The following is a 144,179-nucleotide window of genomic DNA, read 5'->3' as shown; positions in this document are numbered from 1 at the left end:
GGAAGACAAGCGGGAAGACAAGCGGGAAGACAAGCGGGAAGACAAGCGGGAAGACAAGTGGGAAGACAAGCGGGAAGACAAGCGGGAAGACAAGCGGAAAGACAAGCGGAAAGACAAGCCGGAAGACAAGCGGGAAGACAAGTGGGAAGACAAGCGGGAAGACAAGCGGGAAGACAAGCGGAAGACAAGCGGAAGACAAGCGGGAAGACAAGCGGGAAGACAAGCGGAAGACAAAGCGGGAAGACAAAGCGGGAAGACAAGCGGAAGACAAGCGGGAAGACAAGCGGGAAGACAAGCGGGAAGACAAGCGGGAAGACAAGCGGAAGACAAGCGGGAAGACAAGCGGAAGACAAGCGGAAGACAAGCGGGAAGACAAGCGGGAAGACAAGCGGGAAGACAAGCGGGAAGACAAGCGGGAAGACAAGCGGGAAGACAAGCGGGAAGACAAGCGGAAGACAAGCGGGAAGACAAGCGGGAAGACAAGCGGAAAGACAAGCGGGAAGACAAGCGGGAAGACTAGCGGGAAGACAAGCGGGACGACAAGCGGGAAGACAAGCGGGAAGACACGCGGGACGACAAGCGGCAAGACAAGCGGAAGACAAGCGGGAAGCCAAGCGGGAAGACAAGCGTGAAGGCAAGCGGGAAGACACGCGGGAGGACAAGCGGGAAGACAAGAGGGAAGGCAAGCAGGGAGACAAGCGGGAAGACAAGCGGAAGACAAGCGGGAAGACAAGCGGGAAGACAAGGAAGACAAGCGGGGAAGACAAGCGGGAAGACAAGCGGGAAGACAAGCGGGAAGACAAGCGGGAAGACAAGCGGGAAGACAAGCGGGAAGACAAGCGGAAGACAAGCGGAAGACAAGCGGGAAGACAAGCGGGAAGACAAGCGGGAAGACAAGCGGAAGACAAGCGGGAAGACAAGCGGGAAGACAAGCGGGAAGACAAAGGGAAGACACAAGGGAAGACAAGCGGGAAGACACGCGGGACGACAAGCGGACGACAAGCGGGAAGACAAGCGGGAAGACACGCGGGACGACAAGCGGGAAGACAAGCGGGAAGACAAGCGGGAAGACAAGCGGGAAGACAAGCGGGAAGACAAGCGGGAAGACAAGCGGGAAGACAAGCGGGAAGACAAGCGGGAAGACAAGCGGGAAGACAAGCGGGAAGACAAGCGGGAATACAAGCGGGAAGACAAGCGGGAAGACAAGCGGGAAGACAAGCAGGAACACAATTGGGAAGACAAGCGGGAAGACAAGCGGGAAGACAAGCGGGAAGACAAGCGGGAAGACAAGCGGAAAGACAAGCGGGAAGACAAGCGGGAAGACAAGCGGGAAGACAAGCGGGAAGACAAGCGGGAAGACAAGCGGGAAGACAAGCGGGAAGACAAGCGGGAAGACAAGCGGAAGACAAGCGGAAGACAAGCGGAAGACAAGGGAAGACAAGCGGGAAGACAAGCGGAAGACAAGCGGGAAGACAAGCGGGAAGACAAGCGGAAGACAAGCGGGAAGACAAGCGGGAAGACAAGCGGGAAGACAAGCGGGAAGACAAGCGGGAAGACAAGCGGGAAGACAAAGCGGGACGACAAGCGGGAAGACAAGCGGGAAGACTAGCGGGAAGACAAGCGGGAAGACAATTGGGAAGACAAGCGGGAAGACAAGCGGGAAGACAAGCGGGAAGACAAGCGGGAAGACAAGCGGGAAGACAAGCGGGAAGACAAGCGGGAAGACAAGCGGGAAGACAAGCGGGAAGACAAGCGGGAAGACAAGCGGGAAGACAAGCGGGAAGACAAAGCGGGACGACAAGCGGGAAGACAAGTGGGAAGACAAGCGGGAAGACAAGCTGGAAGACAAGCATGAACACAATTGGGAAGACAAGCGGGAAGACAAGTGGGAAGACAAGCGGGAAGACAAGCGGGAAGACAAGCGGGAAGACAAGCGGGAAGACAAGCGGGAAGACAAGCGGGAAGACAAGCGGGAAGACAAGCGGGAAGACAAGCGGGAAGACAAGCGGGAAGACAAGCGGGAAGACAAGCGGGAAGACAAGTGGGAAGACAAGCGGGAAGACAAGCGGGAAGACAAGCGGAAAGACAAGCGGGAAGACAAGCGGGAAGACTAGCGGGAAGACAAGCGGGAAGACAAGCGGGAAGACAAGCGGGAAGACAAGCGGGAAGACAAGCGGAAGACAAGCGGAAGACAAGCGGGAAGACAAGCGGGAAGACAAGCGGGAAGACAAGCGGAAGACAAGCGGGAAGACAAGCGGAAGACAAGCGGGAAGACAAGCGGGAAGACAAGCGGGAAGACAAGCGGAAGACAAGCGGAAGACAAGCGGAAGACAAGCGGGAAGACAAGCGGGAAGACAAGCGGGAAGACAAGCGGGAAGACAAGCGGAAGACAAGGGACGACAAGCGGGAAGACAAGCGGGAAGACAAGCGGGAAGACAAGCGGGAAGACAAGCGGGAAGACAAGCGGGAAGACAAGCGGGAAGACAAGTGGGAAGACAAGCGGGAAGACAAGCGGGAAGACAAGCGGGAAGACAAGCGGGAAGACAAGCGGAAGACAAGCGGGAAGACAAGCGGAAGACAAGCGGGAAGACAAGCGGAAGACAAGCGGGAAGACGAGCGGAAAGACAAGCGGGAAGACAAGCGGGAAGACAAGCGGGAAGACAAGCGGGAAGACAAGCGGAAAGACAAGCGGGAAGACAAGCGGGAAGACAAGTGGGAAGACAAGCGGGAAGACAAGCGGGAAGACTAGTGGGAAGACAAGCGGGAAGACAAGCGGAAAGACAAGCGGGAAGACAAGCGGGAAGACAAGCGGAAAGACAAGCGGGAAGACAAGCGGGAAGACAAGCGGGAAGACAAGCGGGAAGACAAGCGGGAAGACAAGCGGGAAGACAAGTGGGAAGACAAGCGGGAAGACAAGCGGGAAGACAAGTGGGAAGACAAGCGGGAAGACAAGCGGGAAGACAAGCGGGAAGACAAGCGGGAAGACACGCGGGACGACAAGCGGAACACAATTGGGAAGACAAGCGGGAAGACAAGCGGGAAGACAAGTGGGAAGACAAGCGGGAAGACAAGCGGGAAGACAAGCGGAAAGACAAGCGGAAAGACAAGCCGGAAGACAAGCGGGAAGACAAGTGGGAAGACAAGCGGGAAGACAAGCGGGAAGACTAGTGGGAAGACAAGCGGGAAGACAAGCGGGAAGACAAGCGGGAAGACAAGCGGGAAGACAAGCGGAAAGACAAGCGGGAAGACAAGCGGGAAGACAAGCGGGAAGACAAGCGGGAAGACAAGCGGGAAGACAAGTGGGAAGACTAGCGGGAAGACAAGCGGGAAGACAAGCGGGAAGACAAAGACGGGAAGACAAGCGGAAGACAAGCGGAAGACAAGTGGGAAGACAAGCGGGAAGACAAGCGGGAAGACAAGCGGAAGACAAGCGGGAAGACAAGCGGGAAGACAAGCGGGAAGACAAGCGGGAAGACAAGCGGGAAGACAAGCGGGAAGACAAGCGGGAAGACAAGCGGGAAGACAAGTGGGAAGACAAGCGGGAAGACAAGCGGGAAGACAAGTGGGAAGACAAGCGGGAAGACAAGCGGGAAGACAAGCGGGAAGACAAGCGGAAAGACAAGCGGGAAGACAAGCAGAAAGACAAGCAGGAAGACAATTGGGAAGACTAGCGGGAAGACAAGCGGGAAGACAAGCGGGAAGACAAGTGGGAAGACAAGCGGGAAGACAAGCGGGAAGACAAGCGGGAAGACAAGCGGGAAGACAAGCGGGAAGACAAGCGGGAAGACAAGCGGGAAGACAAGCGGGAAGACAAGCGGGAAGACAAGCGGGAAGACAAGCGGGAAGACAAGCGGGAAGACAAGTGGGAAGACTAGCGGGAAGACAAGTGGGAAGACACGCGGGATGACAAGCGGGAAGACAAGCGGGAAGACAAGCGGGAAGACAAGCGGAAGCGTGGGAAGACACACGGGAAGATAAGCGTTGGAAGACAAGCGGGAAGACAAGCGGAAGACTTATTCGGAAGACACGCGGGATGACAAGCGGGAAGACAAGCGGGAAGACAAGTGGGAGAGACGGCGGGAATGAAGGGCGACGCGGAGCGAATGAAAAGGAGGCTAAACAGGGTGATTAGGCCCACGGGTAAAAGGTGGCCGCGGGGATGATGGACGGACTGAGTAGAAGAGAGGTGTGTGTGTGTGTGTGCGTGTGTGTGTGTGTGTGCGTGTGTGTGTGCATGTGTGTGTGTGTGTGTGTGTGTGTGATGGGGGGTGGGGGCCTTGCTAGTAAAGCAATATGCATTCAAGGATCCAGTGAATGCGCTCCCAACTGCACACAGCCACACGCTAATGACGGCCACCATTTAATGTGTCAAATTCACAATCCCCCCCCCCCTCCCCCCCCTTCGTTCTTCCCACTTTCTTTCTCTCTCCTCCGCGGGGCTAATTGCTCGGTCCCCTCCTATTTGACTCAGAGGCTGCTGGTCTTGAATTAAAGGCCATATTGTGGCGTCCGTGCCCAACCTGCAACTCCCACGGCACACTGCGGGAACAACGGCCGCCCGCCGCGTCTTCGGGCGCATTAGTCGACGTGAACTCGAAAAGCGCCGAAATTCATGATAGTTTACAGACATTCTGGAGCTCCGGCGTTGAGACGTTGTTTTAGTCAATCTCCAAACCGCAGGAACGAAACGTAGCGAGACGCGTGAACAGAGTCACGGGGTCGGGGTTTGACCTTTGACCTCTTTCTGTTCGTTGTGTTTTCAGGTCAACATTCAGTTCGCAATTCGGTTGCTTTTAAATGTCAGCGTTCGGTTGTAGGCCCACTTGGCTCCGCCCTCTTTCGGCAGTTTTGCTTCCGAAAAGCTGAGATGGCGACGGTGATATATACCAAGATGGCGACGGTGAAATACCAAGATGGCGGCGGTGAAATATACCAAGATGGCGGCGGTGAAATACCAAGATGGCGGCGGTGAAATATACCAAGATGGCGACGGTGAAATATACCAAGATGGCGGCGGTGAAATACCAAGATGGCGGCGGTGAAATACCAAGATGGCGACGGTGAAATATACCAAGATGGCGGCGGTGAAATACCAAGATGGCGACGGTGAAATATACCAAGATGGCGGCGGTGAAATACCAAGATGGCAACGGTGAAATATACCAAGATGGCGACGGTGAAATATACCAAGATGGCGACGGTGAAATACCAAGATGGCGACGGTGAAATATACCAAGATGGCGGCGGTGAAATACCAAGATGGCGACGGTGAAATATACCAAGATGGCAGCGGTGAAATACCAAGATGGCGACGGTGAAATATACCAAGATGGCGGCGGTGAAATACCAAGATGGCAACGGTGAAATATACCAAGATGGCGACGGTGAAATATCAAGATGGATAAATATGACCCAGTTGGTCCTCCTGCCACCTTGGAAACGCTATAAACTACAACGTTCCGGTTGTGGAAAGCCCCAAACAGAATGTTATTAAGTTTTTGGCAAACAGCATTGTCCTCATCAGTCATATCTGAGCAATCACAGAAGAGGTCAAAGGTCACACTGCGTTGGCCTTTGGAAAGGCCGGTTTAATGTATCAGGAACAACCGAAATGAAGAATAAAAAGGGAGATTTTAAGACGTGTGTGGATTCATATCAACAGCTCAGACTCGGTTTCACGTCTTATTGTCCAACTTCTTCTCTTTTTAACTCACACAGAAGCTCCACGGTGACCAGCAGCTGAGTTCAACAAGGTTTCCAGTGTGTGTGTGTGTGTGTGTGTGTGTGGCCACACTTCCTGGGCTTCACGTGAAGGAAGAAACAGTCTGAGCCGCGCTGACCACCTGCCTTCTGATGGCCGGGCAGGACCAGAGACACAAGAGGCCTGAATGGGCTGCTGGATGTGGGCGGGGGCATCTCTAATGACCCTCTTACAGGAATTGAGGACATTTTGGAAAGGGAGGACAAATTCTGAAAAGCAAGATTTTTTTCCCTGTCTAATTTATTTATTTATTTTCTTTTTTTACGATTTATTTATTTATTAACACACACAAAAATTTACAGGATATTTGTAGTGAAATAGCATTTACAGTTTGTTATGCTGAAAATATTATTTTACAAAAAGAAAATATACAAATGTATAACCTTGTAGAAATCACCACGCAAGGATGATGTTTTTTTTTTTTTTAACATAAGATGAAAAAAAGGAGAACAAAAGACAAAAAAAGACAAAACAAAAACATCCCCTTGTATGGCTCTCAGTTTCCTTTCATTTATACATCTACACAGTCTCTACACAGTTTACCTACACCCATCCGTACACATTTATATCTACACAAACCAAAACAGCACTCACAACAAAATAAAACCAAAATAAAAAATAAATAACCTGCAGCGGGCTCCATTTGACGCCGGTCTCACACCACCACGATCAACCAAGTCCAGAGAGGTTTCATTTGAAAATCTCAGAACCGTTCTAGCAGGTGAGGACATCGCGAAGAAAAAGTCAATAAAGTTTCAGAAAGTAATGATATGCATGTGCTCTTGTGCTCATTTAAATTGGAGCCCGATGAACACATTCTTTAGAAAATGAAGACGTGTTTGGAAAGTGACTGGACATTTTATGATTGTGAAGACATTTTGAGGAGGTGAGGACACTTTTAGGAAGTCCTGACTTTTTTTTTGGGAAAGGATAGTGAGGATGTGTGGAGTTCGACTGTGTTTCTACCACTCGGCGAAGGAGCGTTAACGTCATAATGAGACTTCATTCTACTGCGTGGAACATGATTTGGAATCCAGCCACATGGCCAAAGCGCCACCGGCGTTGATCGGGGGACAACACATTGTAGTTCTGTGAGTGCAGGCTAAAAAAAAACGGTCACCGCTTTTCTGAAAAGAGTGAAAGGAACCATGGCAACCGAGTAGTATTGTTTCTAAATCAGTATATTTACTTGTATTTCACTCTAATCAAAATGAAAAAGATAAAAGAAAGAAAAATGTTACTGTTTACCTTTTATATACTCCTTCCACATTTCATTTGCTTGTACTGGTCTACAGATTCACCAAAACACCAAAAGTATGCACATGATCATAAATGATTCCCCCAAATTGCCTCAGTGATCTTTTTATGTATGGGTGACTTTTGAAATTTGAGCCTGAGGCAATTTGGGGGAATAATTTATGATCATGTGCATACTTTTGGTGTTTTGGTGAATCTGATTCGGTAGACCAGTACAAGCAAATGAAATGTGGAAAGAGCATATAAAAGGTAAACAGTTACATGTTTCTTTCTTTTATCTTTTTCATTATGATTAGAGTGAAATACAAGTAACTAGAACGGGCACTCGGTAGAGCGCATACCTTCGCATATCACAAGATTGGGCATTGAATTATGAACATTTTGGCATTAGTTGCATGCCAATTGGATACAAATTGACCATGCTATGGTAAAAAGAAGATGTTGACCTTTTCATGACCTTGACATTGACCTTTGACCCGATTGATCCCAAAATGTAATCAAATGGTCCCCGGATAATAACCAATCATCCCACCAAATTTCATGCGATTCGGGTTAATACTTTTTGAGTTATGCGAGTAACACGCATACAAATAAATAAATAAATACACGGCGATCAAAACATAACCTTTCGCATTTTCAATGCGAAGGTAAATATACTGATTTAGAAACAATACTACTCGGTTCTATGTCAGCTGACCAATGAAACAGCGTTAGCCGAGTCAGTGATGGTGTTAAGATGCCCCAAATATGAGGAAGTATTACTCCGCCATTGCAGCGCCGCAGCATGAAAGAAGGACAAAGAGTTTGACTTGAAGTTCGATCCCAGAAAACAAAAGCTGACGCGAAGCGTCCCGTGAAGGAGATTCAAAGGAATGTGACGGTCACAGAGATGGATGACAATAAAATACACAATGTTCCACTGTGGTGCGATGAAGGAAGTCCTTGTGGGATACAAAGTCCCATGATTACAAAGCCACATGGTGTCAGATGCTGGTGCTGTAGTGTCTGATTATTTACCTAATTACAGTATACTTGATCATTTCTGTTTCTGAGGTTTCCCTTGAAGGAGTAACGAAATGAGAAGAGATAAAACAGTTTACATCTTTTTTTTTTTTCCTCACATGAATGAAAAGACAATTGTAATAATGATTCAAAAAAATAATTCTCTCTTTTTGATTTTTCCTCCCGTGCAATGGTGGGAGTGGCGGCACTGCGGTACCCTCTGCTGACAGATTGGGGGGGGGGGGGGGGGGGGGCACCTCATCTTCCCCGCATGCCTTTCCCCCTTTCGGCGGCGTGCTCTCGACTCCACGCCGTCTCCGGGGGCCTAATCCTCTGATCAGCATGCCGAGGGGTGCCGCACCGAGGGGCCCGGTGGAGCCGACGGTGGGCGAGGGCCCGCGGGGGTGACGCCTGGCTCCAGCCACTTTCTCAGATTGTCTCAGCCACATGCACCTCAGCTTATTGTTGACCAGGTGGGGGGGGCATGAGAGGACCACATCCACCCACCCATCTGCTCTCCGCTCAGGACGGAAACCACGACTGAGGGTGACACAAGTGTACATTGAGAGAGAAGAGAGAAAAACAATCACGTTATTGCATTGTGTGCCTGGACAATGGGGGGGGGGGGGGCTGAATTCCACTTTCCCTGGTCCGATGTGTCAGGTTCAAGTTAGTCCCGGACAAAGGCCCGGGGTGAATGGAGTGACTCGAGAGACCAGGGGATTGAGGGGAGTTGCTCGGCACACAAACAATTAGCACTCGTCCCCGCGAGGCTCGGCCGTGGCCCCAAATCCCCACATTTGTCCAGACAAATCGACTGGACCCCGGGTCGTGTTTGTCTAGCTCTGCCGGCCTGCTGGAGGGGGCTGGAGGGCAGCGGGGGGGCAGCGGCTCCAAGGAGCACGACTCCTGGGAACAGAGCAAACAATGTGCTCAGAAGACGACTCTGGTCACGGCTCCTGTGGGATTCTACGCTTTCACCGTCTGCACTTCAGACACACTGGAGATACTTTGCATTATTTTTTCATTTTCTTTATAATTTAATTTTCTTAAATTGAATATATCCCGCTCTGCTATTTTATTGTATTTTATATATATGCTTGTTTGCTGCTGCTATATACCTACCTATCTACCTATCTATCTATTTATATATCTATCTACCTACCTACCTATCTATTTATATATCTACCTATATCTGTATATTTATATATCTATCTATTAATATATGTATATATATATTTATACATCTATCTACCTACCTATCATTTTATATATATATATATATATATATATATATTGATCTATCTACCTATCTATCTATTAATATATATATATATATATATTCATCTATCTATCTATTTATATATATATATATATATCTATATTGATCTATCTACCTATCTATCTATTAATATATATATATTGATCTATCTATTTATATATATATATCTATATATATATTGATCTATCTACCTATCTATTAATATATATATATATATATTGACCTATCTATCTATCAATTTATATATATATATCTATATATATATTGATCGATCTACCTATCTATTTATTTATATATATATATATCTGTCAATCCATCTATCTACCTACCTATACTGTATATATATATATATATATATATATATACAGGACTGTCTCAGAAAATTAGAATATTGTGATGAAGTTCTTTATTTTCTGTAATGCAATTAAAAAAACAAAAATGTCATGCATTCTGGATTCATTACAAATCAACTGAAATATTGCAAGCCTTTTATTCTGATTTATTGCTGATTATGGCTTACAGCTTAAGAAAACTCAAATATCCTATCTCTAAATATTAGAATATCATGAAAAAGTATACTAGTAGGGTATTAAACAAATCACTTGAATTGTCTAATTAACTCGAAACACCTGCAAGGGTTTCCTGAGCCTTGACAAACACTCAGCTGTTATAAATCTTTTTTTTTACTTGGTCTGAGGAAATATTAAAATTTTATGAGATAGGATTTTAGAGTTTTCTTAAGCTGTAAGCCATAATCAGCAATATTAAAAGAATAAAAGGCTTGCAATATTTCAGTTGATTTGTAATGAATCCAGAATGCATGACATTTTTGTTTTTTTAATTGCATTACAGAAAATAAAGAACTTTATCACAATATTCTAATTTTCTGAGACAGTCCTGTATATATATATATATACGTACATATGAAACCAGGTTGGGATGTGGTCATTTGATTGAATGCAAATCAATTTTAGTTGAACATGTTTCTGTTTCCCATTCATCTTTCATTACATGAAACTCTTAAAGTGTCTCATTTTAACGGGTCATGTGACCTGCTCACGGCTGATGTTGGGCTGGGTGGTCCGCAGAGTTCGGCCCCTCTTAGTTAAATGGAGTCCAACTCTCTAAATCACTATCAAGTGTGTATTCTAGTTTGAGCACTGGTGTATTTTTGGCGGTGGTTTTCTGAATCACTAAAAAAGAGTGCATTCTCTCTCTCTCTCTCTCTCTCTCTCTCTCTCTCTCTCTCTCTCTCTCTCTCTCTCTCTCTCTCTCTCTCTCTCTCTCTCTCTCTCTCTCTCTCACTCCATGGGCTGCACTATACGTGTACATTTTGCCGTTATGGTCAGGCAGGCAGACAAAATAGACGATGCTCAATGGCTGCTTAAGGGTAAGGATGTACATACATATAAAAACATATTATCAAATTAACTTGTAAGTGAAATATGAGTCTATTGTCTTATGTTCTCATGACTGAGAAACAGAAACATTGTCGCTGGACTCAACCTTCTGTGGAGTTAATGTGACCCTGCTCAAGACTAAATAGCTCCTTCATGTAGTCAAATCACTGTTTTATTAACACATTGATTGAGAAAATACCAATTTGTTAGCTTTTACATTTAAAGGTTGTGAATCACAATTAAAAGCCTTTTTAAATGTAATAAAATAAGTTCTCCCACTTTCCATAGTAAGGGTCCTATCATAAACTCATATCTTCTTCTTCTGCCGTGGCACCTGCTTATTAAAATATCTATACACAGTCGAGGAGACGGCTGAGACAGATCTCAAGAGGATTAACGTGATGCTGATGAAGTGGAGCTTGGAGACTTCGCCGTAAGAAAAGGTGCAGGACTTGACACATTAGACTCTGTGACAAGAGGGTGCAGATGTAATGAGTTTGGGATTACTACTTGTTGATAGCGTGCACTTTTTCGGCACCTCGCCGATGCAAAACACGGGTGTTGTTCGATTACATTCCTCACAATTATTTTGCCTTCATTATTGTTGCTTTTTAAAGTTTCCCCGTTTCTTTATATCAGCAAGTGGCAACACAAAATAAAAAATTGCAATACCATTACATTTCATTTCTTAAATATTAGAAATCGGGCAAATACAGATAACAGATAACGTTAAATCAGTTTGAATGAAGGTTAAGATTCATAACTTGATATTTTAATTAAACTTTAACGTTGAACTAAAGTGGTATCTTTTTTACTTTTGACCGAATTGTTTGCAATTACATGTGCAATATAACTATATATATACACTACCGTTCAAAAGTTTGGGGTCACTTAGAAATGTCTTTATTTTTCAAAGAAAAGCACTGTTTTTTCAATAAAGATAACATTAATCAAAAATACACTCTATACATTGTTAATGTGGTAAATGACTATTCTAGGTGGGAGTGTCTGGTTTCTAATGACATATCTCCATAGGTGTATAGAGGCCCATTTCCATCAACGATCACTCCAGTGTTCTAATGGTACATTGTGTTTGCTAATCGCCTTAGAAGACTAATGTCTGATTAGAAAACCCTTGTGCAATTATGTTAGCACAGCTGAAAACAGTTATGCTGGTGATATAAGCTATACAACTGGCCTTCCTTTGAGCTTGAAGTTTGAAGAACAAGATTAATACTTCAAATAGTCATCATTATTTCTCACCTTGTCAATGTCTTGACTATATTTTCTATTCAATTTTCAATTCATTTGATAAATAAAAGTGAGTTTTCATGGAAGACACAACATTTTCTGGATGACCCCAAACTTTTGAACGGTAGTGTACATACAAATATATACACAAATATAAATATATGTATATATATCGATGTATCTAATATATATACATGTATATATATATATATATATATTTATCCGTTTCTGTCTGAAACCAAAAACGACAGAACAGAAGTGCTTAAAAGGAAAGTCAAAATAAAAGCCAGTGATATATATTCGTATTTAGAGCGTTTTATAATGCAAACACATAATAATAATAATAATAATAATAATAATAATAATAATAATAATAATAATAATAATAAGAATAAGAATAATAATAATCATATATTTTATATAGCGCTTCTCAAGACACCCGAAGTCGCTTTACAGAGTCCAGTAGCAGGGTAATGTTAGAATAACATTAATTAATCAATGTAAATAATAAATAAATTAACCTGGATATGTTAGCGACAGTATAGTGACTACAGGAAGTTTAATATTCATGTATATATGTACACAGCAAGAATCAACTTGTCACTTAATCGTTGCATTGTTTAATGCAACACGGTTAATAATATAGATTAATCAAAGTAATGTATCTGTGCAGAGTTGTTGCTGTTATCATATTTATATTTCCATCTCATTCTGCTGTTTCACCTTTCTACCGCTAGATGGCAGTATAACATACCTCAGTGATTGATTTGTCACACTTACAAATCCAAGAGCACAGACCAGATGGATTGGTTCTATTTACATATTTTCTACCATGTTACCCATCTCGTGACCCCTCAGCGTGACCTCTGGACTTCGGTTGGGAACCAATGCAACAGATTAGCAGCTTTAGCATGTTGGACAAACCAGCAGGGCACTGTCTCATAAACATGAAGTTGCCATCCAATAACACTGGTATATGAAGAAGCCTGCTTTTGGTATACATTTGATTCATTTGACCTGACATCACAAAAGGTCAAAGGTTACATTTAGCCTGAGTACACTATGTTGGCCTTCATAGGGCTTTAAATGATCAGATCTCTTCCAGGTAGCATGTGTTTGTGATTCTATACAGGCAGCAGGACACGCCTCCTTTGATTAAAGTTAACAAAGTCAAATGGACTTCTGGTGGGGCGTTATGAGTCTTTATACGCCGAAGATAGGAACACTACTAACAAATACTTGGAGAGCACTATTGGGGTCTCCAAACATGTGTTGTGTGAACATGTTTTGAACATGCATGGTTTTAACAAGTAAATGACACTTCTGTTCAAGTAAACATTACTGATATATTTTAAGTTGCAGAACATGTAACATTAGTTAGCCCAACATAAATAATTTAGTTGTTTGAAATAGTAATTTTAAGTAGGCGATACTAGTCAAAAGTACAGCTTGAGTAAAGTTTTAAGTACTCCTTACTCATTTGGTTTATTGACTGAAACTCAAGTGTAAGTATACTACACTTAATAAGCATGAGTTATTACAACTTACAATACACGTTCAACTTTACTTGCTTGTAACGAGATTACTTTACTTGATTTTTTTAAGGCAATCGGTTTGCATGCTTTTTTTAAGGAAGGTTAACTTATCGGATTTTACAGTGCAGAGCTGAATCCTTCTGGAGGCCAGAGGACTACATGATGATGATGAAGATGTGATGTAGTCAGAGGGCACTGACAGCAGAGTCACAACAGAACAGGTCACATGTTGATGATGATGATGATGATGTATGAAAGTTACAGGTGAAGCACAGGTGGTGTTGTGACTGGGTGCTAACTGAACGCTGCTTCATAAGAATAAATCAGCTTTCTCTTTATTTTTAATTGTCAATATGTATTGCCTCGTGGTCATCATATCCTCACTCTTCCTTGAAGGAATGTTTAGTTCCAAAATTACACAAATAAAACAAGTAAATACATGATTTATCAAACTATGCTGGAAATTAACCATGAACATTAAATATCAGAGGAAATAAACGGCATTAAATGCATATGTATCAATAACCTAGTTAACCTAGTTAATTAACTAAATGTATGGTGGACATACAGTTATACTGCCATCTAGTGGTAGAAAGGTGAACTCTGTACTATTCGCCCAAGAAACTGCAGAATGAGATGGAAATATAAATATGATAACAGAGCAACAACTCTACACAGATACATTACTTTTATTAATCTATATTATTAACCGTGTTGCATTAAACAATGCAACGATTAAGTACCAAGTTGATTCTTGCTGTGTACATATATACATGAATATTAAACTTCCTGTAGTACTATACTGTCGCTAACATATCCAGGTTAATTTATTTCTCATTTATATTGATTAATTAATGTTATTCTAACGTTACCCTGCTATGTGTTTGCATCATAGAATACTGAAAATACGAATATGTATCACTGGCTTTTATTTTGACTTTTATTTTAAGCACTTCCGTTATTTCCGTATTCCGTATTTTGAATGAAACGAAAAAACAAACAACCTGTAAAAAACGAAACAAGTTCAGATATTTTGCACAAAATATCTTTTCAAAACAATAACGTGCCACCGGTGCTGATCTGTGTGAGTCATCAAGTTGTATCAGAATTAGTTAAAAAATGTGACTCCAAAAATTATATTAAAGATACAATAAATGATAAACTGAGTCCGCCTCCTCTTTGCAGAATAATATGTGTACAGTTTAAATTGTACTGTCCGGTCCTGTGTGACACGTCATCGTATGACGGGTGTGCAATGTCTCTGAGGTCGGACGTCGCGAGCGCGCATGCGCAAGTGTAACCTGTTAACGCCCGAACCGTAACGTAAATATGTACACGTACTTTTGTAAAATGTGAAGTTCTCCACGCTTGTGACTTGTTTTGGCAAAACTAGAAGATCATGAGTCAAACAATCTGAATTACGAGATTTATTTTCTTAAACATTCTTTTTTTAATTTAATTTAATTATCTTTAATTATTGACTTGTTTGGGACCAAAACAATTTTTCAACAATATTAATTAAACTTTCAAACTCTTCATTAAAATTAAGAGAGAAAAAAAAGTCTGTCATTACCATACATGTCCAGTAGAGGGCTCTCTTGTAAATAGAGTCGGAGGCTGACTAACCTCTCCACATTGGAGAAATATCCTCAAAAAGAAAATCATAAAACAAATGTGCTGTTTATTTTAGAGACATCACAGCCGTTTTTAAACAAAACAGCAGCGTACGGGAGTGAGACGAGATATTAAGAAGATCTGGAGGAGAGACGAGCGCCATGACGACGCAGCGTCTGAAACACACGAGGTCAGAGGGCAAAACTGACCCTAAGGAATATAATGTTGCCCCTGATATCACAAGAGGTGCAAAACATGCGCCATTATTTAGATAAATTAATAGCGTTTTGTTTTTGTTCTTTGCTGTGTGTGTGTCTGTACTGCCAGGTACACACAAATAATCAATAAATATAATTTTTAATTATAAAAAAACGAAGAAATAAGGCATAATTGTTAATAGTTGTTTAACAAAATTTACAAATAAATAACCACAAAGAAATAAGAATACAATTAAATATAATAGTCTGATTTCAGTTTGTTTGTTTTTTGTAAAAACAATCTAAGAAATCACTAAATCCAAAGATTAAGAAAACACTAAATCCATAGACTACTGCCTCATAGTCTTATTATTGCCATTTTTATGACAATTGCCTCTCTACTGTAAACCTAAATAAGTATATTCATTATTTTTGAACATTGGTTAAATGTTATTTCACACAAGTTTAAAAAAGTAGCCCCATTTCTTTTTAAATGCCCCTGTACTTCAGTCAGTGGGGCCAAAACCGCCCCTAAAAAACATTTCCTACCCTGTCCCGACGTCATCGTGTAAATTGCACGTTGTTGACAAAAGTCATTATTTTTAGAGAGTAGATTGTCGTGTTGTTTATAGGAGCGTGTCAGAATGTGGGGGCTGGCTCACGGGGTGAAGAGGTCATTTCTCGTCTCACTGTGAGCTCAGTGGTGACCGTGGGACCGTTGAAAGGCCCAACACACGGCACAGAGGTTCAGATCACAACATTATTATTATTTATTAAAAACATTATGGGCTGTGGATTCTGATATTGGAAGAATACCTTAGGAAGAGCTCCGGGCGCCTGGTACTGGGACAACTCGGGAAAGACCAGAGGAATACTTCCAGAAAGTGGAGAGCCCACTGGCCCCTCCCACAGCTCACATCCAGCGTTCACACGTTCTGCTGTTAATGAGTGGAGACGGATCTATGGAGACCACGTAGAGATGGATCTATGGAGACCACGTGGAGATGGATCTATAGAGACCACGTGGAGCTGGATCTATAGAGACCACGTGGAGATGGATCTATGGAGACCACGTGGAGATGGATCTATAGAGACCATGTGGAGATGGATCTATAGAGACAACGTGGAGATGGATCTATAGAGACAACGTGGAGATGGATCTATAGAGACCATGTGGAGATGGATCTATGGAGACCACGTGGAGATGGATCTATGGAGACCACGTGGAGATGGATCTATAGAGACCATGTGGAGATGGATCTATGGAGACCACGTGGAGATGGATCAATGGAGACCACGTGGAGATGGATCAATAGAGACCACGTGGAGATGGATCTATAGAGACCACGTGGAGATGGATCAATAGAGACCACGTGGAGATGGATCAATAGAGACCATGTGGAGATGGATCAATAGAGACCACGTGGAGATGGATCTATAGAGACCACGTGGAGATGGATCAATAGAGACCATGTGGAGATGGATCTATAGAGACCATGTGGAGATGGATCTATAGAGACCACGTGGAGATGGATCTCTAGAGACCATGTGGAGATGGATCTATAGAGACCATGTGGAGATGGATCTATGGAGACCACGTGGAGATGGATTTATAGAGACCACGTGGAGATGGATCTCTAGAGACCATGTGGAGATGGATCTATAGAGACCACGTGGAGATGGATCTATGGAGACCACGTGGAGATGGATCTATGGAGACCATGTGGAGATGGATCTATGGAGACCACGTGGAGATGGATCTATAGAGACCATGTGGAGATGGATCTATAGAGACCACGTGGAGATGGATCAATAGAGACCATGTGGAGATGGATCTATAGAGACCATGTGGAGATGGATCTATAGAGACCACGTGGAGATGGATCTCTAGAGACCATGTGGAGATGGATCTATAGAGACCATGTGGAGATGGATCTATGGAGACCACGTGGAGATGGATTTATAGAGACCACGTGGAGATGGATCTCTAGAGACCATGTGGAGATGGATCTATAGAGACCACGTGGAGATGGATCAATAGAGACCACGTGGAGATGGATCTATGGAGACCACGTGGAGATGGATCTATAGAGACCACGTGGAGATGGATCTATAGAGACCACGTGGAGATGGATCTATGGAGACCACGTGGAGATGGATCTATAGAGACCACGTGGAGATGGATCTATGAAGACCACGTGGAGACGGATCTATGGAGACCACGTGGAGATGGATCTATAGAGACCACGTGGAGATGGATCTATAGAGACCACATGGAGATGGATCTATGAAGACCACGTGGAGATGGATCTATGGAGACCACGTGGAGATGGATCTATAGAGACCATGTGGAGATGGATCAATGGAGACCACGTGGAGATGGATCTATAGAGACCACATGGAGATGGATCTATAGAGACCACGTGGAGATGGATCTATGGAGACCACGTGGAGATGGATCTATAGAGACCATGTGGAGATGGATCTATGGAGACCACGTGGAGATGGATCTATGAGACCACGTGGAGATGGATCTATAGAGACCATGTGGAGATGGATCTATACAGACCACGTGGAGATGGATCTATAGAGACCACGTGGAGATGGATCTATAGAGACCATGTGGAGATGGATCTATGGAGACCACGTGGAGATGAGACCACGTGGAGATGGATCTATAGAGACCACGTGGAGATGGATCTATAGAGACCATGTGGAGATGGATCTATGGAGACCATGTGGAGATGGATCTATAGAGACCATGTGGAGATGGATCTATAGAGACCATGTGGAGATGGATCTATGGAGACCACGTGGAGATGGATCTATAGAGACCACATGGAGATGGATCTATAGAGACCATGTGGAGATGGATCTATGGAGACCACGTGGAGATGGATCTATAGAGACCACGTGGAGATGGATCTATAGAGACCATGTGGAGATGGATCTATGGAGACCACGTGGAGATGGATCTATAGAGACCACATGGAGATGGATCTATAGAGACCATGTGGAGATGGATCTATGGAGACCACGTGGAGATGAGACCACGTGGAGATGGGATGGCGGCGGCCTTTAGGGTCAGACGGGCCTTTTATTGCACAACTAAAAAGAATGAAAACCACTGTGATAGATTATGTATATGTATAAATTAATCAAACTTGAGAGGTTATACATCAATATGTTTAAATTACTCTCTGATCAGGTTGATTTAAAGTAAGAATGTTGCGGTACAATTTCATTATCTCTGATTTCTGATAATGTTTCTGACTAAGTGATGAGATACGAAATCAGATTAGATGATAGCCGCAAGGTAAAACAAAATAGTAAGTAAAATATTAAGATGATATATCAGAGAGATACGTCAGGATTATACCAAATTAGGAGATTTATGAGATATTCTTAATTTGTAGTTTTTACTTTGTCTTATTTTTACTTTAAAACGTCCTGATTGATTCGTCCACCTCTTGTTATATCATCCAACCTATTGACTGTCTCCACAGACACGGGAAGCAGAGAGAGAGAGAGAGAGAGAGAGAGAGAGAGAGAGAGAGAGAGAGAGAGAGAGAGAGAGAGAGAGAGAGAGAGACACACACACTCGGACGATATGATCCTCGGCTCCTTCTCTCCCGCTTCACCTTTAACTTGATGGCGTGAAGGATTGTGGGAGTTGACCCACGTGACTTCACTCCGGAGAGGCGCTGGTGTTACCGTCGGTGCGGCGGTGCAGACCGGGATGGGGCGCGTGCCTGAACGGTAAGAAGCAGCAGCAGCCGAACCGCGCGTCCACGCGAGCAGACAAAAGTGGACTGTGTGTGTGCGCGCGCGCGCGTGTGTATAGTTTGTGTTTACAATGGCGTCGACCTCCTGCTTGTGATGACCGGGGGGTGGGGGGGTCAGGTGAAGACACGCGTACCTGTGGGGAACCGGACACCGGACACTTGTGGAGCAGCGCGGCAGCTGATTGGCTGTCACGGTTCACGACGGGCGGCACATCCGGGACATCTGACATCCTCAACGTATAAACTCAGAATGCACGCTGGAAACCGGCAGGCAGTGGTTGATTAAAAAAAGGTGAGTCAGGAAAATAAAAACAGTTACCTTTTGTTGTTGTTGACGAATTCATTCTTTAGGAGAGTGATTTAAAAACCCTGTAAATAAAAAATCAATAACTTATTATATGACGGCAACAGTGTCGGACGGATCTACTGGCAGACATGGACTATGTAAATATTAAATATGTTATTATATATAAATATATATATAAATATCAAATATTTAGTGTATAATCTTCTGAAAATTTGAACTATGTTATCCAATGAGCCGTTTATTTCTATTATAAACCATTTAATTACATCTTCAGAGGCTTTTCCCAGAGAATGAGTCCTGAAAGTTGTAAAAATGTGAGTTATTTTTCCTTGCGCCGTTCATGTGAATGAGCTGCCATGGTCTGTTCAAGGAAACGCTAAAGTGAGCCAAGATATGTGGAAGATCTGGCATATTGTACCTGAACTTCTCTCTCTTCTTAGCCCCGCCTCCAACGCTAACCGGGCATCTATTCCACATCCATGGCGGGTTCTCTTCGGAGTCCGTCGCCATAGTTTCTACAGTCGGACCATTGTAGTTGAGCTACAATGGTCTTCCAGTCGCAATCACTAACTGGTCATTTAAAGGCGCAGTGACATTTGTTAACACGCCCTCCCATGATGTGGTTTCTGTGCTGTAACTCTTTGTTGTTACATTTGTTTGCGGTTCCTTTCTTTTTAAATATAACGCCGGCGCCTCGATAGCATTCAGACTGCAGGAATGCTAAGCTAAGCTAACCAGCTCCAGGCTCCCGCTTCGTATTTACTGCACAGACGTGAGAGCGGTATCAATCTTCTCGTCGGACAACCGGCGGAACAATTTCTTAAAGCCGGACTCGAATGCATTCAAAGTTTTTCGAGGTGGTTTGGGGGCGTCGCCCATTTCTCGATTTTGAAAACCGTTTTCCCATCCTCCCCGGTTCTTCTTGCACAGGGTCTTGACCGGTTGCATAGCAACTTCCTTTCGGTGCCTTCAAGTAACCTGGTTACAGTCTGCTCTCTTTAGCGAGCCGTTCTCATAAATGTCATGTGAACAAGAAGCCCGGCTTTCCGTAAACGGGGCGGAGGCGGAGAGGAACCCTCTGCTTCTCCATCGGGGGTCCTGGAGGAAGTCTGTTTTCACGGCCGTGCGATGCGAGGCTTCTCATTGGCCGTTAAATGCGTGCATCTGGGTCGGAGAATGAAAGTAAAGATGATTACAGGATCATAAGGACTACCTCCTCTTCTTCCTCCTTCCTCTCTCCTCCTTCTTCCCCCTCCTTCCTCTTCCTTCTCCTCCTTCTTCTTCTTCCTACTCCTCCTCCCTCCTCCTTCTTCTTCCCTCCTGGAGGCCTCCTCCACACACATGTCACTTTAACATGCACTTTTAACTTAAACACACGTCACATGTAACATACACTTTAACTTAAACACACATGTCTCTTGAAACACACACCTAAACACTTTAACGTTATTTGTTTATCTTTGTTTATCTTTATCTTATTTGTTTATCTTTATCTTATCTTATACTTAAGTTAATACACACTTTGCACTGTTGCTGTCGCGTTGATTGTTGTGTGTCATGTCAAATGTTGCACCTTTCGCCCCGCTAAAACAACACGTCTTCATTTCGCCGCTCCGTCGTCGGCGCATGGGCCAACACATTACCTATAAATGGGCATTTACAAGCAGCTGCAAAGTGCTCACATCTGATTGCAAAGTGGTGAAAGCGTGAAAAACCAGAGGTACTTTTTGTATATTTTTTTGTATAATGGGTTTATATATAGGGGTTTGATTTTGGCAGGAACTTTTCCAAAGAGATTTTGATTGACGTCAGTTGCCTTGCATAATTCTTCTTTTAATATAAGATGGTTCGGTCGTATTAATGTGGCTCAAACTTCTCATCGGTTTGAGAAAAACATATTTTCTGAGACGGTGGAAGTGACGGCACTTTCTAGTGGTAATGTGAATGTTTTAGCTTATTTCTTTTTTTATGGCCAAAAACAAGGATTCCATGTAATTTAAATGGATATATATAATTTAATTTAATCATTTAAATACAAATCAAATTTATGGGGCATGAAAAAATATCACTAGTTTGGGCAAAAATACAATAATAAACCCCATAATTGACTTGACTCAACTAGGGCGGCAGTAAACTATATATAACATTATTTGTTTCCTGTTTTGTACGGTTTGGTTAATTAAATGTTGGAAAACTTTGAAAAAACTCCGTGAATTTTTACGTTTGAGAAGCTGGAACCACAATCTTTAAAACAAATATTTCCTCTGCTTGATAAATTATGAACCGATCTTCCAAAGTCCGTCTGTGTTGAATCATCAATTGTTTCAGCTTTAGACGTCACATGATTTAATCATGTAAAAGTAAATCATACAGCACCCCAAAAGAAAAAAAAATGGGTTTTCATGAAACAAAACTTCAATGTTGCTTGACATCGTGGTTTATGTGAAAGTCTAGAACTCGTGAAATGCTCAACGCTCGCGGCGAGCGCCCTGAGGCTTCCCTTAAAGCGGTCACGCCCTCAATTATGCTTTAACTTTTAACCTTCATTGACTACAGAGACCACCTGTTTAATTCTGCTGTAAAGTTGGCCATTGTAATATGAGGGAGGGAGGGGGGAGGGGGGGTCACCGTGCTTTTGGAGCCAGCCTCAAATGGCCATTTGTGGAACAGACGTTTTTTTGGGCACTTCCGCATCGGCTTCATTTTTCCAGAGCCACGTGGTGTAGTGTTGCCATGTGACTGAACCTTGACCCCAGGTAACCCCTCCCACCTGTCAACTGTTGAATCCTCACAGCCACATGAGTCCTCCCTCCCTCCCTCTCTCTCTCTCTCTCTCTCTCTCTCTCGCTCTGCTCTCCTGTGCTTGCCCCGACATGCACAGAAACATCGGGGGAGGGAGGAGACAAGTAAACCCCAAACAGGAAAAACCGGAGAGCACGAGAGAGAGAGAGGGACGGAGAGATGGAGAGAGGGAGGTGTGCGGGTTGTAGAAAGAGCTGAGGGCATGAGAACAGGAAGGATCATTTTCAAGTCTGCAGTTTTGGATCGATGCTTGTGTGCTCGGGAGCGGCGGATTCAGACCCAGGCTGTATCTGCCGCCGGCCCCCGTCACCGGGGGGGATTGGTGAGAGACGGTGTCATTATCCACGTGAGAGACACGCTGTCACTTCCCCTCTTGACTCATTCCTTCTGTGATTTCCGACAGCTCCGACGACGGCAGGAGGAGCACGGCGACCGCCGGCGACCGGGGATCCTCCTCTTCGCCTCGGCGCTTCGAAAAAGATCCCGACGAATCCGAATCGAGACGGCGAGAACGGGCGACCCATTAGCGGACTCCGCGACTCCACCTGACTCCACCTGACTCGGCTCCCTGTCAGAACCATGCCTCGAGGCCCGCAGGGGGAAGGACGGCCGCCGATAACGATCGCCTGACGCAACACCTTCGGGAGCCGTCGGTGTGAGGAAACACCGCCGCGGAAACCAGCGGCGAGGTCGCCGGCTCGACCGGAAAAAGTTGGGGGGCGTGCGACTGCCGGAGGAGCATGGGAGGCGGAGCGACGAGCGACGAGTTCTCCCCCGGGATCCAGACGCCCGGGAGCAAATGAGTAGCGGCGGATTTCCCAGCTTGCTCCAGGGCCGGCGTTTCTTCTGCCGGGAATGGGCCCTGGAGAAGCTGCGGCGCTGCCTGGACACCCGGTCCATACCGGGGCAGCCGCCGGGGCTGCTGGTGACGGGGGGCCCCGGCGCCGGGAAGACGGCCCTGTGCACCGAGGTGGTGCGGCCCACCTCCGAGGCGGGGCTGGCGGCCGGGCTGGCGCCGCGATGCCTGGCCTCCCACTTCTGCCAGCGGGAGGACCAGAGGAGCACGTCCCGCTGGAGGTTCGTCCTGGGCCTGGTGGAGCAGCTCCGGGCCTCGGCGCTCCTCTCTCCTGGGTACCAGGAGATCCTCGACAGCCCGTCGGTGTCCTCTTGCCTGGAGCCCGTCGCCTGTCAAAGAGACCCCGACAACACCTTCAAGAGGTTTGGATCTCTTTTCATTCTGTCGTTTTTTTTGTTCTCGGGAATGTAAAAAGGTTTTTAATCGGGGTTCGTACGGTCATGGAAAACCTGGAAAAGTCATGGAATTTTAAAATGGTCATTTCCAGGCCTGGAAAAGTCATGGGAAAAACTTAAATCATAAAAGTTTTGGAAAAGTCATGGAGATTTGTTAAAATCACATGTTCATTCACGCTGAGTTTGAAATAATTAATATATTTTTTAAAGAAAGACGCTCAAAATATAAGCCGGCGATAGCTCTCAATACGCAAAATGTTCTACAGTTTTCATGTTTATACCGAGATTTCAGTTTGGTCATGGGAATTTGGTCTAAAGTCCTGGAAAAGTCCTGGAAATCCACTGGTCAAATGTGTAAGAACCCTGTTTAATGTGCCGGTCGCACGTTGGTCTGAAGAGGGTTTATCTCGAGTTACCGAATGAGAAGGAGAGGAACGTTTGAGGCGAGCCTGAAAGAGCCGTCCGGGCGCCGCTGCGTGTGTGTGCTTGTTCCGCGGCGAGGCTCAGCGGCCGGTTTGAAAGCAGGAGCGGCGGAACGAGCTCCCGTCCGACTCGAGTCAGCCGGCCGATCGGAGTGTTTCTGTTGCCGTAAACAACCGAGCTGGAGAACCTGCGCCGCAAGTTTTCCTTTTTGTTTGCGTTGGGTAAATTGACCGTTTCAACTTTGTGGCGACACCGAAACGTCATTTCAGACGCCAGAGCCGTCGCCCTGAGAGTGAATCTGAGGATGAGCTGAGATTTGAGATCAGTGGGATCTCAACGCTACACGACACGGTGTCGTTTGACTGCAGAGGGCTGGATGGTCAACTCAGTAGAGCATATGTACCGACACAAGTGTTGTTGTTGTTATGGAATGTGGACAACAACCACTTCATGTAACACAAGATCAATTTAGTAGAACGATCAAATGTGATTGCAAAGAAGCGTCACGTAGATCTAACGAGTATCACCGTTCACAACGTTACATCACCACTAGCCCGCAAAATCAGCCTAGAAATTAGGAAAATGACGATCGGAGTCTTCAGAGGGGTTGGCCGGACGCCTCGCTGTGATTGGCCGGTGACAAATTGCGGGACTCAGCAAAGGGTTAATTCTGATACGGCACAAGTCGGCTAACGAGGATTTGGACTGATCACACACTCGTTGAAATATTAGAAACATGCATTATACAAAAAGCTCACTCCAAAAAAAGAGTCATTCAGAGGGAAAAAAGATCCATATATATACAATTCTTTAAAATTTGTTTTGTTTGGTTAATAAAATGTTGGAAAACGGTGAAAAAGCGACGTGAATGTTTACGTTTGAGAAGACACGATCTTTTTTAAATATATTGTCTACGCTTGATAACTTCTGAATCGATCTTCCAAAGAGTCTCAAGTCGGTCTCTGTTGAATAATCAATTGTTTCAGCTTTGGACTTCATCGCCACCACTCAGCAAAGGGTCAATTCTGAGTTGACCCTCGAGGATTTTGATCGATCAAGCACTCGTTGCATTAGAAACAGGCATTTACTCAAAAGGCTCACTCCAAAAAAGAAAACGAGTAATTCAGGCTCAAACACAGTGGCAGCTCAGGATGTGGGGAGAAAAAAAAGGATCCATGAAAGCGTCCCGGCTGCGTCCAGAGAGAGCGAGAGAGGGAGAGAGAGAGAGAGAGAGAGAGAGGTGTTTTCCGCAGGCGTTTAGACAGTCGACGGACAAAAAGAGTTTGAAGCCTGTAAATGTAAAACCCATTTGGCCATCACAAGAGAGGCCATGGCAGGCTCGGGGAAATTGATGGCAGCAGCTATTCTTCCTGGTCTTGTGTTTATTTCTCCTCCTCATAATGTGGCCCATTCACAGCGCGCACAATGGCCTCAACTCTGAATGAACGCTCCGATGTTATTTACGACACCACTTCCCTCTCAGCCGGGAGGGGGGGGGGGAGAAGAAGAAGAAGAAAGAACAAAGAGGTGAAAAATGCCTCCAGTACCCCGGTGACCGTTTCGGTGGCAGTCGGCGAGGTCGCCCTCCTCTCCGGGACCTTTTTCCTTCTTCTTCTTCTTCTTTTTCCCCTCCACTCTCTCCCAGCGTGTTTACTCTGCGATGAGTCTGAGCCTCTCGACGCTCCTCCCGTGTTTGCGTACCTCTGGTGTGAAGTACCGAGCCGGATTCCTCACTCCCCTCAGACTGGCTCGCAGCCAGACGCCGGTTTGGGTTTGGAGCGCGAGAAAGTGGCCGCGGGAGAAACCTCGCCGCGCGAGGGGCCGCCGCTGACACGCCGCCGGTGGAACATGGGCTGGAATTGGCGGTGGGGGGGGGGACGCACATGGGGCGCACACGGGACCCACACGGGACGCACACGGGACCCACACGGGACGCACACGGGACGCACACGGGCCCCACACGGGACCCACACGGACGCACCAGGATGCACACGGGACCCACAGGACGACATGGGACCCACACAGGACACAGAGACAAACAGGACCCATACGGGACGCACATGGGACGCACACGGGACCCACACGGGACGCACATGGGACCCACACAGGACGCACACGAGACATACACGGGACCCACACGGGACGCACACGGGACGCACACGGGACCCACACGGGACCCACACGGGACGCACACGAGACATACACGGGACCCACACGGGACGCACATGGGACGCACACGGGACCCACACGGGACGCACATGGGACCCACACAGGACGCACACGAGACCCACACGGGACGCACACGGGACGCACATGGGACGCACACGGGACCCACACGGACGACATACAGGACGACACGGACGCACACGGACAGGACCCACAGGACTACAGGACCCACACGGGACTCACACGGGACGCACACGGGACCCACACGGGACGCACCGTAAACCCGAGCAGGCCGGGTGGCAAGTCCCCAGCCACGTAAAAGTAGAACAAATACTAGAGAAGTAAAGCCCTGAATGACAGTCAAGCCCTTTGCGTTCGTCCGTAAGTGTTCATCAGCTAAAGGTACTTAAAGGGTACCTGTAGTGCAAAACAACAACGTGCTACATCCATTCGGCGCATCAAATAAATCATATTTACCCCGCCGCTATTGTCAACAAGTCACGCATAGCCCGAGGATTTACATTTCTTTGTCAAAATTCCGAATCCGTGGGCGCAGCCATTTTGCTAGTTATTTACTCCAGCTCAAAGCTAACTATGACGTAGAGTCGTTGAAAGGAATTCAGCCAATCCGGAGCCACTTCTACACGCGTTGCTTCTTGGGATAGATCGGTGGCCTCAAGAATTACACAATCTGTATCAGGGGTGCTCAATATGTCGATCGCGGCGACCTGCCAGTCGATCGCGGCGTAGTATTGGTAGATCGCATGACATAAAAAAAAATTGGCCCGCCCCCCTGTCACTTTCTCTATAGCGCCACATTACAGCAGCAGCACGTCATTTCTGTCTCTACGTGTTGCGCTGACAGTCCTCTGCCCGCCGTCTCGTGCGCATGGAGCTCCGACACCGGTTTGCGCGCATCGGGACGGACGGAGCAAAGAAAAAGTCACTAGCACCCCCGAACATGTCGGCCGAACATTGCATCAATGAAAGACATCTCCAGCGCTGGCTTATGCGCGATGTAGCTCTCAAGCTCACGCTTTTGTGTGAAGCAGATGAGGTCTAATGTCACTATATCATCGGACATAAGTTCGTGCTCTTTACAACAAATGCACTCTATGTCTGTTTTTTGTGGCACACATTTCTCACAACTGCACCAAACGTCCGCCGACTTGCGTGCACGGTCCGCACAGTGAAGCATCTGGACCGGCGGTCCTTCGGCATCAACTTCATCAGAATCATCGCTATCATCGCTGTCACAATTCACTAAATGGGGATAGTCTGCTTTTAAAGGTTCAAACAAGTATCCAGTTGCTGAATCAGACAATCTTTCATCGTCCATATTCTCAATCTCTCAGCATTTGTTTGCGAGCGCTCGACGTTTACATTGGTATCTGAACACATCCGCTGTGGTTGGCTGTCGATCTCTCAACGATGTGACGTCACACCACCCGCGACATATTCAAGCTCCAGTGCAATGTCGCATGTCGGATTTGAGGACTTTGAACAGCCTAAACTACGTATTGTTATTGAATACTGGACCGTCAGAGCATGAATACACTTTAGAAACACATTATCTTTTGATCTGGCTACATATTGTTTTGCACTACAGGTACCCTTTAAGGCATTAAAAGCCACATTGCAGAATTTGCTCATCTTGCAGTTTTATTATAGGATATGATGATGTTATCACTTGTGACTACACAAGAGCGAGCTAATGTTTGTATGACATCCTTGTGGAGCCTTTGGGTTTTTTCCGATACCGGTGCTAAACCGGTAGGCTACTTTTAAAACGATACCGGTGCCTACACGGCGCAAGTACCAATACTTAAAATAAAGAAAAAACACAAAACAACGACAATAAAAACCTCTTCGGCCAAATTCCCTGTGAAAGCCGTTCTCATGGCCGCACTTACAAAAAAGTTTTATGGACTGCCGCGCCCGGAGCTAGTTCGTAGCTTGCGCTAGCTACGAACTAGCTCCGAGCTAGCTACGAGCTAGCGTGAGCTACGAGCTAGTGAGAGCTACGAGCTAGTTTAAACATGGTTAGAACAGGGCTCTCAAGTGTCACGCATTGAGCGTGAGACTCACGTATTTCGGTCTTAAGTCCCGCACTCCCGCCACACATCGTATTTCTCACGCTGAAAAAAACTCTTTGCTATTTCATGTTTTAATGTGCCGCAGCGTGCAAACATGAGCTGGCCGCGCTGCCCTCACCGTGGGGGAATCAAGCGCTCCCCTGGAGTTCTGCTGTGAGGAGCCACTTATCAGCCAATCAAAAAAAAGAAATGGGCTACACAATAGCCAATCAGAAAAAAACCTGTATCTTTTGTATCTGGGTAAGATTTAATCCAGCAACCAATGAAAATAAAGCATCCTGGAATTGCGTGCGACTGACTGATATCCGAAAATTTAGTTGTCCGGGGGGGGGGGGCGTGCTGACGGAAATGTCACTCTTGCCTGTCTTCAAAACTTGAGAGCCCTGTTAGAATGGCTAATTTATTATTTGTTGTCCGACTTTTATGAATACAAGACTTGCAATCCACGTTACGGTACTACTCTGAGTTCAGGCTGCTCGTCATCATCGGTCTCGTCATCATCAGTCAAACACGCCTCCGCTCTAAGTTAAATGATCGGCTATCGTAACCTGCTGACAGGGCGGATTCACCGGAGAAGTTCAAAAGAATAGTTATATTGGCACCGGTTGTTGGTACCCAACCCTACTTGCAGTACAAACACATGTCGTGTTTTCTGATGTGAAACTAGTGCGGTAAAGTGTAATGAAGTCAAATGTACACGTCCCTCTAGCAGAAGTATACCGTTGCATAGAATGGACATATTTAAAACCAGGGTGAGACACACTGCAGGAAACAGGAAGAGTTCACTCCAAAAGTCGAGATAATCTAACGAGGAAGTCGGCCCCGCCCTTCACGCCTCCCTCCAGAGCCACGCCCCCAAAGTCATCATCGGGATCGTGAACGACCGCGGTCGGCTATTGTTCGTGCTGCAGCTTGAGGAAGCGCTTCAATGAGGTCACATGTGGACGGCACACAGGTAGACGGGTCACGTGGGGTCACTTGGGGTCACATGTGGTCACATGGGGTCACATGTGGTCACTTGGGGTCACGTGTGGTCACGTGGAGTCACATGTGGTCACTTGGGGTCACTTGGGGTCACGTGGAGTCACATGTGGTCACATGGGGTTACTTGGGGTCACATGGGGTCACGTGTGGTCACGTGGAGTCACATGTGGTCACTTGGGGTCACGTGGAGTCACATGTGGTCACTTGGGGTCACTTGGGGTCGCTTGTGGTCGCGTGGGGTCACGTGGGGTCGCTTGTGGTCACGTGGGGTCACTTGGGGTCACATGTGGTCATGTGGGGTCACTTGGGGTCGCGTGGGGTCACATGTGGTCACGTGGGGTCACTTGGGGTCACATGGGGTCACTTGGGGTCACATGTGGTCGCGTGGGGTCACGTGTGGTCACGTGGGGTCACATGTGGTCGCTTGGGGTCACATGTGGTCGCGTGGGGTCACTTGGGGTCACATGTGGTCGTGTGGGGTTACTTGGGGTCACATGTGGTCGTGTGGGGTCACTTGGGGTCACGTGGGGTCACGTGACGCGCTCATTAGATGTGTTCCTCTGCTCTGGCCGGCCTCGCCGTCTCCTGATTGCGAGCGCTATCCGTGGAGACTGCTACAGGTGATGAAAAGGTCTCTTCTTGTGTTGGGATGTTATTCAGGTTTTTATATATATTTAATAACTTTCAAATTTTCGCTAACTTTTTCATGAGGCGCTGCAAAGGAACGTAAAGTAGGACACGGGCTTTAAGCTTTCCAGACGGCTGACGAGTCGGGGACACATCCTCACGCTCGCATGGCGATGCGCCTACATCCACTGTAACCACGGTAACTAAATGCTCGCGGACACATTTGACTGTCGTATTTCTTAAGTATGGTTTGTGGGACTGTTGACTGCAACTTTTCATATCCCGTTAGCCCGCGGTTGCTTCGTTTTTTTAAAACCACAAACTATTGATTTTCATACTGACCATCTAAATGACCGCTGCTCCTGAACTCAACACAACGCTCTGAGTAACCATTGCTCCTGAACTCAACACAACAGTTTTCACGTGTCGCATCACACCGTGCATTTCACTACAAGTAAACTCGGCATGTTTCATAATTGAAATGCATGCAGCGACAGGTTGCATGCAGAGGAAAGAGGCAACGATAACAAGAACGCGTACGAGGAGCGACCGAATTACCGAAAAAACCCACAAACATAAACTACAAAATAAACAAAGTGAAATAACAAATCATTAAAGCCTGAGGAGAATAACATTCATCCTGCAGTTTCTTCCAGAGACCAGGGCGCCCTCCCGATCTGAAGCTTGCTCGGTTCGAACAAAACCCGGCTTGTTTGTGACACGCCAACCTTCGTAAATTGAATTGAAGCTCCGGGGTCAAAGGTCACCCGCCGTCCGGTTACCAGGACCGTGTGGGCAGAACGGAGCGGAAAAGCCTCCAATAGAAGATCATTAACGCGTCCTCCTGCGCAGACCTGAGCGCGTGCCCGGTTTAGGGAGTGCCGCCACAATCCGATGACTAAAGCAAACAGAGGTGCGATAAGCGCGGCGTAACCCAGATGTGGCCGTCACCCGAGGGCAGGGCCCAAATCTGCTTTCACATGTGCTCCACGATAAAGGTCAAGGCTACCGTTGAAGGCGACGCGGAGCAGGACACCGACGATGAGGGGGGGGGGGGTATGTCAACAAAGACTTGTGGTCAGCTCTTGTGCACAACCATTTGCATATCTGGAGCGCCTTCCAACCCACACACTGGGAAATAGGACAACAGTCTGTTTCTCATTGTTTATCGTTGTGGGCTGCATGGATCGGAAAACGTGATTCAACACGCCAATCAGATTCGACTCCCCTTCACATATGAAGGCCCATTAGGATATATATATATATACATATACATATATATGTATATATATATATATATATATATATACGTATATATATGTATATATATACGGAGTAGTTCCACCCACGTAGAAAGCTGTGGGTGGAACTAATTTAGCAAAGTTGCGCAAGATTATAATTCATCATATGAAGCCAAATCAAGCAAAAAAGTTGATTCTTCAAGCTTCTCAAATTTGCAGATGTGTCGTAATATTATTGTCAATTATCAAAATAAGACTGTCGGTGCCACACAATATGCATGTTGATGTCACCATGGAAACTGGGACCTTGTGATTTCTTCACAGTTTTTTAGCTTTATTTGTTTATTCATGATGAAAGATGACCTTTAGATACTTGCATTCTCTGGGGAGTTTTTAAAATACATTATTGGTCGCGTAGCCTCGCATGTTTATGCAACTTTGACTGAAACACCTCTCAACTAACATCTCAATATTTTAATGTATTTATTTAAATATATATATATATATATGTGTGTATGTATATATATGTGTACGTATATATATATATATATATATATGACATTATCCCCCAGGGGAAAATTCGACACGCTACTCCACAAAGCAAATGCCATTTATAAAATGAGTCTCGTTACTGTTGAGGCTGCTTTCTTCATTTCTTATTTATTTATAATGCAGATGTGTCAGGAAGTGGGCGCCTTAGCACATCTGCTGAATAATACCCCAAAAACCCTGAATGGATGTACCCGCTGCCACCAATAGGCCGGTCCGGTCCGTAGAGAAGGTCATAGTTGCGTCTCGTGCTTCAGAATCAGAGCACGCTGCTTGTTGTAACACACAACTTCCCGGCTGAAGCTCGAGCTGGTTGCCAAAGTCTCATCGATGACTCAGTTCTGCGATGTTGAAATGTCACACCCTGCTCCCTCATGTTGACGGATCCTTTGATGTTGACCTCAGTGAGTTCCCAGGCTGCTTTCTGCTCGACTCTGTCGGCGAGCTTCTGGATTTAGTCCACCGAAGCGTCCGTTTTACGGGTCGGATGACCTTTTACAAGATACAAAAAGATAAGAAAAACGCCGCTTGATTTTCTTTTCGGCGGCACCAGAAAAAAAACACATTGCCAGAGACTAAAATACAACCTATTTTCTTTAGGTTTTTGCTTAAATTCTGGGTTTAAAGACTAAAGGTGACTGGAATTTCCGGTCATTCCTAAACTATAGAGTGTAACAGTAATGACGGCACACACACACACACACTTACATACACACACACACATGATTGTGTGACCCGTTCGTACCTGCAGTCACAGGTTAACCTCTGTGTGCGACCCCTTGCAGTAGATGCCTGTCTGACGGCCACAGAAAACAAACTGGTTTAAAAATGTTTAATGTGCTCTCTGACTTTCTTTTTTTTTTACAATGGAGATTCAGTATTTTGCTGCAGGTAAAGCGCTATGCATGCGTCTTTTATTACATTTTTAAAAATTATTATAAAGTAATAAAAGACACCACCAGCATATCGGAATAAATCACAAGCAGCGGCTTAAAATGAAAAGTTTTTATGGGCAATGACTCTAAAAGTAGTCTGTATCGGAGCGTCAAGCCTCTTTTTGTTTTTGTGCACATTTTAATGTTTTCTTTGCCACAAACATTTTTGCTTTTTTCAACCACATTTGCCATTTTTTTCCTTTATCGACCACATACACGAAAACATCATAAACTTTGGATTTCCAAACATTTTTGGGCGGCGGCAGAGAGAGATAAATCGAGCGATCGAAACATCGGTGGACCCGGGCAAACAGGAGAAGTCAAGCCCAGTGGTCCGAGGGCTTCGACAGCATCCTTCTTGGAAACGAGAGAGAGCTGAAAAGGAACTTGACTGAGAGATGGCAGACCGTCCAGTCTCTGGAAAATAATGGATGCCCTGTTAGAGATCTGAGGATCCTCCTCACATGGAGGACTGTAATATTAAGTTAAAGTACAGACATGGCTGAACCGGATCTGACTTTCGAGGTGCTATGCAACAGAACGGATCTGTAACCAAATCTGCCCTCGGAAAGTTGTCGGAAGATTCTGTAAGTCGTGCTGGTTCGCTTGGAACAATCTGTTACAACCAAGACTAAAGGACCTTCAACATAGTACTGCTCGGGAGACCTTTCTACCTTCCCGATCATTGACGAACATCCATCACATTCCACCCATCCATTCCTTCAGACAGCCAAATCTACCTTACCATCACACCCCCGTCTACATAATGGCTGGGGACCTACGTAGTGTGTTCTATCGGTTGTGATGTGTAAGTAATCCATCAGCAAGTGTGGTGCAAGCTGGGAGCTGTGGTCAGGGCTAGAACGTGCTACCAGAGGGGAAAAAACGCTGACCACTGCTATACGCCACATCAGAGTGCTACCAGAGGAACAAACGTGCGCGCCATTCAGATCGCCACAAAAGAGCTCTGCTTTCTCGCTCCGTCTACTGAGAAAGATTTCTGGGCCCTTTAGGACGCTTTGCGTGACCCGACGCCATGAGATGCAGAGTGGAGGGTGGGACGCCAGCGAGTGAGTGTGGTCTGACCATGAGACTGAGCACAGGGGCAGGCTGCATTATCAGTTCCAGTGGCGTCAGCAATCAGTTCCAGTGCAATGAGCCGAGTTCCAGTGAGTACGGGAGAGCCTTAGCAACCAAACAAGTTGTGTCCCATCGCTGATAGCCGTGTCCTCGGGGTTCCTGAATCCCTGCATGTGAGCGTATCTGAAGCTGTGGCCTCGCAAACTCGTACTGTGGCTCCCAGGGGACTAGATGAACGCACAGCAGGCGGCAAGGCGAGGGTGGAAGCTGTGAAGGAGGCAGCTATAGAGTGGGGAATGAACAGATCAGGAGACAGCATCGCGACTCCGACGGGCTACATCTAGGGCTCCCTCACCAGAGCAGACCCACTTACCCGGGCAGACCCTAACAGCGGCGCATCCCTGTGAGACGATGCGGCCTCTATCAGCGCGCGGCCTGACAACAGCTAGCAACAACCGGGCTAGCAACCCGGGCTTTCACAAGCCGGTGAAACGACAGGCACGTTAAGACACCCAGTGGACGAACACTCTGGGAGGCTGACACACTCTGTGAGACAGGGAACCTCACAGAGGGACCTGTGAAGAGGCAGCATCTGGGCGTGCCCAGTGGCTGGTGCATGACAGCTGCTGAGACTTCACCCAACCAGTGCTTCCCAGCTGGTCCCAACCTGGCTTCTCCTTCCATCACTGTCCCTTCTCTATGCCTCAAAGAGATCCACTATTGTCCCTGTGATGACCAATGCTTCCCTATGAATGGAAATCGACCGAAATGCTGAGCCTCTCTGGAGTGGTCATCTGGACCTTGGCCTTCCCCCATGGACCCTGGACCCTGCTTGCTCCTCCTTCCTCCCCACGTTGGCCACACTGGTACTGCACCCACAGCACCACAGACAGTGTGAGATGCTGCAGGAGACAGCCACTCTCATCTGGACAGCCAGGGCTATGAGATAGTGGGCAGTTCTGGCCTTCAGCTTCCCTGAGCAACACCCCCTTCCCCACACTGAAGTGGATCCTGCTGGACCTGGCTGCCAGGCCACAGTGGGCTGTGGTTGGCTGGAAGACCCATTCCAAATCCCACACCTGAACACAGGATCAGCTCAGGGTCTCCCCCTCCCTCACCTGGTTGCTGGAATACCCCCCAGTTGCGTCCTGTACCCTAGCTCAACACCATCATCACATTGCGGATGACACAGTGGTGGTGGGCGATCTTCCAGACTGCGTGACAGGACCTTTTCCTGGGGGGAGTGTGATCTGTCGAACTGGTCTGTCAACAGACTGCCATGAATGTCCACAAAACCAAAGGAGGCTGATTGTGGACTTTGGAGGGTATAACAGAGGGACGTACTGGAGACTCACACTGCGGGGACAGGAGGACTACTGTGAGGGGGGACTATGTGAATACCTGGGATTCTCGAGACATCGACATGGATCTGACATGATCTGGCAACTGGAGAAAGGCAGAAAGGGCTGGTCTCTACCACAGGCACAGGCAAGCAGGAAGCTAAGATTTCCTAGGATCCAGAGTTTTCCTTCTCTTCTCTGAGAGGCTGCCTTCCTGGAAGCATCGGGAAGCAGCCTGGCCTGGTTTCCGCACAGCCTGGGGAAAGAACTTCAGAGAGTGAGAGAAGCGTTCAGCTGCACTGGAAGATTGTTCCCACCCCCACAGACTTGACTTGTACAGACAGGAGGTGCAGCAGCAGGCAGAACAGAAGGATCCTCACCACCCCAACAACAGAACGTTTCAGCTGCGCTGCGCCCGGCAGGCCAGGGTCAGGCAGGCGCCAGAAGAGAGAACAGAGAAGAACAGAGAGTTTCTTTTCTCAGGATTGTGAACAGGCCATCAGGATCCCCCCCCAGGACCATAGACCCACCCCTCCTCTGAACACACCACACACACACACACCACACACACACACACACTGTAAATATATTGTTGTGTTTTTTTTTATTGTGTATAGTGTGTGCCTGCTCTTTGCATTCCTGCTGCATTGCACACTTCCATTTTTGCACACCCTGTGTGTGTATGTGACAAATAAAACATCTTGAATCTTGAATCTTGAATCTTAATCCAGTAAATACTGCTTTCCAACCCCCCCCCCCCCCCCCCCTGGCGCTGCTTGGTTGTGTGTGGACGCGGTAAACATGTTTTCCTATAATAACTAGTATTACCATACACTTCTCAAAAGCATCGTCACAGGTGTGACAGCACAGTAGTGTGTGTGTGTGTGTGTGTGTGTCTTCGGCTCAGGCATGTCTTTCCTGCAGCCACAGTAATCACCTCGTTCTCAAGGGTCCCCTCTCCCCTCGTAAAACTCACACTTTCATCACGCAGCTCTGTGCGGTAATCTTGGCGACTGGGATTTGATTTCTCGCATAAATCCATCGTTAGTTTGAGACGGCTCTGGGTCCAAAGGGTTTCTACTCGAGTAGGTGAATTAAATCAAAGCTCAGGCGTGTTACACCGAGGGTGTTTTAAGTGTCTGGAAATTATAGTTGGTTAGCGTACTTCAAAAGGTGTGCGTGTGTGTGTGCGTGTGTGTGTGTGCGTGTGTCATAAACCCAAGTCGCCATCCGATCACAGCAAGGTGCTAATTGTGCTCTTCAAAGGGATTTATGTTTTTAGTTTTTTTTGCCACGTCTGGAATTCAGTCTAAATATTCCAATATTCATTCACAGTAGGAGGTCATATATCAACATTATAACGCAGCGTGATCAACCTGCTGTGTTTGTTACCGTGATGACACGAGCAGACATTTGATCTCTGTCCTCTCTCGTGTCCTCAGAGCAGTGTTGGGTCCCCTGTTGGACCTCCCCCCGCCTCCCCGGACTCTGATGGTGTTGGTGGACTCCCTGGACATCGGGGAAGGGGCGGACGATGGCGGCGGGAGGGCCGGCTCCATCGCGCAGCTCCTGGCCGCCAATCAGCAGCTTCTGCCCGGCTGGCTGCTGCTGGTCTGCTCCGTCCGCCGCCACAACAAGGCCGTGTGCAAGATGTTCTCAGGTGGGAAGAGGAACTCGTCCTGCTTGGGATGTTGCACTTATACACTGATTGAGTCTTTTTTATGATGATCGATTACATGCAGCGAACAGACAATTATTCTCAAATTATTTTACTCATATTCAATGCAATCGTCGGATGAAGCGGCTTTTCTTTTCTTTTCCCCTCCGCTCCATTAATCACACTTTATTCGTCACTGGATTTAAATACGCAGCACTCTTTTATCCTGCTTTGACATTCCCTCGTTTTTATTCCATCAGGGGATCAACCAGCTTGTATTTGCCATTCGTTTTATCCACTTTAACAAATATTAGCATTCAATTCAATTCAGTTTATTCGTATAGCCCATTTTCACAAATTAGAAATTTGCCTCTGAGTGCTTTACAATCTGTACACATAGACATCCCTGACCTTTGACCTCACATCGGATCAGGAGAAACTCCCAAACAACCCTTCAGGGGGAGAACAGAGGAGGATCCCTCTCCAGGATGGACAGAACAACAGATGTCATGTGACCAGAAGGAATCATTACACACTAATTAAAACACAGTAACAACACAATGAATACGACAGAGTGGATGAAGAGTTGGTAGTCGGCATATTCCACCATCCAGACCTCCACGATCATATCTTCTGTTAATTTTAACATCTCCATTTACCACGAGTTGAATAAAGAAAAACAAAGTTGTCCAGCATTGGCCTTTTGTGTAGATACAGCTAAAGGGAATAACTCTGGTTAAAAGCTGGCGCTAGGTTGAGTGCTGTGGTTCTACGCTCCAGCTTTATTTTACTAACATATCATAACTGAAGGGAGTTGTTGTTTTGTCGCGGAACAGAACCGTAAACACAAATCTCCTCTCCTCTGGTCAAAGTGTTATTTAACTACGATGTTCGAAAGCAAAGAAAGAAAATACCACTTAGTGGTTGTTAATGTGTGCCAGAGGAGTACCAAAATACACCGGTAAAGTGTGGATATTGTTAAAGTTCATACGAACCTCGAGCTGCCTGGTGCTTGGAAGAAGAAGTCCCGAAGCCAGAGATATAGAATAAACCGTATTTATTTTAACAAAGAGGAATCATCAGCACATACTAGCATTGGTCCGGGCGGACGCGATCACGTGATCACGTTCCCACAGCCCATTCGCTGAGACCAGCCCACAGTTTCTGTCTGACCAATATCTATACAAGACCAAATATCTATATAAGACCAAATATCTATACAAGACCAAATGTCTATATAACACCAAATATCTATATAAGACCAATATCTATACAAGACCAAATATCTATAAAAGACCAAATATCTATATAACACCAATATCTATACGAGACCAATATCTATACAAGACCAAATATCTATATAAGACCAAATATCAAAATAAGACCCAATATCTATATAAGACCAATATCTATACAAGACCAATATCTATACAAGACCAAATATCTATATAAGACCAATATCTATATAAGACCAAATATCTATATAAGACCAATATCTATACAAGACCAATATCTATACAAGACCAATATCTATACAAGACCAAATATCTATATAAGACCAATATCTTTACAAGACCAATATCTATACAAGACCAAATATCTACATAAGACCAATATCTACACAAGACCAATATCTATACAAGACCAAATATCTATATAAGACCAATATCTATACAAGACCAAATATCTATACAAGACCAATATCTATACAAGACCAAATATCTATATAAGACCTATATCTATACAAGACCAATATCTATACAAGACCAAATATCTATGACAAGACCAATATCTATACAAGACCAATATCTATATAAGACCAAATATCTATACAAGACCAAATATCTATATAAGACCAATATCTATACAAGACCAATATCTATATAAGACCAATATCTATACAAGACCAATATCTATACAAGACCAATATCTATACAAGACCAATATCTATGACAAGACCAATATCTATACAAGACCAATATCTATATAAGACCAAATATCTATACAAGACCAAATATCTATATAAGACCAATATCTATACAAAACCAATATCTATACAAAACCAATATCTATACAAGACCAATATCTATACAAGACCAATATCTATACAAGACCAATATCTATACAAGACCAATATCTATACAAGACCAATATCTATGACAAGACCAATATCTATACAAGACCAAATATCTATACAAGACCAATATCTATACAAGACCAATATCTATATATGACCAATATGGCATCTCACAAAGAGTTTTTTTCCGGAATCATTCGTCGAGCTCAACTCCCATTGGATAGTGAAGGTCATCATGCAGACATCTTTCAATGACACAGCATGCTATACGCTAACCGCTAAAAAGATGCCTTCAAAATAAAAGCTTCTTCCGCCTGGAAACAAACTCTAAAGGGAAACCTCCTTCACCACAGACAGAATCAATACATTTCATTCATACCTGAGTCATACTATATTTAGGATAACCATAAAACATATCACAACGTTACAGTTACAATAATAACACAGTGGTCATACTTTCTCCTGTGTTTTCCTCAATACATTCCTCATAATATCTCTTCTAATTATCATATCTCTCTTATGTATTGATTTAATACACTGACTCTCATTTACATTTATATTAAACTCTACAATCTACCTCTCTCTGTGTTTTAGGTTTTCGTCGGATCTCTCTGGACGATCTGCGCAAACCCCCGCCGGTCCGCGACGTGCAGCAGTACATCCTCTGTCGGCTGGATGAAGACACCGCCCTTCGCCGCCAGCTCACCCCCGACACGGCCGACATGCTGAATCTGCTGCACATCAAGAGCGGCGGCTGCTTCCTCTTCCTGGAGCGCGTGCTGGATGGCGTGGCGGGTGCACTGGTGGGTCTCCGAGAGATCCGTGACATCCCCGGGACTCTGAACGGTCTCTACCTGTGGTTGTGCCAGAGGCTGTTCCCCCGGGGCCTCTTTGTCCTCGTCAGGCCGCTCCTCGACGCCCTCTTGGCCGCCGCGAGGCCCCTCACGCCTCGGCAGCTCTTCGCGGCGACGTGGACACGCGACACCTCGCTCGACCCCCGGGACTTCCAGAACACGCTCCGAACCCTCTCGCCTCTCCTGATCGACGGCCCCGGGGGAACCAAACTCCTTTTTCACGCCAGTTTTGCCGAATGGCTGACGGACGTTAAATATTGCACACAGAAGTACCTGTGTAGCAGAAAAGAGGGTCACAGCATGCTTGCCATGGCTCTGACTTTGCAGGGACCCCACCTGGACATTGAGGACACTTGCCAGCTCGCCACATATTTAGTTTTATCAGGTCACCATGAAGCGAACCCATCCTTATTGGCACTGTGGATGCTGTGGGCAGGCGTGCCTCCTCTTCCGCCTGGTGGCAGTAATGTCCTCAACCCATCCATAACCCAGCCTCCTGTTCTCGTCAGTCAGGAAGTCCTTCAGCTGTTGATGAGTAGTGGGCTCATCTCTGCAGCCTGTCTTTCAGATGCAGACCCAAGTGTTGGGGTGCATTGTGCCGGTGAAGCGGGAAGTAGTTTGAGACGGGCCTTTGAACGGGACGCGTGCGTAAAGAAGCGTCTCAGCTGTGGGGCGAACCAGACGACGGACGGACAGACTTTGCTCGCCGCCGCGGCCCACGAGGGTTCGGCAAATGTCGTCAAACTCCTCCTGGCGCGCGGCGCCGACCCACTGGTCAGCGATCCACAGGGTCAAACGCCCCTCACGCTGGCGTCCAGGCAGGCGCACGTCAAAGTGTTGTCCGCGCTCCTGGATTGGACCGAGAGCCGGGGGCCCGAAGCCGCCGCGCGGATGACGGAGCACGTCGACGGCGAAGGCTGGACGGCGCTGCGCTCCGCGGCCTGGGGAGGACACGGCGAGGCCGTCCGCCTCCTGCTGGACGCCGGAGCCAACGTGGACGGATGCGACGCGGAGGGCCGCACCGCTCTCAGGGCCGCCGCGTGGGGCGGCCACGAGGAAATCGTCCTGACCCTGCTGGACTACGGGGCGCAGGTGGACAAGGCCGACAGCATGGGCCGCACGCCCATCATCGCCGCTGCGTATATGGGACACCGTGAAGCCGTGGAGATATTGCTGGACCGCAGGGCAGAGGTTAACTTAGCGGACGGAGACGGGCGCACCGCCCTGTCGGTCGCCGCCCTCTGCGTTCCGACGGCGGCCGGGGTCAAAGGTTACGGCGAGGTGGCGGCTCTGTTACTGGAGCGCGGAGCAGATCCGGGACACCGAGACCACGACGGAATGACGCCGTTGCTTCTCGCGGCCTACGAGGGCCACGACGACATCGCGGAGCTTCTGCTGGAAGCCGGCGCCGACGTGGAGGAGACGGTCGGCCCCGGCGGTCACGTCCCGGCGGCGGCGGCGGCGGTCACCCCCCTGCTGGCGGCCGCGGCAATGGGCCACATGAAGACCGTGTCGCGGCTGCTTTTCTGGGGAGCGGCCGTGGACGCCATCGACTGCGAGGGCAGAACGGCGCTCTGCCTGGCGGCGGCGAGAGGCGGCGTCCAGGTGGTCCGCTCCCTGCTGGAGCGAGGCCTGGACGAGAACCACAAGGACGACCTCGGCTGGACGCCGCTCCACGCCGCGGCCTGCGAAGGCCACCGGGCCGCGTGCGCCGCTTTGACGGAGCAAGGCAGCATGGCGCGTGTCGGAGAGATGGACATCGAAGGACGCACCCCTCTCATCCTGGCCGCCCAGGAAGGTCACTGGAGCACCGTCAAGCAGTTGTTGGACAGACGCTCTCCCATTGACCACAGGGCGTACGATGGACACTCTGCCTTGAGCGGCGCCCTTCTGGAGGGCCACGCCGATGTCGCCGAGCTGCTCATGAGGCGAGGGGCCGACACTGACGTCCGGGACGCAGAGGGGAGGCCTCTGCTCTACCTCCTGGTGTTGGAGGATCGCCTCGATAAGGCTACTCTGCTCATCGGAAAAGGAGGGGTGCCCCTGGAGTCCCGGGACTCCGAGGGCCGCACGGCACTTCACGTGGCTTCCTGGCAGGGATGCGTTGAGATGGTCGACCTGTTGCTGAAGCATGGGGCAAACCCCAACGCGCAGGACACAGAGGGTAGACCACCAATCCATTCGGTGGCTTGGACCGGACATGCTGAAGTCGGACACCGCCTCCTTAAGAACAGGGCTGTCGTCATTGACCTTCCTTGTCACCAGCGGGCGACTGCTCTCAGCATCGCCGCCCAGGAGGGACACGCAAATGTGGTTGCAATGCTTCTGGAAAGAGGTGCGAATCCCAACCACGTGGATAAATATGGCCGGAGTCCGGTCAAAGTGGCTGGCAAACACAGGCACTTTGACATCGTCCGACTCTTGGAGCGCTACGGAGCCACGCCATACGTCGGCCCTACCTCTAGTACCGTCTCCCCTTCGAAACCCAACAAGATCCTCTCCTCGGGCATCTTCGAGAGCAATGGCGGCGAAGCGACAGCCGCGTCCTCTTCCTTCTCTTCTCCCGGCTCCACCGCCGGTCGGTTCCACTCCGCGCAGAGCTCCCAAACCTCGTCCACCTGCCACTCGCTGGCTACGGTGCAGACGGTGCCGGCCGACACCCTCAGCTTCATTCAGCAAATCCAGCAGCACTCCCTGCCCCGCAGTCGTCACTCCACCCTCCTCCCGCCGGGGAGCCTCCACGGAAGCAGCCAGAGGCGTCACAAAGGCAGCCCTCCTTCCACCGCGTGCACCGCCGGCGCCAAGGCGCAGAAAGGCTCGCCGTCGGGACTTAAATACCACGACAAAATGAGCAGGCAAAACTCGAACTTAATTCAAGCCGACAGGACTACTTGCGCTGGGGGCAAATGGAACTCGGTCATGGCTTCCCTTGGGATAATGCCGGGGCAAGACGGCCCTGCAGCAGGGGCTAAGAACAGAGAGAGTCCTCCTCTGGGCTACCCATACAGACTACAGAGCCCACTTCAAGGGGACGCTTGGGATTACGTCCCCCAGAAGAACATGTTGTCACCTGCATGCTACGGTTTTAGCCCAGTCCCACCTTGCAGTGCCTTGCCGGAGGATGGTGTAATCGGTATGACGTCCACAGACCCGCAACTGAATCTGAAACAGGCCATCAAACTGCAATTTGAAGGGCCCACCAGCGCAGCCTTGTACAAGAGAGAGACGCCCCTGTAACTGGTGTCCCAAGTATGTGAAGTTAGCGCTTGTTCAGTTGGAGTATGTGGGTTAGCGCTGAAACAAATAGTTGATCCTCAGTAAATTAAGTAATTTAAATTATCGAGCACACTGCCAAATATTCTGTGGTTGCAGCATTTCAAACGTGAGGATTTTACAGCTTTTCTTTGTTTAAAAAAAATGTTATTCTACATCCACGTCAATTGGGGTTTAGTCATAGTTCTTTTTAAAAAGATGTATATACAGAATGCCGAGCGATGTGGGTGTTTTCAGGTCATGTTGTGGTACCAAAACAAAAATAGACTGGTTGTGCAGAAATGTTTAATTGTAATGACAACATCGTTTGTTTTGGGTGGAGTTTCAAAGACGATAACTGTCTGGGTTCAGAGGAGAGAGGAAGTGCTCGCTCGCTCTCTCTCTCTCTCTCTCTCTCTCTCTCTCTCTCTCTACCCCCTTCAGATAATCAGAGGAACAACAAACTGAATGATACTCACATTCCGGCCTTTCCGTTCCCGGTCTGTGTGTCGAGGAGGCCTCTCAGACAAGATCTTACTTATTCATTTAAAGTGTAAAGCACAACGTTGTTCGTTTTATAATAGAAGTTATTTAGCAGTTTGGGTTTTTCGTCTTTAATTTAATTTTTTCAGATTTTTAAAGATCTCCTTTTTGTTTTTAAGCAGTTAACAACTCAGCGTGAGAGCTTTCGGCCCGCGCCTTGATCTTTACAGAAGCCTTTGATATTGACTATAAACTGGCCGACACCTCCCATCGGCCCGCTGATGACGACCAGAAACAGTTTGCAGCACCGCCAACCCACCGAAGCCCGACCCAGTGTGGGGCTCATGATACAAACCAGAAAAGACAGCCAAGTGTACGCAACCAACTTGTGTGTGTGTGTGTGTGTGTGGGGGCAGGAAGGAGAGTGAAAATTGGACCGTAGAACCTGGGGGTGGTTTGTGAGGTTTGTTAATTTCAACCTTGAACGTTACTCACGGAACAATTTCTAGTTCTGTATCATTTTTGCATTGGATTGATATTTAATTCATTCATTAAAGTGGCAAACAGTGCCATTAAAAACCTCCCGCTCCCCTGACTGCATATTTGTGAATATTTCTTCTACCAAATGTCACAGGAAGAACAACAAGCGTTTATTTCATCTCCCTTCAGTGAATTAGAATATCTCATCATCTCAGTACCTCCAACATGTCATTAATGTCATTTTCTGACCAGGACTTGACGTTGTTGTATACCCAGAGCTGCCATTTAGTCCAGAATATGGACTGAAATGCCACAGAAACATGAATTGTTTCAGGGAGACTGAGGAAAGCTCCGCGTAATGTAACAAAAGCGACCCCCAGGTGTGTGGTGGGGCTTTGCGCCTCTATGCCGAAGCAAGCGGTCACGTGTCGAGGAGGTATAATGTTTTCCTCTTAAGTCCCACTTCACCATGTCTGTGAAGACGTTTACCCTTTTCTTGCTTTTTTTTTTTTAAAAGCTTAGTTTTCTGCAGTAGAAAATGTCAGCTCTGATTTAAAATCACAGGAATCAGTGAAGACAACCGGGCGGCCTGCATCCGGCAGAGCGTACTGCACTTAATTTAAATTCCCTCGTCACCAAGGTGACGGAGAAGGAGAGACGGCTGGGTGCAGGCCGCAGCCACAGGTTGAGCTGACAGCTGTGCGCTAATGAGGCCCAGCTGCACGGGAGCTTTCCACCTCTAACAGAAACATCACACGGATCAAAAGCCCCTTTTAACACTTCTACATCAACCACTGGGGAATACGGTGACATTAGTATTTGCTTGAGACTTATTAGCATCGGAAACTTCCAGACTCTTCTGTCACAAAAATTCACTTTTACTTGATTTCTTTTTTTTTGCATCGGTGTCTGGCGCGTAGGAGTCCAGTCATTTCCATAATTCCTCCTCCGCAGCTCAAGTGTTAAGTCAACCTCGATGCATTGAGCTCAAATGACGACTTCTTATATAAATGTGTGCGTCTGTAGTTGAAAAAACGTTTGATCCCGACAGACAGAGTTTTATTCGTGGTATTTACTCTGGTTTCTTCAGCCCATCAACTGGCAACATCTGTTTTTAACCCTCCTGTTACCTTTGGGGTCAATTTGACCCTTCAATGTCTAACAGGTCTCAAATATACACGACCGTTCAAAAGTTTGGGGTCATCCAGACAATTTCGTGTCTTCCATGAAAACTCACTTTTATTTATCAAATGAATTGAAAATTGAATAGAAAATATAGTCAAGACATTGACAAGGTTAGAAATAATGATTAATATTTGAAGTATTAATTTTGTTCTTCAAACTTCAAGCTCAAAGGAAGGCCAGTTGTATAGCTTATATCACCAGCATAACTGTTTTCAGCTGTGCTAACATAATTGCACAAGGGTTTTCTAATCAGATATTAGTCTTCTAAGGCGATTAGCAAACACAATGTACCATTAGAACACTGGAGTGATAGTTGATGGAAATGGGCCTCTATACACCTCTGGAGATATTTCATTAGAAACCAGACGTTTCCACCTAGAATAGTCATTTACCACATTAACAATGTATAGTGTGTATTTTTGATGTTATCTTTATTGAAAAAACAGTGCTTTTCTTTGAAAAATAAAGACATTTCTAAGTGACCCCAAACTTTTGAACGGTAGTGTATATATATATATATATTTTTTTAATTTATTGTTTTGCTTCATATTTTATGACTTTTTCGAATTCACACAAAGTTGTTTGGGATGATATTGAGGTCACTATAACATGCACTTTCATAATCTTCAAAAAACTTCAGGGCCCAAACATAACCATAGCTGTAGTAGTGCGAAAACCACGGATAGTTCACACATGATGTGGGGGAGGGGAAATATGGATAGTTCACACAACATGGGCAACATGTGCAAACATGTACTTTTGTATTTAAAGGACTATTTAGTTAGTCAACAAACACACATAAAGTAGCCTACCTGCCACCTAAACTTGGGAAATTATTTGAATTATAATTATTTTCTGGAGTCAAATTGACCTTGAGGATAAAGGATGTTCGTACATTTGAAGGTAACGGGAGGGTTAAAGCAGCTCATGAGATGAAACGATCGTGATAAGTGAGCGTCCACGCGGTCGACTGTACACATATGAGCCGTGTGTGCAACTGGGCGAGTCTAAGGGGGTAATGGAGGCTTTTCGTAGTGAACTGGGAGCGGACCGACGGAGGAACAGGAAAGCTGGATGACGACGGAGACGACCAGCTGGATGGAGAACAATGGAGGAACCGGATAGTTCACCAGCCAGGAAGCAGCTGATGGGGAAGCAGGGGAACCTGATGACCCAAAGAACTCTGTCCCGCTCTTCAGTAGCACCTGGTGGCGGTGGCAGGGCAGTACATGTGCACCACCCAACAGGCTCCACCCCTTTACTGTTGTGTTCACGAAGGATGCTTTAGAGATTGCGTTCTTCAGATTACACTTTAACATTTAGGTCGAAACCATATTAGGGAGGACTTTATTCTCCTGCTTTGTGTTGCCTGTCCTCCAAATGCATTGTTCTTTTGACTGAGCGTGGAGCGAACTGAGCACTGGAGGGACATGAGATGGAGTCAGAAAATAAACAGAGGCCTGTTTGAGGGAGGCAGAAAATACCAGACCAGAGGATAGGGTCACTAAGAATACATATATATATATACACACATATATATATACACATATATATATACATATATACACATATATACATATATATAAAGAGTCTCGTGATGCTCGGTAACGTGTGATTGTTTTATTCAGTCAAACTTTGGAGGTTTTCACTTAGTGAATGTTGAAAGCGTTAAACACTATTTTCAGAAACAGTGACTGAAAATATTAAACCACGTTTATGCCAAAAAAGTAGCCGGACACTGCAGGGAATCGAACCCCATCCCAGTAACCCAGGAGTACCATTACCAGTGCCTTTGTTCTTTTGGAGGTTTGTGGGTTATTTTAATTTCTAGTTAACTCGGATAAAATTAAAATAAATAAGTAAAATGAATGTAATAAATGAAATGAATAAATACAATAATTAAAAAAAAGTAAAGTAAATAAATGAATATAATAAATGAAATAAATTCATTAAATAAGTATAATAAATTAAATAAATGAATTAAATTAAATAAATAGGCGAAAGCCCGGCCACCAGATGCTCGCCGACGAGCTCCCCTCCTGGGTCTGGCTCCGGGAGGGTGCCCCGGTTTCCCTTGTCCGGGCGAGGTAGCTGAAGCTCGTGTGCTGCTCTTCATCAGGGTTTTTGAACCGCTCTTAGTCTGGACTCTCACCCGAGACCTGTTTGCCTTGGGAGACCCCCGGACAACATAGCTCCCGGGATCACTGAGCCTCTCAAACTCCTCCACCACGTTAAGGTGGCGATTCACGGAGGAGATATAAATATAATAAATAAAATAAGTTAAATGAATTAATTAAATAAATAGATCTTCTCGGTTTTCTGTTGATAAAAGTTGAGAGTCTCCTGGTCGTTGGTGTTCTTCAAGGCAGATCTCAGTTTCTCATTCTCAACAGTGAGCCGATTACCGACACTTCAGGGTATCGAACCCCATCCCAGTAAACCAGGAGTACCATTACCAGTGCCATTTTTCTTTTGGAGGGCCCCCCCTCCCCCCTTCCTAATTTTGTATTTGTATTTTTCCAAACGACTGAATGTAAAGTTCTGTATACCCCAACTTCTTGGAAGTGGTATTATTATTTATTCCTGTGCTTGCAAAATCAATACAAAATCATAAAAGAACAATTTAAAAAACAAAGACAGTCACAGACGATTATTTTGCAACCGGTCGAGATTCAAAGTGTTCTCAAACTTGATCTTGTTGTTAGCCACCATCTCGGTCGTAGCTCTGACCGAGACCTTTAGCCCCGCAAAGGGCTTTCTCCAGTGGCTCAGTTCTCCGTGCGTGGGTCTTCTGAGCGTCTTCACTGGTTGTAACGTTCCTATGATGGATGATGCAGGGTTTCTACGCGAAAAGCTGCATATCTCAGATTAAATGATTTTCTTGATCAACGGAATCCTCCGTATTTATAAAACGAATCTTGGTGTTTTCCACCTTTTCCTGCGGATCGATCTTCAGGGTTTCATCAAACTTGATCTTGGTGTTATCCATAATCTCGGTCAGATCCCTGACCGAGCCTGTTGCCCCGCAAAGGGCTTGTTGAGTGGCTGAGTTGTCCACGTCCACGCATGGATCAATTCAGCCCACTTTGATGGTAACAACCTTCTGGTTGATTATGCAGGGGTTCTGCTCAAATGTTTTGGGCAGCTGCATACCTCCAGTATTTCTTTTCTTGATCAACGGAAGCCTCCGTATTTATCAATTCGATCTTGACGTTTCTCCCTCGATCTTCAGGGTTTTATAAAACTTGATCTTATCCATCGTCTCGGTCGTAGCTCTGACCGAGACCTTTAGCCCCGCAAAGGGCTTTCTCCAGTGGCTCAGTTCTCCACGCATGGGTCTTCTGAGCGTCGTCACTGGTGGTAACGTTCTCTTGATGGATGATGCAGGGTTTCTACGCGAAAGGCTGCATTTCTCCAATGACTGTTGTTTGTTGATACATGTCTTCTGGAGCTAACAAGTTGATCTTGTCTGAGTGCACTTTGTTTCTCTGTGCGCTTTGGTTCTCTGCGCTTTGGTTCTCTATGTGTGTTGTGCCGAAATACTCAATAATGCTCTAAGAAACTGAAATAGTTGTCTCCTATATATTGGCATCCGTGACAACACTGATTAAAGCCCCCCATCCCTCCTTCATGACTTTGTATCTGTATTTTTCCAAACGCCTGAATGTTCTGTATACACCGTTCTGTATACCCCAACTTCTTGGAAGTGGTATTCTTCATTCCTGTGTTTGCAAAAATCAATACAAAATCATAAAGTAAATAAAATAATAAAATAAAATAAAAAAAATAAAAAAAGTTTGAATCCTCTCAGCGCCTTAAGCTGCGTTTACTCCTGAGTTTTAGCGGCTCTGTAGCTGCTGGAGGATCTCTGTGGCCTGAAGGAGGAGGTGTCCTCCTCCAACTGGAGCTTGTTGTTGTCCTCAGCCTTTGAGTCGAGCGGCCTTGAGGTCGAGCGGCCTTTGTTTCACCGTCTCGTTCAGAGCTGTTATGTCTCCAGCTGGTCTTTGTTGTTGACCTGTCCGTGTGGAGCTCCGTTTGGAGGGAAGTCTTTTCTTTAGTCACAGACGATTATTTTCCAATCGCTCGAGATTCAAAGTGTTCTCAAACTTGATCTTGTTGTTAGCCACCATCTCGGTCGTAGCTCTGACCGAGACCTTTAGCCCCGCAAAGGGCTTTCTCCAGTGGCTCAGTTCTCCGTGCGTGGGTCTTCTGAGCGTCTTCACTGGTTGTAACGTTCTCTTGATGGATGATGCAGGGTTTCTACGCGAAAAGCTGCATTTCTCGGATTAAATTATTTTCTTGATCAACGGAATCCTCCGTATTTATAAAACGAATCTTGGTGTTTTCCACCTTTTCCTGCGGATCGATCTTCAGGGTTTCATCAAACTTGATCTTGTTGTTATCCATAATCTCGGTCTATTCCCTGACCGAGCCTGTTGCCCCGCAAAGGGCTTGTTGAGTGGCTGAGTTGTCCACGTCCACGCATGGATCAATTCAGCCCACTCTTTGATGGTAACAACCTTCTGGTTGATTATGCAGGGGTTCTGCGCAAATGTTTTGGGCAGCTGCATACCTCCAGTATGACTTTTCTTGATCAACGGAAGCCTCCGTATTTATCAATTCGATCTTGATGTTTCTCCCTCGATCTTCAGGGTTTTATAAATCTTGATCTCATCCATCATCTCGGTCGTAGCTCTGACCGAGACCTTTAGCCCCAGGGCTTTCTCCAGTGGCTCAGTTCTCCGTGCGTGGGTCTTCTGAGCGTCGTCACTGGTGGTAACGTTCTCTTGATGGATGATGCAGGGTTTCTACGCGAAAGGCTGCATTTCTCCAATGACTGTTGTTTGTTGATACATGTCTTCTGTAGCTAACAAGTTGATCTTGTCTGACTGCACTTTGTTTCTCTGTGCGCTTTGGTTCTCTGTGCGTCTGTGTGTTGTGCCGAAATACTCAATAATGGTCTAAGAAACTGAAATAGTTGTCTCCTATATATTGGCATCCGTGACAACACTGATTAAAGCCCCCCATCCCTCCTTCATGACTTTGTATCTGTATTTTTCCAAACACCTGAATGTTCTGTATACACCGTTCTGTATACCCCAACTTCTTGGAAGTGGTATTATTCTTCATTCCTGTGTTTGCAAAAATCAATACGAAATCATAAAGTAAATTTAAAAAATGTGAAAAAAATTTAAAAAAAGAAGTAAAAGTTTGAATCCTCTCAGCGCCTTAAGCTGCGTTTACTCCTGAGAGTTTTAGCGGCTTATCTCCATGGCTTTACCCGCGTATGACTTTAAACACCGTAAAGTCTGTTCTTTGACATCGGTACTAAATTCTCAACGATCCCATCTCACATTAACTCTGAATCCTCTCAGCGCCTTATGCTGCGTTTACTTGCCTGAGTTTACCCGCTTGAGCTTTTATGGCTTTTCGCGGTTTCACTTGACTCGCTTACACACCCACACAACCTGCCATCGGCAGGGCGACGCCTCCTGGCCTTCACGACACCGTTAGCTAGACACCTCGTACTTTTGAAGTGGAAACACGTTCTCCCGCCGACACATAACAGTTGGTTTAAAGAGATCCTAAATCATATAAAACTTTTAAAGATCCGATTTGGACCACCGTTTCCAGCGCCACTTTTTCATAACGCTGATCGGCTTTCCCAACTCTGCTTCTTCATCTGCAGCTGATTCTCCATCGTCTCTGCCGCTGTCTTCCTCGTTACCGCCGAGAGAGACACCTCGCGAGCGTCGAAAAGGAAATGTAACCATGCACACGACCTGCTAGCCGATCGATCTCTTCTCTCCTTCTTCGCTGCCTCTATCTCTGACGCCAAAAGATCATTCTACAAAAAACTAAATTCAATCTTCTTTCTCTAACCCATTAAACTCCTCTCTATCTTTTCCAACCTCCTTGACCTCCCCTGTCCCCCTCCTTCCACATTCTAGCGAGCCACTTTGTCGTCTCCTTTACAAACTAGATGGACGACATACGCTCCTCCTTCACTAATCCATCTTCTCTCACTACACTTCCATCAACTTCTTCTTCATCTCCCTCTCTTTCCTCTTTCAGCTCCCGGTCTCCTGATCAGGTTCTTACCTGAGTAACCTACGGCGCCCCGACCACCTGACCTCTTGACCCCATCCCATCTCACATTCTCCAGGCTGTTGCTTCTGACCTTCTAACCGTTCTCACCCATCTTATCAACAGCTCCTTCTCAACCGGCCATTTTCCTAACCCTCTGAAGGAGGCGAGAGTAAACCGTCTCCTGAAGGGAACCACCCTTAACCCGTCTGAAGTCAACGACTACAGACCTTTCTCTCTTCTTCCCTTTCTCTCCAGAACTCTAGAGTGATCCATCTTCAACAAAGTGTCCTCCTCTCTCCACAGAGACTCCAGCAGAATCTGCAGGACCAGTAAAGGAGCGGCAGACCAGAGAGAGGTTCTTCAGTCCCAGCTTGAAGAAGCTCCAGAGCCAGATCTCCAACAGGCCTCCGAGGAGCAAGTGGTACCAACACTTGATCCCATGATGCAGAGGTAACACGAACCTAAAGAGACTTCCTAGAAAGAAAGAAAAGGAACCCTAACCCCTAAACCCTAACCCCTAACCCTAACCCTAACCTAACCCCTAAACCCTAACCTAACCCCTAAACCCTAACCCCCTAACCTAACCCCTAAACCCTAACCCCCTAACATAACCCTAACCCCCTAACCCTTCCTGCCTTTTCTTTCTTTCTAATAAGTGTCTTTAGGTTCGTGTTACCTTTGCATCATGGGATCAAGTGTTGGTACCACTTGCTCCTCGGAGGCCTGTTGAAGATCTGGCTCTGGAGCTTCTTCAAGCTGGGACTGAAGAAGCTCTCGCTGGTCTGCCGCTCCTTTCCTGGTCCTGCAGATTCTGCTGGAGTCTCTCTGTGGAGAGAGGAGGACACTTGGTTGAAGATAGCTCGCTCTAGAGTTCTGGAGAGAAAGGGAAGAAGAGAGAAAGGTCTGTAGTCGTTGACTTCAGACGGGTTAAGGGTGGTTCCCTTCAGGAGACGGTTCACTCTCGCCTCCTTCAGAGGGTTAGGGAAAAGGACGGTTGAGAAGCAGCTTTTGATAAGATGGGTGAGAAAGGTTAGAAGGTCAGAACAACAGCCTGGAGAATGTGAGATGGGATGGGGTCAAGAGGTCAGGTGGTCGAGGTGCCGTAGGTTACTAAGGTAAGAACCTGATCAGGAGACCGGGAGCTGAAAGAGGAAAGAGGGGGACGAAGAAGAAGTTAATGGAAGTGTAGTGAGAGAAGATGGATTAGTGAAGGAGGAGCGTATGTCGTCCATCTTGTTTGTAAAGGAGACGACAAAGTGGCTCGGTAGAAGTGTGGAAGGAGATCCCTTGAAGGAGGACATCTCCTCCTTCCCCACCCTGCAGTGGTGGTCTAGGAGGCTGGAAATGATAAAGAGTTGTTTGTGGTGAGAAAGATTGAATTTTGGTTCTGTTAAATGATCTTCTGGCTGCAGAGATAGAGCCAGAGAAGGAGAGAAGACGTTGACAGGCCAGCATTCGTCTGCATGATTCGATTTTCGCCATTTCCGTTTTGACGCTGGCGCAGTGTCTCTCTGAGCACCGAGTCAGACGACCACGGCAGCCGGAGACGCCTTCAGACACCTTATTAACCAGGTGAGCCCCTTTGTTTTTAAGGGCAACCTAGCCAAGACATGCAGCAACATAGTTCTATTGTCGCTTGTGTCTTGTCTCTTTTGTCCATTATTGTGGCCTGTGTCTCTTATTGTCTTTTACTGTCTCTTGTTGTCTCTTGTTGTCTCTTGTGTCTCTTGTGGCTCCTGTTGTCTCTAGCCTTTTGTCTTTCTTTGATGTTTGTGGAATGGGTTCATCTTTTGGTACCATTTTTTCCCCCGCGGGCGGTTGGAGATCTCGGGCTGCTGGAGGATCTCTGTGGCCTGAAGGAGGGAGGTATCCTCCTGCTCCAACGGGAGCTTGTTGTTTTCCTCAGCCTCCTTCTCTCGTCTGATATCTTCAAACATGATGTTCTGTTCCTCGATGGTAGCGGTCTTCTGGTCCAGGTCCAGGCGTGCTCCCTCTAGCTCCAGCAGCTTCTGATTCACCATCTCACTCAGAGCTGCTATGGTCTCCAGCAGCTCTTTGTTGTTGACCTGGGCCCCGTGGAGATCTTGGCGGAGGTTGTTCCTCTCCTTCTCCAGGTCCTGGGCCGCAGCCTGTACCTCACGGAGCTGAACAGAAGAATCCTCGGTCATATATGCGATGGTCCTTGCATATTTGACCTTGGCTTCTTTCAGCTCTGTTTTGAGGGCGATGTTCTCCTGCTCCAACACCAGCTGGGTGTTGTCCGGTGCCTTTTGATCGAGAGGCACTCGGTTCACTGCCACATTGAGAGAAGCGTTGGTCTCCATCAGGTCTTTGGTGGTAACCTGGGCAGTGTGGAGCTCACCTTGAAGGGAAGCAACTCTCTGCTTCCACTTCCACAGGTCTTTTTTCAGCTTATCCGTTTTCTGCTGGTAGATTTTGAGAGTCTCCTGGTCCTTGGCTGCCTCTTGATTGAGCGGATGTTGTTTTACCTTCTCATTCAGAGCAGCTATGGACTCCAGCTGCTCTTTGATCTTGAGCTGGGCCGTGTGGAGCTCACTTTGGAGGGAAGTGTTCTGCTCCTCCAACGCCAGCTGGGCTTTGATCTGGTGTTGGGCTGTGTGGAGCTCTCTTTCCAGGGAAGTCCTTTCTTGAGTCACAGCAGTAACTCTCTGCTTCCACCTGCAAAGGGATTCAGCCAGTGCGTTGGCTTCATCCTGCTGCTCTTTGATCTTGAGCTGGGCCGTGTGGAGCTCACTTTGGAGGTAAGTGTTCTGATCCTCCAACGCCAGCTGGGTGTTGTCCGGTGCCTTTTGATCGAGAAGCACCCGGTTAATTGCCACATCGAGAGAAGCGTTGGTCGCCAGCAGGTCTTTGATGTTAACCTGGGCTGTGTGGAGATCTCTTCGGAGGGTGATCCTCTCATTCTCCAGGTCCTTGGTCGCATCCTGTACCTCCAGGATCCAATCAGTAGACTGCTGAGTCATATCAGCGATGATCTTGGCATATCTTCTGTGCTGGAGCTTGGCTTCTTTCAACTCAGTTTTGAGGAAGGTGTTCTCCTCCTCCAACACCACCTGGGTGTTGGCCGGTGCCTTTCGACCGAGAGGCACCCGGGTCAAAGCCAAATTGAAAGAAGCAATGGTCTCCAGCTGATCTTGGATGTTAACCTTGGCTGTGTGGAGCTCAGTTTTGAGGAAGGTGTTCTTCTCCTCCAACACCACCTGGGTGTTGTCCGTTGCCTTTAGACCGAGAGGCATCCGGTTCACTGTCTCCTTGAGAGAAGCAATAGTCTCCAGGTGTTCTTTGATGTTAACCTGGGCCGCGTGGAGATCTTGGCGGAGGTTGTTCCTCTCCTTCTCCAGGTCCTGGGCCGCAGCCTGTACCTCTGGAGCTGAACAGAAGAATCCTCGGTCATATATCGATGGTCCTTGCATATTTACGGTGTTTGACCTTGGCTTCTTTCAGCTGTGTTTTGAGGGCGGTGTTCTCCTCCTCCAACACCACCTGGGTGTTGTCCGGTGCCTTTAGATCGAGAGGCATCCGGTTCACTGTCTCCTTGAGAGAAGCGTTGGTCTCCAGCAGGTCTTTGATGTTAACCTGGGCTGTGTGGAGCTCACTTTGAAGGGAAGTCTTTTCATCATTCACAGCCGTAACTCTCTGCTTCCACTTCCAAAGGTCTTTCTTCAGCTTTTCTGTTTTCTGATGATAAATGTTGAGAGTCTCCTGGTCGCTGGTGTTCTTCAGGGCTGGTGTTCTTCTCAATTTATCATTTTCAACAGTAAGCCATTTTATTTCTAACCGCTCGAGGTTCAGAATTTTATCAAACTTGATCTTGTTGTTCTCCATCAACTCGGTCAGAACGGTGACCGAGGCCTTTGCCCCGCAAAGGTCTTTCTCGAGTGTCTCAGATCTCCAGGCCTGGATCTTCTGAGCGTCCTCGCTGATGTTAACTTTCTGATCATGGATTATGCAGTTCTGCGCGAAGCCCTCCGGCAGCTGCATTTCTCCAATCAGGTGGTCTTCTTGATAAACCGAACCTGCCGTATTTATCAAGTTGATCCTGATGTTTTCAAACTTTTCCTTTTCCTCGATATTCAGGGTGTTATCCATCTTGATCCCGTTGTTATCCATCTCGGTCAGAGCCCTGACCGAGGCCTTTGCCCTGCAAAGGTCTTTCCTGAGTGGCTTTGTTCTCCAGGCCTGGATCACCTCAGCCAACTCTTCTTTGGTAACAACCGTCCCGATGTTTCCAACCTTTTCCTCCTGCTCGATCTTCAGGGTTTGATCCAACGTGGTCTTGTTCTTATCCATCAACTCGGTCAGAGCCCTGACCGAGGCCTTTGCCCCAAAGGTCTTTCTCGAGTGGCTCAGATCTCCAGGCCTGGATCTTCTGAGCGTCCTCGCTGATGTTAACCTTATCATCACGGATTATGCAGTTCTGCGCGAAGGCCTCCGGCAGCTGCATTTCTCCGGTGATCGTTGTTTGTTGATGCATGTCCTCCATAGCTATCAATCTGATCGTATTGTGTGCGGTTTGCTTCTCTCTTTGTGATTTGCTTCTCTCTGTGTGCGGCTTACTTCTCTCTGGGTGCGCTGTGCTTCTCCTCTAACTCTCAAAGAAACTGAAACGGTTCTCTCCTACTTATACACTTCAGTGATGTCACAGATCAAAGCCACAAAGGCATCACAGGCAGAATGATGTCATCATCATGATGATGTCACTATATTATGTTGAGCATGAAAGGCAATGCTGATGGGTTCTATCTCCATGACAACAGATTCTATGTACATTTTTTTTCCTTCCTCTTTAATGGCGGTTGGCAAACAACTGTTTGGTGCTTTAGCGCCACCAACTGGTATGTAATTGCATTTTTTTTTTTTTTTTATAAAATAAAAAAAAATTAAATTTTTTCTTAAGTTTGACCAAATATGGCGAAACCACATAAATGAAAGTGAAAGTTTCAAAGGAGTGAAGAGGAAGTTTGTCCGTTTGACTTGCAATGAAACTGTTGCCGTGGCGCCGATCCATATCAGCCGATATTCCCCTTATCGGTTTCGATCGGCGTTCTCAAAACGGCCGATAAAACTTGGCCGATCAGATGACGTAGAATCTGCGAGAACTATCAGAGACGTTTCAATGGTGGCGCATAGCAACGGAGAAAATGCGCCCGGCGAGGGCCGGCAGAGAGCAGAGGGGATCCTCACTTACCGAGCGGCGTCCGTGTCCCGCCGAAATGCGGTCAGCTCAGCCGACACTCGGATCTCCGTGGTCAACTCAGCCGACAAATAATTCCTGTGCCCCTATAGACTGATGTTCACGGTACATGCATTTGATCGGGAGCGCGCGAGAGTTTTAATAAAGTTAACGGAAGGATTCACGTGACACAACATCCGGTTTTTCAAAGTTAGCGGAAAGAACCACGTGAAAAAACATCCGTTTTTCAAAAGAAGATGTCGACAAATCATACACTAAGAAATAAATGTAAACAATGAACTGATTTGGTATCTTTATAGATCGTTTCTGAGATTTAAATTATGCTAAAATTACATTTTTACTGTACCAAGGAAGAGTTTATAAAAATAAAGGTCAGACTTTTGTATGTTAAAAAAGCACATTTCTGATTATTTGAAGTCCTGTATATAGATTTCCACAAGAGTTCCAGGAAATGACTGATGCAGATGTGTTCCATACATATCTGAAATCCCCTACACTGGCAATCAAACAATTTTAATTTACTAAATTAAAATGTAGTGTATTTAATGTATTTTAATTTTAAATACTTAAAATACATAACCATTGTTGTTAAGAATAATTAATTTCATAAATAATGCTACACATAAATAGAATGCTTCAATCGACACTGTCGATTCGACAGTGATCGGATCGGCAGATACTGATTTCAGTGATCGGCACCAAAAAACCTGATCGGAGCATCTCTATTTTTAATGCTTTGTCATGCCGTATGATTCTTCGTGGGGAATCTGTTTTATAAATCCGTATAAACTTACCTATTAGTCAATAAAAATGTAAATATATCTCAAATGTGATGCCACTGGAGGTCTCAATCCAGCATTCCTTGATATATTTGAGTGAAAACAAGTAAAATCACACATACACGCGTTGAGTTACCGTCCAATTGTATTTATTCCACAGAACAGACAATGGGAGGGAGGGAAGGGCGGGCGGAGGTCAGAGGTCGGCCCGAACACATACAGAACCTACTGTCTGAAACATGGCGTTGTTATTACACACAAGGTGCTTTTCATGCCACCAATGAAAGGAAAACATCCGACCAATTTAAAAAATAAAAAAAAAAAGCAGCCAGCCATCTGTATTCTGGTGCTAACAAATTAATAACAGTTCAGCATTTAGGAGTTTATTGTAACTTACTTTATGGTTTAATAACACTTCATGTTTTGGAAGTTGTAAACAGTTACACATATATGACTATCGCCCATCCTATGAAACATGTAGAAATGCTTAAAAACAAAAAACATAAAAGTTGTAATCATATGTGAATAAATCATGACCGTTATAAAGCATTTAATAACTGTTTATGTACATTTACAGGCAGGTTTAATATGGTTTATAAATGTATTTCGAAGGCATATATGATAACTATGTATTGATTATTATCCAATTATGGATGCTTTATACTGCAGGGAATTTAAGTTGTATTAAATAAACAGTTTACTTATAATTGGTTACAATTACATTATAAATAATGTGTTTAATAAACAGTTATTAAGTGTTTATGATATAAATGCTAAGTAACAGGGTTCAAATTGAAATACATTAAGATTTGAGAACGTCAAATCTAAAACCGTATATATCTAAAATATATCTGAATTATTGCCACCATATATTTTTATACTTTATTATACTGTATGTATGTCACAGACCTAAAGTTATATAATGTTTGTCTTATTTCAGCTGTGCTGGAAAATATGACGTGTGGATTTATAAATAGATATACATCTTTGTACAACTTATTAATAAGGCACGCATTATACATTAATTACAGTCATGGCTTTATTAATGGTTGGTAAATACCTTTTTGTTGGGGTTCATCCTCATCTTCCAATATTGATGTCACGTCTGCATATTAATGTTTAATATGTAATCAATAAAGCATTTAAAATCAAGTCTACAGCAGTAAGTGATGGAAATATATAGATTTATCAGGTTTTAAACCATTTATTATCGTCTCTTACCGGAACTATGAAACATATTAAGTAATTCATTAAAGGAAAATTAAACAATGTAGCTCAGCTTAAAGCATGGACACGGGGAGCCTCTAAAGTTTATTAACCCTTGCGTTGCCTTCGGGTCAATTTGACCCGATTCAATGTTTCACCCTCCTGTCGCCTTCGGGTCAATATGACCCGATTCAATGTTTAACCCTCCTGTTACCTTTATATTTACTAACATATTTTACCCTCGAGGTCAATATGACCCCAGCTATTAAAATCTCCAGAAAATTATTAGAATTAATATTGTTTTCCAAGTTTAAGTGTGAGGTACTTTATGTTTGTTTGTTGACTCCCGAAAGAACACCGACATTAAACATTGAATCGGGTCAAATTGACCCGAAGGCGACAGGAGGGTTAAATATTGAATCGGGTCAAAATGACCCGAAGGCAACACAAGGGTTAAGGAACATATCTAATGCATTTAATAAGATAAGAGGTTCATGATCTTCTCATCTTAGATTACATTTCCCAAAAAGTCAAATTATAGAAGAAGCAGTTAAAACGACCCGATGTGACCTCATGTGACCCCACAGGTCAGGAGCTGTAGAGCATGAGGCCTTTGACGAACTAGAAACACATCTTTTCTGACTATATCTGGATTAAAACACAGATTAGCACTTCAGTGGCACTTAAATAGCTCTTATTATGGTACTTTTGTAGTTTGACTATGTTGAGGAAATGTTACTTTCTGTATTCTTGTTGTTCTGAGTTTGTACACTTGGTTGATTCACTTATTGTAAGTCGCTTTGGATAAAAGCGTCTGCTAGATGACACAGAGAGGGACGAGCAGTGACCCGGTCTTGTGAGGTCGTCACGACAACACTGCACATTTTCATTTTTCGTCCTCTTAAAAAAAAAAAAGCGGACGGATCTACCGCAGCCGTTTTATTTATAAGAGGACAAAACGTGTTGCCATAGAATTTCTCGCCGTTTCTTACGAGTGAAACAGTTTGCTCTGTGGAGCGACGGGTGTGAATTCCTCAAGAGATGCAGAAATGTGCAGGAATGCATTAAAAGTGTATTTTAAAAAAAAGCCTGGCAACCGAGTAAGTGGTTGCAAGACCCAAGAGATTCCTCCTCATCGGCACACAGATTATAATTGTGGTTGGTGATGATAAATTTAACTTATTATTCACATTGTGTGCAAGATATGTCTCACATTTGTTCAAATGAGGGACACATGGTTGTCACATGCTGATAAAATGGCTGATTTATTGAAAAATAATCATTTTTTCCACTCTGTAAATTAATTTAGGAGCAGTATTCATATTGCAATACACAAATGCACCAGATGTCACCAAGGTGTTACCTTGATGTGGCTCAGCGGTCGTGTTTCTGAAACGGCTGATAATATTACTGACTTACTACTAGGTTATTACTAGGTTATTTTATTATAAGGAAAGAAACCACCCACAAAAAGGAAAAGATCACAATAAAAAGAGAACATCTCAACAATCTTTTGAATTTTTTTTATTGTTAACATCCGAATTTGGTGGATACGTTCCAGGGAGCTGGAGGACTGGGAGAAGCCAGCGATCAGTGGCGGTGTGAAGAATTGTCGAATTGGCTGAAATTACCGACGCAAATCGTGACACGAGTCCATCGAAACGTTAAAATAATGATTTCATGAACACGTCGAGATATAAACGCCACACTGGGGAGGAAAATACTGTTTTTATAGATGCGTCTTGGATTTTGTTGAATGTATTGAATCCACACACTTGTGTTGATTTATCAGCACTGGGCCTAATCTCAGGTTAGCAGAATAATAAAAAAAGACAGCACACAGAGACATTATACATGATCAATCTCTAATCAATAAACCGATTTCTGAAATACATTTGTTAATCTCTTGGACCCAGAACAGTCGAGGAGGAGAACAACTAAACCAAACTACTAGTCTTTATCTTGTTTATCGACATCTTTTGAACGGATAGTCTTCTGCTTACAGACTTCTACCACACAAATAATAAAATTATATTGTAACGCTCTTCATCTGCACACATGAGAGAGGGGTCCTCCTCTGTTGCTCTCCTGAAGGTTTTTTCCCTTTCCCCCCCGTTTGTTTTTTAGTTTCTCCTGATCCGATGTGAGGTCAAAGGTCAGGGATGTCGTATGTGTACAGATAGTAAAGCCCTTTTTTTTATTATTCTGGGCTACACAAAATAAACTGAATCAAATTGTAAGTCCAAACGCAGAAGTTTACTTTATCTGATTGTAGTTAAGCAGGTAAGTAAGGTAAGTAAAATTACCCAAACTATTAGGAACTAGAATGGGCACTCGGTAGAGCGCATACCTTCGCATATCACAAGATTGGGCATTGAATTATGAACATGTTGGCATTAGTTGCATGCCAATTGGATAGAAATTGACCGTGCTATGGTAAAAAGAAGATTTTGACCTTTTCATGACCTTGACCTTGACCTTTGACCCGATCGATCCCAAAGTCTAATCAAATGGTCCCCGGATAATAACCAATCATCCCACCGAATTTCATGCGATTCAAGATGTTTACCTTTTTCATGACCTTGACCTTGACCTTTGACCCAATCAATCCCAAAATCTAATCAAATGGTCCCCGGATAATAACCAATTATCCCACGAAATTTCATGCGATTCGGTTTACAACTTTTTTTGTTACGCGAATAACACACATACAAATAAATAAATAAATGGCGATCAAAACATAACCGTACGCATTTTCAATGCCAAGGTAATAAAAACAGACATCTCAGGTTGGATTGGCTACCTCACCAAAGTTGTGCGTTGCTAGTTTCAAGCATCGACTCGTGCTCTCTAGCCGCGGGTCACTTTGTACGAATAGATCTTGATGCAATGGTGCATGCTGTCGGACACGGCGAGTTGGCCCTCGGGTAGAAGGGCCAGTCCGCGTGGACTACTCAAGCCCTGGGTCACTATGGGCCGCCCCACTCCCTGTGCCGGGTACAACAGGACTCTGTGCTGCTCGGCCCAGTCCGCTACCAGCACGTTACCATCTGTGTCGATACAGATGCCCCAAGGGCAGGAGAGGACGGGTCCCATACCGGCACATATACCGAGAACCCTCACCGTGTTCCAGCCCGGCTCCAGCACTTTGATGCAAGGCACGCGGCCCGTCTCGTTGCCCCTCTCGGACACGGCCACCATGCCCGAGCTCGAGCAAGCCGCCACCAAGTAAGGCCGGTGGAATCCGGTCACCACTGTGCGCTCGAGACGGGAGCCCGTTTTAGGGTCTAGCTTCAGGGCGATGAGGATACCTTTCCGGATATCGGCGACCAGGAACTCATCCAGTCTGGTTGCGGTCACGCCCCTGGGAGCCTCGAGCTCCTCTTTGGCAGAGCCCGACCCCGAACCGCCAAAGGTCTGGAGCAGGCGGCCGTGCCGGCTGAAGATGAGCAGGGCCCGCTCCGCTGCGCAGCTCATGGCAATCAAACCTTTCGCGTTGACCGCAATGTCAAAGTAGTTGCGACATCTCCTCGCAGAGCCGTCAGAAGTCGGGGAGGTCACTTGCTGGAGGACGTTGCCCCGAAGGTCAGTCACCTGTTTCAAAGTAACTCAGTTTGAATATAGACAATGTAGTAGTACGCACGCTGCATTTGTGTACGTGTCTGAAGGACGATTGACGCGACACATACCTGAACGCGTGCGTTTCCACAGTCCACGATGTAGAGCAGGCCCTGCGGCGTGGCGTGGATACCACTCGGCAGCGTGAGGTCGGCTCGACCCGAACCCTGCTTCCCGAACTGCCGGATCAGACGGACTCCTCTGGGGTTGAATACCGTCAGGGACGAGTCTCCCTCTTCCTCCAGCTCCACCAGGGCCGGCTCGCCTCTCCTTTCTCTGCCTCTCGTCGGCTCGATCCGTCAATGACGGACATGGATAAACACCTGGCCACCGGGGGTTGTTTCGAGCCGGCCACTGTCCTGTTTGCGTGTGGCCGGTGCATCGTGTTGTGACTTCGATGCGTAGGGTACGTTGGCGCCTGCCAGATGTCGGAGAGCCTTGGCCTTCGACTGAGGGTCGGGGACATCGAGCTCGACGTGGAGTCGAAGTCGTCGCCCGTCGCGGTCCACTCCCCGAGGGGCTCGTTCGCCCCTCCGCCGATCATCGGGCGAGTCTTGTGCGTCAAGTCCACCGCGGACTTCGATAAATGGCAGTTGAGGTTCAAAGAGGCTCTGTTCACGCTGTAGTCGTGAGGCGGGCCGACGATGAAAGTATAGCTGGAGTCGAGGCTGTCCGTCGGGGACGGCGCTCGCCCGTTGTCCCCGTGGGGGGTGTGTTCGTCGGACGACTGGCTGAGTCGAGAGTGAGGTCGGCCCCTGGAAGTGAGGTCCAGGCAGCTTTGACTGGTCAGGGGCTCTCTGGAGGTCATCTTGGGAGATGTTCGGGCCCCGTTGCCGTGCTTCAGAGGTCTGTCGGACTCGTGACTCACTTTTCCTCTCCGTCCCGCGTGGCCGTCTAAACTCAAGTCGTGTCTTAGCTTCGCATGCTCCGTCCTCCGTTTGGGCGAGCGGGACAGCTTCCAATCGGAGACCGCCGTTACATTTTTCCTCGGATTCCTGGGAGAGTAGTGTTTACCGTTAGCCTTCATCTTGTACGCCTGCTGCTTGTCTGCAGTGGCCATGCTGTGGAGTACCGTAGGGACGGACACAAATATGTCCTCGCCTCGCGGTTGAAGAGACGCCGACTCCAGCTCGTCGTCCTGGGACGACTCCCAGTCAGACTGCTCGCTCTTGGAGACCCAGGGAGACGTCTTTGTCGGGGAGAGGTTCGGATCCTCCTCCGATTCCAAATCACTCCGAGTAGAAAGACTAATTTTCCTGATAACCCTGCCCGTCGGCGAGGTCCACCCTTCTCCTCGGGGGCTTTTCTCCCCTGCGTGGTGGTGCGTGTCTTCACGCTGCATCTCCTGCGAGTGGAGAGCACACGGCTGGCCGTGTGGCCCGCAACCTCCGACATTCAGGCTCAGGCTTTGCTCTTCCACGCGAATGTCTCCGAAGTTGACCGCGTTAGGTTGGGAGCTGGGTTTGAAATTCACTTTCTTGAGGGAAACCGAGACTTCCCAGGGTTGCAGAAAGTCTGCGACGTCCTTCAGCAGCTGGTGTGGCGGCCCGCCGTCCTCCGGACACGACGGTTGGCCGACCTGAATCCGCTGCTGAAGTTGAGCGAGGCTCCGGAGCCTCTGGTCCAACAGGGACTGGCTGACCCGGGCTGCCGCCATGTTCTCCCTCTGGACCTGCCCCAGATGCTGCTGGGTATCCCGGTGGTCTTGCTCCACCCTTTCCAGCAGGCGGCGCTCTTCTCTGCGAGCCCCCGAGACGGCCCGCTCCACACTCCGCTTCACGGCGTCCGTCTCGGTCGCGTGGCGCTCTCGCATGCGGCGAAGCTCCGCCTCCACCTGAGCGAGATCCGACCGGGCCCGCGTGGCCCAGCATGGAGGCGACTCGGGCAGGGGAGGCTGGGCGGGGCGATCAGGACTGGGGCTGTGGGCGGGGCTGTGGGAGGAGGAGCCGCTACCCAAAGGAGTTCCCGCAAACATCACGAAGGATTAATGGATGGAGCTTAACTTATTTTCCAGGGTTCAGTTTGAATTCCTACATTAAAGACAAAATAAAAAAAGGGAAGATTAATTCAAGAACATAAACCGTAAATCTGCAATACTCGATGACGTACGCTCGCAGAATCCATTTAGTCTAAAATGTAATTCCCTTCATGTCTATAGATTTTCTAAGTGATTTTACCCTCCTGTTATGTTCGTTTCTTACATACAGCCGGGATGTTCCCGGGTCAATTTGACCCGGTTAATGTTGAATCACCCAAAAGTGGTCAGCACCAACACCATTACTAACAATTCAATCAGTTTTTTGTGGAATTGAGTTATTCAGCCCTCCATAGAGTAGAGTTCAATCAGGAGAACTCACTCGTTTTAATGAAAAATACATGTTCAAACATTTTTTTATGTACATTGAAAAAGTCTAAATCTAAAATGCATTAGTCTACCATAACATGTATTTTTTCCTAAATTTTATTTGCATTTTGTAAGTTTTTTTTCTTCGTGGGGTGATGCAGATAAATAGAGATGAGACACCTGTGCTGTTCAGGGTCATAATGACCCGCTCACTCAAAATCAAGCCAAATGAGTCATGAGGATTTGTATGTCAAGTAAACTTGTTATGTTTATTTATAGTGTTAAGATGCATACATTATATTATAAGATACCAAAGGCCAGCACAGTCATCCTCTGGGTGCAGTCGTATGTATCTGCAGAGTGTAATGTTGAAGGACTTCTAAGCAACCGTTTTGTATGTTTGGCCCCTCCCCTGATACGTGTGGGTGGAGTTTTCCCGCAGGAAAAAATAAAGGTTCCCGTCAAAATAGTATCTGTGTGTCTCAAAGAGGTGAGGTCGTTCGAAAGAGAGTGTGTGTGCGCCTAATTTGCGCTTTTAAAAGTGCCATCGTCACCGGGAACAAATGAGGAAGTTTATGGAAGTTTAAGGCCCAGAGGCATTTTTTTTATTCATGTAGAAAATGGGAATGGTGAAGATGGTCAGTCCTGCACAGGAATGCCATATCATGCTTTCGTTGCCACATTATAAAGTCTTTCGGAAAGGAAACGCAAATAATTCACTTTAACAAACTGTACGACTGACTTTGCTGACTCAACTTAAAAATAATTGTTTTAAGTCCAGTTGGATAAGAATGTGTTAATTGGGAACGTCACAATTTGAATTACTTTATAGTTTGGGCGCAAGTATTAAAACATTATCTCAGAGCCATTCTTATCGTTATGGTTAATGATGTGTTTTATTTGGTTTTATGCAGCTCAGTAAGTATCCGGTGAGTGTTTTGAGAGAGAGAAGTAGACGCTCTCTTGTTGGAGAGGAGGAGCTTCGGCGTGCCACGCCGCTCAGATTTGCAATTCAGATTCTGCCGAGATTAGAACAAATGTAACCTTGGGTTAAAATGAAGTTAGAGCGGTGGGTGGAAATAGATCATTTCAAATCACACACACCATCAAATATTTCAGTGAAAACCTGTTTCATGATTCGTTTTGGCCACTTCCACTTCCCGAATATAAAACTTATATAGATATATATGTAGAACCTTTTATATAGTGTCAACTAGTGCCTTAGTTTGGGGACCACTGCTCATGTGGGCTGGAGGGATGAGCGACAGGTGGACCTGAGGATCTGTGCCGGTCCCAGTTCTTCGTGTTACCGCTCGCATTACCGACTGCATTATAGATGAGGCGGGTCCAGTTGCTCACCTTGCGATAACCACTTTAACCCTCCTGTTACCTTCACATTTATAACATCTTTTACCCTCGGGGTCAATTTGACCCCAGCAATTAAAACCTACAGAAAATTATTTGAATTAGGCTAATATTGTTTCCCAAGTTTAAGTGTGAGGTCCTTTATGTTTGTTTGTTGACTACCTAAATAGCCCTTTAAATATATAAAAAAGTTGATATTTCTTATATGTTTGACAGTGAAAAACAGCCTGGGGTCAAATTGAACCCAAAGAACACCGATGCGTACAAGTTGTGTTCAGGACAGTGAAAACATATCATCATGTGAATGTTATGTTTTCACAGTCCAATAAATTAGGACAAGTCATGAAATATGAAGCAAAAAAAAATGATGTCAATCATTTTTTTAGAGACGTTAAATGGGGTAAATTTTACCTCAAAGGTAACAGGAGGGTTACGATGTTAAGTTGATGAGCAAACTACAGTTACTGGTGACTTGCGTCTTTATAAAAAAATAAGAAGAAGGCTCCGTGTGAAGATCTCAAAAGATTCAGCAAAATTGTAGTAAAGACATTTTTGTTTTAAATCACACAAATAGTCATGAAACTCAATCAAGTCAAACTTTATAACAAAACCATTGAATTCTGATTATGATGTAGAAAAAGAAAGAATTAGACTCCATGTCCGTGTCTTACCTGCGTCGGCCTCGCGCTCCGCTCTTCCTCGCCGCCTCTCCGCTCCCGTCGACCTCTGGCCCTCCTCCCTCTCCGGTTGGCTGTTGCTAGGAGACCGCCAAGCCGTCTCCAGTTCCCTCCGTATGCAAACTCTCCGTGTGCATCCCCCGGTTGACGTTCCTCCTGCTCTTCAAGTTGTCGCACTCTAAAAGGTTTCCCTTGAAATCCTGCCGCTGCGTCGAGGAAGACGAGGAGTCGGAGCGAGGAGATTTATTGAGGGGCCCAAAACGCTCCGACGAGCCGCCGTTTGTGCGACTGAAAAGAACAATAATTCTCCGAAGCAGTTAATCTAGATTATTTTAGTGATCGCTTCATCCACAGAAAGTCAGCAGAGAGGAAATAAAAGGCCAGCGGTGGTTTCCAGACTTCATGAAGTCTCCAAGTGTGTCAAAAATCAGACAATTTGGTTTTGCATATTCATGTATATTCAATTCAATTCAGTTTATTTGTTTAGCCCATTTTCACAAATTATAAATGTGTCTGAGTGCTTTACAATCTGTCCACATAGACATCCCTGACCTTTGACCTCACATCGGATCAGGAACAACTCCCAAACAACCCTTCAGGGGGAAAAAGGTAAGAACCCTTGAGGAGAGAACAGAGGAGGATCCCTCTCCAGGATGGACAGAACAATAGATGTCATGTGACCAGAAGGAACCATGACACACAAATTAAAACACAGTAACAACACAATGAATACGACAGAGTGGATGAATAGTTGGTAGTAGGCATATTCCACGATCCAGACCTCCACGATCCATCAGGCAGATGGAGGTAGAGAGGAGGAGTGGGCGGAGTCTCAACAGGGCCATGGCGTAGTTGGTAGTAGACATATTCCACAATCCAGACCTCCACGATCCAAATATTCAATTTGTCAATGTACTGTTTTATAATATCTCTGCTTTGTCTATGGATCGGACTATAATAATATAAGATGTGTCTTGATGCGCTCGGAGGATGTGATCGTGTCCTTTCTGTTTGGAGTCAAAGATCCCCTCGTGGATCAGAGGTCTTTGCTTTACTAAAAACAGGTTTCTGAATCCAGGATGTGGAAAGCCTTCATTTGAGCTCCAGCACCCAAATGAATAAAGAATAAATCAACCCCGCTTCGTGGTTGTGCAGCGAGCGCGTCAACATGCTTACTTGTGTTATTATATTAGTATTAGTATTTAGTTTTGTGTTTTATATTTATTTTCATTGATGCTCTGATGTGCACCGCTGCTGTGATTTTTTTAATTAGACAAATAAAGGAAGATCATATCTCATAAAACAGAGATGACACACAATGTGTCTTTCTACTTATTAATATCTATACTGGATAGTTTTAATCCCGAAAATACAACGTTGGCTGCACGGCAGTGTATGTGATGCATGAGGAGAGGTCAAAGGTCACAAGGAGACCACACCGGAGCACGGACTAAAGCCACGAGACGACAAAGAAAGGACACCGGCACACACTGTTGCTAGGCAAAGAATTTATAAATTAATAAAAACATTCCCTTTGTAGTGTTCAGACAGCTTTTTTTCCAACTTTTCTCTCCTCCCCACTTTGTATTTTTGTCCTACGTTTTTTCTAATGATTTCAAAATATAGAAAAATATTTCTGACAACATTCATCGTTACATTATCCGTAGCGCGGGTTCCACTCCGTCCCGTTGGCTCCTCCCACAATGCCGCATTCAATTTGCTTTTTTCTTCTTCTTCTTCCCTTTGCTTTTTGTCCTTTATACAGTATTTACACATTAAATGAGTCCGCGTCGTCTTTCAGCCTCGAGCGCGGGGGGGGGGGGGGGGAGCACGTTTTGCATAGATCACGTCAGGTTCGTGGGGGGGAGGGTTTTTTTTTTTAAAGAAAAAGAAGTGAGAAGATAAGTTACATCCCGTGGTCAAGCATAACAATGGCGGAACATGAGAAACCATTTTCTGAACGTGTAGTGTAGAACATATCGCGGTGACGGTCCCTCCACATGAACCGCCCCTGAAGCTAAGTGGACCCCCCCCCGTTGGCGTGATGGAACAATCCCAACGGTCTGTGGGAACTAACGGGCGTGCGGGAATTAGATAAGCGAGTGCAAGTCGGCGACGTTTGGACACTTTGGCTCGCGGTCGACTTCAAAAATAAAAATACAAAACAATAAAAACATGCACCCGTCAAACGACTGGATTCTAGGAGTGAACTCACCGGAGGGAACTGTAGTGTTCAAGTGTATCCGTCAGAAGAAAACTAAAGAAAAGTCGACATCTCGTCTGAAGCTTTGGGTTTACCGGCTTTCTCTGTTCACGCAACGATCGAGAAAATACATGTCGGGGCCTGGAGGTGGCGCCGAGCGAGACAAAGAAACAGCCGCCGCCTCGGAGAAAGACGTGGAAAAGACATTCATACATTTAACTGTCTTCTTTTTTTATATTAAAAAAAAAAAAAAAAAAGTGCAGGGTGGAGGATTTGGCGCCATTGGACTCCTGCAGCGATCTACTAAATGCTACACTGTCCCTTTAAGAGAGTTTATTACTTGGTTTTTCAAGATGCTCCTGGTGGTGAAAGATGGTACTGTACTTAACTCAACTGTTCAAACTGGCATAGTCTTTATAAGTGGACCCTGAGCACGTCACATGTTGATGTTCTGTTTTAATGTTGTTTTTTATCTTTCATGCTTTTATATTTTATCCTGTATTATTTTATTGTACGGTGATTTGAAAGGCGCCTCCAAATAAAATATATTATTATGACTGGCCAGAGACGTTTCTGTGTGGGCGCTTTATTTACCGCATATTTAAAATATATATATTTAAAAAGTGTGAAAGCAGAGGACGCTCTGGTGAGGGGCGGGGCTTTGGGAGTGAGGTTTGCTTTGCAGAGAGACGCCATTTTAAGAATAGATTTTTTTTTTACGTCACATCTAAATACTAAGATGATTTAACACGGCGTGCTCCCTCATTACCAAACAGAACAATTTAAAAACAAAATAAAAGTCCTCGTGTCCCTTTGGTGCTCGGCACCGTCACACAAAACAAAGAAAACTTACTCTAGACTAACCACACCTGGCCGAGATTCACATGCAGACTCTGGACTAACGGGGGGGGGGGGGGGGGCGGAGAAAAGAGGAACGCGGCGAAGCAATGGCGTGGCGTTCAATTTTAAAGATGGAGACCGTACGGGATGGCAGGCATTTGAGAGAGAGAGAGAGAGAGAGAGAGAGAGAGAGAGAGAGAGAGACATTTATACTTGGTACCTATATAAAAAAAATGGAAAATACACCGAGAACCAAAAACAAATTAGTGTTAAAAGAACCAGAATAGCAGCTCGTTGAGTTCCCGGATGGAACGGTTCTCGTGTTCGGTTTGGCTCGTCCCAAAAATTGTAAAAAAGAGACAATATTTTGAAGCACACAAAAAAAAAAAAAAAAAAAAAGCCTCTTCCAGGCGTGACTTTGAGCTCACAGCTCAGATCGGCCTTAAAGATCAGTCGGCTGACGCCGCGTGACTTTCTCTTCTTTATAAAGTCAATGGAAAATCACGCCAGACGCTCCCTTGAAAGAAAAAATAAACCGTTCTCTTCTCGCTCGCCCTTTTGTTTCTGGCGGACTCTCGGGGTCCTTAAATACAAAATGAAATGTAAGAAAGACTAAACGACACGGTGAAGGTCTGACGTGCAAAGCCGCGCTGCCTTCTTCTAAAAAACCCACGGCCTCCTTTATGGCGAACGGCTCACCGCCGATGGCGTCGACCTCTGTTCTTCTCTACAGAGTGAAAATAAAATCACACACACAATAGTCTTCGATGTTCTTCCCGTTGGCCGTGCCGACTCACCGGCTGGAAAGCGGCGCCCTCCCTCCCGTCTTCCAGTTTTCGTCGCGTTCAGAGCAAAAAAAAGTGCCGCGACGCTCCGAGCGACACACTAGAAACGCGGCGCCCCGAAGCCGACGCGGTTGTACGCACTCCTATGAACCTCACGCGCTTACCGGACTCTTCCGCGTATAGAATGTAAATATAATACATGATATGCCCAATATGGTCGAAGTTTACAGATGAAGGGAATTCTTCCAGTCCGATAGGTTTCCTTTAACGATACAAAAAACAAAATAATAATCTTGCCTTTTCGCTCCGGTGGCGTTGAAGTCCCAGAGCTCCAGTTCGCCCGGTGTCGGCGGGCAAATCAAGAAAGAAAGAACAGAAGTGTCCGGCGAGGAGCCGGATGGGAGGAGCCTACTCCTCGGCCTCGTGTCCGTGGGGGAAGGGCAGCGTGACGGCGTGCTCCTGGGCCAGGGAGGCCAGCTCCTTGAGGAACTCGCAGAAGACGACGGCGCAGTAGACGGCGTTCTTCACCCGCAGCGCCTCCGCCTGCTTCTCGATGAAGGAGGCGCCGCCGGCGCCCTTGAACAGGGCGCTGTGCAGCGACTGGCCGCCGTCGCGCACGTGCGCCAGGGCCAGCTGGGCGGCGTGCCGCGCCCGGGTCGGGCTGTTGGTGTGCCGGAGGATCAGCTCCCCGAGGGACGGCTTACGGCTCTTCACTGGAGGGGAGAGAGCGGGAGGTGGAGAGAGGCGGCGAGGAGGGGGGGGGGAGGAGCCTCTAGAGGCGCCTGCGGCTACGGCGTCCAGACGGCTCTGAGTAACTCCTCTTTGTATTCACATTCATTACTACGCTGCTAAACTCTTCCCAGGTTTTACTCGCTTCAGGAATTCTTTTAGCGGGAACTTCTTGAAAACGGAACAGAACCCAGTGGCGTCTCGATGACTTTGCTTATTTATCTTATTCCATTATTAAACATTTTAAAATCAGTTTAAAAAAAACGATTTTCTTTCAAAGTCATTTTCTCAAGGCTCTTTAGTCATCGCTCTTTCATCATTTCCGCCGTCTTTAATTCTCGAGGCGGACTCACCTAAGGAATCGGAGCGCCTCAGGGTCGGCACCGCCCCGGGCGAGTCGGCCCAGTCCACCTTGCCCCGGGCCACCAGGTACTGCTGCGCTTTCTTCAGCATGGCGGGGAAGTCGTCGTGAGAGGCCGCGAACGCCTCGATGCGGTTCTTCACAGAACCGAGAACCTGAGGGGAAACGACGTCGTGTCGATTACTCGGAAACTTTCACTTCCTGAACTTGTTTGTGTATTTTATTCAGTCAATCAAATACAATACAATACAATATTATTCTATATAATATACAAAAGAGAAAGACTGAAAGGGTATAGGTAGAAGCAAAAAATGCTTATAAAATAAAGAAGAAAATAAAACAAAAAAACAACAATAAATAAAATAAAAAACAAAATATATTTATATATACTACCACATACATCTTCCATATTAATACGTTTTTAATTACATTTATAACTCTCAAGAATTGTTTTATAAATAATTCCCTTGAAAACCAAAAAGTTTTAGATTCTTACTTAAACCTGAATAAATAGGACGGGAAGCGGACGACCGCGCCCACAAACGGGGCGCTGAAAGCCGGCGCCGGTCCCGGGTCGGCGTGGGTTCTGTACCTGGATCAGGGACTTGACGCTGGGCTGGAAGACCATGTTGGTGTTGAGCAGGAAGGAGCGGAGGAGGGGCTGCGGGTAGCAGGCCAGCTGGGCCACGATGCCCGTGAGCAGGATGTTGACGTACAGAGAGTTCTGGAGCATGTTCTCCAGCTTGGCGAACAGAACCACCATGAACGGACCTGCGCGGGAACACATATGAAAATCTAAAGCAGGGTTCTGACACATTTTGACCAGTGGATTTCCAGGACTTTAAACCACATGTCCATGACCAAACGGAAATCTCGGTATAAACATGAAACATTTCGAACATGTTGCGTATTGAGGGCGTACGCCGGCTTATATTTTGAGCGTCTTTCTTTCTAAAACATATTAATTATTTCAAACTCGGCGTAAATGATGTGATTATAACACATTTCCAGGACTTTTCCAAAACTTTTAGGATTTAAGTTTTTTCCAGGACTTTTCCAGGCCTGGAAATGACCATTTAAAAATTCATTCCATGACTTTTCCAGGTTTTCCAAATATTACAATGGAGAAAATTTTTTTATTTTAAGTGCCGCGTTGGTGCAGGAAGCGTACGCCGAGTCACGCTAGCGTCAGCAGCTAACTCGTTAACGGCTAACGGGACTTAGGAACTGGCCCCCAAACGTTTTACCGTGAGGGACTCGCTCCCGTACGCCGTTACTGAGAACACCAAAGTAAGGAGTCTGGGTAATTTCCACAACAACAAAAAATAGCTCCATAGAATTTAGGATTCTGTATTTTAAATTACAACGGAGGAAATAATCCGTTGAATTTATTATCGAATTATGTAAAAGTTAGAGACTAAAAACACACACAAAAAATACAAAAAACATTATTACGCATATTTAAAATGAATAAATAAAATATACATGTGTACACACACACACACTATATTGCCAGTGGCCCTCCGTAACAGTCCGGTTGACCACACCCCTCACCTGTGTACGGCTTGTTTAGCGGTCGGGCCGGGCTGCCGAGGCCCAGCGCCGGCCCGTCTGCCTTCGGGTCGCCCGTGGGCGGCGGCTTCGGCTCCGAGGGCGGCTGCTGCTCCTCCTCCTGCGGCGGCGGCCGGCGCTCGGAGGACAGGTCGTCTCCGGCGCTCTCCTCCTGCCGGCCGGCCGCTCGGCCGCGCTCCCTCGCCCGCTCCTCCAGCTCCCTCAGCTCCTGAGTGAAGGCCTCGATGCTGATGCCCTGGCCGCCGCCGCCGCCGCCGGCGTCTCCGGGGAGCGGCGGCTCCCCCGGCGCCTGCTCCAGCAGCTCCCTGATGAGGCTCTCCACGGACTGCGGCGCCCGGTCGGCTTCCGGCGGATCGGAAGACGCGCGGCGCGGCTTGGAGGCGTCGCCGTCGGACGCCGGCGCGCCGACCGCGCCCCGACAGGGAATCCCATTCGGCCGCGGCGACTCCGCGTCGCTCATTCCGCCGTCGTGGAAAACGGACGGCGGCGGAGCGGCGCGGCCGTGCGAGGAGCACGTGGCGAGGGATCCGTTCCGATTGGCGTTTTCGTCCGGATACCGGCGCTCCCCCAAGTCCCTCTTCACTTTCTTCACCTCCAGCCCTCTGTCCCGACTGTCGGAGCAGCCGTCCTCCTGCGCCGCCGTGCCGTTGCACGTGGCCTGGTAGCCGACGGAGGCGGGGTCGTGAGGCGCTGGGGACGAGGCGGCGTGGGACGATGACGAATGGGTGGCCGAGGACGACGAGGAGGAGGAGGAGGAGGAAGAAGAAGTAGAAGAGGAGGAAGAGGGGACGAGACGCGGGACCTCCTCCCTCTGCAAGCTGCGCTTCTTGGAGCGCGGCGTGAGGCTGATGGAGTTGTTTTTGCCGATCGTGACGTCCCACTCGCCGCTGTCGCGCTCCGAGCCGCTCCACTCGGAGCGCGCGGCGGCCACGACGGCGGCCATCCGCTGGCCCGGCGGGGGGGTGCCGCCGCCGCCCTGCTGCAGGGAGAAGTGCTCGGGGAACATGGCCATGGCGGGGTTGGAGGCGGGGTTGGAGGCGGGGTTGGAGGCGGGCGGAGGCGGAGCGGCCGCGCTCGGCGAGGGGTTCTCCCCGTCGTAGGGCGCCGACCAGTCGCGGCACGCCCAGGAGCAAACCTCGATGCCCCGCCGGGAGTCCTTGAGGTAGTCCAGGTAGCCCGAGTCCCAGTCCAGGCCGTCCGCGTTGGCCGGCTGCTGGTGCATCGGGCTGTCGGGGCACGGCGGGTGGGAGGCGCCCGACTGCGGCGGCTCCGAGCCGGCGGGGGTGGAGGGAGCCCCGCCCCCTGGCCCGCCGCCGCCGCTCTGCTGGCGGATGAAGAAGGCCAGGCGGGACGGGGTGCTGGGTCGGGGCGGCGCCGGGGACTCGACGCCGGGACCGCTCGCTGCTGTCGGAGGGAACGACGGCGCGTTAGGCGAGAATGAAATCTCGTTCGTCTCGAGTCGATATCGCAAATATGCGTCGACAATAGGGCTGCAACAACGAATCGATAAAATCGATAAAAATCGATTATTAAAATAGTTGGCAACGAATTTCATTATCGATTCGTTTGAATAAAACAAATTTTCATTCCTTTTCCAAATATTTTGGGATTTTATTTTTTTCAATTACTTTTATAGGCCTGCGAATAGCCATTTAAAAATTCCATGACTTTTCCAGGTTTTCCATGACCGTACGGACCCTGTTTTGAATAAAGGGTTGAAAATTAATGTTTTTTTGTTTTTTATCCGATTAATCGATAAAATAATCAACCGATTAATCGATTATCAAAATAATCGTTAGTTGCAGCCCTAGTCGACAACAAATAAATAATGTGTGTGATGTGCTTTCGAATGACTTCGTGCATTTCACCCAATTGATGAAAAACAAACAAAGCGTTTCTCGTCGCCCACCTTTAGCCCAGAAGGCGCCGTCCTCGTCGCGCTCGGCGGAGGACGCCGCGTTCAGCCGGCAGCACTCCGGGATCAGCGACAGGAACTTGTCCGCCGACTTGCCGTACAGGTCCGTCTCTCTGATGGCTCGACGCTGACTCAGCATCACGTGGGTACAGGGCAGGAGATACCTGGGGGGAGCGAGAGGAAGCACGGATACATATTTATTTATTTCTCCATCCTCCCGGTGAGAAGTAGCGCTACGTCACAGGCAGCCGGAGACAAACGAGTTGCTTTGACCTGTAAAAGTTTCATGAAATTAGGGCTGCAACTAACGATTATTTTGATCATCGATTAATCTGTTTTTTATTTTTTCGTTTAATCGATTAATCGGATTAAAAAAACAACTAAAAACTGTAATTTTCAACCCTTTATTCAAAACAGGGTTCGTACAATCATGGAAAACCTGGAAAAGTCATGGAATTTTTAAATGGCTATTTCCAGGCCTGGAAAAGTAATTGAAAAAAATAAAATCCTAAACATTTTTTAAAAGTAATGCAAATTTGTTATATTCAAATGTTAATTTACACTGTATATATACCAGGGTTCTTACACATTTTGACCAATGGATTTCCATGACTTTTCCATCAACACAACGAATCGATAATGAAATTCGTTGCCAACTATTTTAATAATCGAATTTTATCGATTCGTTGTTGCAGCCCTAAATAAAATAATATGAAATTGCTCTTAGGAGGGACGATAGGAGGGACAGAAGTCCTGCCGTAGGCTTCGTGCCACAGGTGTTAAACCGTCAGTTGATCCCAGGGATCCACGTTTTTGCGTATTGTGAGCGTCCGTACCTGAGAACGAGCTGCAGCATCACGTCCTCACAGTTCAGGGACAGAAGGGTCCGGAAGAGGCTCAGCGACACCATGCACAGCTGCAACGCGGACAGAGAGACAAGTGCTGGTCGTTTGTTTGGCGCTCAACAAGTTTCCCGGACATGTGGGAATCCTGTGTTTAGCAACAACGCAACGGAATAGTCTCAAGGTGACAGGGAATGTAAGATTGTTTAACTAAAAATATCCCCGTGTATCGTTTTCTGGCAGACTCCATTTGCCCTTCGCCATTTTTCTGCAAAGCCAGATCCTTCTGCCAGAGACGCTTTCAATCAATGGTTGCTCTCAGCCCACGCACCGCCCGCACAACCGAGTTAGAGGCTCCAACACACATACACATACAGAGAGAGAGACACACACAGAGCCACACACACACACACACACAGAGAGAGCCACACACACACAGAGAGAGAGACACACACAGAGAGCCACACACACACACACACACAGAGAGACACACACACACACACACAGAGAGCCACACACACACACACAGAGAGAGAGACACACACACACACAGAGAGAGAGACACACACAGAGAGAGCCACACACACACACACACACACACACACACACACACAGAGAGCCACCCACACACACACACACACACACACAGAGAGACACACACACACAGAGAGACACACACACACACACACACACACACACACACAGAGAGAGACACACACACACACACAGAGAGAGACACACACAGAGAGCCACACACACACACACACACACACACACACACACACACAGAGAGCCACACACACACACACACACACACACAGAGAGACACACACACAGAGAGAGACACACACACACACACACACACACACACACAGAGAGAGAGCCACACACACACACAGAGAGAGACACACACACACACACAGAGAGCCACACACACACACACACACACAGAGAGCCACACACACACACACACAGAGAGACACACACACACACACACACACACACACACACACACACAGAGAGAGACACACACACAGAGAGCCACACACACACACAGAGAGAGACACACACACACACACAGAGAGACACACACACACACACAGAGAGACACACACACACACACAGAGACACACACACACAGAGAGAGAGAGACACACACACACAGAGAGAGAGAGACACACACACAGAGAGAGCCACACACACACACACACAGAGAGACACACACACACATATCTATATATAGACATGAATAGATGTATTTATACCCGTGAGTTGCTGCTGATGCGCGTGAGCAGCGTGTCCAGGATGGTGTCGTTGTCGTGGCGATGCAGCAGGATGAAGCGCAGGAAGGTTTTGAGGAGGGACGTCTCCGACACGCTGCGCAGGAACAGGTCCAGGTAGGCGGTGCTGGCGATCATCTCGTCCACCGACGACTGCAAAACAGTCAGAGTCAGTGTGACTATGAATAAGAATAATTAAAAAAAAAAAGGCATTTAGACCATTTTTCTCAAAGATCTTTTATAGACTTACATGGTCAGTTTGACTATATCCACCTAGTCTTATACACACATTCCCCCACATATCCTGAATGGTATCTGGCCACACAGACCTGTTCTTTCTGCCCCCCCCCCCTCACCTTATGCAGCGCGGGGCCCATGACTGGTACGAGGAAGCCGTTGTGGAGGTAGTCCAGCAGCTGGGAGCGGACCAGCGGGTGAGCGACCTGCACCACGGCGTTGCAGAACTCCAGCGAGTTCATGAACAGCACGAGCGACGACACGCTCATCCAGTCCTCGCGCCGCAGGGCGTGCCAGTCGTCACCGCGGACCTCGATCTTCCTGGGCAGCGAGGAGTAGAGAGCGCTGAGGCCCGTCGCCAACACCTGAGGGGAGGCAGGAGACACGCGGCGTCAGAGAGGGGGGGGCGGCGGCGGCCGGGTCGACCGCTACGAGGCGAACGAATGAAAGCTAACCGCTGAGCTGTTACGCTAAATATTTTGAAACGTTTTGGAACTTTTTGTATTGCTGCTCGAGAAAGACGGTCAGTTTACATATGTCAATAAACTGATGTGGATTGTTTTCTTAATTATGATTTTTTTTGTCCCTAATAATAAAATAAAAACCGATAGGAGCTAATAAACCGAATCGATAACCTGCATCAATAAAAGTACAAGTATTGATAAAAACCCTTTTGATAGCTGTACCTCACTCAAGTGAGGCCTCCGGCTCTACGTCTAAGTTTAATAAATAACTCCAGTGTTCTAATGGTACATTGTGTTTGCTAATCGCCTTAGAAGACTAATATCTGATTAGAAAACCCTTGTGCAATTATGCAAGCACAGCTGAAAACAGTTATGCTGGTGATATAAGCTATACAACTGGCCTTCCTTTGAGCTTGAAGTACAAAATTAATACTTCAAATATGAATCATTATCTCTAACCTTGTCAATGTCTTGACTATATTTTCTATTCAATTTTCAATTCATTTGATAAATAAAAGTGAGTTTTCATGGAAGACGCGAAATTGTCTGGATGACCCCAAACTTTTGAACGGTAGTGTATATATAAATATATATTTATATAAATATATATATATATAGCAAGCTGAAACGCCCCGTTGATTAATTGCTTATGGAATTTGTCGAGCAAAGTATTCTGGGTTTTGGTCTCAAGCCGTCACATTGGGTTAAATTAATGTAAAGTAATCACGACTAAATCTGCCATTTCCTCAACTAAATGATTCATCAATTGACCAAGAAAATAAATCAGCAGAAAAAGGTTTTTAAATGTAATAGATCCCCGTTTTAGTCCCAGAGATGGCATGTTTATGTTTTGGTAGGATACATAACACCTGGCAGTGTGTCAGAAGCAGTGCGTTTGCACGACACCGCTAACGACCCGACGGATACGGACGACGGCCCGCTGAGCTGCGCTTGATGGCGTGCCCCCAGCACATGATGGACAAATTCCCATTTCAAAGCCCTCGTGTCCCTCTGTTTTGACAACAGCTGATGACATTCGTGGAGCCGTGTCCTCGCTCGCCGCACCGGTAAAAAACGCACGATGTGGTAAATATGGGCCTCGTTAGATTCAGAGGGGAGCAGTTGGTCCTCGATGCCACCTCCGCCGGTCCTCGCAGCTCGTAAGTAGGTCAGACCGAAGCTGCTGGAAGGAGCGCGATGCAGAAAATAGCCGAGGCGGCTTTTTAACACCAGAACGAAAGAGCAGCGGCAAAGATAACGGCTCCGTCTGCAGCTCCGTCTGCAGAGATGTTGCTCAGTCGCTGTGATTTGTGAACAGAAACTTGGTCTGTTGACTTCTTAAGAAGGATTGGGTCCGATGTTCTCGTGTATGCACATGAGTCACTATCAAAGGTCAGCAGGTTCACACAGCTGTATTTAGCAGAAATCCATTTTTAAAGCGCAATAAGATAAAATGTGGCTCTTTACTAACACCTAGTGGTGGCTTGTGGAAACTACAACAACAAAAGGTTGACAGCACCAATATTATTGTTTTTTGATCATTTACAGACTGAAAAATATGTCAAAACTGACACTGAATGTTTTGTTTTGATTAAATGTGATCTAAAAGAAAAAGGGAATTCATCATGGACCATATTTTGTTTTCATCTGCATAATTTCTTTCGAAGTTAAGCCTTCATGACCCGTTTAACACGGTTACGTCTCCAATAAATTCTCTGATGAACTTTCCGGTGGTTTAGACAAAGCAGCAGCATCAAGGAGTCGGTGAGGTAACTTTCAGTAGGAAGTCTTCTGAGTTCAGGCTGAGCTGATAAGATGAAGATAAGGATTAACGACCTGTCAGAGTGCAAAGTCACGTCCTTCCCCTTCTATTATCACACACCATCACTGATGCAACACACACACAATAAGCTGTCCTCAACATTCACATCATTGAAGAGCAGGTCACACTCGTGTGTGTGTATAATACGGGTGGGCTCTTTTCTGTAAATAACGGCGCCGAGTTGGATGTCATGCATAGGAGCGTGGATCACTGCTCAGTCAGCTAAGGAATCAAACATTCTTTTGGGATCGTAGAACATTAAAAGATAAAAGACAAGTTGTATATTTTCTGGGAAGTAAAAAACTTTATATCAGAATATCGAGAACGATAAGCCGTGAAACCCAAAAGGCACTGAAGGTGAGGTCATATTACCAACTACTACCAACTACTAACAACTATGCCATGGCCCTGCTGAGACTCCGCCCACTGCTGAGACTCCTCCTCTCTACCTCCATCTGCCTGATGGATCGTGGAGGTCTGGATGGTGGAATATGCCGACTACCAACTATTCATCCACTCTGTGGTATTCATTGTGTTGTTACTGTGTTTTAATTTGTGTGTAATGATTCCTTCTGGTCACATGACATCTATTACACCTGTCCATCCTGGAGAGGGATCCTCCTCTGTTCTCTCCTCAAGGGTTCTTCCCCCTTTATTCCCCTGAAGGGTTGTTTGGGAGTTGTTCCTGATCCGATGTGAGGTCAAAGGTCAGGGATGTCTATGTGTACAGATTGTAAAGCACTCTGAGACAAATCTGTAATTTGTGAAAATGGGCTGTACAAATAAAATGAATTGAATATTTAAAATTATAATACTTTAAAATAATCCTTTCAAAATAGTTATTTAATAAATGTTCAATAAAATATAAAAAGTTATTTAATAAATGTTCAATAAAATATAAAAATAGTTATTTAATAAATGTTCAATATAAAAAGTTATTGAATAAATGTTCAATAAAATATAAAAATAGTTATTTAATAAATGTTCAATAAAATATAAAAATAGTTATTTAATAAATGTTCAATAAAATATAAAAATAGTTATTTAATAAATGTCCAATAAAATATAAAAATAGTTATTTAATAGATGTTCAATAAAATATAAAAATAGTTATTTAATAAATGTTCAATAAAATATAAGCGTATGTTCATAAATGTAAAAAAAGAAAAACCTTAATTCCACACAAAATGGGCTGTACAAATAAAATGAATTGAATATTTAAAATTATAATACTTTAAAATAATCCTTTCAAAATAGTTATTTAATAAATGTTCAATAAAATATAAAAAGTTATTTAATAAATGTTCAATAAAATATAAAAATAGTTATTTAATAAATGTTCAATATAAAAAGTTATTGAATAAATGTTCAATAAAATATAAAAATAGTTATTTAATAAATGTTCAATAAAATATAAAAATAGTTATTTAATAAATGTTCAATAAAATATAAAAATAGTTATTTAATAAATGTCCAATAAAATATAAAAATAGTTATTTAATAGATGTTCAATAAAATATAAAAATAGTTATTTAATAAATGTTCAATAAAATATAAGCGTATGTTCATAAATGTAAAAAAAGAAAAACCTTAATTCCACACGTTTCCTCTTCACGTGCACCGGGACGCTCACCGGGCAGAAGTAGGAGTTCTCAGCGATGTACCGCGCCACGGCCTCGTTGCTGGCCGAGGTCGCCATGACCAGCAGCAGCGCGTCGCGGGCCTGCTGTCCGATGGCGCCGTCCCGGTGGATGAACGGCACGAGGAGGGAGAAGATGAGCAGATTGGTGGAGCCCTGCTGGGCCGGCGCCGCCCGGAACAGCATCTCCAGGACCACGGGCTGCCGGGCCATGGACACGCAGATCTGATGGGGATTTTACACAATGCTGCGTGTTACAGGTCCAAAACACACGGCAGGGGAATCTGGACACGGTCGCCGGATTTGATTCTTCTGGCGGAGAGGCGTGCTCATGAGAATTATTCTCCAGCTTGTGAGGTTTCAGTGCGGAGCAAACCAATCCGCCGTTTCATCCACATTTAACGTTCTTTCCTTTTGCCTGCATATTGTAGCAGAATTAGGAGGTAAAGTGCAAACTTTAGCGGTCGGTTTCCTGGAGTTGCCTAGCAACAAGACGAGTCGACTTGTGCTCCTTTCCGACCGTCCGTTTGTTCTGACTGAGCAACAAACAACTCCCGAAGTTGTGCGTGAGCCCAGGTGGGCGTACCTGGTTGAGCAGCAGCACCAGGCTGTTTTCCAGGGCCAGAGGACACCCGAGATCCGGGTCGGCGCACGCTCCCAGCAGCCTCAGCAGCGGGTGGAGGACGGCCGTGTGCTGCAGCAGCGGCTGCTGCGATTGGCCGATGAGCATCTCGAACAGCTTGAGCAGCGCCCCCTGGCTGTCGGGGTCCAGGCCGCGGCGGAGGTGCCACTGGACCAGGCGCTCCAGGATGTTCTCCGTGACCACCAGCTCCAGGATGGGGCCCATGGGCGCCCCGGCGGCGGGGCCGCCCTCCGCGCTCTCGGCGGGCCGCTCCTCCGCCAGCAGACACAGCATCTGGTCGGTGTGATTCCTCACCGCCGCCAGGTCGTCGCTGGAGGACGAGGGCTCCTGCTGCTCCAGCACCCACGAGAGCTGAGCCAGAAAGGAGCAGCGTTTCAGTAAAACGTTCAACTCTCGACATAGTCCTCGTAGGAGGAGCTCAAAATAAAAAAAATTACATTTAAACTGACATTTTATCCCATTTCAAATCAGTTCTGAACAAGTTTGGGAATCCAGAATAAGAAAATAAAAAGACGGGGGAGGTGGCTGGACTGGTTGTATTCATCGAGCTGGATATTTTTGGACGTGTCAAAACAGGAAAAGCACAGGTGTAAATAATGAGATGGAGTGAGATCGAGTTTCTCTGCATCGTCTCATTGACACGGCGGCTGTGTCCCAAACCGGCCATCGTTCTCAAGTGTCTCTCCATCCTATCGGCAGGGTTCTTACACATTCTGACCAGTGGATTTCCAGGACTTTAAACCAAATTTCCATGACCAAACTGAAATCTCGGTATAAACGTGACATATTTTTAACATGTTGCGTATTGAGAGCGTACGCCGTCTTATATTTTGAGCGTCTTTCTTTAAAAAACATATTAATTATTTCAAACTCGGTGTAAATGAACATGCGATTATAACAAATTTCCAGGACTTTTCCAAAACTTTTATGATTTAAGTTTTTTCCATGACTTTTCCAGGCCTGGAAATGACCATTTAAAAATTCCATGACTTTTCCAGGTTTTCCATGACCGTACGAACCCTGTAGTGGAGAGGGAGGGGGGGAAATATATATATATATGGGTATACAGAGTAGTGCAACAATTACAGCCGTTAGTGGTAGCAAGTGTTGATCGTGAGCAGTCGACTTCAGAGTTAACTATTCAGTAAAGTTTTTTTAGGAGTCAAAGACTTCAAAAAGGTCCATAAAAGGCAATGAAACATAATTTAATAGAATGAAACAACAAACCATAAGCAGTCGGAATAGATCGGAAGCAGATTCAAAACCAGAAGCTATATTCAAAAATAGGGATTACATTCATGCAAAATAATTCTATTTACATTCCACTTAAACGTTATAACATTCATCGCTTCACATAGATGCATGAAATTACGCCGCTGGATTGAAACCGTAGCTTTTTAAGAGCAGTGGGCTGCTGAGAGGCGCCGGGGAGCAACTAGGGGTTCAGTGCCTTGCTCAAGGGCAATTAGAATGCAAACAGCAGGGAGGCCAGGGATGGAACCGGCTACCTTGCGGTTTCAGGACGACCGCTCGAACACGCGACAGAATATATTAAAATATACAAACGGGTTGACGGATATTATAAACAGTGGTGTTAAAAAGAAGAAGAAAAAAAACTTGTGCCAGCAGGTCGAGCTGCGGCAACGATGACGTTGCAGATCTCGGAGCCGCTCGTGAAGACAGGAGACGAGCTCCTCCGGGTCGAAGCCGCTCGACGTTTGCGGCGGGGAAAACGTACGAGAACCGCCGTGTGAACGTTGCGCAAGATGTGTAAAAAACAAAACAAACAAAAACACTCGTCGTTTTAGTTTTTGTACATCTCACATCCGCTTTTCATCGACCGGCAGATACCGACAGATCGTGAAAACGTGGGAGGATTGATATTTCGATAAAATGACAGGGCGCGCCGGTTTGTCGAGGTCGTGCGGAGACATGTGGCGTCGCTTCAACGTCTCGGGGACATGTGGCAATGCAGCTGCCATTCGCTGTCGGGGCGGATTAGCGCTCACTGGAACGAAGAGAGGACATTTACTTTTTATTAGGGCTGTGAAACGATTAAAATTTTGAATCGGGTTAATCACAGGTTTTTGTGGATTAATCATGATTAATCACATATTACCGATATTCTCGGTATATTTTGTGAGAACATAGAGATTTATGACAAAAGACGGATATATACATTTATACATTCTTCTATACAATGGTGCTGCAACTCAGCAGTTATTTAGCAGTTTTCTTCCATATGGAACATTAATACATCTTCATCCTAAACAGAATGTTTAACCCTCCTGTTACCTTTCGGGTCCATTTGACCCCATTCAATGTTTAATGTCGGTGTTCTTTGGGGTCAATTTGACCCCAGGCTGTTTTTCACTGTGTCAAACATATCAGAAATATCAACTTTTTTATTTATTTAAAGGGCTATTTAGGTAGTCAACAAACAAACATAAAGTACCTCACACTTAAACTTGGGAAACAATATTAATTCTAATAATTTTCTGGAGGTTTTAATTGCTGGGGTCAAATTGACCCGAGGGTAAAATATGTTCGTAAATGTAAAGGTAACAGGAGGGTTAAACAGAACATTTTTCTCTTGTTTGTCAACCATTAACTCCACCATGATACAATCTAAAGGTGGACAGATTGACAAGTGACTTTTTTTTGCTCGGTCCCGATGCGCGCGCACGGAGCTCTGTGGCGCGCCAGACGGAGATCGATAAGTGTTAACGCAACGCGAAGAGACAGAGATGACATGCTGCTGTGGAGATACGATCAACAACAGACGTTTAGTTTAATAAAAGAACAAAGGCGTGCTATAGAGAACATGTCAGGGGGCGGGCCAATCTCTTTAATGTCATGCGATCTACCGACACTACGCCGCGATCGACTGGCAGGTCGCGATCGACGTGTTGAGACCCTGATCTACAGGAAGTAAAAGTCGTAACAAGGTTTCCGGAGGTGAACCTGCGGAAGGATCATTACCGATGAACAGACCGTCTGCATGAGAGCGGACAGAGTTCAGATTGAAGTGGTGTATTGGAAGCTCATTTTGCTAGTGACTTTTTTTTCATCCCAACGACCAACAACAGACGGATTGGAAGCTCATTCTGCGCATGCGTTAAATGCGTAAAAAAAAAAAAAAACTAGTTAAACCTGTAATTGGATTAACTGAGTTAACGCGTTATTTTTCACAGCACTACTTTTTATCTGTTAAAATTTTTTTCTTTTATAAAAAAGCAGTAATTCTCAACCGCTGTGAATGAGTAATGGATGTGCGAGGGTGTGACGCATTTCGTGCTGAAATGAGTAACACTGGTTCGTCGGGTTGGGCACCGGGACAGAAACGCAACGCACATGTCGGTGCCTGCGCCGATTGAAATGGAAAAAAACTTTTCTTTTGCACTTCTCTGGTGACTCCGCCCTGTGAGCAGGTTACGAGCCGATCATTTAACTTTGAGAGGGAGGTGTGTTTCACTTTCAGCGTGAGGCTGGGCGCGATGGGGAGACGGTCCCCCTGAACACGTGGAGACCGATGATGACGAGCAGCCTGAACTCAGAGTAGTACCGGAACGTGGATTGCAAGTCTTGCATTCATAAAAGTAGGTCAACAAATAATAAATTAGCCATTATAAACATGTTTAAGATAGCTCGAGCTACGAGCGTGACAGTCTGACATCCGTTTTTTTGTCAGTGCTCCATGAGAACGGCTTTTACAGGGAATACGGTCGAAAAGGTTTTTAATGTCGTCATTGTCAATTGTCGTTTTGCGCTTCTTTTTTTTTTTTTTTAAGTATCGGCTCAGACACCGGTATCGTTTTAAAAGTACCGGTTTAGCACGGATATCGAAAAAAACCAAAAAAACGATACCCAAAATGCATTCTCAAATTTAAGGAAATAATACTGGAAAAAAAAACTACGTTTAAGGCAACTCGAGTTTTTTCGGGGATTTCAAAGTGGATTCGTGGACATTTCTTTGCCATAACTTCAGATATGATGATGTCCTCCCAAAGCGCAAGTCATGCTCAAGCTAAAGTGTGTGAGTGTGTGTGTGTGTGTGGGTGTCTACAGATGTGACTCAGAAGAGGAGGAGTGAGAAACACCCCCAGGGGCGGTACGCCTCAAAGTTTGAGGATCTCTGGAAGCGATGGTCACTCTGCTTTATTTTACCGCACGGCTAGATTTTGTCCGTTTCGTCATTATTTCTGACAAGAAACACACGCTGTGGACGCCGTGCGTCTCACCTGTCTCCAGTGGTTCTCAAACACCATGAGGCAGGTCTCGGGGTCGGCGGTGCAGGGGCCGGAGGGGGCGGCGCTCCGGCCGGGCCGACTCCCGGGACCCCGCGGGTTCAGCCTGCTCAGCCAGCTCATCGCTGGTCCCCGGCGAGAGGTGGGTCGGACGTCACGAGCGACAGAGAGAAGCCGAGAGGGCGAAGAGAGGGGAAAAGAGGGAGGGAGGTGGGAAAGAATATCCAGGAGGAGGGGGCAAAACGCGCCGTCACTGCCAGTCAGTGTACATCTAGGAAGAGGCCGCCGCCGCCGCCGCCGCTTTAGAGTCCGTGTGACCCCGTCCGCCCTGTCATCCGGTCTGGAGCCAGCACCACTCCATCGCCGGTGAGGAACGTCAGGAACGTCACTCGCTGCGTGAAACAATCACAAAACACATCGGAGGGTTCACAACCTTTCAAACCTTCGAAAGGTCCCAAATTATAGAGATGGTTTAGTTCCACTCTCCAAGTTTATATTACTTCAATATCTCTTTGTTTGTCCATTAGTTTGGCTCTCGAGATGTGACGTCATGTTATAGAGCCTTCATACATGTGTGATATACATATACACAGTAGATATAAATGTATGACAAACTAAAATGGAAAATATATCGTGGGGATTGTATATATTTTCCGTTTTAGTTTGTCATACATTTATATCAACTGAAGTATCAGAAATGTAACTTGTAAACAACCAGACGGGCATGAGGCCGGTCAGTCCTGTGCTCCGCTTCATGCACGCTTTTATCTTCGCATCAAGGTTAACGAAATCTTATTGTGAAAATACCAAAACGCTTGCCTCCAATTTAATTTTTCACCCCAACAAGCGACGTGAATTTGGTATTTGACTCAAAAGTCTTGGCGGGTTGTAGCTGACAAAATGTTGATGTCAAGTACAAAGATAAAAACAGGAGGCCTGGATGTCCTGACCGCAGCTTTTATGTCAGGGTTCTGACACATGTTGACCGGTGGATTTCCAGGACTTTAAACCAAATGTCCATGACCAAACTGAAATCTCAGAATAAACATGAAAAATGTACAACATTTTGTGTATTGAGGGCGTACGCCGGCTCATATTTTGAGCGTCTTTCTTTAATAAACACATTAATTATTTCAAACTCGGCGTAAATGATGTGATTATAACACATTTCCAGGACTTTTCCAAAACTTTTATGATTTGTTTTTTCCATGACTTTTCCAGGCCTGGAAGTGACCATTAAAAAAATTTCATGACTTTTCCAGGTTTTCCACGACCGTAGGAGCCCTGTATCCGAGTCGTATGCAAAGAACGCCCTCTGTCCATAAAACACCTGGTTGCGTGATTTGCATGATATCGAAAGATAAGAGGAGCAGTGAACCGACAGACGGGTCAAACACTGAAAGGACAGAAACTGAAAACTCCAGCGAGGGTTTCTTTCTGAGGCGAGGGATGACAGGCAGGGCTCGGACACATGTTGACCAGTGGATTTCCAGGACTTTTCCAAGATTTTAAACCAAAATGTCCATGACCGAACTGAAATCTCGGTATAAACGTGAACAATTTAGAACATGTTGTGTATTGAGAGCGTACGCCGGCTTATATTTTGAGCGTCTTTCTTTAAAAAACACATTAAATATTTCAAACTCGGCGTAAATGATGTGATTATAACACATTTCCATGACTTTTCCAAAACTTTTATGATTTAAGTTTTTTCCATGACTTTTCCAGGCCTGGGAATGACTATTTTAAAATTCCATGACTTTTCCAGGTGTTCCACGACCGTAGGATCCCTGTACAGGAGTCGTCCAGGAATCTCTTTGGAGCGTCGACTCCTCTCCGTCTGGTTGAACCACACTTTTCCATAATGCTGCTGAAAACACTGCTTCCACCGTCACTTTCTAAAAGCTCCAAGTAAAAATGATCTCCTGGGAATATCCAGTGGTTTATTGTGAGGATTATTTGGACAGATAGGTCGACGGAGAAGACGTGGATTATGCTGCGGGAGTGGCTGTGACGTCTTTTTTTTGCTTATTTGATTAAAACAAATTTTAAAAAATAGATAAATAGATATATGGAGTTTGTTATGGAATAAACATCAAGATAAACTTAAGAGAAGTCAAATAAATGTTGCTGGAGAAACCAGATCTCCCCTGTAATACGTTTAAAGTTGATGTCATAAGCCGGGGGGTCAAACTCTTAAAGGGCCGGCGTAACGAAAACACTGTATAAACTACTGCCCAACATATTGTTAAATAACTCTCTTTGCATTTGATTATTGTTTATTTGAGTGTACAAATATTGTACATAAGAACATTTATCTAATATTACAACACAAATCCATTGAATTTGAAACCTTCAAAATAAAAGCACAGAATATTTTTCATAAATTTCTTGAAGAAAAGGGGATCGCGTGTCTTTCAAGCCGTCGGGGGCCGCATAAAACGGCGTGGTGGGCCGGATGCTGCATGATGGTCACATGACGTGGACTAAAGTCACATGACCTGGACTTAGCTCAGACACAGGCACCAGGTCTCATGGATCAATAAAAGGGCCCGTGCTTTTCTTTATGGGATTCACGATACGGCAGATGTGCGAGTGAACAGGACCGGCCCTGAAATGAGGGCAGGAAAACTGCAACGTCGACATTTCTAATGATTCACCCGCCCTCGGCCGAGTTAGTTATAGCCCATGTTGCTCAGAGAAAATACTATGCAATTTGTTTTAAATCTACCAAATTATTTCAGACACAGATACGATAGAGGAAAAAAGTTTCTGCAGCAATTTGACAGACATTCAGACAAAACTTTGTGGTCCACACGTGGACATTTTACATATGCGTTTTATCTTCAGGACTCGCACAAAGCAGCATAAAACGAGTCCAAAGTCCGGCTCCAGAACGCACCAACGGGAGGCCGCAATCATCAAGACAAGGTTTGCCAAAGGTGAGCCGTACCGCGGTCGGGCCAGTGGACACGCCTTCTTTCTGCAGGAACTGTCCAGGTGAGCGCACCAGTAAAAAAACAAAAAACAAGTCCATGGAAGAGACTTTGGACTCCAAGGTCTCTGATTATTCTGCCCTTCACATTCCTCACATTTTCTAAACTTTTCACTGTGTTTTCACGGATCGCTTTTGAGTTTGCGGCTTTAAAAAAAGGCAGCGAGCGTTCCGTGACGGGCATGAACAGAGTCTCCCTTCACCTGATGCTCAGATTACTTTAAGGTGATCCAAAACACAACACCTTGCTGCCCGTGTGCTACCTGAAATGCAGTCATTTGTTTCCCGGAGCCCGTTTACTGATCTCTTGTGCCAACAAACATGTCCCCTCTGGTAACAGCCCTCACGGCGACGCCGCTTCCCCAACGCGCCTTCAAAAAGACGACTCCATGGAAAACTAGAATGGGCACTCGGTAGAGCGCATACCTTCGCATATAACAAGATTGGGCATTGAATTATGAACATGTTGGCATTAGTTGCATGCCAATTGGATAAAAAAGAAGATGTTGACCTTTTCATGACCTTGACCTTGACCCTGGACCCAATCGATCCCAAGATCTAATAAAATGGTCCCCGGATAATAACCAATCATCCCACCAAATTTCATGCGAATCGGTTTAATACTTTTTGAGTTATGCGAGTAACACGCATACAAATAAATAAATAAATACACGGCGATCAAAATATAACCTTCCACATTTTTAATGCGGAGGTACAAATCCAGCAAATATTCCAGTGGTGAAGATGAGATCAAGTTGTCATTGTTCCTTATATTGTCCAATTTGTTGCGTATTAAAATGTCTGTCGACAGATTTATCGTTTCAGCTCTAAAGCGGTCTGTTATCAGCTAAATTACTCATGAACAATGTGATGAGCATTTTGAAGATCTGAAAAGAAAAGAAAGTCAGTGAGAGGACCTCGAGTTCAGGAATCTGATCCAGCAGGTGTTGCTTTCTAGATAAATGATTGGTACCAACAACAAAAATAACTAATATTGAGCAAATGCATAGCTTAATGTAATCTGTTAAAAGTACAGTGTGACTTCAGCTATTCGCTTACGATCTAGGTGAATTAAGATGAGCAATAACTGAAGGGTTGAGTGTTTATGTCTCAGCTGACAAGGTGTAAAGATCACACCCCTTGACGACATTCCAGAACCACACCCCCATAAACCAGGACACACACACAAACACACACACAGAGAGAGACACACACACATACAGAGACACACACACATACAGAGACACACACACACACAGAGAGACACACACACACACACACATATACAGAGACACACACACACACAGAGACAGACACACATACATACACACAGACACGACCACACACACATATACAGAGAGACACACACACACAGAGACAGACACACATACATACACACAGACACGACCACACACACATATACAGAGAGACACACACACATACACACAGACACGACCACACACACATATACAGAGAGACACACAGACACGACCACACACACACACACACAGAGACAGACACACATACATACACACAGACACGACCACACACACACACACACAGAGACACACATACACACACACACACACACACACACACACACACACACACACACACACACACACACACACACACACACACACACACACACACACACACACACACACACACACACACACACACACACACACACACACACACTTTTTGGTGTGCCCCCTTCTCAGTCTTGACAGGCTTCGGACGTTTGGCGCACCTCGGCACTGAAACCAAATAAAACCGAGCTCGCCTTCAACTAATGGCTTAACTAACGTCCCCATAGGAGCACTTGATCTCCAAGTCATCATCCTGCGCCAAACGTCAGCCGAACCCGAGCGACTCGCGGTGGAAAACAGCCGTCAAAGCCTCAAGTGATGCGAGCAGCGAGTCCGTAAAGCGTCCACCGCACCAGATAACGGTGCTTTGGCACAGACGTGTCAGCCGCGTACGAGCTCGACTCGTTCAGTTGAAATGTCGGCCCGGTTTCCAACGGGCGTAATTAAACGGTTTACTCACCTTCGGGCTTTTCGCGGGGAAACCTCAACGGTCGTCGCGAGCGCCTGTTTTTTTTCTTTTTTTCTTCCTCCTGGATACCCGCTAACGTAGCCGGTGAGCTAGCGGGTTGCTAGCGACTAGCTGCTAACGAATTCCACAATGTCAGAGCCGTGAACGGGCGACCGGCGCGCAAGAAACCGGGAGACAACTGGCGAGCTAGACCATATTGAGCCGGGCGAGCTAACACGTTGACCACTCCTTCGCTCGGGCTGCCGGGCATCCTGTTAGAGACAGATAAACATCCCATCGGATGGTTCCTCAGACGCTCTCCCCTTTCCCGCAGCCATCTTACTTTGACTCCTCCCACTCGACTTCTGACTCACGCCCACGGCGACGCGGCCCCTCTGTGTGTGTGCGTGTGTGTGTGTGCGTGTGTTTGTGTGTGTGCGTGCGCGTGTGAAGGGTGTCTTGTGGCACAATTAAGGAGGAATCTGTGACCCAGTTCCACGCGAGTACTTGACAACATGTGCTTTTTTTGTACTGACAGTTCTGTTGTGGACTACCTCCCGACAACACGGTGATGAAATATGAGGAAATCACACCGGAAAACAGTGACAAAATAATTAATCATAAATACACTCTATATACATTATTAATGTGGTAAATGACTATTCTCTGAATGAAGTCTCTCCATAAGTGCATAAAGGTCCATCTCCAGTGTTCTAATGGCACATTGTGTTATCGCCTTAGAAGACTAACGGAGGGGTACAAAACCCTTGAAAACCGTTTTTATGTGAGCGCAGCTGAAAACAGTTATGCTGGTGAGAGAAGCTATAAAACTGGCCTTCCTTTGAGCCAAAAGTTTGAAGAACAACATTAATTTTTAGAATAAAAATCATTATTTATAACCATGTCAATGTATTGACTATATTTTCTATTCATTTTGCCATTTATTTGATGAATAAAAGTGTGGAAAACACGAAACTGTCTGGGTGACCCCAAACTTTGAACGGAAGTCTATATATATATATATATATATATATAATAAACACGTAAAAAAATATTGCTGAGAAGTCCTAAAACATTACACTCTGCAGATACATTGAACTGCACCAACAGAATGACTGTGTGCTGGCCTTTGGTCATCTTCTATAATATAAGTTATGCATCTTAACACTATAAATAAACATAACTAAAGTTTACTTTCAATACAAATCCTGTATGACTCATTTGGCTTGATTTTAAATGAGCAGGTCAATATGACCCTGAACAGCACAGGTGTCTCATCTCTATGTATGTATCGCCCCATGAAGAAGGGGAAAAAAGTTACAAAATGCAAATGAAATTTTGGAGAAAAGACATGTTATGGTGGACGAATGCAATTTATTTCTAGATTTTTCCAATGTACCAAAAAAATAGTTTGAAAATGTATTTTTCATTAAAACGACTGAGTGAGTTTTCCTGATTGAACTCTGATCTATGGAGGGGTAAATAACTCAATTCCCCTAAAAACTGATTGAATTGTTAGAAATGACATAAGTGATGAGGTACAAACAAATATTTCTTAGGACTTTTTGGTTTCTGACAACTTTTGGATGATTCAACATTCACCAGGTCACATTGACCCAGGAACACCATGCAGCTGTCCCTGAGAAACAAACGTAGGAGGATTCAAATGCATTCTTTCATTTTAAAATTATACTTTGAGCTATCAAGTGGACTTGGGATGTTTGTTGTTGATGTTTTCTTGATGCTGTATCAGTCCGTCTTTCTTTTGACTCATCCAAATACAACATTTCAATTAGTTCTGCATTCACAACTAAAAAGCATTATCATTAAAACAGAAGTTTAAGGTTATCAAGCAACAGCAAATTGAAACTACTTAATTTAGCATTACTGAGTTGAGTGAACAATTAGTAATCACGAACCATCAACCATGCAAAAGAGAAAAATGCAAAAGAGAAAAATGCTAAATGAAAGGCAGAAAATGGAATAAAAGATGCAAAACAAGTCTCACATGTAGCCTTCATTTCAATTTTTATGATTTAAATGTTGTTGTTGTTGTATTTTTTAAGTGTTTCTTTTCATTTTAAATCCCCTCTGCTAATGTGGCATACGCTCGTATCTGTAGTGTGTTTATTGACAGCGACACCTCCCCTGCAGTGTGTTGGGCTGTGTGCGCTCCCGTTATTGTGTGTTGCCTCCGGCATGTGCAAAGGAAGACCTCGCTGGTTATAGGGAAAGAAAGAATTCCCGGAGGACTCTTGACATCTGTTGTGGTTTTCTTCCATGGCGACCCGGCATCACCTGGTTTGTCGCACCGCCCCGACGCAGATCGACGAGGTCGTTCGACGTATTGTCCGAGAATACCTGCTGGTGCAGGACACGAGAGCAAAGGTCACGCTCCCTGGATGAAATGCGTTAGTCTCGGGCTGCTCTTTGGAGGATGGATGAAACAGGTGACGTTAGCATCGGCGGTAACCAATGGCAGAGACTGCTCAGGTGGCAACGGGGGAAGAAAGTGTCGAAGGAAGGAGAAGATGGAGTCAAGGATGAAGAGAAGGGAAACGCCAATCTGAAGCTGTGGAAGTGGAACATTAAGTAAGTAATTCATTCATCATAATCATTGGTAATTATGATCATTAGTGAAGAACTAACACGCCTCTTGATGAGAGAATAAATGCTCTAAAAGCCAGTTGACGTCTCTGATAATATTAATAAAAGCATTTTTCCCAGTTGTATATAGATTTTTTTTTAAAGCATCTACTTATTTATGTTTAATAGCTTACCAACATGTCGGGTGAGACAAAATCAAATTAAGTCCACAGAATCCTAAAGATGTGTTATTATTCAGAAACACTTCATAAAAACGTACAATTATACTCATCCCATTAGATGATCAACACATTCTTTTCTTTTTAAAATAATATCTTGTGTATCTGTTTAATTATTTAAGGGAGGACCCTCCAGGTGAATAGTGAAACCCAAAAATATACATTCAACGATTATCAGTTTTCTGAAATCTTATGTTTAATTATGCAAATGTATCATTCTCTTAATAAATAAACTATTTTGCTTTGCATTTTTAGAACAGAAATCTGAATGTTGGATACAGCAAAGTTTAAGAAATCCTCCATAAATAATCAAAGATTAATCAAACAGCCATAAAAATACAAACATATTCTTTTTCAGTATAAAAGGTTCTATAAATCCAGCTATGTATGAAATTTGAACAAACGACTATATAAAAACCTCAACATTATAGATATTAATGAGACTGAGCTACTGAAGTGCTCATTTTAAGATAACAGGCTTTTATCATATGGATTTTAACATTTTATATTTTGAAGAATATACATAGGAACGGGTAAATAATTTTTAAGACTATATTTTTGTCTTACAAGATTTCTAAAATGAACCTTAAGGTGAATTTTGGAGAAATCTACAGACGCAAAGAGAAAAAAAAATACCTAAATATCTATTTTGGATATTTTCTTTCCACTAGTCGGTTATAGAAGGAAAAACGCCCCAATCTCCAAATTCTGTTTGTGGCCATAGCGCCTCACTTCAAATAGAAATATTAAGCTTATTGGAGAAGAACAGAAAACAAACTCTATGTCTCAATTCTCCTCGTATCACAGCGACATCATCGTGACTGATCGTCCTCGTTTGCCTTTTCTCTTCCTCTTCATGTCCCCATCAGCTGGAATGAGTGGGCTATTGATCCGGCAGAACAGTTTTATTACGTCTGGCTCCAGGTCATGATCTTTCCCGTCATCTACAACTCAGTGATCATCATTTTGAGGTACAAACATGGAACATGGAAAATATCAGGTATTAATCCCACATCTGTAACCTCCACGTCTCATTGGTTATGTTTTCTCAGGACGTGCTTCACTATGATTGCAATAAGCTACCTGCCTGTGTGGCTCACACTGGACTATCTGGCAGACCTCATGTATCTGGCAGACATGCTCATCACTGTGCACACAGGTAAATGTGTTGCTTTTGACTCGGACTTTAAAATAGAATATAACTCTTCAAATTCAGCTTTTATTGCTCACGTAAAGAGATATGAAAAGAAGTTTTGGCCTCGTTGTGATAAACTGAATTATTGTTACCTTCGCATTGAAAATGCGGAAGGTAATGTTTTGATCGCCGTGTATTTATTTGTATGTGTGTTATTCGCATAAGTCCAAAAGTATTAAACCGAATCGCATGATATTTGGTGGGATGATTGGTTATTATCCGGGGACCATTTGATTAGATTTTGGGATCGATCGGGTCAAAGGTCATGGTCAAGAAAAGGTCAACATCTTCTTTTTACCATAGCGCGGTCAATGTATATCCAATTGGCATGCAACTAATGCCAAAATGTTCATAATTCAATGCCCAATCTTGTGATATGCGAAGGTATGTGCTCTACCGAGTGCCCATTCTAGTTTTTTATGTTTCAATCATCAGTCATTGTGTTAAATGGGAGTTACATCTGAGACTGTGAAATTCAGATTTTCCTAGAGCCTTCAATGTATAAGGATAGGTTATATAACATAAATAAAACTCAAGTATGGGAAAAAAAACCCGGCATGGCTGCCTCACATCAGCCGTCCTCCATTGTTGAGTGTGATTTCAAGTATACCCCAAGGAACCTTTAACTATGAAACCGTGTCAATTTAATACTGATGACTCGATATGACCTTCACACATAAACGGGAGTCAGCGAGAAGAATAGATATATCTCTACAGTTATTCTTCATGCATGTCATCAGTGCACCGTGGAACTATTCACATTTGGAGGGCCGCTCCACCTCTGCCAGGAGCAGAGCTTCGCCTCCCCGCTCCACCGGCACCACGCTGCTGGAGGCTCTCCGACGATCCAAACACTACCGCCTTCGTCCACAAGAACTTCCAAAACCCTCAGAGAGTTTACGTTACTCATAGTAACTTTGGCCATCGTGTTATATTGACCATGCACAGTAGTCCATTAAATATGCTTTAATGGAAACAATGTAGTAAGGACAATATTTCCAAAGTTTTAGTATCGCATATGAGCAATTCTACAGCCGGTCAATCGTCTTGAGAGGTCAGATGCTGAGAAAGCTTGAAAGTTATAAATATGGGTAATCTTTCCTATCCCTCCCTCCGATGGATTTAACCCTCCTGTTACCTTTGGGGTCAATTTGACCCCATTCAATGTTTGACGTCTCTAAAAAAATGATTGACATCATTTTTTTTGCTTCATATTTCACGACTTTTCCTAATTTATTGGGGACAACTGTGAAAACATAACATTCACATGATATGTTTTCACTGTCCTGAACACAACTTATACGCATCTGTGTTCTTTGGGGTCAATTTGACTCCAGGCTGTTTTTCACCATGTAAAACATATAAGAACTAGAACGGGCACTCGGTAGAGCGCATACCTTCGCATATCACAAGATTGGGCATTGAATTATGAACATTTTGGCATTAGTTGCATGCCAATTGGATACAAATTGACCGCGCTATGGTAAAAAGAAGATTTTGACCTTTTCATGACCTTGACCTTTGACCCGATTGATCCCAAAATCTAATCAAATGGCCCCCACATAATAAGCAATCGTCCCACCAAATTTCATGCGATTCAAGAAGATTTTTAACTTTCCATGACCTTGACCTTTGACCCGATCGATCCCAAACTCTAATCAAATGGTCCCCGGATAATAACCAATCATCCCACCAAATTTCATGCGATTCGGTTTCAAACTTTTTTTGTTATGCGATTAACACGCATACAAATAAATAAATAAATACACAGCGATCAAAACATTACCTTCCGCATTTTCAATGCGAAGGTAAATATCAACTTTTTTATATATTTAAAGGGCTATTTAGGTAGTAAACAAACATAAAGTACCTCACTTAAACTTGGGAAACAATATTAATTCTAATCATTTTCTGGAGGTTTGAATTGCTGTGGTCAAAAGGGGTAAAAGATGTTAGTAAACTTGAAGGTAACAGGAGGGTTAATATCTCGATAAGGAGGTGACAACCTCCGCGTTGACTTGGTGACTCGTCTATGAAGTGTGCTCTGGGCTTTGTGAGACCTTGTTCTTCCCTCTCCAGGTTACTTGGATCAGGGCATGCTCGTCAGGGACGTCGCTCAGCTGAGGAAGCGCTACCTGCACTCCAACAACTTCTTCCGGGACCTGGCTTCCCTGCTGCCGACCGACTTCCTCTACATCGCCTTCGGCATCCAAGCCCCGCTGGTGAGGATCAACCGACTTCTCCGCATCCCACGACTCACCGAGGCCCTGGATCGCATGGAGACGAGAACCTCCTACCCCAACACCTTCCGCATCTCCAAGCTCATGATCTACATCTTTGTGTTGATCCACTGGAACGCCTGCCTCTACTTTGCTCTGTCCGGCTACATCGGCTTCGGGAGCGATCGTTGGGTGTACCCCAACATGACCGACCCGGCGTTCGCCGCCATGCGCCGCCAGTACTTTTACTGCTTCTGGTTCTCGGCCCAGATTTTCACCACGGTGGGAGACACGCCGCTGCCCAAAAGGGAAGAAGAGTACTTGTTTATGATCGCAGACCTGCTCATCGCCGTGCTGGTGTTTGCGTCCATTGTCGGCAACGTCGGCAACGTCATCACGAGCCTCAGGGACCGTGACAACGTCTTCTTCCCGGACCATGAGCCGGTGAGTCGGAAGAATCTTATTCCTGACATCTTCTGTCATTGATTCAATCTCAACACCCATTGGCTACTGGTCTTATGATAGAAAGGGGCTGTGTCTCTGGTGTAGCTACAGGTGTTATGGGCCACGACTTGGTTTTACGTGAGCTGCTTGTCGTTTTCAGTGCGACGAGCAACTTGCGATGCAAGACTGTTGGAGGTGAGCCAATGAGCAACTCTGCTCTCCACCCAATCTGTTAATCTGCATTCGATGGACGCCGGTTTGGCCGATGCCCCTCGGCGGTCGGTGCCAATGCGCCGCACCTTCAACTAACACCGATGTAAACTCACCTGCATCAGGATTAGACGCTCAGAGCGAAAGAGAGAGTGAACGGTGGGGGGGGGGGGGGGGGGGGGGGGGAGAGATTGTTGTATCAAGAGCCACAGTTTGTGGTCACTCTGTAATGAGTCCGTCAAGTCAACAACCACGCTCTTTGTGCTAAACCTGTGGGTTTGTTGCCTTAAACCTGAATCCCGGTGAAGACAGTTATTTTTAAAAAGACACTATATGCATTTATTTCGAGGAAACTGACACGCCGTCCAGGACACGTCCAGAACTGATGCTAGAGGGGTCCCTATAGTGCCGTGCTCGGAGGCTTTGGGCCACTGACCAAGTGTGCGATTTTATAAATTGGGAGTGAAAATTCTCGTCCCATTACCCAAAGATTCCATGTGAATGCATAATCTGTTCATATAGAGCAGGGGTGTCAAACTCTTTTTCACCGTGGGCCACATCAGCGTCACGGCCGCCCTCTTAAAGGGCCGGAAACACTTTATAAACTCCTCGAACATATTGTGAAATAAATCCTTTTTCATTTGATTATTGGAGAGTAAAAATATTGTACAAAAGAAAATGTCTCTAATATTACAACATAAATCCATTCAATTTGAAACCTTCAAAATAAAAGCACAGGAAATGTTTCTTTAATTTCTTTAAGAAAAGGGGGCCGTGTGTCTTTCAAGCTGGAAGGGGCCACATAAAATGATGTGGCGGGCCGGATTTGGCCCGCGGGCCTTGTGTTTGACACCAGTGATATAGAGATATAACACGAGCAAAGCAGCTACAGATTGCGTCATGCCTAATCGCATTCTTTGGCTGGAAGCAAATGCTATATGTTGTACAGAAAATAAGCGCGCTTCCTTTCCTCTCTCAGGTTAAGGCCTACCTGCGTAGCCATCACATCAGCAAGGAGCTCCGACAGCGCATCGACAGCTGGTACCAGCATCTCCACATCAACAAAAAGATCATGCGAGAGAATGAAATCCTGGAGCACCTGCCGGTTCACCTGAGGACCGAGATCGCCGTCAGCGTCCACCTGCCCACGCTCTCCAAAGTCGCCATCTTCCAGAGCTGTGAGAAGAGTCTGCTGGAGGAGCTGGTGCTCAAACTAACGCCACAGGTCAGAGCGGGGGGGTGGGGGGGGGGGGATGCCTCCAGAGAAGAGTCGCTCATGGCGAAGAGGTTTCTCGTGCCTTACGTCCCGTAGGTGTTCAGCCCGGGCGAGTACGTCTGCAGGAAGGGAGACGTGGGCCATGAGATGTACATCATCAGAGAGGGGAAACTTGCAGTTGTAGCAGATGACGGGGTCACGGAGTTCGCCGTGCTGGGTGAATCCAGTTTCTTTGGGGAAATTAGCATCCTCAATATCAAAGGCAAGTGAAGTACTTTGCGCATTGGCGATGCGGCATTTATTATGACGTGTAAGTGAGGGGGGGCGGGCCACTTCCTGGCACAATACAAAACATTTCTGAAGGAAAAAAAAAGGAGTGAACGATGCAAACAGGTCGAATGAGAGACTCTATGCTTTAACCCTCCTGTTACCTTCACATTTACTGACATATATAGGGGGCGGCTTTAGCTCAGTGGGGTAAGAGGGCCGTCCTGCAACCGCAGGGTTGTGGGTTCGATCCCCGCTCTCCCCATTAGTTGTAAGTCGAAGTGTCCTTGAGCAAGGCACTGAACCCCCAGTTGCTTCCCGGGCGCATCACCGCAGCCCACTGCTCCTTAATAACTAAGGATGGGTTAAATGCAGAGAACTAATTTCCCCTTGGGGATAAATAAAAGTGTATATTCTATTCTATTCTATTTTACCCTCGGGGTCAATTTCACCCCAGCAATTAAAACCTCCAGAAAATTATTAGAATTAATATTGTTTCCCAAGTTTAAGTGTGAGGTACTTTATGTTTGTTTGTTGACTACCTAAATAGCCCTTTATATATATAAAAAAGTTGATATTTACCTTCGCATTGAAAATGCGGAAGGTAATGTTTTGATCGCAGTGTATTTATTTATTTATTTATTTGTATGCGTGTTATTCGCATAACAAAAAAAGTTTTAAACCGAATCGCATGAAATTTGGTGGGATGATTGGTTATTATCCGGGGACCTCACCATCAATTTTTATCCAATTGGCATGCAACTAATGCCAACATGTTCATAATTCAATGCCCAATCTTGTGATATGCGAAGGTACGCGCTCTACCGAGTGCCCATTCTAGTTTATTTATTTATTTGTATGCGTGTTATTCGCAGAACTCAAAAAGTATTGAACCGAATCGCATGGAATTTGGTGGGATGATTGGTTATTATCCGGGGACCAGTTGATTAGATTTTGGGATCGATCGGGTCAAAGGTCAAAGGTCATGAACAGGTTTATGAACATAACGAAAGGAACAAACTTGAGAGACACACCTGTAACAATATTAGTGAATTTCTCATTTCAAGCAGCAACACGTTAGTTTTTGAGCTCTGAAACGGGCCTCCTTTAGATAACCCCTTGTAATAATAATTAAAAAAGAGTCTCACTGAAGTTTAAAGACACCACGTGTTTCCTTTTTAGGGAACAAGTCAGGGAATCGCCGCACCGCCAACATCCGCAGCATCGGCCACTCTGACTTGTTCAGCTTATCCAAAGAAGACCTGACGGACGTGTTGTCCGAGTTCCCTGCAGCCAAACGTCACCTGGAGGAGAAAGGCCGACAGATCCTCACCAAGATGGGCATGCTGGAGGAGAGCGGGGAGCAAGAGGAAGGGGAGGCCGAGAAAGTCGAAACCAAGATAGACAGACTGGAGACAAAACTGGAAATCCTGCAAACCAATCTCGCTCGACTTATGGCGGAGTTAGAGTCGAGCCACTGCAAGATGCAGGCCAGGGTGGAGCAGCTGGAGTGGGAGGTGGCAGCCATGGAGCCCCAGCTGCCCGAAGATGGGGAGGGAGAAAGGGGGAGAAGTGAAGGGGTGGGAGGGGAGGTCGGCTGGGAGCGGGAGGAGGCCGAGGGGGAGGCAGATGAGGGTTCGGATGCAGAGGAGGGGAAACAGGGAGAGGGAGAGGATGCTGATGTAAGCAAAGAGGGCGATGGAGAGAGAACTAAAAGTACAAAACAGGACGTGGAAAGGATGATGGAGGGAGATAAAGGTGGGATGAAAGAACCGGAGGATCAGGAAAAGACAGAAGAGGGCGGAGAGAAAAACGGTGAGAAAGGAGATGACAGACCCGGGAAAGGAGATGGGGCTGAGGTGGCACACGAAGGTGAGAAAGAAGAGGAAAGTGGAGAGAGAGAATCGGAAGAGGGCAGAGAAAAGGCTGAAGAAGACTCAGAATTAGGAGAGACTGAGCAGAAAGATGAAGGGCTGAACAAATAAGGAATTAAAAACTAAATACATGTTTTTTTAAATCTATGTTTTTCTGTGGGGATTTGTTTGTTTTATTTTAATTACAATATTGAAGATCTTAATATGGCATTGACGCGCTGCAATACAACGATGTGCCCCTAGATGGCAGCATTATACCCCCACAGTGTGTATGTGTATCATCCCAAACTGTTAAACTACATAATAGATTTACCTTTTTCACTCACTTCTTTTTCTTTCTTTTCCTTTTTAATTCAATGGAGGAACTATAGATTTTAGACCACCTTGGAGTACTAAACCTTTCTCCGAAAATACCTGAATTAATGTATTCAAATTGCAGGCCCCTTTTAGGTTGTGGCTGGACATTATTTTCATGAAAAAAGTGCAAATAAAACAATATATTCAAAACTCGATTCACATGATAATACTAAAGTCACCATATTCCCTGCAGGGTTCTTTTTCGGAGACTTCTGTCTTAATTAAGTTGCATATATGTTGTATACCTGCATAGGTGCTAACTAAATAAACTATATGATGATGAATATTGTTACTATTATTATTTTACTACCAACTATTCATACACTCTGTCGTATTCATTGATTGTGTTGTTACTGTGTTTTAATTTGTGTGTCATGATTCCTTCTGGTCACATGACATCTATTGTTCTGTCCATCCTGGAGAGGGATCCTCCTCTGTTGCTCTCCTGAAGGGTTCTTACCTTTTTTCCCCCTGAAGGGTTGTTTGGGAGTTGTTCCTGATCCGATGTGACGTCAAAGGTCAGGGATGTCTATGTGTTCAGATTGTAAAGCACTCTGAGACTAATTTATAATTTGTGAAAATGGGCTGTACAAATAAATGGAATTGAATTGAATTGTCATTCTACTCTCAATATCAATGAATCAATCAATCAATCAACCAATCTTTTATTACAGACTCACGGTCCAGATAGTACAACACGTGTACAATCAATATTAACAAATAATCAAACACATACCAAACTACAAGTAAAAAACAGAAAACAAAGAACTACCTTGTCCGTCAGCCTCACTGACTCCCGGTGACCGTGCGCACGGTGGCACCTCTCCCGACCGGAACACCTGTGATGGCGCCACGCAGGAGCTCCAGGTCGCTCCTTTAGTGACGCACAGTTTACGCACTTCCCGGAAGTGCAGCGGGGACACTGGGCCCCATCGATTCAACACAACTGCACACATAAGCATTTAGTAATAATAAAGCTCGGTTTGTCCACAATGTCCATGGAGTACTACCGCTAACACACATGGAGTGTCAAGAGGAAAAACCGATCATCTATACTATGGAGAACAAGCCGATTGTGACATGTGAGTGTTGATGAAACTAAAGCAGACGTTGAGTCTCATTCTCTTTCTGGTCTTGACAGCTAGCTAAGCTAAGCTACATCCAGTAGCTCGCTCCAGTCGAGCTAGCCGCTACCCGCCAGCTGGGAGGCGAAGTGGGGCTCGAACGTCTCCTCGTCGGGGCTTTTAATAGTTGCTAACCGCCACACCGGCGTTACGGTTTAACAGGCGACCCTGTTAACTGGCGACTTTTCAGCCGAATACGTCCGTTGTTGTCGTGGTTACGACGGCCGTTTGAAAAATAGGATAGAGAACACATATAGCTGTCCTCGTGAATGCCGCTTTGGTTTAGTGTCAAATACATAATAATATATAAATACCAATTAAACAATGCGGCATTCGCGGAGGTATATCTACGTGTCTTCTTCCTATTTTCAACACCTGTCTAACTACGACAACAATTGACGCGTTCGGTTCGAAGTCGTCAGTTAACACGGTCGCTTCTTCAACCGTAACACCGGCGGCGGGACGCGTCCACCCGGGGGGACGGCGGCCGTCTGTCGGCTAGCTCACGGCTACACTGACTACACGGGCCCCGGCTAACGAGGCGACGGCACGGCTAGTTCGGTGCAGTTTTCAGGGGAAAGGATGTCTCCGCTCCTCGCTCTGACAGCAGACATGGCGCGAGGGAGGCCGGGGGGTCAGCCGGCCATTCATAAATCCCCACTGAGGCTTCTCGGAGGGGTTATTTTTAGGAGCCGACTCTGGTGGTGGGAGTCGGGCTTATTTTGACACCGCAGGTTGCTTCCATTTTTAGCAAGTGTCCTCGCTCAGGTGCATGCTTTTTTTTAAGGTGACTAGATTAACCCTCCTGTTACCTTCAAATTTACACACAACTTTTACCCTTTTTGACCCCGGCAATTAAAACCTCCAGAAAATGATTAGAATTAATGTTTTTTCCCAACTTTAAGTGTGAGGTACTTTATGTTTGTTTACTACCTAAATAGCCCTTTTAAATAAATAAAAAAGGTTGATATTTCTTATATGTTTTACAGCCTGGGGTCAAATTGACCCCAAAGAACACTGATGCGTACAAGTTGTGTTCAGGACATTGAAAACATATCATCATGTGAATGTTACGTTTTCACAGTTGTCCCCAATAAATTAGGAAAAGTCAATTCAATTCAGTTTATTTGTAAAGCCCAATTTCACAAATTACAAATTTGTCTCGGAGTGCTTTACAATCTGTACACATAGACATCCCTGACCTTTGACCTCACATCGGATCAGGAAAAACTCCCAAATAACCCTTCAGGGGGAAAAAAGGGAAGAAACCTTCATGAAGTCATGAAATATGAAGCAAAAATATTTTTTTTAGAGACGTCAAACATTGAATGAGGTCAAATTGACCCTAAGGTAATAGGAGGGTTAAGAAATAACCAATTTAGCCCATAATGCTTTGCACCTGCTGTTTCTCTGTTGACCAATGTTCAATGATGCATACTTCAGGCTGTCTGTATCGTGTTTTCTTTTCTTTTCTTTTTTATTTGTTCTTTCTTATTATAGTGTAATTTCTAAACCGTTGACTCGGAGAGCCCTGCGCTATATTTCGAAAGTGTCTTGACTGTTGGTTTTGGCACAAATGGAAAAAAATAAAACCTTGAATCTTGTTTCTGGGCTCAAGTTGGCCTCTCAAGTTGCCCAATTTCTTTGGTCAACGGATGGTGAAGTTGCCAAATCCTGGAGGGGGACTCTTGTTTTGGAATTTAGACGAAAAGACCCTTTTTAAAAGTTTAAGCAAGATGTGTAAAGCAATACAATAACAATAATATGCAAGGTTTTATTTCTTCCCAACTTCGGCTCATCCCTGAACGTCCCATTAAATTGTTGCATTCATTGCAAAACTGACTGGACACACGTCAGAATATCCTCAGAAATGTGTTATATTCTCATCAAAAGTTTATTTGAACCACCTTCAGACTCCAAATGAACACGTCACAAAACTCAGATTTATAGACTCATGAATAAAAAAGGCGAGCATCTTAAGTTTTTAAACGTGTAACTTGCAGGACGGGCAGCGTTTGTCCTCTCGGCGCTTTGTGCGCGATCGACCCGCAGCTGTTCGCCTCGCAGCGCCGCGTCTGACGAGAGTTTTTTGATAGCCTGTGTGAACATTCAAAGGTCAGCTCCGTTGTGGAAACGACGCCGCAAGCTTTCACACACCGGAGAGATTTTCGCCCGGCAACACAACACTGTTCTAACACCCTCACTGGATCACGCTGGAACGACTTTTAGGAAAGATAGTCACGGTACGACCGTCAAGTCTGTTTATTTATACAGCCCATTTTCACAAATTATAAATTAGCCTCAGAGTGCTTTACAATCTGTACACATAGACATCCCTGACCTTTGACCTCACATCGGATCAGGAAAAACTCCCTAACAACCCTTCAGGGTAAAAGGTAAGAACCCTTCAGGAGAGAACAGAGGAGGATCCCTCTCCAGGATGGACAGAACAATAGATGTCATGTGACCAGAAGGAATCATGACACACAAATTAAAACACAGTAACAACACAATGAATACCACAGAGTGGATGAATAGTTGGTAGTAAAATAATAATAGTAACAATATTCATCATCATATAGTTTATTTATGTTTTTTGTTAGTACTCTTAAAGAGACAGGCGCGAAAACGGAGCATTTTAGACCGAGGGTGAAGACGGATATATTCCAAAAGGCAGGATGAGTAGATTCACGTTTTTGTGAACATTGAACTATTTTCTCGGAGAAACCCAGAGCAACTTGAACACGAGCATGATGGGTCGACCTTTTAAAATCACTCGTTCTTTTCCGTTTAAAAAAAAAAAAAAGAGGACCAAATGCTTTGTCTTTTCCAACTGGACGGGCCGATGCGGTTCTGGTTGTTTCGAGGATTCCACGCAGCACAGGTTCCGCCTCTCGGCGCTGAGACGACACGGTGGCGTCGGTTCAGCCACACACACTTAGGACATGAAGCGCCCTGAAGCACGACAACGGCAGAGAGCACGGCAACACGGAGCTGACGTCCAACGCCTTTTATGGCCAGTGAACCATCAGAAAGGATAAATTACAGTTTTATAAGTGAGTTCATAAGCAGTTAGTTACACGGTAAGATAAAAAACAATAAACATGTATATTATATACACCATTTAATCTGTCCTAAATAACTAAATCTACATTTTAATATCGTAAAGTTGCCCAGAAGACGGTTGAAGAAACATTTCATAGGTCGTCATCTTGACGAGGTCATAATCTATCGTGACACAATTACATAATCTGAATTGATGGTTGCATTCCTTTATACTGACTCGCATTTCTCAGCAAAGAATCGGAATAGATACAAATTATTTTCATGTGAATGCCGCGGCGTAGTTAAATCAAGCGACTGTTGTCGGTACGCGTCCGGGGATTTTCTTCTTCTTACAATTTCACTCGAGTTTACGCTCATTTTGCATCCCAACTCACTGAAAAGCACTCGGTGCTTCTCGTTGGTCGAGTTTCTAATTTACACGGGAGGACACAAAAAGGGGGCAGGGTGGGGGGTGTATTCTCAGTTTTTACATGAGTATGTTTGCATCTAATTCCGCGCCGAACGTATTTTGGTCAAACTCTGGTCCCGTGTCGCTTTACAATGACACGCCTCGAGTGTTCGAGGTTGTACTTTTCTACTGTTTCTGTCCCTCTTAACCCTCCTGTTGCCTTTCGGTCAATTTGACCCCAGGCTGTTTTTCACTGTGTCAAACATATAAGAAATATCAACTTTTTTATATATTTAAAGGGCTATTTAGGTAGTCAACAAACAAACATAAAGTACCTGACACTTAAACTTGGGAAACAATATTAATTCTAATAATTTTCTGGAGGTTTTAATTGCTGGGGTCAAATTGACCCGAGGGTAAAATATGTCCGTGAATGTGAAGGTAACAGGAGGTTAAAGCTCTTTGACGTCTTCACCTCTGGCCTAACGTTGACGTTCTCCTCCCCTCACAGGTGCTGGAGACCAGGCCTTGTTCACGTCTCTCTATACCTCATTGGCCCAGCAACTTCCCAGGGAGCCAATGGAGTGGAGGAGGTGAGTGCATGCTGGGAAAAAAACACCAGACGGCCACCTCACTGTAAACTTTGATTTAGTTTGTTTTGCCGTCGGAGTTTGCTTTTTACCTTCGCATTGAAAATGCGTAAGGTTATGTTTTGATCGCCGTGTATTTATTTATTTGCATGAAATTTGGTGGGATGATTGGTTATTATCCGGGGACCATTTGATTAGATTTTGGGATCGATCAGGTCAAAGGTCAAGGTTAAGTTCATGAAAAGGTCAAAACCTTCTTTTTACCATAGCGCGGTCAATTTTAATCCAATTGGCATGAAACTAATGCCAAAATGTTCACAATTCAATGCCCAATATTGTGATATGCGAAGGTATGCGCTCTACCGAGTGCCCGTTCTAGTTTATTTTGTTTCTGATCTTTGGTACAGGGGGTCCAGCTCTAGACATCATCACAGCACACGTGCATTACACATTCACAGAGTGAACCTGAAGCAGCGAGAGAGTGGATCGCAGTCGATCGACTGTTTGGAGAAGGAGAGGTTAGGTGCTGAGTGCAGGTCAGAGGGTCACTCCCTCCACTGCCTCTGCACTTTATGAGGCGGTCGTATAACTGGGAGCGCGTTGTTTATTTGAACGGCTTTATAACAATGCGTGCTGGTGCTTCGTGCACGTCAGGTGATCCTGACGCGGCTGTCGGCGACATCAGAAGAAAGTGTTCTTAAGGGGAATTGCCTCACCTTGAATTTGAAGCCACTTGAACTCGCTCGTGTGTGTGTGTGTGTGTGTGTTGTACTCCGAGCTTGTCCTTGTTTTGTTGGCGTAGCCGGGCCGCCCGTTGTTGCTTCCCATACCTGTTAGTGCACGCGAACGCGCCCTACCAGTTGGCTCACGGCCGCCGCCGCCGCTCTGCACCGCGCTCACACGGCGCTCACGGCCGACGGACGGCGTCCCGGCCGACAGCGCCGCCGTGCCGACGTCGGCACCGTCGGCCGGCTCGCCGTCGACATGTTGAGGGGACAAATGCTCCCTCTGATCTGGCTCCTTCCAAGTTTTTTAATATCTTGTCTGTACAGATATTCCCTTTTTTAAAGTTATTATTCAGTCATAAATGTGAGGTCACAGAAGTAAACCCCAGATGAGTGTCAGAGTTTGGATAAGCGACATCCTCGTGTTGCCGTGTGTATACAGGACTGTCTCAGAAAATTAGAATATTGTGATGAAGTTCTTTATTTTCTGTAATGCAATTAAAAAAACAAAAATGTCATGCATTCTGGATTCATTACAAATCAACTGAAATATTGCAAGCCTTTTATTCTTTTAATATTGCTGATTATGGCTTACAGCTTAAGAAAACTCTAAAATCCTATCTCATAAAATTTTAATATTTCCTCAGACCAAGTAAAAAAAAGATTTATAACAGCTGAGTGTTTGTCAAGGCTCAGGAAACCCTTGCAGGTGTTTCGAGTTAATTAGACAATTCAAGTGATTTGTTTAATACCCTACTAGTATACTTTTTCATGATATTCTAATATTTAGAGATAGGATATTTGAGTTTTCTTAAGCTGTAAGCCATAATCAGCAATATTAAAAGAATAAAAGGCTTGCAATATTTCAGTTGATTTGTAATGAATCCAGAATGCATGACATTTTTGTTTTTTTAATTGCATTGCAGAAAATAAAGAACTTCATCACAATATTCTAATTTTCTGAGACAGTCCTGTAGAAGGAGTTTCTGTTGGGAAGGTTAAAGGGAAAGATGGAAAATACTACACATCCTAGCTTTATTATCATTATCATAATTATTATTATCATTATATCATTATTATTACTATCATTATTATTATCATTATTATTACTATCATTATTTTTATTATTATTATTATCATTATTATTATTATTATTTTTATAATCGTTGTTGTGGTTATTATCATTGTATTGATGTAATTATTATTATTTATATTGGTAAGAAAGTCATATCCTTACATTTTTGTTTGTTTGTTTGTAAAGTAAACGTGTTTCCATAAACTGGGTTTTCGTTTTTAAGAGGAGTCGCTGCTCCGGTTCACTTCCTGTGGCGTGGGTCGTCCAGAGATCCGGACCACATGCTTGTGTTTGTCACAGTAAAGAATAACATTCACCGTCGTGGCGAGCGGCGTCCAGTCGGTGAAACTCTCTGCTCTCCGCTCCAGGACGTACGGCCGCGCTCCCAAGATGATCCACCTGGAGGCCAACTTCGTCCAGTTCAAAGAGGAGCTGCTGCCCAAGGAGGGCAACAAGGCGCTGCTCACCTTCCCCTTTCTCCACATCTACTGGACCGACTGCTGTGTGAGGAGCTGAAACACACACACACACACACACACTCACTCACTCACTCACTCACTCACTCACTCACTCACTCACTCACTCACTCACTCACTCACTCACTCACTCACTCACTCACTCACTCACTCACTCACTCACTCACTCACTCACTCACTCACTCACTCACTCACTCACTCACTCACTCACTCACTCACTCACTCACTCACTCACTCACTCACTCACTCACTCTCTCCCTTACTCTCTCACTCACTCCTTTACTCTCTCACTTACTCCTTTACTCTCTCCCTTACTCACTCACTCTCTTACTCACTCACGCGTTCTTCTCGTCGCCTCCGTCCTCCGCCGTGGAAACATCCTCGCTGTGTTCACTTACACAGGGTTCGTACGGTCGTGGAAAACCATGGAAAGGTCATGGCGTTTTTAAATGGTCACTTCCAGGCCTGGAAAAGTCACGGAAAAAACTTAAATCATAACAGTTTTGGAAAAGTCGTGGAAATGTGTTACAATCACATCATTTACGGCGAGTTTGATATAATTAATGTGTTTTTTTTAAAGAAAGACGCTCAAAATATAATCCGGCGTACGCTCTCAATACGCACACTTTTCTAAATTGTTCATATTTATAACGAGATTTCAGTTTGGTCATGAAACTTTGGTTTAAAGTCCTGGAAAAATCCTGGAAATCCACTGGTCAACATGTGTAAGAACCCTGTTTAAAGGAGAAGTAACCGTTACCTTTTTTTCCCCTCTGCGGTCATTCAATCAGTTCTATAGTTTTATTCGACCTGCGTCTGCAGAGCGATGTCGTGAATGTTCGCCGTCCTCCCCGCGTTGCTCTTTTATTCCACTGACCGTGCGTTGCTCCGCCTCGCCGCAGGACACGGAGGCGTACAAGAGCGCGGCGAAGGAGGACATGACGCGCTGGCAGAGCAGCCTGCGGACCCACGGCTCGGCGGACTGGGTCATCATCGTCGTGGAGACCAACGACACCAAGAAGAAGAACAAGACCAACATCCTGCCGCGCTCGTCCATCGTGGACAAAATCCGCAGCGACTTTTGCAACAAGCAGAACGACAGGTGAGGACATTGATACGTGTAAACAACAACAACAACAATAACCCGTACTGCTGCCCTTTCCATGATTACGAGTAGGTAACGGTTCTTGCCCCTCTCGCAGAATCAGTAACTTCTTTTAAATCACTTAATACTTCTTAACCCTCCTGTTACCTTTACATTTACTAACATATTTTACCCTCGGGGTCAATTTGACCCCAGCAATTAAAACCTCCAGAAAATTATTAGAATTAATATTGTTTCCCAAGTTTAAGTGTGAGGTACTTTATGTTTGTTTGTTGACTACCTAAATAGCCCTTTAAATATATAAAAAAAGTTGATATTTGATATTTCTTATATGTTTGACACAGCGAAAAACAGCCTGGGGTCAAATTGACCCCAAAGAACACCGACGTTAAACATTGAATGGGGTCAAATTGACCCTAAAGGTAACAGGAGGGTTAAAACCCATTTTTATAGAACCGCTTTGATGTGATCTCGTCCTTTTATGCAGAACTTTAGTTCCCCTAATTTAGTTTGTCTGGTTTTTTTTTCTATTTTAATTTTTATATACAGGACTGTCTCAGAAAATTAGAATATTGTGATGAAGTTCTTTATTTTCTGTAATGCAATTAAAAAAACAAAAATGTCATGCATTCTGGATTCATTACAAATCAACTGAAATATTGCAAGCCTTTTATTCTTTTAATATTGCTGATTATGGCTTACAGCTTAAGAAAACTCAAATATCCTATCTCTAAATATTAGAATATCATGAAAAAGTATACTAGTAGGGTATTAAACAAATCACTTGAATTGTCTAATTAACTCGAAACACCTGCAAGGGTTTCCTGAGCCTTGACAAACACTCAGCTGTTATAAATCTTTTTTTTTACTTGGTCTGAGGAAATATTAAAATTGTATGAGATAGGATTTTAGAGTTTTCTTAAGCTGTAAGCCATAATCAGCAATATTAAAAGAATAAAAGGCTTGCAATATTTCAGTTGATTTGTAATGAATCCAGAATGCATGACATTTTTGTTTTTTTAATTGCATTACAGAAAATAAAGAACTTTACCACAATATTCTAATTTTCTGAGACAGTCCTGTATATATATATATTAATTTTTTATTTTTATTTTAACATATATATTTTTTATCTTTTGTATTTTTTTATATATATATTTTTTTTTAAATTATTTAAATTTTTATATATATATATATTTTTTTCTTTTTTTCTTTTTTATAAATGTTATATTTGTTTCTTACTATTCCATTTGTTTGGCCTTGACTCTCTGTCGAGCACTTTGTAAACATTGTTTTTAAAGGTGCTATATAAATAAATATTATTATTATTGTTCCTCACGCAGGTGTGTGGTGCTGTCGGACCCCCTGAAGGACTCGTCCCGGTCTCAGGAGTCCTGGAACTCCCTGCTGCTCAAGCTGCGGACCCTCCTCCTCATGTCCTTCACCAAGAACCTCGGCCGCTTCGAGGACGACATGCGCACGCTCCGAGAGAAGCGCACGCAACCCGGCTGGAGCTTCTGCGAATACTTCATGGTCCAGGTGTGCAGACGGAAACAACTAATGATGATATGCATGTGTAATAAACAGCCGTTCGTGCATATTTAAATGCAGGTAGTTTCCGGGTTCGTACGGTCATGGAAAAACCTGGAAAAGTCATGGAATTTAAAAATGGTTATTTCCAGTCATGGAAAAGTCCTCTAAAAAAATTTTTTCGATACCAAAAGTTTTGGAAAAGTCCTGGAAATCTGTTATATTTATATGTTCATTTACACAGTTTGATTAAAAGAAAAAACATGTATACATATATATTTATTCTTTTAATCAATAATAATAATAATAACTTTATTTATATAGCACCTTTAAAAACAATGTTTACAAAGTGCTCCACAGAGTCAAAGCAAAACTAGTGGAATAGTAAGAAACAAACATTTAAAAATATATATTAAAATAAAAATAAAAAATCAGACAAACTAAATTAGGGGAACCAAAGTTCTGCATAAAAGAATAAACATTTATACATATATATTTATTCTTTTAATCAAACTATTGTCTCATTCATGTATACGAGATTTCACATCATGTTTGGTCATGGAAAATTTGGTTTAAAGTCATGGAAAGGTCATGGAAAGGTCATGGAAATCCATTGGTCAACATGTGTATGAACCCTGTCTCTAGACACAGGTCGTAATGCTGGGCCCCCTAAGGGAGGAGAACCAGAACCAGGACTGTAGTCAAATGAGAGGTTTTCTAAAAGGAGTCTGGTGCTCTGAAACACCACCGCGTCCGAGGAACCGCCACAATCAAGATGTGTGTGTCCCACTTCAACTGTGTCTCACATGTTTGTGTGTGTGTGTGTGTGTGTGTGTGTGTGCAGGAGGAGTTGGCCTTTGTTTTCGAGATGCTGCAGCAGTTTGAAGATGCCCTGGTCCAGTACGATGAGCTCGACGCTCTTTTTACTCAATACGTCCTCAACTTCGGCGCTGGAGGTGAGCGCGTGAAAACCAACTGCCGTGCACTTTCTGTTCCCGGGCTCGGCCCACTCCAGTTCTACTTCATTTCTATATATACTTTAGTTTCGGTCTGACGAGTCCACTCTCCGCCCACAGACACGGCCAACTGGCTGGGGTCGTTCTGCGCCCCGGTGCGCAGCTGGAGCGGCTTGCTGCTCCGGCGGCCCATCGACATGGAGAAGAGGGACGGGATCCAGCGGGGGGAGGCCAGCCTGTTGGACCTGCGGAGCTACCTGTTCTCCCGCCAGTGCACCTTGCTCATCTTCCTCCTGAGGCCCTGGGAGGTCACCCAGCGGGCCCTGGAGCTGCTGCACAACTGTGTGCAGGAGCTGCGGCTGCTGGAGGTAAACACTAGCGAGGGGCAGGAGGTGCACGAATAGAGGCGGCGTTAATTCAATTCACTTCAGTTTATTTGTATAGCCCATTTTCACGAATTAGAAACTCTCAGGTACATCGCTGAGAACTCCTACTTCTGCCCGGTGAGCAAACCGGTGCACGTGAAGAGGAAACGTGTGGAATGTGTTGAATATTTTATTGAACATTTATTGAATAACTTTTTATATTTTATTGAACATTTATTAAATAACTATTTTTATATTTTATTGAACATTTATTAAAGAACTTTCTATAATTTATTGAACATTTATTAAATAACTATTTTTATATTTTATTGAACATTTATTAGATAACTATTTTTAATGGATTTTAAAAATGTATTATTTTAAATATTCAATACAGTTCAGTTTATGTGTAGAGCCCATTTTCACAAATTATAAATGTGTCTCAGAGTGCTTTACAATCTACATGTAGACATCCCTGACCTTTGACCTCACATCGGATCAGGAAAAACTCCCAAACAACCCTTCAGGGGAAAAAAGGAAAGAACCCTTCAGGAGAGAACAGAGGAGGATCCCTCTCCAGGATGGACAGAACAATAGATGTCATGTGACCAGAAGGAACCATGACACACAAATTAAAACACAGTAACAACACAATGAATATGACAGAATGGATGAAGAGTTGGTAGTCGGCATATTCCACGATCCAGACCTCCACGCTCCATCAGGCAGATGGAGGTAGAGAGGAGGAGTGGGCGGAGTCTCAGCAGGGCCATGGCGTAGTTGGTCGTCGGCATTTTCCACGCTCCGCTCTGTCGTCGGACGGACGCCGAGGCTCCACCCAAACGGGACTGATGGCGGCGCCGTACGTTGTTGTGCAGGTGTCGGTGCTGGAGGGGGCGCTGGACTGCTGGGTGTTCCTCAGCTGCCTGGAGGTTCTGCACAGGATCGAGGGCTGCTGTGATCCGGCCCAGCTGGCCGCCAACTGCTCCCACACCGTCGGGCTGTGGGCCTACGCCACCGACAAGGTAAAGGAGCGCAGACGATCCCGTCGCGATGCAGAGAGGAAGACTCCGCTTCCACGTTTACGCCACAGCGAACATAGTCCGATGTCGAGACACCTCGCCCCACAGTTGCTCCCGTCTCTGTGTGAATGTGTGAAATAGTCCCGATGGGAAGGCGGCACCTGGCGCGGTAGCTCCTCCCATCGTGTGTGTGGGTGACGTCGTGTTGACGTGCTTTGAGTGGTGGGAAGGCCAGGAAAGAAAATAATGTGACCGTTTTTTTCGGATTTAATCCTTTTTTCCTCTGTGCCTCCTGCAGCTGAAGTCCCTGGGCGAGCTCTGCGGCCTGGTGTCAGAGAAGGGACCCACGTCCGAGGACCTGAACAGGACCGTGGACCTGCTGGCCGGGCTCGGGGACGAGAGGCCCGAGACCGGTGAGACTTCGGACTTCAGCTGTGAAGGAGAATTTGCATCTTGTCTGTACTTAAATTTTCAAGTCCTGCCAGTTGATAATGAGAAGTGGATTTCAGGTTTTTATATATATATATATTATATATTATATATATATAATATTTATATATATATTATATATTAATATTTATAATATATTTTATAAATATATTATATTATATATATATATATTATATATCAACATATAGATTGTGATGTCTGTCCCCGACACGACGAGCTGTGGTCGCCAGTCGCTCTTGTAACTTGTCGACTACTTCTTAGAAACAGTCGATGTGCAGCTATGAACCGAAGCAACGAAGCGTCTTCAGTCCGTCTTTCTGTCCGCTCTGTGTGTTACGTAACACTTCGGGTTTTTTTGTTTTTGTTTCCCTCTCGCGGAAACAAAGTGTAGCGCAGAGCTCGTCCGGTCGGATTTGTTTAGATCGGGACGTAACGAAGAATCTCAGCTGAAACAACAGTAAATGAACTTGATTTCCCGCCGTCTCGCCCGCAGTCAGCAGTCTGCAGAGCCCTTACAAGAAGCTGAAGGAAGCCTTGTCGTCCGTGGAAGCGTTTGAAAGACACTATCTGGTAAGTCCATGTACCCCCCCACGGCCTGGTGTTGCCTTTCAGCGGTTGGCAAAGCAGGAAGTCGGTGCAAATTTCCCCCGAATTCAAAACTTGATGTGAAAATGATGACGTAACCTCCCTCTCGGTAGAAACGGTTGTTCATCTCTCTCCTCATCAGGAGCTCTCCCACGCCGCCATGGAGATGTACAGCGCCATCGGCCGGCTGCGGTCCGCCCGACTGGTGGGGAAGAGCCTCGCCGAGTTCTACATGTGAGGAAATGCACACGGCTCTCAGAGCGACGCGCGTCCACGCTGCCGTTTCCCGTTCCCCGTTCCCGTGGCCGATCGGGCCTTTTTCTCCAGAACTGTCAATCGGACCACGACCCTCCGGACGAGGACAGAATAAATGAAAAACACTCACGTGGGGCGACGGAGATTTAAAATGCACGCGAAGCCCTAAACGTGCATTTCAAATGCACATTCCTCAGAGTCATGCGGTTTCTTCAAGCTGCAGAGAAGTCAGAGCAAGGTTTTAGTTTTTCTCAGAATAAAATATCATAAACTATGTTTTTCTTTAGTCCCAGGATAGGATAGTGATCTTTCTTTAAATCATTTTATTTTAGGTTTTTACAAGTTACACTAGACAATCAAAAACAACAACGAATAAATAAAAATTACATAACAATCAGACAAGGAAGAAAAAAAAGAAAAACATGAATCATAAATCATAAATAGCATAGTGATCTTATATCCACACGGGGGTTGCAAACCTCAACCTCACCACTAGAGGCCGCCACTTCCCACACACACACATTGGGCCCCAAACGTTGAGGTCCTCCAGCTGATGGGAGAGAACAAACCAAGTGAACTGGGCCTCTGCCGCGCGATGATGTCATAGTTTCTAAATACAGATCGCCAGACACCAACCGATAGCAGATGGATGGTTCATCACCCTGTTTTCACAGGAGACGCCAGCCATGAAATATATTTTTCGAGTGGCAATTTAATACCTCTACCTTTTAAATATGAAAAATATTGACAGTCCAGTCTCGTCCTGGAAGTACGAGAATCGTACAGATAATATCTGTTGATGTCGAGTTGACTTCACTTGAAGGTAGCATTTTACAGACGAGCACATGCAATGTCATTACCTTCGCATTGAAAATGCCGGAAGGTTATGTTTTGATCGCCGTGTATTTATTTATTTATTTATTTATTTGTATGCGTGTTATTCGCAAAACTCAAAAAGTATTGAACCGAATCACATGAAATTTGGTGGGATGATTGTTTATTATCCGGGGACCAGTTGATTAGATTTTGGGATCGATCGGGTCAAAGGTCAAAGGTCATGAACAGGTCAAAATCTTTCGCAGAACTCAAAAAGTATTGAACCGAATCGCATGAAATTTGGTGGGATGATTGTTTATTATCCGGGGACCAGTTGATTAGATTTTGGGATCGATCGGGTCAAAGGTCAAAGGTCATGAACAGGTCAAAATCTTTCGCAGAACTCAAAAGTATTGAACCGAATCGCATGAAATTTGGTGGGATGATTGTTTATTATCCGGGGACCAGTTGACTAGATTTTGGGATCGATCGGGTCAAAGGTCAAGGTCAAAGGTCATGAACAGGTCAAAATGTTCTTGAATCGCATGAAATTTGGTGGGATGATTGGTTATTATCCGGGGACCATTTGATTAGATTTTGGGATCAATCGGGTCAAAGGTCAAGGTCATGGAAAGGTCAAACTCTTTTTTTGCCATAGCACGATACATTTTTGTCCAATTGGCATGCAACTAATGCCAAAATGTTCATAATTCAATGCCCAATCTTGTGATATGCGACGGTATGCGCTCTACCGAGTGCCCGTTCTAGTTCTGTAGATGTATTGTGAGAAAAACAAGGGTCTGTGTGTGTGTTTATTAGGAGGAAGGGGGACCCCGAGCGGGCGGAAACCTTCTTACAGGAAGCTCTGAAGTCGTACACATCGGAGGGGTGGAGCCTCCCCGTCACCCACACCAGGAAACAGATCGCCGAGTGTCAGAAGCTGCTGGGCAGAACCGAAGAGTATCCTTCCAAACAGAGAGGGTCGGTCGTTGCCGCCCGTCAGAGCCCGAGCCGCGCGTTAGCGATTGCTTTTCCTTGACGAGCCGCCGCAGCTACTTGCAGACCAGCGCCTTGCTGGCCGGCGACGCCAATCTGACCATGGAGGAGAGGAAGCACTTTTGCCAAGAGATTCTGACGTTCGCCGGCAAGTCTGAGGATCAGCGTAAGTGACGGCGCTCGGCGCGGCGCGAGAGCGACGAGTTGGCATCGTACGGTCGTGGAAAACCTGGATGAGTCACGGAATTTTTAAATGGTCACTTCCAGGCCTGGAAAAAAACTTAAATCATAAAAGTTTTGGAAAAGTCATGGAAAGTTTGCCGAGTTTGAAATAATTAATATGTTTTTTTTAAAGAAAGACGCTCAAAATATAAGCCGGCGTACGCTCTCAATACGCAACATTTTCTAAATTGTTTGTGTTTATTCCGAGATTTGGTGAAAAGTCCTGGAAAAGTCCTGGAAATACATTTGTCTAAATGTGTAAGAACCCTGAACGACCCGCGCGTACGCTTCCTGTTCCAGCGGCGAACCTCGGTTTAAAAACACCCGTCGATTTCCCACGTTAACGCCGTGCTTCATCGACTCGTGTTCCCCCCCCTCCCCTCCCCCGCAGCACCCAAAGCGACCCTCAGCATGGCCGTCTTCTCGCAGCTCACGCGGCTCCAGTTCCGGCCGGCCACGGCGTCGGTGCACTCCGGCGCCGTCCTGCAGGCGGAGCTCACGCTGCGCTGCCTGATGCCCGTGTCGGTGCACATCCAGCAGCTGGCCGTGAGCGTCCACTTCGACCTGGAGCGCGCCGGCACCAACGGGCGGTCCAAGGGAGCGTCGAGGCCCGCCAACCCGGGCACGGTGGAGTTCAGCCAGGCCCCCGCGGCGGCGGCCTGGCCCTCCTCGGCGGCCGGCCCCCCGCTGGAGCTCGACGAGATCCAGGACCGGAGCCCCACGGACAATTCCCTCAACTCCACGGGACTGGTGTGCAAGAACACTCACCTGGTCATGCGGCGCCACGACGGCGGCGGCGGCTCGCCGACGGACACGCCCGCCTGCGTCGGCCCTCCCGCCGTGACCACCGTGAAGGACGGCGGGCAGATGCTGAGAGTGAAGGACGTGACGCTGGAGCCCGGGAACAACATCATCGTGTTCACAGCACCGGTAGGAGACACGCTGAGCTCATCTCTCTCTCTCTCACTCGCTCTCTCACTCTCTCTCACTCTCTCACTCTTACTCTCTCTCACTCTCTCTCTCTCTCTCACTCTCACTCTCACTCTCACTCATTCTCTTTCTCTCTCACTCTCTTTCTCTCTCACTCATTCTCTCTCTCTCTCTCACTCTCTCACCTCACCTCACTCATTCTCTCACCTCTCACCTCTCTCACCTCACCACCATTCTCTCTCTCTCACTCTCACACTCTCTCTCTCTCTTACTCACTCTCTTTCTCTCTCACTCTCACACTCTCTCTCTCTTATTCTCACTCTCTCACTCTTTCTCTCTCACTCTTTCTCTCTCACTCTCACTCTCTTTCTCTCTCACTCTCACTTTCTTTCTCTCACTCTCTCTCTCGCACTCTCTCACACTCTCTCTCTAACTCTCACACTCTCTTTCTCTCACTCTCTCTCACCTCTCACCTCTCTCTCACCTACTCTCTACTCTCACCTCTCTCTCACCTCACCTTACTCTCTTCTCTCTCTCACTCTCACTCTCTCTCACTCATTCTCTTTCTCTCTCACTCTCTCACTCTCTTTCTCTCTCACTCACTCTCTCACTCATTCTCTCTCACTCATTCTCTCTCACTCTCTCTCTCTCTCTCACACTCTCTCTCTCTTACTCACTCTCTCACTCTCTTTCTCTCTCACTCTCACACTCTCACTCTCACACTCTCTCTCTCTCACTCCTCTCTCACCTCTTCTCTCTCACCTCTTCTCTCACCTCTCTCCCACCTCTCTCTCTCACCGCACTCTCACACCTCTCTCACTCTCTCTCTCACCTCTTCTCTCACCTCACCTACCTCCTCTCACCTCTCACCTCTCTCGTACTCACCTCTCTCTCTCTCTCACCTTACTCTTCACCTTCTCTCACCTCACCTTACTCTTCACCTCACCTCTCACCTCTCTCTCACCTCACCTCTTTCTCACTCTCTCTCCACCTCTCCTCACCTCACTCTTACTCTCTCACTCCTCACCTTCTCTCACTCTCTCACCTCTCACCTCACTCTTTCACCTCTCACTCTCTCTCTCTCTCACTCTTACTCTCTTTCACTCTCACTCTCACTCTCTCTCTCTCTCTCACTCTCACTCTTACTCTCTGTGTCTCTCTCTCTCTCTCTCTCACACACACACACACAGACCTTGTTTTCTCTCTCCTTCAATCCGTCCCTCTGTCTGCTCCGCAGAGCGGGCAGCCGGGTACCTACACGCTGCGCCAGCTGTACGCCACCGTGGGTCAGGTGCAGTTTGTGCTGCCTCACATCTACCCGTCGGTCCAGTATGAAGTCTATTCCCAGGAGCCCCAGCTCACCGTGGAGCCGCTCTCAGGTCAGATTATTAAAAATGTTTTGGTTTTCCATGAAAACTCACACTTTTATTTATCAAATGAATTGCCCAATTAATAGAAAATATAGTCAAGACATTGACAAGGTTAGAAATACAGATTTTTATTTTAAATATTAATGTTCTTCAAACTTGTCCTTCAAAGCAAGGCCAGTTTTATAGATTCTCTCACCAGCATAACTGTTTTCAGCTGCGCTCACATAAAAAGGGTTTCCAAGGGTTTTCTACCCCTCCGTTTGTCTTCTAAGGAGATAACACAATGTACCATTAGAACACTGGAGATTGGCCTCTGCACACCTCTGTAGAGACTTCATTAACAACCAGAGAATACTCATTTACCACATTAACTATGTATAGAGTGTATTTATGATTCATGTAATGTTATCTTCATTTAAAGAAAACGGTGCTTGGAAAAAGTGACCCCAAACTTTTGTAGTGTATGATATCTACAATCTGACCAATCTGATGTTATGGTATTGTTTTTTCCACCCAGGGATTTTTAAAGGTTGTTGTAATCTGATACGGGGTCCTCGGCTGTGGATAATATTTTATTGAACCTCGTATCATGTGCTTGTGAAAGGCTGAATCTCCGTCAGCTGTAAATGTGTGCGAGTAATCTGGTGCTCTTCTAGTCTGGAACACCAAAGGTCACTGAGAATCAAAAGGTCACTGACGCTAAATATAACACTTTCACACTCATGTCTAAAGGGATGAAATTGTGACCGCACTTCCTGTTTCCTGTCTCATGAATTAACTTTAATTACGTGTGTGTGTGTGTGTGTGTGTGTGCAGAGCCCCTGTTGGCCGGCCTGCCCCAGATGGTGAAGTTCACTCTGCTGACGGGTCACTACGCCGTGAAGAAAGGCGACGCCCTGCAGCTCAGCAACACCGACACCATGCCCGTCCTGCCCTCCGCCAGCTGCACCGCCCGCATCACCAGCCCCGCCGCCGGTCAGTGGCCATCTCTTTTTCTTTTAAACGACTGAAACCGCCTGTGTCTTTAAAAAAAAGAAGAAGTTTTCTTCACTCTCTTCCCGCCCGCTGTGTTCAGAGTTGGTGGGCGAGAGCTCGCTGTTCATCCAGTCGTCGGAGAAGGTGACCAGCATCAGCCTCCCGGCCACGCCGCCCTACCACACCCTGGAGTTCCACCTGGAGGTCCTGTGCCTCATCCCGCACGGCGGCGAGCGGCCCGCCAACGAGAGGCTCACCAACGGGGAGGTCCGGCACCGGCCGCGCAGCTACAGCCACCCCGACGTGCCCATGACCGCCATCGACCAGAGGGTGAGAGAGGGAGGGAGGGAGGGTGAGAGAGAGGGAGGGGGGAGAGGGAGGGAGAGGGAGAGAGAGAGAGGGTGAGAGAGAGGTGAGAGAGAGAGGTGAGAGAGAGGAGGGAGGAGGTAGAGAGGAGAGAGAGAGGGGGGAGGAGGGGAGGGAGAGAGAGAGAGGGGGAGGAGGGGAGGGAGGAGGGGGAGGAGGGGAGAGAGAGGGGAAGGAGGAGAGAGAGAGGCACGGAGGGAGAGAGAGAGGGGAGGGAGTGAGAGAGAGACAGGAGGGAGGGGGAGGAGGGAGGAGGAGAGAGAGAGAGGGGAGGGAGAGAGAGAGGAGGGAGAGAGGGGAGGAGGTAGGGAGAGAGAGAGGGGAGGGAGGAGAGAGGGAGGGGAGAGAGGGGAGAGAGACAGGGGAGGGGAGAGGAGAGAGAGGGGGAGGGAGGAGAGAGAGACAGGGGAGAGGGAGAGAGAGAGGGGGAGGGAGGGAGGGAGGGAGAGAGAGAGGGAGGGAGACGGAGGGAGAGAGAGAGAGGGGGAGGGAGGGAGAGAGAGAGAGACAGGGGGAGAGGGAGGGAGGGGGAGAGTGAGAGAGGGGGAGGGAGGTTTCTGATGGTGCAGCTCTGAGTTCTGTCTCTACAGTAACTTGGAGCTTTAAGAATTATTGATTTATGGATTTAACAGGCGACTATTTTTGATAAACCATTCCATATTTGTTATTTCTCAAACTAAAATAACCAACATGTTGATATTTTCAGCGCCTCCTGGTCTTATTTTATAGTAAAGTGGATATCTTTGAGTTGACAAGACATTTGACTTTGGGCTGATGCGTAAAAAAACTACTTACGTGTTTATTACTGTTTTCTAATGTTTCATGGACTAAACGATAAATCGCTTATTTGAGAAAGTATATAAAAAAAAAAAGAGAAGTAGTCATTATAATTTGCCTCGTCAGCCGTTTTCGTCCCTTGAGGTGATTTGGTGGTTCCGCTGGTGTCCGTCCACAGATGTCCATCGACTGTCCGTGGTCCATCTACTCCACGCTGCTCGGCCTCACCTTCTACATCCCCTTCAAGACCAAACACACTCTGCTCTCCGCTGGGAACCGGTGAGCGCTCCACCGGCCTCACGGCTCGGGTCACGACTCACGTCCTTATTTAATATTGACGCCGCTCTCCTCGCTCCTTCGCTCATGCAACGTTTTTTCTCCCCGACCCCCGCAGGAAGTACATCCAGGTGTGTGTGCAGAACGTGTCGGACGTGAACTTCACGCTGGCGCAGGTGCAGCTGGCGGAGAAGCCGCAAGCGTCGCTGGAGCTGCAGTCCCTCAACACCAAAAGTCAACAGGTGAGCAATCGACAACGAAATAAAGGAAACGAGAAAGATGGCTCTCGGGCCACACACACACGAATTCCAAATCGTGTGTGTGTTTGTAGCTTTTGTGTAGCAAGCACAGCGTGTTCTGCTTGTGGGAGGTGAGGTGGAAGGACGACCTGCCCTCCTGCCTCCAGTGCGTCTTCTCCGCCAACTTCTCTCCACCCAAACAAGACGTCGCCACCTTCAAACCCTTCCACTACCAGTTCCAGCTGGAGAGAGTCACGGTGAGTCTGCTTCAAAAACACACACATACATATATATATATCTCTTTTTATATATGTCTATATATAGATATATCTATATATATATTATGTATATTTATATATAGATATGTATGTGTATATATATGTATATAAACGATAAATATATGTATATATATAGATATGTATGTGTATATATATATATATAGAGACTACTGTTCAAAAGTTTGAGGTCACCCAGACAGTTTCGTGTTTTCCACACTTTTATTCATCAAATAAATTGCAAAATTTCCATAAAATATAGTCAAGACATTGACATGGTTATAAATAATGATTATTATTTTAAATATTAATGTTGTTCTTCTTGTGGCTCAAAGGAAGGCCAGTTTTATAGCTTCTCTCACCAGCATAACTGTTTTCAGCTGCGCTCACATAAAAAGGGTTTTCAAGGGTTTTCTACCCCTCCGCGAGTCTTCTAAGGTGATAACACAACGTACCACTAGAACACTGGAGATGGGCCTCTACACACCTCTGTAGAGACTTCATTAAACACCAGAGAATAGTCATTTACCACATTAATAATGTATAGAGTGTATTTATGATTCATTTAATGTTATCTTCATTGAAAAAAAACCTGCTTTTCTTTGAAACATAAGGACATTTCTAGGAATGGTGGTGTTTATATTTTTTCATAGATACACATTCTGTCGCCGGTTGCTCGAACGTCTCTGTGTGTTTTCAAACAGACGTTGTACAGCGTGAGAGCCGAGATCCTGCCCGCCGGCGGCGAGCAGCACTGCCGCTCCGGCTTCCTGTGCGGCCTCGAGGTTTGCATAACGCGACTGACCGAGCCCGCCGAGGGCGAGGCGGCGGAGGACAGCAAGACCGACGCCGACGGCCTCAAAACCACCAAACTCATGTATGAAGGTACGTCGAGGGAGGAGGAGGAGGAGGAGGAGGAGGAGGAGGAGGGCGCGGCCACCGGGGCGTCGCTCCGAAGGAACGACAGATGAAAGGAAACGGATAACGGCAGCGGAGCTGGACAGTGGCAATGTGGAAAGAGAATTGTCAATAATGAGTCTTTAATCCAGGAACATGTGTTTACAGCGACTCCAATGGGAAGAGAAACATAACATTTAAGCTCTCTCGATTGCGCAATACAGGCCAGATTACTGCATCGCTACAAATGAAACTCAAACGTTCGTTATTTGCGACTCTGAAAGATTCGAGTCACGTGTTCCTACGACGACTGAATCTAAAAAAAGAAAAGAAGAAGTGAAGAGTTTAACAAAATAAAACGTATAGGTAGATATATACTTTATTAATCCCCAAGGGGAAATTTGTCGTCACAGTAGCAGCACCAATAAACTAAACACACAAGAATAAAATATAAAATATAAAAAACAGGGATGAAAGATATAGATGTATACAAGTAAAATACAAAATGAAGTATATATATGTATATAAAATGAAACGTATATATTTATACACACAAACAAATATTATACAATGACTGTGCAAAGTAAAATATAAAATATATATACAACATATATGCATACACAATACAATACTAATGACTGCAGTGTAAAATTAAATTAAATATAAAGTGTGTGTGTGTGTGTGTGTGTGTCCACAGTGGCCGACAGCAGCAGTAACTGGGCGGTGTGCGGGAAGAGTTCTGGGATGGTGTCCATGCCCATGGCGGCGGACGCCACCCACAAGGTGCAGATCGAGGTGATGCCTCTGTTCGCGGGTCACCTCCCCTTCCCCAAGATCAAAGTGCTGAAGTACCTGCCTCACACGGCGGCGGTGGCCATCCAACCGGACCCCGGTAAGACACGGACGAGCCAAATGTAAGTCCTCGCCGCCGCCGCCCTCCCCGCTGACCTTCCCGCCTCTGCCTCGCGTCCCCCAGACAGCTGCGTGGAGAACGACAGCCTCTCCCTGCTGGACAAGGCGCTGGACGACCAGGGCGACACGGCGAGCATCCGCAGCCGGGGCAGCGTGCACTCGGTGGGCAGCGGCGACCAGCAGCAGCAGAGGGGCGTGGCCATGCCGCGCCTGGAGGCCTTCGCCGCCGGGCAGGTGTTCAACCACAGCCACGCGCAGCAGGTCCTGGTGCTGCCCGCCACCGACGACCACATCATGGAGGTCAACGCCACATGACCCCGGTGACGAGAGCGCCCGCCCCTCCTTCTCATAGAACCGAACCCGCCCCCCCCTCCCCCGAGTGGACTCTGCTGAGCTTTTTTTTTGCTCCGGGGCGGATCGGGTCTACGAGTCCATGGCCAAGACCCCCCACCCCCCCGAGCATGAAACGTTCACGCCACCGGAGACATTACGGACCGGACACGGTGAAGATCCGCTGACAACACTTAAATAAAGATTTCTTCTTTGCCATACTTTGTACATAGCTCATTGGATGGATTTATAGTTATAAAAAAATATATATATATATATATTATGGACTCAATCAAACTGAAGAATAGCAGTCCTGATTGTCCCATGATGCACCACGGCCCTCGGCCGCCGGAGCGCTGGCCCTTTAACTGGAGTTCTGGTCCCTCTCGCGTAGTCGCCGCTTTTACATTTCAGATGTTTTGCCTTCTACGAATCACATTCAAGTTGCTGGAATATAATATAGAATATAAAGTTCAAAGGAAAAAAGAAAAGGAAACACGAGGCAGGTCACCAGACTGTGATGTCACGGCGGGACTCGTCTCGTGGATCGGGCGTCATTTAGTATTCCCTTCACAAGATCTAATAACGCATAAAAAACACTTACAACTACTAACATGACGTTTTGATTTTGAGGTCAAGATTGATTTGCCTCAGTAAAATATGCATCTTCGGTCTGTTTTTCTTCCCTTTTTCCCCGATTTAATTCTCGAAAATCTTTGAAACATTTCTAAGCAATTTCCTGTCGAGAGTTATTTATTTAGATGATGCATCGGAACACCTGAAGAAAGGAAACGCGCACCTGTCCGACACCGCGCTGGACTCTGAGCGTCGGTTGAATCGCTCCCGGCGAACAGAAACGTGTTTTCGGACCTGAAGTCTTTCGGTGATTACGGATCTCCAACGAGAGAATAACTTTATTTATTTTGAACGAATTCGTGTGTCCTCCGACTGAAATGCAAACATTCTGAAATGTAGAGTGTGTGTGTGTGTGTGTGTGTGTGTTTCGCCAGTGCACATTATTGTCTATTGTCTTACACACGCTGTAGATTGTTCATATACAGTGTGTGTATTTATTCTGTGTGTGTGTGTGTGTGTGTGGACAAATGAATGAAGTGAGAATTATTGGATTTATTTGTTCATTTCTTTGAGGATAAATGTCATCTAATTATGATCTCCCTCTCCCTCTCTCTCTCTCTCACACACACACACACACAGTGTAACTGCAGCCTCCTGCTCCTCTTTGACCTACTGTACATACTGATTTGTAAATAATGATTCAAATCCAAATCATCTTTGATTGCCAACTATATTAAAACAAATCATTGGAACTGACTTGATGTGTGGTGCTTTACAGACGGAGCGTGAGCGAGACCACTCGCAGTGAAGGGGGGGGGGCACGTTCAGGGACACTCATTAAATGTAGTCCATCAAAACGGTATGAAAGGACTTGAAGCCCATTTCCGCCACTAAAAATGTTAGGGATAGAAAGTCATAATTATGAGATCAAATCAAATTGCAGATACTTAAACAGGCGCTGCTCTTCAGCATAACTCACCCTAGACGACAGAAATGGATCTTCAGTATATTGAAGACTATTTTAAACGTGGCTTTTCAACGGATGAAATACTTCGATTGCTTTCTTGTTAACGTGGGATTATGAGATTATCTCATAATTCTGACTTTTTGACCTGGACACACCAGACAGGGAGGTGATTTCTGAAGGCTTCACATCAGTGATGTCATCTCTCATAACTGATGGTGATATTGGCGTGCTCTGCTCCATTGATATGTATGTATTCCTGTTATTGTAATAACACCATCAACATGCCGGTTAGGAATGTTGTTACGGCAACGCTCCAAACTAAACCAAAGAACACCAACTAGTCTCTTCAGTCTCGTGGGTTTGAGCGACCTTCCAGGCGTCCGTCGTCGTGACCACGACACCGTGGCGCTCGGCCGTGACGTGGAGCTCAGACCACTCGCCCGTAAAGTGTCATGTCGTCACCGGAGTGCTGAGTCAGCGCTTTCTGTCTCCAGGGCTGCGTACCTGAGTGAGGAGTAATCAGTGACATTGGACACACCTGGGCCCCTCGTTCAGTTTGAAGGATTACAAAAAGGAGGTTCCTCAAATGGGCACTAGGGGGCGCAAGAAAACTGTGTGTGTGTGTGTGTGTGCATCCTTAACTAAAGTGATTTAAATGTCTTATGAGTGAGACTCGCATTCAAAACAGAGAAAGCAAAAACAATGAAGGGAGAACTTTGTAAAAATGGGCAAAATAAAAACATCAGAGACACAAAAACAACAGACAACATGAAGCATCAAGTCAATAAATATATAATTACATTAAATATATACAATAGTCAGACACAGACAAACAACAAAAGACATACATGCAGGTCGGACAGAGATCTGACAACAGACAGTCAACAACAGACAGTCAACAACAACAGACCGTCAACAACAGACAGTCAACAACAGACAGTCAACAACTGACCGACAGAGCGAAAGTTCCACAAGGACAGAAGGACAGAACAGATTCCCCTAAATCCCTCACATGGGAATTTAAACTGCTTTGTGTTTGGAGAGTTTCATCTCTAATATCTCTTTGTGTTTCGCTGGTGACCCCGTGACCCTGTGACCCCGTGACCCTGTGACCCTGCCGGACCCTCAGAATACATGTTCACAACGACATTATTCAACACTGTTGAAGTGGCGTGCTGTTGTTTTCTTTGCTGAGGACCCCTCCCCCCCTATCACATGCATGCCTGCCCCCCCCTTCCTTATCACCCGCATGCCCCTCCCTTCTCACCTGCCCCCCTCCCTTGTCACCTGCATGTCTGCCTGCTTCTCATTAACATAATGAGCTGCACGCCGGGAGGTTCACACTAAACCCCGCCCACTTTGTGGGGATCACTCCAGGTGAGGAGTCATCACACCCGAGAGACCTCAGACAACCATGAGGCCGCGCGGGACTCCTCTGGCGCTGCGGGCGGCGTGCCTTCTCCACCACCTCCTCCACCTCCTCCTCCTCCTCGGCTCGTGCGCGCTCTCACACGTGGAGGAGGCGGAGAGCCCGCAGCGGCTGTTCCTCGGCTCCTTCGGCCTCTCCGGGCGGCCTCGGCCCGCCGCGGGGAGCCCGCCGCCGCCGGGCCGCCGCGTCCCCTCCGCGCTCTGGAGGATGTTCCGACGGTCAGAGGGCGACGAGGCCCAGGAGAGCGAGCCCTGCACGGTGTCCGAGTATGGAGTCCGCGGCAACATCATCCGCTACGTGCAAGACCAAGGTGTGTGTGTGTGTGAGACGTTCAATTAAGTGCATCCAACTCTTCAATGCAACTATTTCATTTTGGTATTCATTGTTACTCTTTTCACATTATTTTAACTTTAACTAATGGATGGAGGTTTATTTGTTGGTTTAAGGTGGATACGATCAGGTTGGATGGTCCACTGTAGAGTTTGTTTTTAATAAAATATTCATATTATTTAAAGTTGAATAAATGATAGACTTACCCATGTGTGAAACTGCACGGTCAGCATCAACACGCACAGCTTTAAAGTTGTGAATGCATGTCGGTAAATCACTGCGGAAGAAGGTAACACAAAGGTGAATTAAGGGTACGTAAGTATTGCAACGTATTTGTTTTTGTTCTATTTATCATGAACTCGGCGTCTGTGGTGACTTTCCCTAAACCTGACAACAATTCCTTTTTGTTTTCTAAATCAACTGGGATTGTAATGTAAATGATTATCACATGTTGGGAGTATTGGTTCTAATTGTCATACTTCAAACCGCTTATCCAGTGGTCCCCAAACTAAGGCCCGCGGGCCGGATACGGACCGCCTCCACATTTGGCCCGGCCCCTGAACAATACCAGAGACGCATTGTGATTTCTTTATTTTAAATTTTTAATTGTTTCAGTCTCGCCACGCAAATCCTCGACTAGCCGCTGTCAAAAAGAACTGAATAATGGCGACTTAGTTCTGTTTCTCAGCCCGCTCGCTTTGTAGTTTTCACAACGCAGTTGATGAGAGTGCTGCAAACAGCAGCCGACTGGAACCTATAAGAGGATTATAACGGGGTTCGTACGGTCATGGAAAACCTGGAAAAGTCATGGAATTTTAAAATGGTCATTTCCAGGCCTGGAAAAGTAATGAAAAAAAACTTAAATCATAAAAGTTTTGCAGAAGTCCTGGAAATTTGTTATCACATGTTCATTTACGCCGAGTTTGAAATAATTAATATGTTTATTTAAAGCATTACGCTAAAAATATAAGCCGGCGTACGCTCTCAATACACAACATGTAAAAAAAAAAAAATATGTCATGTTTATACCGAGATTTCAGTTTGGTCATGGACATTTGGTTAAAAGTTCTGGAAATCCTTTGATCAAAATGTGTGGGAACCCTGTTTATAAGGAAGGAACACAAGAACTAGAGAGATGCTCATGTGAGTCGCTTGAGGAAGAGATTCTGCTCTGACAACTAAGCTAAACTTTTACCTGTTAAGAAAGTTTAAGTTTCAATAAACTTTTTATCTGTGAAGAACACAGAGAGGGTTATTTGGTTATTATTTCATAAATAGTTTTATTTATTTCCTCCCTTTTTTTTCTGTGAAGATCCCGGAAAGGGTTATTAATATTTGGTTATGTGGCTTTCTGGAAAACAATACATGTTTACATGTAGGCTCCCTGTGATCGTCACACTGACCCCCATCAGAGAAGGGAAAAGTTATGCGGCCCTCACAGGAAAAAAGGTTTGGGGAACTATGCGCTTATCCTAGTCAGGGCCGTGGGGGGGGCGAACCCAGCTGACACCCTGGAGAGGCCGCCAGCCAATCACCGAGTTCGTATAGAGCCAGACGGCCGCTCACATTCACACCTACGCTGTGTATTCCCCTCCGTCGAGTGACCGGCTGTAACAGGGGCCACAATATTCTATGAGGGAGAATCTGCTCGTCCCCTGATTGTCGCTCTGTGGTTGCAGGCCGGCCGCTCTCCGGCTGGAGCGGCGGCCGCCTGGAGCAGCAGCTCTACTTCAACATGTCGGTCCTGCAGCCCGCCGAGCTGCTGTCTCTGGCTCGGCTGGAGCTCACGTTCCACCGGGAGCCGCCGCGGGGGCCCCGGGCCCTCGGCGTGTCCCTGTACCGAGTGGTCCGGGCCGCGCTGAGGGGCGCCGCCCCCGAGGCCGGCCGCAGGCTCCTGCTGTCCCGGTCGGTGCGGCTGCGGCGCGAGCCGGCGTCCCTCGCCGTGGACGTCACGGCGCTGGCGGAGGGCTGGCGCCGCGAGCCGGGCCGCAACGACGGGCTGCTGCTGGAGCTGCTGGAGGCGGAGCCCGAGGAGCCGCTTCCCTTCCGGCCGGGCGGCTCCCTGCCGCCGGAGCCGGCCTCCGCCCCGCCGCCGGTCCGGGCCTCGCTGGTGGCCGTGTCCCTCGACCCTCGCCAGTGTCGCTCCGGGCGGGGGGGGCGGGGCCGGCGGAGCGCCGCCCACCCGCCGGTGACGCCCAGCAGCGTGTGCAAGGCCCGCCGCCTCTACATCGACTTCAAGGACGTGGGCTGGCAGGACTGGATCATCGCGCCGCAGGGCTACCTGGCCAACTACTGCCACGGCGAGTGCCCGTTCCCGCTCAGCGAGAGCCTGAACGGCACCAACCACGCCATCCTGCAGACGCTGGTGCACTCGCTGGACCCGCGCGGCACGCCGCAGCCCTGCTGCGTGCCCACGCACCTGTCGCCCATCTCCATGCTCTACTACGACAACAACGACAACGTGGTGCTGCGCCACTACCAGGACATGGTGGTGGACGAGTGCGGCTGCCGCTGAGCCACACCACCCACCAGTAAATGTGAGGTCATGTTTAATGTGTCTTAATCTGAGTTAATGTGATTTAATCTGTCTTAATCTGTTTAAATGTGACTTAATCTGTTTTAATCTTACTTAATCTGATTAATGTGTCTTAATCTGATTTAATCTGATTTAATGTGACTTAATCTGTTTTAATGTGTCTTAATCTGATTTAATGTGACTTAATCTGAGTTAATGTGACTTAATCTGATTTAATGTGATTTAATGTGACTCAATCTGACTTAATCTGATTTAATGTGATTTAATCTGTCTCAATGTGACTTAATGCTTAATGTGACTTAATAATTAATGTGATTCATTGTTTCTTCATGTGATTTGATGTTCTGATTGTTTATCAGATTTAGGTTTTCAGTGTCCAATTTTTTGTTCTTCTTGGTCCGTTTTTAAATAATTTAACATTTTGTATTTGTTTGTTCTCCCAACGATGTAGATGAATCTTTTTATATGACCGATAATAAAAATGGCAATGAAGCCACACTGGAGGAACATTTTACATATCAGTCTTTAATGATCCATTAAAAAGGTTAAATGAAAGATCTGGTCCAGGTTCTCCTCTCCGGCTCGATGGAACATAATCCAGAGTTTAACATCTGTAAAGATTGCGTAATATTTTCAGTAATCTCCTCCCAACATGTAATCCAGAGTCTGGCTCGGTGCTCTGGAAGCGGTTACTTTAAAATAAAAATGAGTGTCATGCTAGCCGGATATCGACCCGGACGCTCGCGGCCTCTGAAGTTCAGCCGGCGTGAGGAGACCGGCTCCTTATCAACTGAAGCAGGAATGAACTCTTATCTCGCCTCCTGATAACACCCCCACCACGCCAGATAGACCACTGGGGTTGCCGTGACGACGGCCGGTCGCCGCAGCAACCGAAAGAGGCTGACTGGTTGTAGTAATTAGTGGAGGAGGGGGGAGAAGAGGAGACCCGGCTCCCAGTATGTGACCCAGTGGCTGAGGGTAATGTCCAGGCTTTTTTATTCCCACGTTGTGAGAACGTCCCTGAACACATCATTCACCCCTTACAAGTTTATCAATATGGAGAAATCCAGTTTACACTATTACTACAGTATTTTATATTAAGTGTATAATATATATATATATTGGTTTGATATTGCATCTGCTCAACATCTCGCTTTTTGGTTTTTACTTTTAATTTAATCATCTGGTTGATGAACATGTTTAATATAAAAAGAAAATAACATTTACAATCAAACACTTGAAATGATGAAAGCACTTGCAAATGACACGGTAGTATAAAATAAACCATTTATATATATATTTATATATTTACATAAAGGCAATTAAGGCAGGGAAATTGACACTTGTTTCCCGGGGTCAAGCTCCTAAACATTTATATCGGAGAAATCGATATTGACCAAACCGAGCTCATGAAAAAGAGACTTTAAAGGTATTTTGACGTGTAGATGACATAATGTTGCAGCAGTGTTTTCCCTGCAATCAGGAAGGATCTCCTTCTCATTGCAATATATTGTCCTTTAAATGACTCGCAGTATTTCAATTGCATTTTAATTCTTTATTTAAATAGAAAAAAACAATAATGTGGGACATTATTTTTAATTATGTCCAAGCAGTTTTCTTGCTCTGGCCTGAAATCAAACTTATTGTATATATTTAAGGAGATATAATATGAAAAATCCCAATTTGGACGTTTGTTTTGTATAAATATATTTATATGTATATATGTATATACATATATATATGTATATACACACATATATATATATATATATATGTATGCAAACATGTTTTAGAAACCTAAATCACAACACACATGAAAACCATGTGTTTTGACCTGACAGCGGTTCAGTATTCTGTATGTTTGCATCCCTTCCTGTGTATTGCTCCGTTTCTTATTGTCCTCTGAGGAGCGACACTGAGCTGAAATGGAAGATGAACGAGAGAGAGAGAGGAAGAGGAAGAGGAGCAGCAGACAGGAAAAGGAAGTAGCCTCAGGCGGTCCAACAGCACTTTGCTGTCAAAGACAAAGTCACTTCCACGTTCCCCTCTGGGCGCAACACTCAAACAGGCAGCCTCAGAAGGGTTTCCTGACTGTCTCTCCCTCCCCCCCCCCCCTCTCTCTCTCTCTCTCTCTCTCTCTCTCTCTCTCTCTCTCGCTCCTTCTCTCCCTCCCTCTCTCTCTCTCTCTCTCTCTCTCTCTCTCTCTCTCTCTCCTCCCTCTCTCTCTCTCTCTCTCTCTCTCTCTCTCTTCTCTCTCTCTCTCTCTCTCTCTCCTCTCTCTCTCTCCCTCTCTCTCTCTCTCTCTCTCTCTCTCTCTCCTCTCTCTCTCCCCTCTCTCTCTCTCTCTCTCTCTCTCTCCCTCTCTCTCCTCTCTCTCTCTCTCCTCTCTCTCTCTCTCTCCTCTCTCTCTCACTCTCTCTCTCTCTCTCTCCTCTCTCTCTCTCTCGCTCCTCTCTCTCTCTCTCTCTCTCTCTCTCTCTCTCTCTCTCTCTCACTCTCTCTCTCTCGCTCCTTCTCTCCCTCCCTCTCTCTCTCTCTCTCTCTCTCTCTCTCGCTCCTTCTCTTTCTCTATCTCTCTCCTCCTGTCAAATAATGCATCACAAGGCCCACAGAGTCAAATGATATGTAATCTTTACATCAGCGGCAGCCTGGAGAACCGCTTATCCTTTTTTAGGGTTGCGGGGCGCTGGAGGCGATCCCAGCTTGACATTAATGCTATATATATATATATATTTATATATATATATGTATAATATTGTTACGTATCACATTTGATTTCCTTCCTTCACCTCCCTTCCTTCCTCCCTCCCTCCCTTCCTTCCTTCCTTCCTCCATCCCTCCCTCCCCTCCCTCCCTCCCTTTCTTTCTTCCTTCCTTCCTCCATCCCTCCCCTACCTCCCTCCCTTCCTTCCTTCCTTCCTTCCTCGTGTGCTCAGTCAATGAGACATGAATAGTCGATACCAGTCGAGATGGAGCCAGCATGACTCGAGACATCTTCATAACAGAGCAACAATGATATTTTAGACACCATTCTTCTTACAATTGTTTGTCTTTATTTGTCTCATAAACTCTTTGGTAGTGGACGAGACATTTGATAAAGAAATCATGCACAAAAAAACCGCTGAAATAATGAGTGCAATTACTAAAGAATCTGAATGCTGTTCCTCGACCCACCAGCAGGGGGCACTGTGGCTTCAGCTCAGAGTCCAGAGCCGACGGGCTGCTGCAGCTCTCCTGGTTTCCATTTGGTGTCACGTGGGTGTGGGGCTCAATACGTCTGTATTATTTCATACTTTTAGCAAGCTATACGTGTTATTATAGAGTGTAAATGTGTTGAAATGACCAGAAAAGTGCCAATCAGAACACAATAAGCTATTCTCCATCATTTCCAAATGGACTGACAGGTCTTAAGTTGCACTTATTTACATGTAATGTGTGCTGGTTCTGTCCAAAGATGTATTCATATTATTCAAATAAAAATATATACAACAAAAGCTGATTTTACATTTCAAACTCCGAAGTCACATACAATTCAGTCTCAACTTTTTGTGGAGAAACATAAACATACAGATTGGATTAACATATATATATATATATATATATATATATATATATATATATATATATATATATATTTGCAAATTTATTAAAAAAGAAAAACAGAAATATCACATATATCTATCTATATATCTACAGATATATATATTTATATTTATATATATATATAGATATATATATATTTTCTGCAAATTTATTACAAAATAAAAACTGAAATATCATATATATATATATTCCATTCAAAATGTTCTCTGAACATTTCTATATAATCAATAGTGAGCATGTCACAATTGCAGGTGAACACACTTTAGCATTTAGCTGCTAAATAGATTAATATTCCCCTCATAAACTGGTGGAGACCAAAACAGAGCTCAAAGGAGAGAGAATATCAAACTTACAGAGTGACCTTGAACACATCTTCAAATCAATGCAAATTCTTGCCGGCAAATTTCGGATAATCACAAATTAAAAAAGACAGCGAAACAGACAGAAACAGACTTCCCGGTTGGCGTGTTGTTGTTGTTATTGTTGATTGGGCCGCTACGCTAATAGCAAGAGGCAAAATCATTTGAGCCTGGAGATAAGTAGATAGACATAAAAATATAAAATATATATGAATTGATGACCTACTGAGTGGTGACATCAGCGCTTTTCAAATTCCCAAACAGAGGATACGGTGTGTCGGTGTTGGCCAGGCGAGCGTCCGTTAGACACGGCACCTTCAACACGAGGAGACAACAGAGACGCTCTCCTCCTGACACACACACACACATACACACACACACTCACACACACACACACACACACACACACACACACACACACACACACACTCACACACACACTCACACACACACACGGCGCTCCACTGACCTCCACCCTGAGTACAGTAATGCCTCATTTGATAGCACAAGCACTCTGACTAATGTTCTGTCACACACACACACACACACACACACACACACACACACACACTCACACACACACACACACACACACACACACACACACACACACACACACACACACACACACACACACACACACACACACACACTCACACACATACACACTCACACACACACACACACATTTCTTGGCTCCCATACTTCTAATCCCTTTACAGTGTGTGTCACACCAACATGCTTTTGGCACACACACTCCGTCACCTAATCAATGATAATGGAATCACTGTGTATCCTGCCCGGTAACACACGCCTCCGTGTCATTAACATGCTGTCACCTAAAGCGCGGTCACGTGTTTACAGGTGCAGGAACATGTGTGGACAATCACCGGCGGGTCACTGCGCTGCAGGGAAATCTAAATCATGTTTCCAAGAGGATTTGTTTTTATGTTCTGGGCTCCGAAGAAAAATCCATATTTTGATAATAACAGAGAGTAGTGGAATAAAAAGTGTCTCTTTAATTGAATAACACGTCATGGCCCTCTTCTTTTCTGTTTGTTCCCAGCTAAATAAAAAGAAGATGAACATGTGAATGACTAAATGAGGTTCTGTTCATATGGGGACGATTTCCCGTAAGCTTTTGTTTTGTAAGTGCCTTTGTATGTTTTAAGCCATTTTATTTTGAAGCTTTTCCGGTGAGACAGGAAGTAGATGTGAATGTTGTAACTTGACTTTGCAAAAAGTACGTTAGCTAGGTGTACTGAAGGATTATTTAATATTAATTTTCTGATTTATTTGATATTAATTTAGGATAGGAATATATAAGCATTTTTTGCTTCTACCTATACCTTTTCAGTCTTTCTGTTTTGTATATCATATAGAATAATATTGTATTTGATTTGATTGACTGAATGAAATACACAACAACAACAACAACAACAACAAAAAAGGTGTTCATGAGAATTTTTCTGAAGTATATAAGTTACTTTATGAACTGCTTTGTGTTTTATTTAAGCGTCTTTGTGCACTAGAATAGCGCTATATTTGGGCTTTGACTACATGTTTAGTGACTTTATTTTTTAATTAACTTGTAAAATGTATTGTAATAAGATGCTAATGCTAACATTTAGCTGTATTCCCTTTTATTTAAGCGTCTTTGTGTACTAGAAAAGCGCTATAGAAGTCTAACCTATTATTATTATTATTATTTGGGCTTTGACTACATGTTTAGTGACTTTATTTTTTATTGAACTTGTAACAAGTATTGTAATAAGATGCTAATGCTAACATTGAGCTGTATTCCCTTTAAGAAAGAGAACATGTTGTGATTAATGTCCACATGTATATATGAATATCATCTAATTAATGTTTACATCATAAGAGCTCATTTCTGTTTCATTTGTTCCATATAGCTCTTACGGTGATTTTTGGAATTTAAATGGAAAAAGAGAAACTCTTAAATGTCTGTTTATCAACACGACTTAACTTAATTCATCATTAAAATACACTTAAACACACTTAAATACGCATAACTCTTCACCTTAAATACACTTACACTTGTTAAATATCTGAAACCTGCCCGTCTGTGCACTTAACCTCCTATTAAATCATCGCACTGTGTTTATTGTTGTTAAAGTCATTTTCTCTTGTTGCACCACCCGCCACGACACATTATTTGTATATGTAAATATACATGGCAATAAAAAGTTTCTGATTCTGATATTAGTGTGTAAGTAAGTGAGTGAAGTTTATTTATTTCGCACTCATCATAGACAAAGTGTCGCAAAGTGCAGTACAGAAGAATTAAAACAAAATGACAATAACAGAGGCCAAAACATGTCGACAGCTAGAAGAGCAAAGTGCAAAACACACAAAAAACACAATACAAAAAAGAAAGAAAAAGAAATAAACCCAAAAGATAAAAAGCAGCCCGTAGAATATGAAATGTAACTCGATGCCGGTGTAAACAGGAATGCTTTGAGTTTAAATGATATATTCTATATTGAATCTGAAAACCTGAGGGGTGACACTTCCTCCGGAGGGGGAGGAGCCTCTCCTCCGTCACCGAGCTGTTTCCAGCTTATCTTGCGAAATCGCATGAGTGAATTTCACTTTGCCGCTTCCTGGTGTGACCGGGGGGGGGGGGGGGGGGGAGAATCCATCCAACACACACTTTAGGGTCCGAAATGTTGGACCCGGTCCCAATCGGGTCGATAGAAATGCTTCCCAAACCTGACACGCATGGATTAACGTTAAAAAAAACCCCAAAACAACCCGAATCTGAAAGAGAGCCGGCAGCAGCGTGTCGGAGCTCACGCCTCCACACCGGGTCCTCGATGACCTCCTGACACCTCCTGCTTCAGCGACACTGAGGGGAGGAGCTTCACCTGGGCCGCGGTCCGGAGACGCCTTCGAGAAGCCGGCTCCTTCCTCCTCCAGCTGCCGCTTTGAGGAGCCGCTGATAACGAGTCACGCCGCCACACACGGGTCACCGACCCTCTCCGGGTTTATGCGTCCGCTCGGCGAGACGGCTCCGCGACAGGAAGTGGAACGTGCCGCCTCGGCCTCCAGGTGTATTCATTCAGCGAGTCGCTACAGGAAGAAGCCCGGAGGTCATTTTATTTTGTTAAGTTATAGATAATATCATATTTTGGGCTTGAATTTAAAAAAAAGTGCACTTGAATTCAAAAGATTTATTTAGGGACATTCCCCATGAACAAAAACACTCAAATGTACTGAAATGATATATAACTCAAACACACACACACACACACGCACACACACACACACACACGCACACACACACACACACACACACACACACTCACACACACACACACACTCTGTTACCTCCAGTTTTCACATATTAACATAACGGAGAAAAAAACCTGGCAAAATGTTTCTCATACCAACGAATACGTTTTATTCTTTTCTGTGAAATGTTGTTGCTTCATTTAGTTTTAAATGTTTTTTGTGTTTTCATCCTTTATGTAAAATGTCCCCCAAAACAAAATCAGCAACAGAAGATGCTGACGCGTTCCCGTGTCTCTCCGTTCCCGTTGAGCGTTGTGAGCGATCCGGAGTTTCATCCCTCGCTCGGCAGAACCACCCGGCTCATGTCGCGCTCTCGACCTTGAGCCCGCCTCCAATCACATTTTAGAGGATAATGCTTTTAAATTGATCGTATTAAATTGTAAATTGTTACAGAAGAGGGGGGGGGGGGGGGTCACAAACAAATCAAGTCAGAACTCAAATAGGGGGAAGACCACATGGGAAACGAGGTGGAAATATAACGTGGAGGAAGGCTTCCGTCTGTAGGAATCTACTCACGTATTACTTATTTTATTTATATATATTATTTTGAAGTCACGTGCTTCGTGTGCATCACAAAGTCGTTGCACATTTTTTTCTTATTTTTTTGGCTTCTGCAACTGTTTTAATCTCTACTGGAACAAGGCGAGAATAGTCAGACACACACACACACACACACATCTGAATGAGGCCTTAGTCTCTCTGAGTCTGAGGTGATGAAGAGGAGAACCTTTTCAGATCTTCGCACACACACAGCGACAACCCTGAAACCAGAGAGACAACACATATAGAAGTCCTATATATAGACCTGGAAGCTGTTGAACTGTGTGTGTGTGTGTGTGTGTGTGTGTGTGTGTGTGGAACACACTGCTTCATGTTTTTCCCCTGCTGGGACGCTCAGACCAGCATGAGTAAGCACCCAGTCGGATTTACAGCATATTGATTAAATTAGCATTCGTTCCACAACCTGAATATCAACTCATCCAACACACACACACACACACACACACACGCACACACGCACACACACACACACACACACACACACACACACACACACACACCTACACACACACACACACAGTGGGCGTACACACCAAGAAGTGATTAATTTCTCCTCAGAGAAAGAAAATTGACCCGAAAGAAGAAAAAAAAAAGAAGAGGAAGAGGAAGAAGAAGCCCGTCTGGTTTGCAGGTCAGTGAATAAATGGCAGCCGGCGATGATCACCTGTCCTCTCCCTGGGGAAGAGGAGGAAGTTGCGTATTTTTATTTTTTTACCTTTTTATTTCTCCAGGGAATATTGACAAAGCTGATTTACAGAACCCCCCTGCACCATATGCAGGGAGCTGTATATGAGACCCCATCGAACGCCTAATACATGTCTGTGTGTGTGTGTGTGGAAAAAATAATCGTCTTCCCACTTCATTTGATGTAGAAACGCGACCAATGAAAGAAAAATCAAGGAAGTGGCGAGCGGTGTATTTCCTCTTGTACCCGACGACCTCCCCGCCGCTAGATAACGACTCTCTCTCTCTCTCCGCCCGCGAGACGGCGTTTCACGCGTGAGTCACGAGTCGAGGAGGAGTGACGCGAGCGAAGGTATCGGGGAGGAAGGTCAGAGGTCACGTGACCACGTTTACCGTTTTCTCCGTGGATATTGTGCGTTTTTACGACGTTCACGTCACAAAAAAATGAAAACATGAAAGGAAACGTTAAAGATGGCGGCTTCAGACACGTGGAAGGCGTCTCCTCTTGACAGTGAAGTCCTCATCGAGCTGCTCCCTTGTTTTCTCTTCCTCCCGACACGGAGCACACCGCCTGTCGCCGGCCGCAGCGAAGCGTACGGACGTCTCCAGGGTTTTCTTTATTCGTGTTCAGCCGTCAGTCGTGTCGACGATGAGAGGAACTGAGACTGGGCTCTTGGCAGATGATGGACATCAGGCTCCGGATGAGCGTGGATTGAGTTTAACAATATTTAATGTCAAGGAGTGTAAACAAACAATCAAGGCTCACGATCGTGGTTTCGGGGTGATGCGAGCTCAATATATATATATATACAAATAAATAAATATATATATAAATAAATATATATATATATACAAATAAATATATATATATATATATCAATATATATATACAAATAAATATATAGATATATATACAAATAAATATATATATAAATAAATATATTTATATATATGTATATATCAATCAATATATATATGTACAAATACATACATATATATATATACAAATATATATATATATATAAATAAATATATATATTTATACAAATAAATAAATAGATATATATACAAATAAATATATATATATACAAATAAATAAATATATATACAAATAAATATACAAATACATAAATATATATACAAATAAATATATATATATTTATACAAATAAATATAAATATATATGTATATATATCAATATTTATATACAAATACATACATATATATATACAAATATATATATATACTGTATATAAATAAATATATATATTTATACAAATAAATATATAGATATATATACAAATAAATATATATAAATATGTATATATATATCAATATATATATACAAATACATAAATATATATATACAAATAAATATATATATAAATATAAATATATAGATATATATACAAATAAATATATAGATATATATACAAATAAATATATATATATATATGTACTGGGGCACTTTGTGTGTCCATTATTGTATGTTTACAGGGAATAATTGAAATATCATTACACATGCAATATAAGCATTTCACATTTTTGATTTTTTGATTTAAGGGATTGGAGATATTTGTCTTTTTCGATTAAAATGTACTTGATGTTTTCAACATGCAAGGTAATTCCTTTTTTTACTTTACTTTTATGTGCTTGTCGTGATGAAACTGAACCTCCTCCTCCTCCTCCTCCTCCTCTTCCTCCTCGGTTCACAGCTCTCCTCGCCGCTCTAAGACATGACATAATGCACTTATCACCATGGTGATTGGAGACGGACCCTCTCTGGACATCTCTCTCTCTCTCTCTCTCTCAGCAGATGGACGGCTCTAAGCGCCTCCACCAGAATATGAAAAGTCAAATCCAAGGGCAGGATGTTCTGTCTGGTGAGAAACAGTGTGAATGCTAAATGACAAATCTTACATTAAAATAAAACACCGGCTCAGGATCTTTGTGTTAAAAAGCGTTTTAACGGAGGAGCTTTATTCAAACGAGAAAGAGCACAGCTGCAATGTCCCAACCCTTTTTCATATTAATTAAACCAGAAAGCCGGAGGCTGGTCGTGACTTAAGCTTATCAATTGTGGACACTTCACAAAAAGCAGAATGAACACAAAACCCGGCGAAGCTAATCCTGCTCGGCTCATGTCGGCCACCGCGAGGACTCTGATGCAGGAGAAGTGTTTTCCTCCTGAGGAGACGTGAGCGGCCTCTTTACTGCCTCCATGTTGCTTTCGGGTGTTTCCTCTCCTCTGAGTATACAACCTGATCCTGGACCAGCTGACCTGTGAACCTGATCCTGGACCAGCTGACCTGTGAACCTGATCCTGGACCAGCGAACCTGTGAACCTGTTAACATTACATATTTGACCTTTAAAAGAAACCACTGTTGAAACAGGATGTTGTGGAGATTTGTGGGCGGAGCTAAGATGAAGCGGCCACGCCACAATCTAAAAGGGGGAGTGATTAAAACAATAAACCCCGGATTAAAAAAACTTCCGCACGCGGGCTTCGTTTGAGATCTTTCTCCTTCCTTTGATGAGTCCAGCTTCTGTAATGGAGTATTATCAAATTAATTTAAAGTCTATTAACTGTAATCCACGGGATAATAGAGCTGAGGGTCAAACATCTGTGAGCGCGTTCTCGTGGCTCGGCGAGAACCGAGATGGAGACGGAGATTGAAAGAGAGAAGAGAAAGAGAAGGAAATCAGGTCCAGTGCCTCCGTGAATAGAAAAAGAAAATCCATTTATCCAGAGAGGCCTGTGGGGCTGGAGGTAGCAGGAGTCCACTGCCACACACACACACACACACACACACACACACACACACACATCCTACTGGATGAAATGAATTCTTTTCCAATCCCCCCCCCCCCTTTTACCTTTTTGCTTCAGTCAGCGCAGCCACAATAAATCCAACAGGGCCACAAATCCCATCACGTCTACACACACACACACACACACACACACACACACACACACACACACACACACACACACACACACACACACACACACACACACACACACACACACACACACACACACACACACACACACACACACACACACACACACACACACACACACACACACACACACACACACACACACACGCAGAGCCTTTCACCTGGTCACCTGCCTCAGGGCTTTCACCCTTTGCAGGGTTTCTGTTTCCTGTCTGCCCGGCCACAGAGAATAGGAAGCCATCAATAATCCTGCTGAGAGGGGGCAGAGGAGAGGAGGAGAGGAGGAGAGGAGAGGAGGAGAGGAGAGGAGAAAAAGGGTTACTATAGAGAGTAAGAGAAGATCATGTTAAGCAAGAAGGGGAGGAAATCTACAACAAGGGTGAGGAGAAGAAAGAAGAACAGACAAGAAGAAGAGAAGAGAGGGGGAAGGGGAGAGAGGAAGCAAAGAGAAGTGGGCCGGTGGCAGGATGAGAGAACACATTTTGAGATAAAAGGAGATTCATCACTGAATGGTGAGAAGATAATGAGAAAAAGAAGAGAAAGAGAATAAAACAACATGAAGAAACAAGAGAAGAAACAAGGATGGAAGAGGAGAGGAAATGATGGAGGGAGGAAACCAACAGAAGAGGGAAGACCGTCGGGAAAAGAGGACACATTAAGAAAGTATGAGAGAAAGTATCGAGTGGGGAGAAGAAAGAAGAAGAGATGGAAGAGGAGAGGAAATAAAAAAAGGGGGGGGGGGGTAGAAGAGACACGATAGTCACATTTAACCCTCGAGCCGCCGATGAAAGGAGTGAGGAGAGGACAGAAGGTCCTCCCTTCACCAGCAGAGGCCTTCATGTCAGGGCATACAAGTCAAGCTGGTCCACACACACACACACACACACACACACACACACACACACACACACACACACACACACACACACACACACACACACACACACACACACACACACACACACACACACACACACACACACACACACACACACACACACACACTCCATGCTTGAGTCCTCCCCCTCCTCCCCCCTCGTATCCATCTACTTCTCTCTCATCCAAACTAAACCTTTTTTTCCCCTCGTCCTCCTCCGCCCTCTTTCACAATCCACCTGCCCCCCCACCATCAACCCATTTCACTTCCCCCTCTAATCCGCCCACCTCCAGACCACCTCTAAACCCACCCATCCGCCGTCCAGAAATACCTTCTGCTCTCCTCCCGCCCACCGGGAAAAAAATCAGGAGGACAGACGCCGGACGAACCATCAGGACACGTCGTCTCCTCAAAGAGACGGTCAAGTTTTCACAAAAACACACCTGTCTTCACTCAGGCTGGGATGTTAATGGTAAATATCATTCTTGTCCATGTGACCCTTGACCCCCCCTCTGCTGCCCGGTGGCCTGATGCTCTCCTCCTGCACACAATGATCTGCCGGCGTGTGCGATTCCCTTTTTTTTATCGCCCCGCGTGTGTGAAGCACCTTTGGGCCAGAACGTGAACGCTGACCGTGCAGTTTGCTCTCGCCCGCCCGGCAACACGGCGGCTCTGCAGCCGACCGACCCGCTTCTTCTCTCGTCCATTCTGGCCTTTTCTTTTTCTTCGTCTTCTTCGCGTCTGATGGAGTTGCTCTTCGAAGGGCACTTTGGGAATAATCTACGTATTTACATGACCCGTCCTCCCGCATCTTTTATGCATAATCAGGCAATCAGACGAACCCGTTGACATTTTCATCCATTTCGTCACTTTCGTTAATTTTTTTTCTTCTAATAAAGTTGAATACAAATTTGAAAAAAAAAGTGACTTTCCACATCACCCGACCTGCGTGTAAAACCATGCAAACCACCGAGCCGACTCCTCTCCTCTTGATTCACTGATGATTACTTGTTAATTAAAACGAATCGTCTAATTAACTAGAATCGCACTTGCGGTCCCTCGGAAGTGCAATAAAAGCAATCACACGAGAACTATTATCAGCTCAACTTCATCAGTTCCCCAATGTGGGAGGAGTGTGTGTGTGTGTGTGGGGGGGGGGGATAGGTGAGGAAAAGGCCCTACATCCACCTCTGGACCTCCAGGGGACGGCAATATTTACCGTTTCTCGGCCCCCAAGTGAGCTGTTTATAGAGAGTGGGGGGGGGGGGGGTCTAACAATACCCCCGCCTCAATACATTGGTCCGTGAGTGTGATGGAAACAGATTATCAGCGGCGACGAACACTGAGGGGGTACGTTTTGGCTCGGGACCCAAAGGAGGTAAAGTTTTGGAACGAGACTGGAAATAAATCTCCCATCGTTGTGGTGAGGAACGGTAACGACCTCTTAAAGATGTCTGAGCCGTCCCCTTTTATCACGCCGCTAAACCAAAGCACCG

General features: G+C 45.5%; 6 protein-coding genes across 9 annotated transcripts; 4 read left to right on the top strand and 2 right to left on the bottom strand.

The window, feature by feature from the left end:
• Positions 1-22,814: 22,814 nt before the first annotated feature.
• ankrd50l (ankyrin repeat domain 50-like) lies at positions 22,815-43,789 on the top strand. 2 transcript variants are annotated; one of them, XM_056423311.1, is made up of 3 exons: positions 22,815-23,411; positions 36,328-36,545; positions 39,214-43,789. In XM_056423311.1, exons 1-3 carry the CDS (start codon positions 22,993-22,995, stop codon positions 42,708-42,710), a joined length of 4,134 nt encoding a protein of 1,377 aa, XP_056279286.1. In that variant the 5' UTR covers positions 22,815-22,992; the 3' UTR covers positions 42,711-43,789. The 2 variants fall into 2 exon arrangements, with proteins under 2 accessions (XP_056279286.1, XP_056279292.1); XM_056423317.1 differs by having other exon boundaries at positions 23,363-23,411; positions 36,333-36,545.
• A 15,882-nt stretch (positions 43,790-59,671) lies between these two features.
• Positions 59,672-63,061, bottom strand: LOC130199748 (E3 ubiquitin-protein ligase TRIM32). Its single transcript, XM_056423488.1, has 2 exons — positions 61,853-63,061; positions 59,672-61,757 (listed from the first exon to the last, which is right to left on the bottom strand). Exon 2 carries the CDS (start codon positions 61,638-61,640, stop codon positions 61,014-61,016), a length of 627 nt encoding a protein of 208 aa, XP_056279463.1. The 5' UTR covers positions 61,641-61,757; positions 61,853-63,061; the 3' UTR covers positions 59,672-61,013.
• Positions 63,062-68,810: 5,749 nt separating this feature from the next.
• On the bottom strand, positions 68,811-91,124 carry fhip1b (FHF complex subunit HOOK interacting protein 1B). Of its 2 annotated transcripts, none has more exons than XM_056423329.1 (12): positions 90,794-91,124; positions 85,741-86,138; positions 81,443-81,850; positions 80,851-81,081; positions 77,051-77,296; positions 76,680-76,847; positions 75,409-75,488; positions 74,567-74,736; positions 72,640-74,061; positions 71,678-71,856; positions 71,078-71,240; positions 68,811-70,708 (listed from the first exon to the last, which is right to left on the bottom strand). In XM_056423329.1, the coding sequence occupies exons 2-12, from the start codon at positions 85,867-85,869 to the stop codon at positions 70,404-70,406; spliced, it is 3,501 nt and encodes a 1,166-aa protein (XP_056279304.1). In that variant the 5' UTR covers positions 85,870-86,138; positions 90,794-91,124; the 3' UTR covers positions 68,811-70,403. The 2 variants fall into 2 exon arrangements, with proteins under 2 accessions (XP_056279304.1, XP_056279313.1); XM_056423338.1 differs by having other exon boundaries at positions 72,640-74,058.
• Positions 91,125-92,790: 1,666 nt separating this feature from the next.
• cnga4 (cyclic nucleotide gated channel subunit alpha 4) lies at positions 92,791-101,672 on the top strand. Its single transcript, XM_056423512.1, has 8 exons — positions 92,791-93,373; positions 94,476-94,577; positions 94,659-94,765; positions 96,881-97,464; positions 98,654-98,899; positions 98,987-99,152; positions 100,340-100,677; positions 100,750-101,672. The coding sequence occupies exons 1-8, from the start codon at positions 93,219-93,221 to the stop codon at positions 101,140-101,142; spliced, it is 2,091 nt and encodes a 696-aa protein (XP_056279487.1). The 5' UTR covers positions 92,791-93,218; the 3' UTR covers positions 101,143-101,672.
• A 422-nt stretch (positions 101,673-102,094) lies between these two features.
• On the top strand, positions 102,095-125,813 carry trappc10 (trafficking protein particle complex subunit 10). 2 transcript variants are annotated; one of them, XM_056423295.1, is made up of 23 exons: positions 102,108-102,470; positions 106,478-106,559; positions 108,725-108,860; positions 109,735-109,934; positions 111,281-111,476; positions 112,312-112,423; positions 112,544-112,791; positions 113,667-113,813; positions 114,109-114,223; positions 114,754-114,830; positions 114,988-115,079; positions 116,736-116,876; positions 116,969-117,078; positions 117,526-118,064; positions 119,302-119,443; positions 120,251-120,409; positions 120,510-120,739; positions 121,731-121,831; positions 121,947-122,070; positions 122,160-122,324; positions 123,047-123,227; positions 123,937-124,131; positions 124,216-125,813. In XM_056423295.1, the coding sequence occupies exons 1-23, from the start codon at positions 102,410-102,412 to the stop codon at positions 124,464-124,466; spliced, it is 3,804 nt and encodes a 1,267-aa protein (XP_056279270.1). In that variant the 5' UTR covers positions 102,108-102,409; the 3' UTR covers positions 124,467-125,813. The 2 variants fall into 2 exon arrangements, with proteins under 2 accessions (XP_056279277.1, XP_056279270.1); XM_056423302.1 differs by lacking the exons at positions 123,047-123,227; positions 123,937-124,131; positions 124,216-125,813 and having other exon boundaries at positions 102,095-102,470; positions 121,679-121,831; positions 122,160-122,252.
• Positions 125,814-127,438: 1,625 nt separating this feature from the next.
• gdf3 (growth differentiation factor 3) lies at positions 127,439-130,766 on the top strand. The gene is made up of 2 exons (XM_056428132.1): positions 127,439-127,763; positions 129,463-130,766. The coding sequence occupies exons 1-2, from the start codon at positions 127,439-127,441 to the stop codon at positions 130,296-130,298; spliced, it is 1,161 nt and encodes a 386-aa protein (XP_056284107.1). The 3' UTR covers positions 130,299-130,766.
• The last annotated feature ends 13,413 nt before the right edge of the window (positions 130,767-144,179 follow it).

The sequence above is a fragment of the Pseudoliparis swirei genome, chromosome 2 (genome assembly GCF_029220125.1).
Source record: "Pseudoliparis swirei isolate HS2019 ecotype Mariana Trench chromosome 2, NWPU_hadal_v1, whole genome shotgun sequence".
Taxonomy (NCBI): domain Eukaryota; kingdom Metazoa; phylum Chordata; class Actinopteri; order Perciformes; family Liparidae; genus Pseudoliparis; species Pseudoliparis swirei.
Note: the sequence above shows the minus strand (reverse complement) of the source record. Positions and strands in the feature narration are given on the sequence as shown.

Coding starts and splice junctions, on each gene's coding strand:
- LOC130199748 (XM_056423488.1), bottom strand. CDS start 61,640: ATGAGCTGCGCAGCGGAGCGGGCCCTGCTCATCTTCAGCCGGCACGGC.
- trappc10 (XM_056423295.1), top strand. CDS start 102,410: ATGGAGTGTCAAGAGGAAAAACCGATCATCTATACTATGGAGAACAAG. Junction 111,477..112,311: donor GCGAATACTTCATGGTCCAG/GTGTGCAGACGG, acceptor GTGTGTGTGCAG/GAGGAGTTGGCCTTTGTTTT. Junction 124,132..124,215: donor GGCCATCCAACCGGACCCCG/GTAAGACACGGA, acceptor CGCGTCCCCCAG/ACAGCTGCGTGGAGAACGAC.
- ankrd50l (XM_056423311.1), top strand. CDS start 22,993: ATGAGTAGCGGCGGATTTCCCAGCTTGCTCCAGGGCCGGCGTTTCTTC. Junction 23,412..36,327: donor CCCGACAACACCTTCAAGAG/GTTTGGATCTCT, acceptor TCGTGTCCTCAG/AGCAGTGTTGGGTCCCCTGT. Junction 36,546..39,213: donor CGTGTGCAAGATGTTCTCAG/GTGGGAAGAGGA, acceptor TCTGTGTTTTAG/GTTTTCGTCGGATCTCTCTG.
- gdf3 (XM_056428132.1), top strand. CDS start 127,439: ATGAGGCCGCGCGGGACTCCTCTGGCGCTGCGGGCGGCGTGCCTTCTC. Junction 127,764..129,462: donor CCGCTACGTGCAAGACCAAG/GTGTGTGTGTGT, acceptor CTGTGGTTGCAG/GCCGGCCGCTCTCCGGCTGG.
- fhip1b (XM_056423329.1), bottom strand. CDS start 85,869: ATGAGCTGGCTGAGCAGGCTGAACCCGCGGGGTCCCGGGAGTCGGCCC. Junction 76,848..77,050: donor TGGGCCCCGCGCTGCATAAG/GTGAGGGGGGGG, acceptor ACTGTTTTGCAG/TCGTCGGTGGACGAGATGAT. Junction 70,709..71,077: donor GAGGCGCTCCGATTCCTTAG/GTGAGTCCGCCT, acceptor TCTCCCCTCCAG/TGAAGAGCCGTAAGCCGTCC.
- cnga4 (XM_056423512.1), top strand. CDS start 93,219: ATGGATGAAACAGGTGACGTTAGCATCGGCGGTAACCAATGGCAGAGA. Junction 94,578..94,658: donor TCAGTGATCATCATTTTGAG/GTACAAACATGG, acceptor ATGTTTTCTCAG/GACGTGCTTCACTATGATTG. Junction 99,153..100,339: donor TAGCATCCTCAATATCAAAG/GCAAGTGAAGTA, acceptor TTTCCTTTTTAG/GGAACAAGTCAGGGAATCGC.